Source organism: Gastrolobium bilobum, unplaced genomic scaffold (assembly GCF_033153095.1).
Source record: "Gastrolobium bilobum isolate Gb01-03AN ecotype WA unplaced genomic scaffold, APGP_CSIRO_Gbil_v1 utg8584, whole genome shotgun sequence".
NCBI classification, from domain to species: Eukaryota; Viridiplantae; Streptophyta; class Magnoliopsida; order Fabales; family Fabaceae; genus Gastrolobium; species Gastrolobium bilobum.
The window spans coordinates 174,679-318,857 of record NW_026897773.1 but is presented as its reverse complement, the minus strand read 5'-3'; the positions used below and the strand labels follow the sequence as shown (position 1 = coordinate 318,857).

The following is a 144,179-nucleotide window of genomic DNA, read 5'->3' as shown; positions in this document are numbered from 1 at the left end:
ATAGCTTGAGGGTTAGAACCCTAGATAAGAATATTGGGGTTTTTGATCTTGAAAGGGGGTAAGATAACAATTATTATGCATGCTAGGAATAGATGTATAATTAATTGCAGATGCTTTAATTATAGTGTTCATTGCTTAATTTTCATGAGGGGTTACTAAGGGATTAAGATTCCAATTGAGATTAAAGGGTTAAATTGCCAAGGGATTGAGATTTAACTAATTAATTCTAGATGATAATTATCTGAGTATTTATATAAATAAGTATTTTTAAATCAATCCAAGGTAAGAAGTGGAGATCATATGGTGAGTGCACTCTAGCTACAATTCTTTCTCTCAATTACAAAAATTTCATATATGTTTCTTTCTTAAAAGCAAAAATCTAAAAATACGTTTTATTTTAATTCTCATTATTCTCAAATCCACAACAATTTTCACAAACTATTTGAACTCTTCTATTTTTGGAAAGAATATTAATTGATATACGATCACAATCCCTATGGAGAAAGCAAGAATATTGGAGTTTTTGATCTTAAAAGCAAGAATATTGTAGCAAGAGAAATATATAACCGTAAGAAATAATATAATATAAAATTAATAATAATATCTTCACTTAACCACTTAATATTTTGGATTGAATTGTTCTTTACATTATAAAGAAGTAATTTTTTAATTAAAAATATATTTAAATTTTTATAATAAATAGATACTAAAAAAAAAAAAGTTGTTTTTGTTTTTGTGAGCTAAAAACAATAATTTTTGAGAAAAATATATTCTAAAAGAAGTCTTTTTTACGAAAAAAAACTTATCCAAAAATAGTTGTAATAAAATTGACACTCGTGAAACCAGTTTTTGACTAAGGTGCTTTTACAAAACTTACCCAACTTAAGAACTGTCACTGGCCTGTAAAATAAGCATTACGTAAAGGTTTTTTTTAATTTATTGAGCAGAGTGAAGCATGAGGCAAATTAATTAGGCCCGAGTGCCGTCAATGCATGGGCTTTATTTAGACATTAGACCCATGTAACTTGGACAAAGTTTGCTTTTGGAATCTTTCATTGGTTTCACGAAAACAATGCACTCCATGTGAATACTATATGAATTTGAAAATAAGTTAAAAATTTGAACCCAAACACTACCCGCGGAGTAGGAATGTTAAAGGAATGAGTGGAGTTTTGATTTTAAAAAGTTAAGTCTACGTTTAAATATGTCAGTCTTACTAAGCCTGTTATTTATTATGAATATAATTATCGACATGTTGCCTGACTTATTTACAAAAAATAAAAATCTGGTTTAGCCTGTTTTAAAAAAATAAGACAACAAAAGTTTATCCAAACAGAATATACAATCAACAACACTAGTAATTCTATAAATATTCTTAAATTCAATGTATATCCAAATAAGGCCAAGCTTTTAAATTGGAGCTTGAGACATTTTTTATTAAACGAGCTTTTGTACAAGTTCAAGTCTGGTTCTAACAATAAATTTTAGACATGTAAACTCAGGTCTTCACGAGCTGAGTCAAATGCCCCTAGTTCGTTTACCACCCTTATCGCTGAGTGTTACGAGTCAACACGATACAATAAGAAAAAAATAGAAATTTATTTTTGCAAAAAGCTAAAAAAATAACAAAAAATATGAATAGACAAGTAAACTCTCCAATTCCTCTAAAATGGATAAGCACTAAAAATTGAAAAAAAAAACAATATTCAACAATGTCACCAAAATATCAAGTTACTTAGCATATATTGTCAATAATCTCATAATTAATTCTAACTTACAGCCTAATAATCATAGCTAATGAGTACCTAGTTATATACACTAATACACGTGCCTAATCAATTCAAACATTTTACTTAGTTCAAAGAATTGATAACACAGATGTCCCAAAAATTATTTTTTTACAAAAATCTGTTCATAGCTTACATACGGCGACAACAGGTTTTAATAGCAGTATACATTTGCAAGCCATATTTGCTTACGATTTAAATTCAACTCAACAAAGTAGGAAATAAATTTGAGGGTTGAAAGAATCACATTTGGAAGGGGTAAGAAATATAGTAATTCTAAATCACGTCCAGAATTTTGAATTAATCTTATAGACAACTTAAAAAGTAAAATTTATGGGGACATTAAAGGATCTGATTTGTTTTAAAGAGATAATTAGAGTCCTTATAAAAATAAAAACAAATGTTATCAAAAATAAAAAAAAATAAAAAAATAAAAAAAAATCTGTCAGTATCTTGTTGCTTTTCTCATTTAATGGATGCAGATAAATTTATGCCATGCTGGTATTTCGACTTGTGTCCTCATATATATCAGAAGTGAAAATAATCTCGATTACAAAAAAGAAATTATGACAACAAAAATATATAAATAAAAGCGAGAGATAAATTGCTTAGCAAAAAAAAAAAAAAAAAAGTCAGAGTAGACAAGAGAAGAGGGAGAACACTGATCAAAATGCCACTCTTCACCAATTTTTTTATCTAAATGCCACATGAACAGTGTTATTTTTCAATCTGCCACGGAGGCAAGTTCGCTACCCGGTGTAGCGAACTCGATTCGCTGACGTGTCACATTTCTAGTGAATAACAAGTACTAAGTTAAAAAAAAAGATGTGAAGTTTGCTACATTAGGTAGTGAACTTGGTGTCCACTAGAAACGTGACACATCAGCAAACCGAGTTCGCTACACCGGGTAGCGAACTTGCCTCCGTGACAGATTGAGAAATAACAATGTTCGCGTGATATTTAGGTAAAAAAGTTGGTGAATAGTGACATTTTGGTCACTGTTCAGAGATAAGAGAGACAGCATGAGGAGGGAGGCACACAATTGAAAACCTAACTCTAGTTAAAAAAAAGGAGAAAAATATGTATCATTCTAAAGTATGTAAATTTGTGTCAATTCTGAGTAACAGAAAGAGATAGATTGTAGGAGAAATAGAGTGAACAAAAAAAATAAAAATAAAATATGAGTTACAGAGTTCTTTGTGAAAATAAATGACACAAATTGTGCCATTTAAAATAACAAACATTTTTTTCTTAAAAAATTTCGTTTTATAATACTCATGTGAAATTACTTATAAGCCCTCAATAAATACGCAAGTTGGCACACATATGCGTCAAAAAAAAAAAAATTGTCATTTTTTTAAAACCATACACAACAACTAATTGCATTTTAACATATCGTGTGCGGGTTAATTCGCGGATCATTAACCATTTTGTCACCTCTATGGTACTACGACCTACATATTCTTCTACTTCAAAATATGAAATTTCATTTTCTAAAATTGGAAAGACAAACTATTTGATCTGAACATAGTAAATGAAGCTTTGAACCCCTGGGAAGACAGACTAGTGATTCTTCCCACAATATGTCGCATTCATATTCATAAAAAGAAATCCAACTGTGTACTAAAAAAATAAAAAAAATTCCAACTTATATGTTGGTCAAAACAAGTTTAATACGTTAATTTAAGAAAAATATTTTTCTTATGTTATTGGAGATGTGTTATCTTATGTTAGTGAAACAAAATTATAAGAGAGAATCATAAATGATTGGAAAGAGAAAAATAGAGGTGAGATTCATCTTTGTTAAGTGTGTGTAGAAAAATAAGTTATCTCATGTTGAATGAGATAAATATAATCCTTAATTTAATCAACAGCCGCCCCTGACTCTACCGTGTCCATTTGTGCAAGCACTTCCGTTAACCACGAGGACGAGGGCAAAAGCCCAATATGCCGACGGGCTAAGACCTAAAAGGAAGACAACCAGGCCCAAGTACCTTGATGCATACCTGGCTTGAAGACGGACCCAGTTCCTATGAATCCTATTACTCAGAATAGTAATATTTCCTTATTAAGTCTTTTTGTTATTTTCTTTTATTTGGGATCATGTAATTTTATTTGTTGCAACAAACTCTGGTCTATGTATAGTGGTTTGAGTGACGATGAAAGCATGAATTTTTTTTTACATCTCTTTGTGTAATATTCCGGGCGTTGATGAGTGTGGGAAGTGATTGTCGGTACATAAATGAGGCATGGACAAGAAGCGGTCCCTGGCAAGCTTCCAGCGGGAGAATACATAAATGAATCGAATCAACATTCGAATAAGAGAGATCTAGAGGCTGTGCAGATATAGAAATGTATAGTTGATGATAGCTTAAAGGAATCAATAAGTATTACTTGTACTAATAAGGTACATCTACTTTTCGATAACCTATAATTTAAGAACTTCATAATTAAGCATATGGTGGGAAATAGAATTAGTAGGAATATGGTGGGAAAATGATTTTGTTGGTAGGAAAATTTAAAAAAAAATTGTTTGGTATGCCAAAATATTACCAAAAAAATTGGGTTAAATTTTTTGAATGTATGTTTAGTTGAAAGTAGAATATTAATGGAAAAATTGATTAAAAATACTAAAACACCTACTTGTTTTTTTCTTTTTCTTTTTTTACTTTTTGAAAGTGAGTTACCGTTGTGTAAAGGGTTGCATGTTTCTACCAACGTCAAATAAACAAGTTTTCATATCTCTGTAGTTCTCTCCGTCTCTCCTTTCGTTGCTCGGCAATAATCACTTAAGCACGACGACGATTTGGTTTGGACACTCAATCAACAGCCACAATGAAGGTTGGACATTACAGTGGTGTTCTTCATTTGGAGCGGTGTCGGTGACATTAGGGTTTGACTTGGAAGCTGGCACCATAAGAAACCATCAGGCATGTTAATCCAAACTTTTGTACATCCAAATCATCTTGTTTGGTTTGAGGTATTGATTCCCCACTTTTTCGTTTTAAGTTATGGTTCTGACTGTTGTGGGTGTGAAACTAATTTTTTGGGAGACAAATATCGTTAATAGGAAAATTTGATGGAACACCCAGAACAATTTGTTTAAAAAAAATAAATGCAGAGCAAGAAATTTGTTCAGAGATCTGTGGGCTACAGAATGTCATTGAGGCAGCCGAGACTACTAATAACATCCAGACAAAAACCAAACTAATGGAAGAAAAGACTCGAGCTTTGTATTTCATACAAGAAATGGGTTGGCGCCTTCATAGAAATCGTATGAAAGTTATACTAGTTCCCATGTCACCTGTCCAAGATTGCTTCCAGTTTAATCAGTTCACATGGCTTGTTGGCTTCTCCATGGACCATGATTGGTGTGCTGTGATAAAGAAACTCTTGGACATTATCTTTGCGGGTGTTGTTGATACAGGAGAGTATACCTCTGTTGAGCATGCATTGTGAGACATGGGTCTTCTACATATAGCAATAAAGAGAAATTGCAAGCCTATGGTGGAACTACTGTTGAATTTGTGCCAGTTAAAGCTTCAGATGGTGGAGACAGTGAAGAGAAGCAAGCTAACATGAGGGTACTTTTGTCTGATGTTGGTTGCCCTACTTGCCATTTACCCAGTGAAATACGAAATACCACCTCCATATATGTTGTCTTTCTCAACAGTGACAACACTTCATTTTTTAGGTGTATTTCTGAAACGCTATGCAAATATGAAAGCTGGGGAAATTTTTGGTTTCTCTCTACCAAATGAGGACAAGGTACTTTCCCAAAGTCAGATGCATGGACATATATTTAAAAACTCTGAACCAAACGCCCCCAAAAGGAAAAGCTAATGAGAAAAGGTGAGTTCTGGAAGAGTAATATGGGATCCAGTTACAAAAAAATAGCTAATGAGAAAAAGTGAGTTCTGGAAGAGTGATAGGGGATCCAGCTACAAAAAAAAAAACTTGTTTTAATAAATAATGGTAGTTCACTTGTTAGCGCACGAGAGCTGGAGAGATAGAGTGAAAGTGAGAATATGTGTTTGATTCTTTTCAGTATCATTTTAGAAAGAGTTTAAAGTTGTAATATTAGATCCGCCCCGAACAAGATTGATTATGTGATTTATCCAAAAAATAAAATAAAATTGTTTTATATAATAATTAAGGGGTTTGCATTTATCATGTAACGTGACACCAAAATTTTTTCAACACATACAACATTTTGTGGGGCCTGCATTTATGAAAAAAAAAAACTAAGACACGGAAAACGAATCTCTATATCATGACATAATTACTTTTCCTACCACATAACTCTTATAAAACCCAATAATTAATTAGAAAACTATAACTATGAACTCCACGTCACGCTGGTATATATAAAAAGCAGTTTCCTTGGTTTTGCACAAAAGGCAATCATACGCGTGAGAACGAAGAAAATAGGAATGATCAAAGAAAAAGCCTCAGAGAAAAGAATGAAAAAGCAACTACTAAACCATAGTTACCCTTAAGTAACGATGCCTTCTTTGCTGCAACAAGCACCAATGGCGAACCTCAAAACCCACTGTGTCTCTTTCCTGATTCTACTATCACTCCAACACTTCTTCCCTCTCCACGTTACCTCCCACAATCCCTCACCAACACCTACATCAACCAAAGAGCCATTCAAAACATCAAAGAAAAACACAACAATTCCCATTATAGCTTCCGTCGCAGCTACAACATCCTTCGTTGCATTATTCATCATCGGATTCTTAATCTTCCGGTGTCGAAGAAGAGCTTCGTCAAGAGACAGAAACCCGCCAGAACACTCAAACACGTGTCGCCACTTTTCTATCGCTGAGATAAGAGCTGCCACCAACAACTTTAACGACGGTTTAATCGTAGGCAATGGAGGATTCGGGAACGTGTACAAAGGACACATTGACAAGTGTCACAAACCGGTTGCTATAAAACGGCTCAAACCGGGTTCAGATCAAGGTGCACACGAGTTCCAAACCGAGATAAGGATGCTCTCGCATTTTCGCCACCCTCACTTGGTCTCTCTCATAGGTTATTGCAACGACGGCGCAGAAATGATCATCGTCTACGACTTCATGGCGCGTGGGACCCTCCGCGACCACCTCTATGGCTCAGGCAACCGCCATCACCACCCACTATCGTGGAACCAGCGACTCGATATCTGCCTCGCGGCGGCGCGTGGGCTTAACTTTCTCCACGCCGGAGTGAACAAGCAGAGCGTGATCCACCGGGACGTGAAGAGCACCAACATCCTGTTGGACGAGGATTGGGTCGCTAAGGTTTCGGATTTCGGGTTGTCTAAGGTTGGGCCCAACATGTCCCACGTGACAACTGACGTGAAGGGTAGTTTCGGGTATTTGGACCCTGAGTACTACATGAGTCTTTGGTTGACTCAGAAATCTGACGTGTACTCTTTCGGTGTGGTTTTGCTTGAGGTATTGTGTGGGAGGCCACCCATCAAAACTAGGGTGGACAAGCACCTGGAATACTTGGTGGCATGGTTTATCAAGTGTTGTAGTGAAGGGAAAGTTGATCAGACGGTGGATCCAGCTTTGAGGGGAACCATCAGGCCCAAGTGTTTGAAGAAATTTGTTGAGATTGCATTGAGTTGTTTGCATGATCATGGGAAGGAACGGCCTTTGATGAGAGATGTGGTTAAGGGGTTAGAGCATGCATTGAATCTTCAACATTGTTGGGGCCAAAGTGGGGCCCTTGTTCAAGGAAAGGGAAAAAGTGAGGAGATAGCTATGAGCTTGACCAAAGTTGTGGGTCATGAGGATTTTGATGAGAAACTTGGGAGGGTACTGAATGAGTCTACAAGTGGCAAGGCTAAAACAACATGCGTTGAGGAAGAGCAAGCTTTGGTGCATGGGGTGTTGTTACAAGAGAACGGTAATGATCCTCAATCATAGCTTGTAATAGTAATTGAAAAACCTTTGTACTAAAAACACGTATATATGTCAAAGTCACTAAAAAGAAGATTAGACTAGTTAGGCGCGTTTTCCTCGGTTATGGTAAAATATCATAAAAGCTGTAAGTATCTTTATTTCTGCGTATTAAAAATGTTATGAATAGCTTGTAATAATAATTAAAAAAAAACTAGTGCTAAGAGAAAGTATATCAAAGTCGCAGATTTTTTTATTTTATTTTTAAGTATGTGCGTCACCTTTCCTTGGTAATTAACTTTAGGAAAAAAAAAATAAAAATTCCAAGACTGTTGTTGTGTGTTTAATTAAATGATGAAGAATCCTAAAAAGTTGAAAGTGGGGCAATGGTATGTTGATTTTTGTGTACTAAAAATGTTGTGTATAGGATCATGATAAGGCCAAGAAAAGATTACAGCTTTTTCTTTCTTTTGTCGTGGAACATCTTTTCATCTTGCTTCAAAGCGATGAAGAGATGGAACGAAAAGAAAAGAGTTATCTAGCTGGTGTAGGGTAATCAGAGAGGGGGAAAATGATCAAAGTAATAAATTGTATAGGCAAAATATTTTATCCATATATAGAAAGAAACAAAGCATCTCAGATTGGACAATATTTTGCTGCAGCAATGAAAAAACATTTTAGTTTTGAGGTAGAGGAGCGTAATGATAATTTCTCTTTTACGATAATTATAGTTCACAACATGCATGCAAATTGTAATTATATATGGTTAAAATTAAAAGTTACTTAAAGCTCACACAATTATATGACTTTTTGTTTCAATATTAATCATACATATATGATAAAATACTTCTCACTTAATATGATGGTGATCGACATGAAGGACACTACCCTCTGTTAACAACCAAAGGAAGTCCCACATAATAATACACCGAAACAGTTCTTGAATAACAAAAAAGGAAAATGATTTGATGAAAATAAAAAATAAAAAATTAAAGAATAATAGAAAGATTACAGTTTCTTCAAAACTTCAGCCATCAAGCTAGTGTTATTTTTTTGAAATTCAATTAACTCTTCAAGTGTAATAAAGCCATCACCGTCTTTATCAATCTCTGCCATTCGAAGCTGAACTTCCTCCTGCGAAGTTAAGCCTAGCACTTTGAGAGCATCTGCAAGCTCAGACAACGAGATCTTGCCATCGCCATTCACATCAAAGCGCCTGAAAACACGCTCGCATTCAGCTCTATTAGCCATAGTACCTTTAAATTTCTTAATGATCTCTGAAGAAATTGAATGTGAATTAAGGATATTGAATGAGTGAGATGTTTAAGATGTCGAAAACAAAAGGTGGCCCCTAGAGACTCGGTCTTTGTTGCTTGATAATCGGATCACCTATGGAGTTCACGAGCATCTAAGCCAAATTTTATACATGCAAAAATAAAAAAGGTATATTATAAAAAGTATGTTGAAATATGTATTTTTCTTATTTTATTTTCCTGACAAAAGTGGTGTAAAAATAGTAAATTTTTTTTTATGTATTTATATTATTTTTGGGTTATATATTAATTTGTTAATTCGTTAAGATATATGGCCTTTACAATTTTATATATTATGAGGGATCTTTTGATTCTGATTTAAAACTAAGAATTCTTATTTTTTATTTCAGCTGTTGATTTTTATTCATTTAATGATTATAGTTTATTAAATTATATTAATTAATTATTTATTAATTCTAAATAAATTACAATTATTACATGAACGGAAATCAATGACTCAAATAAGGAATAAAAGTTCTTAGTGTTTTATGGGAGTTAAAAAATTTCCCCTCTTTATATATAAAACATGGTTGTAGCCACACAAAATAATATTTCCCTTTTTTATATAGTCATATAAAACTAAAATTGGCTAATTATTCAGAGCTGTGTGAAAGCAAGTTCAGGTATCTCGGGTAATAATTAGCTATAGAAAGCCAAAGAAAGATTGATACAAGAAATCAAAAATGGTCACACAAATACCTGCCAGACAAATTGACAAAACTTTAGCATGAATGCTCGTCAACTTTATTTGGTGGATTCTTTTTCCGATTAGAATCAAACATTAATTCGTGTTAACATTAAAGTTGAAGCAAAAAGGTGTGTCGGATCCACCAATTCTTTCTTTTCTTTTCTTTTTGATTTTTAATCTCAATGTTGGGAGAAAATGAGCAGAAAAAAAAAAAGCACAGGTGCTACAATTTCAAAATTACCCTCACTTAAAAAATATACACTTCATTTAAACTTTTATACATGTGGATTAAATCCCTATACACAATCTTGCAATATGCATATATTTTATTTTAAACTTAGAGTAATTTTTTCTTCTTAAATATGGATCATAAAGAAAAAAAGTACAAAATACGTACATTATCGGGCCACCATTTTCAGATGTAAATTCTTAATCTTCTGGGTTATAACGAATTTAAAGGGAAAACTTTTTTAATACGAGCTGTAAGAAAATAAATGCGTTTTCCTTATACACGAATTGGAATTTCTGCACAAAACAATAAGCTATTGCATTGCGCGTTCGTACTAAAAAAATAAAAATCCATACCAGATCCACTAGATGTTCAACTAAAATTGAAAGCAATTGTTACAAATAAAATAAAATTGAAAGCAATGTGCGGGAATTGTCTTAGCTTCAATTTTTTTCCTCCTCCAGTTGACTTTGTTTATGCAGAAGTAATAAAAAAAAAAGTTCTAATATTCATTGATAGATAATTTCTTAATACAATTAATGTGTATCACAACACATAATCTTCTTGTACCAACATTCGAAGAATTGAATATGAATTAAGAACCTTGACGGGTTAAAATAGCCAATAACAAGGTCATGTACTCGCTGGCATTGGCACCCTCTGCCATTGTCTAGAAAATAAGATAGAAGCGTGAGGCAACAAGAAAAGCAAATGAATAATAAAATAATAAAAGGAAATAAGAATGGAAGAAAGAATTATGAAAGCAAGATTATGTGATTCCGGGGAGATCTTGTTGGATGCTTCCTTCACAATTTGAGAATCGCGAAATGATGTCATCACCATTGTTCTTGACATGCGGTGTGGGCCTTTGTATGACCACCTCCGTTACAGAAAAAATCGTCCCTATCATTAAATATTCTCCTAATACTTCTATACGACTGTCTCCCACTATTGCTCATATACATTACCCCGACACTCACAAGAACCACCAATAACTATTTTTGCATCACCACAAATGTTCTACAAAGACTATAACATTACACAACTGTCTATATATGCAAAATTGATGCCCTTGAGGTGTGGACTCTCTACTTCGGCATTACTCCATCTCTAACAAACACTAACTTGTGCCTCGAAGATCTTGCAGGTGAACATCATCACCTAATTTCCCATCATAATACACGGTGGAGCATCCACCTAAGCACCTAAGACCGAACACAAGGGAGGTCATGTTCCACAATATTCGGCCACTTGTTTGGTTCTTTAGTATTTTTTTTAATAATGATGCATGTCCACGTAAAGCAATCTGAAGCCATGGAGAGAAACATCTTTATCTACGTCACAGTCACTCTTCTACGTACCAAATCAAACCCAAATTGGTAAATATGTACAAAATTAACCCCATCTACATACACTTTATAAAGTTATACCTATACAGTCAAAAACCCATATTCATATGCTTCAACCGCCTTAGAGGTTGGGAGAAGATTGAACCAAGCAAGCAACTCCACTTGTGCTGACAACTTACAGCACTGCTTGGTTAAAATTGTAAGCGCCCATCAAGTCAGACTGAGCCCAGTTTGCCCCACTGAAATTTCATCACTGCTCAACTGACACGCCCATCCTGCAAGAATAGAAAATTCAACTTGCTGAAAATTTTGACCATTTGAACTTGCTACCATCTTCTCAATATGCTGCTGCCCACCATGCATTTAATTTTTCCTGCTTCAATGTGTGTTTTTTATTTTATTCAAGCAATTCACCTAAGAGGACGAGCTTCGTAAAATTGTTCTTTTGTGATTGAAAGGTCATGGGTTCGAATTCGGGAAACAATCTCTTTGCAATTATGCAAGGTAAGGCTACATATAAGGGTTGTCTTCATCCCACCCTCGCTAGTTCGGGTTTAATGGGGAGTGGGGTTCATTTTTCAAGCAATTCGCCTATAAAAAGTACCTCTTGAATTCTGTCTTTCAACTGTGAAATGACAAAGAATTAGAACATTTTCTCTTCCCTGTGTTGTGTGACTAATTATAAATTTATTATATATGTCAAACGTCCCTCAAACTATTCTTAATCATCAATGAAGTATCAAATATGTGGTTATCCCCGCAAGGAGAAGTCAGGGACGAGAATGAAAAGTGTTGGGGCAAGAGATTGGGAGTGCATACAAGAGAGAATTAAGAGAAGCCGTCAGGTTAGTTAGGGAAGTTAGAAAGACGGTTAGTTAATTAGGATGGCAATTAGGTAATTAGGTATAGCAGATAGGCATTTGAGAATTTAGAAGTTAAAATTCTGAAAGAGGTAACTCTTTGTGAAGGGGAAACCCTTGGGTGACTTCTCTCCTTAGTTCTGTATGTGTTTCAGCCTTCAATAAGAATTGTCCCTTTTTCTTTCTATCTTCTATACATTTATCGGTTCTTATTTGCTGGTTCGTAACATTTTCCTTCAACTTTCTTTCATTAATTGCAATTGAACTTTTCGTTATGAATGCAGTGAGACAAAAGCTACAAGAAACTTCGCATATGTATAATAGTTTTTTCTTAGTAGGACTATGAACTCTGCATAGCCCTATGTAATATATTTTTCAATCAAGAAATAGAACAAGATGGGTTTAAATAGCATGTGGTATACAAGCAATCTTTTAGATAAAAGAGGCAGAAAGTGTACTCACCTAGTCATCTCAACAGTTTCCAAATGTTATTCAAGCATCATATCACAGGTAGTTTAAGTGGAATACCAGCTAGCCTCCTTAACTGCATCTCCTGCGAAGACCATACAAATAAAACAACAAACTAAATTTGCGAATCCCACACATCTCCTTGTATGTAAGAGAATTTTGAAAACTAAAACTTTCAAATTCACGGATCACCTATCAGTCTATCACTAGAAAGGTTGTCATGACATATGTTAAACTTGATTTAACTCAAGACAGGTCAAAATGCAAACCAAAGCATGAAACCAAAATACATAAGCAACAGTAAGAACAAGACTCACCATTACTAGGAAAAACCAGTTTTCTTTCTCAGCATCATTTGCCATTAGAAACAGGCCTCAAACATGTTTATAATCATTACTCATTAGTATATGCTACCATATATCTCCACAAGTACAATTACCATTCAGAAATCTGTGGTATCTGTTGACGTCCCTCACAATAATTTCCCTTTCTAAAACTCTTGTGATATACTTAAAAGCCTCGTGACAATCTTTACAAATCCTCAAATTCTTCACAATCCTCAATGGCTTCCCCGGTGGTGCAGATCCACATAACACTCCAAATGCAACAGCCAACTTCTCACTATGATACCAAAGAGCCTCCTTTCTCTTTTCTTCCCCAACATTATGCAACAACTCATCCCAAATAGGAGCATATCCTAATTTCTCAATATCCCCCATGAGCTCTGCCAACTTTTGGTAAATTTCCACTGACCTCTCATGCTTCCAATCTCCCGCCACAAAAACATGAACTTTTCCCTGCACTTCAATCCAACTCCTCCCGCCATTTTTCTTCACCCTCCTATCTTTCATCATCTTCCTCAATTCTGCAACATCATCCCACCTTCCAGCAGCTGATAACACATTTGCAACAATAACATAAGCGGAATCATCATGCGGCTCTAGTTCCAACACCCTCCTAGCCATAGCCCAAGCTTTGTCAGCTGCACCGTGATATGCACAGGATGATAGCAAAGCTCGCCAAACTGCTGCATCTGGCTCAAATGGCATTGTCAATGCTATCCTCTCTGCACGCTCAAATTGTCCAGCACGGGCCATTGCACCCACCAAACATGTGTAATGCTCTAGAGTTGGTTCCAAACCATAATCTACCTTAATCCTTGTCAACCACTGCTCAATTTGAAGAAACATCCCAGCATTATACAGTGATGTCAGGATTGCCAAAAAACTATACTTATCAGGCATTAGTCCACAAGCTTCCATTGAATCAAACAGTTCAACAGTAGATTGATGATCCGCGTGCTGTGCGTAACCAGCCATCATTGCATTCCAACCCACTAGATTCATATCCGACAAATTATCCTGAAAAACCTGTCTTGCATCGTTAACAATACCTGCTTTACAATACCCATCAACGAGAGCAGTACCCACCACCACATGCGAATCAAGCCCAGCAGCAACTGAATGTGCGTGTATCATTCTACACTGCTCCAATGCTGCAAGCTCCGCAGTAGCACGCAGACCCCCTGAAACGCTATGCACGGTAGACATAAAACCATGGCATCTCATGTCAGCAAAGACCATTAACGCATCTATACACCGCGAATTCTGAGCAAGACCCACGATCATGGCTGAATAACAAACATCGTCTCTGTGTGGAATTTCGTCGAACACTTTGCGTGCAAGGTGGGGCAAGCGGCATTTGGCGTACAAACTAAGGAGGGCAGAGGCCGTAAAAGGGTGGTGGGACAAGGCAAGCTTGAAGGAGAGAGAGTGGAGAGTGAGTCCAAAGGAGAGACAAGAAAGGGAGGCGCAGGTTCTGAAGAGGGATGCGAGGGTTCGATGGTTGGGGAGTGTGGGGTGGCGAAGCATAGAGAGGAAGTGTTGGAGTGAGAGAAGGGTGTCGGAGTGAGCGGAGATGAGTGCGGTCCATGAGACAACGTTGGGAGAAGTGATTCGGTGGAAGACCTCAAGAGCATATGATGAGAGGTTGGATTTGGAGTACTGTGTTATGAGGTTGTTGAACACTGCGCGGTCAGTTTCTGCCGATTTTATGGCTTGTGCGTGTATCCTCCGGGGATCGGAGTTGAGCGGAAGGTGCGGCAGCGCTGGTGCTGCTGTGTTGAGCCCCCCCTCCATGTTGGGGAATTAACCAGATGCCATCGCTATGCCTATAAAGCACAATTGTATGTATTTTTTTTTTAAAAAAAACACAATTGTATGTTAGTACAACTACAAATGATTACTCTAGAGAACATTGATCAAAATGCAGCAAACTTTTGACAAAAAAAAATTTATTGAAATGTCACGTGAATAGCATTTTTTTACTATAATGTCACGTAAACATAATTTGTTACGACCAGAAACAAATTATGATCGCCAATGATTTTATGACACGTGGTACACTTTCGTAAGAAAAAGCTGACGTGTCAGAATTCGCTATCAGTGAAAGCGAATTATGACACGTGGCAGTTTGATAAACATTTGGATAATTTTTTTGACAAAACTTGATATTTTGATCACTTTTCCTTATTCTAGTGTGTTTTATTTTTGAGAAAAGTTTAAAAACCCTTTTCTTATTGCTTTCAATCACTAATATATATATATATATATATATATATATATATATATATATATATATATATATGGGAAAAGTGTGTATAATTTTGAAGGATGTAAAGTTGTGTCATTTTAAGAGAGAGAAAGAGATAGATAAAGGAGGAGAGAGAGTTGACAAAAAAAATAAAGTTGTGGGTCCCACCTCTTTGTGAGAGTGAAAGGATGTAAGTTGTGTAATTTAAATGTATAGACACTTTTCCCTATATATATATACGAGTTTACTTTTTCTACTATTACTGTAGATAAGTTATCTGCAGTAAACCTCATACGACGTCAATTTTGGGCAGAAATCATAGTATTTTTGTAATTTTAATTTATTCCAAGTTATTATCGTCTTTATAATTATAATTTTTTAATCTTCCAATCCCAAAATGATGTCTTTTTGAGAGTAAATATAGATAACTTAACTGCAGTAACTGCAGAAATATTTTTCCACACATGGGTCCACTCTTTCTGCAGTTACTGCAGATAAGTTATCTGCAGTAAGCCAAATACGACGTCGTTTTGGGGCGGAAATCATGTTATTTTTATAATTTTAATTTATGTCAGGGTTATTATAATCTTTATAATTATAATTTTTTAAATTTCAATCCCAAAACGATGTTATTTTGGGAGTACATGCAGATAACTTATCTGCAGTAACTGCAGAAATATTTTTCTGTATATATATATATATATATATATATATATATATATATATATATATGGATTTAATGTTTCTCCAGTGAAAGTAGATAAGTTATCCACATTCATTCCAAAAACGACGTTGTTTTGGGTTAGAAAATTAAAAAATTATAATGAGAAAGACTACTACAACCATGAAATAAATTATAATTAGAAAAATACCCAAAACGACGTCGTTTTGAGCTCAATGTAGATAACTTATCTACATTGACTGTAGAAAAAATGAACCCTACATATATATATATATATATCTATATCTATATATATACAGAAAAATATTTCTGCAGTTACTACAGATAAGTTATCTACTCTCAAAACGACGTCGTTTTGGAATTCAAATATTAAAAAATAATTATAAAGACTATAATAACCCTAAAATAAATTAAAATTATAAAAACACCATGATTTTCGCCTCAAAATGACGTCGTATTGGGCTTATTGCAGATAACTTATCTGCAGTAACTGCAGAAAAAATGAACCTATATATATATATATGGGAAAAATATTTCTGCAGCTAATGCAGATAAGTTATCTGCAGTTATTCCCAAAATGACGTCGTTTTGGTATTGAAATCTTAAAAAATTATAAATATAAAGACTAAACCCTGAAATAAATTAAAATTACAAAAATATCATGATTTCCGCCCCAAAACGACGTCGTATTGGGCTTATTGCAGATAACTTATCTGCAGTAATAGCAGAAAAAGCGAACCCTATATATATAGGGGTTTACATTTCTACAGCTGCTGTATGTGCAGCAATCAAATACTAGCCGTATATATACTTGAAAACATTAAATGCGAAAAAGCATAACCATACAAAGGATGAAAGTATTAAATGTGATGAATCATAACCATACACTTGTCGTTGCTGTACGTAAAGCGGCTGGAGAAATAATTTTACCATATATATATGGGTAAAGGATTTTTCAAGTCAATGGAGATAAGTTATCTCCGGTCCAATGAATCCAAAATGACGTCGTTTTGGGACAGAAATCAAGGTATTTTTATAATTCTAATATGTTGCATGGTTATATTAGTCTTTATCATTATAGTTTTTTAATCTTATAACAAAAAACGATGTCGTTTTGAGCTTGCTGGAGATAACTTCACATACAGTGACCAGAGAAGTATTTTTCCCTATATATATATATATGGAAAAAAATTTCTCCAGTATCTTGAGATAAGTTTATCTTCGGCCACCCCAAAATTATGTTATTTTGTTTATTTATTTCCTTATAATAATTGATTCACATTTGAATGATTATGATTCCTTTTTTCTCTCTCTTCCTTTATTACCATTGATCCATCTTTGTACGGTTATGATTTGGTAGCCGGAGATGAAATTATATCCGGCAGCTTGAGAAATGATAAGCCTTATGTATATATATAAATAGGGCTTTACTTATCTCATGTTGCAGGAGAGAAGCTATCTTATGTTGTGAGATAAAATAAGTGGGCCCCACCAATTTTTAAAAAAAGAAAAGAAAAAAAGTGAGGCACATCTTTTTATGTGAGTGTAACATGAGAGATAAATATTATGTAATATAAGAGTATAATTTCCCATATATATATATATATGTGAGGTTTACATTTCTGCAGCTGCGGTACGTGCAGCAATCAAATACTTGACATATATATACTTAAAAGCTTTAAATGCGGGGAATCATAACCATACAAAGGATGAAAGCATTAAATGTGGGGAATCATAACCATACACCTGTCATTTTTGTACGTAAAGCGGCTGCAGAAATAATTTTATCTATATTATATATATATGTATATATATATTTAAATCACTTAATTTTTGTGGTTTTTTTTATCCACATCTGTTTAACATCGTTAGAACATTAATTAAATATATTTATTCTACTATTCTTAGAAGAAGAAAGTAAAATGATAAAAAAGAAAAATAATACAAAATATTTTAAAAAACAAAAAACACTTAATAAAATAATAAAAGAAAAAATAATAAAAAATAAAAATGTGTCTAAATAAAAAAAAATAGAATAAGAAAAAAATAGAAGAAAAAGAAATCATAGTTATGAATTTTCAATATATTTGTTTATATTTTTTTCTATTTTTTTTGTGCTTGGTCTATTTATTCTTTCTATTTAGATATGTTTGATTTTTTATATCTCTATTTTACTCTCTCTTTCTCTCTATCTCTTACAAAAATCTTTAGTAGATGGGGTGGCACAAGACTAAAAAAGATGGAAAAAAATAGACCAAAAAATGTAAATAAAAAAAGACTAAACATATCTAAATAAAAAAGAATAAAATAGACTAAAGACAAAAAAAGAAAAAGAAAACTAAATATATTGGAAACTCAGGCCCCCCCTGACATCAACCAGTTAAAAATGAGCCAGCTGTTACCTCCCTGTTTTTTAAAGTGGGCTAAAAAACTCGATCCGCCTCGCCAGCCCAAACATGTTTTATACCGTCCCACTTCGCCGACCCGAACATGTTTTACACTGACCCGCCCTACTCTTCCCTGTCATCAACCTGCAAAAAAACGAGCCAATTTGCCACGTCTCGCTTTTGAGAATGGGTTATAAAACTTAGCCCACCTATGTTGGCGGGCAGGACGGGTCGCCCCGCCTTGTCGAGCCCGTTTTGCCGGCTTTACTCATAACTGTGATTTCTTTTGTATCTTATTTTTTTTATCTTGATTTTTTCTTCTAGTTTTTGTCTTCATTATATATATTTTTCATTTGGACTATTTTTATTTTTTTTAATTTTATTTTATTTTGTAACTGTTGTAATTTTTAATATATTTGTTATTATTTTTCTTATATTTTTTTTGGATAAACCACATGTATCCTCCACGAGAGGCAATCCTATTCAAAGCAGATCCAGAATTAAATCTTTAAACCCTTCTCAAAGACGACACTATAGATGATTGAACACATGTTCTCATTCTCACCTGCTAAGTTCCTATGTGCCAATATAGCTAAATTTTTTTTTTATACATTTTTTTTATGGACACATTTTTTTTTTACTATTTTGATCTTTTAGTCTTTTGTTATTTATTTTTCTAGTAATTTTTTTTAGTCTTTTTATTAAATATTCGAAGTTTTCATAACATTTGATTTTATTTTTCTTTTTTCTAATCACTTTATTTTTTCCTAAAAAAGATAGAATATGTATACTTTGTTAATTTTCTAACAGAGTTAAGGAGGGGCGTGGATAAAAAAATCGCTGGGTTAAGTGATTAAAAAAAAAGCATGGTGATGTAAATGATTCAAAGGAGTACCATAGTGTTTTTGTTGTTGAACTTTTTCCTTTATTTTTTATTATTTATTATTCTTTTTCATTTAAATTCATATTTTATTCATTAAAATTTAGATTAATTTACTTATTTTGTGTCCATGAACGTTTTAAAAAAATCATGAAGAACATAAGTGATTTAAAAACACACACACAAAGATGTAAGGGATAAGAGAGTAAATCTTTTGGGTTTTTTTAGCCTTTCTCTTATAATAATTAAAAAGATAAAAAAAAATTATTCAATTTTGTGAGGAATGATTGGAAATAAAAAAGTTAATGAAATGTATATTCATTACAAATAACGGGGTTTAATGTCTCCTGAGAAATAAAATTTGGGATGAATATCATTATATTTTTGGGTACTCTAGCAATACATTTAAATTAGGTAAAAAAAATTAAGTTTATTTTTAAGTAAACTGTTTTTTTTTATTAGGTGCAATGTTTTATTGCAATCGTTTGTTGGTTTTAAATATCAACTTTTTTATACAATTTTTAAATCAAGAGCTGTTGGTGTAGTGACTTTCAGATTAGACTCCAAGATTTTTTTGTTTTTGTTTTTTTTGTTTTTGTAAATAGACTCCAAGATTTTACTGTTTAGTGGATTCGATTTATAAAAGTCACAATTAATGGAAAGGGTGGAGAGAGTCAAGTTGAAAACCGGATTATCAAAGAAAAATATCAATTTTTAATTCATTAAAAATAAATAGATAAAATTAAAATTAAAAACTAAATTATTATGATAATTAACGTATAAAGGTCTTAGATCATGCCATTTTTTCTTTACCATCAATCTATTATTATAAATAGGGGAATGATCTGTTTACAAACTTTTGTTTATAAATTACACTAAGTATGACCGATCATACACTCTTGATTGAAGTATGACCGGTCATATTTAGTGTAATTTGTAAGAGTTTGTAAATATAACATTCTCATTATAAATATAATATATTCAAATACAACAACAAACATAGAAGACACACGTAGCTGATGTTTAAAATATAGCTTGGTAAATTTTGTCAAATCCAAATTTTGGAAAATGCATATTATAGTAAACATTGAATTTCAAAACATCTCTGTTTTTATCTTTTTTATATGAAAATTTGTGAGTATCAAAGATGATTCCATCTTAACAAGACTTATTCATACTTACGTAACTTACAATTAAGACCAATAAGTATAGAGCTTGGTGCCTTTTTTTATTTTCAATTGATAATGCTTCTAAACGTGAATTTTAATTTTCTCATTAATCGTCAACATCATCAAATTCAATCGTGGCAAATGAAAGCAACAGAGATTATAGTGACTCGTTGGGAATTATAAAAGTTTAGAGCTAATGATCGATGCAAGAAGAAGAATTCAATAATTGAAACCCAATATTATAATTTTCTAGTAGATATTTATTGTTGATAGTATAAATATTATTTTAGACAAAAATTACCTTTATTATCTTGCATTTATCTGCTTATGCAAATCAATTTATTGTTTACTAATTAGAAGGTCATTTAGAATAAAATAGAATAGTTAAAAAAACCTACATGATGTATAATTTTATCACTTACCCTAATACTTTTATTTGTAATCAATTATCTCCCTGTGATTTTTTAACGGTTCATGAGAGCAAAATGAGTGAATTTATCCAATTTTTTATGATATTAGAGTTGGTCCTGGATTAAAAAAACCACTACGGAAGTAATTAATTAAAAAAAAAACAATGGCAAGTGATAGAGAAATAAATCATGAGAGATTTTTAGGGTTTATTGTTTTTTATGTTATTGATGATAAATTTATCTTCTATACACATTTTTAACTTTTCCTTTCATTTTATTTTTTTCTTTGATTTTTATATTCTTGTATCTTCACACCTTTAGTATTTAAATATTATGATGCCATGTAATTTTTATTTGAAATCGATATACACACAATACACAAATCGAAAACAGAAAAAAAAAGAAAGAGAAATTTGACACAGCAATTTTTTCTAATTCACCAAACGTAGGTTACATTCAGCTTGTTTGTACTATAAGTCACTCAATTTATAAAAGAATATAAATAAGATTTAAGAAATTCTAACAACAGTTATTTAGGGCAAGCCCAAACTACTAACAAAAAAATACAATGAGTCCGAGACCCACAATAGTAAGACTTGCCTTCCTGCTATCCTTGTCAATAAAGGTTATCATCTGAATACGAAGTATGAGTCATATCCAACAATTTTTTGTTTAAGGATGTTAGATTGACAACAATAGAGGAATTAAATACGAATACTCATATACACAACACTTGTTGAGTACAATATCTTTTTAATATACAAGAGCAAATTATAGTTACAAGTTCACCCCCTTAGCGTAGCAACCATTTTGGGGAATCGAAGAGAAAGAAAAGAAATAAGGGGAGATTTGGGGTTGATCGATTACAGAAAGGAAGAGAATTAAGGTGGAAGAAGAAGATTATAGATGAGAAAGAAAGCAGATCTATAATAAGGGGCAATAGAAGATGCAAAGAGATTCTTGTTAATTTTTCTTGTGTCCTTTCTTCATATATTATTTTCCCATTTATAACAAAGTTTATTGCAACAGAATCCTAAACAATAAAAACAGAAATGTAAATCAACACTAACATAAGAAGAAAGGCATTAATTAGAAATATAAAACAAGCTTAAGTACATAAATAGGCCATTCTGTGTTTCTACACACAGAATATCATCTTTCACTATGTAAAGATCCAGTATAAGAATTTCTGATGGATGAACAATATACAACACGCTGACACAAAGATTCTGATCAGATAGTAAACTTTTAGTCTTTTACCCCATCAAAAGTTTTAATCCTCATTTTCTCCAAGTGTGACTTCCCATTGAGGTTGCGGGAAAAAAAGTCTTTGAAGTAATCTTCCATTAGCATGCTTTTGAACAAGGGTGGGTTTTCAACACTTATTAAACTTTTCCCTGGCCCAATCTCTGCCTCAAATTTGGGGTTGAAGAACATAGCAATAGATATTCGCTCCTTTTCTCTGTTCACTGCAGCCCTGTGCTCTATGCTGGTATAGGCCCCATTACTTAGAATCTGCAAAATCACCGAAAGCATGAGTTACGAATAAGAATACATCATTTAAAGGAGTCTTGTCTCTATCTTTTTCTGCTCAATCTTTTTTTTTTTTAAGAAAAAAATATTTAGTATAAAATTTGGTTGATGTAATTAAGTACGATTTACTAATAACTAATGGATTTGAAAAGTAAAATAAGTTTCGGAAAAAGTAACGTAAAAACATTATCTGATTCTGACATGATGTTTAGGGAGAATTTCAAATACATGAACATCTAAATAATCATAACTACTAAGAAGCCTGCACATGATAGGAGTATTTTTAAGTATAATAAAATTTGGAAATATAAACTAAATGATATTATTATTATTAATTTAGATCAAATTTAAAAATAGAAATTAAAAGGAAAATATTTAAGAGAGAAATTGTTTAAATTAATTTACGCAGACTTTAAGAATATAATCAAATTAATTATTTAAAATTATAAAATAGATATGCATAATTAATTAAAAAAATGAATTTAATATTAAGTCACAATTAACAACTCATTTAAGAGAAAGTATACTAAAAAATTAAGTCATTTTAAAAATATATTCTAATTTAATATATATGAGTTTATGCATTAATAACAAATATCTACTTTGCTAATTAATTATTATGTGAAAATAATAGATACATTTTAGAAATTCTTCCAATTTTTTACTAGTGGAACTGAATATTTCACTAGTAATAAATAGAGTTCACAAAATATGTATTATTCGTCAGTCAACCCATTTAACTCATCTTAGGATTATATATCACGAATAAATCTATTTTTTTTCTTTGAATAATATAATTCTTGGAGTATAAAATATAAATTACTACTCAAATATTATATTACTCAAATATAAAGTCAGCAACAAACACAGGTAAATTTTAAAATGTCAAAATTGAGTTGGAGAATTATACTTTCAAAATTGATTATGACATGTTTAATGATATTTTAACTGGGGAAGGATATATATTGTAACAACCAAGTTATGTTACTACCACGTTACTACCAATCAATCTCACCGTTAGATCGATTATGTTGATCCAACGGTTATATTTATTTTCATCTTTGTATGGTTATGATTTTTCATATTTAAAATGAAAGCATTAAATATGAAAAATCGTAATCATACAAAGGTGAAAATAAATATAAAGTATTAAATTTGGGAAATCATGACCATACAAAGATGAAAATAAATATAACCGTTGGATCAACATAATCGATCTAACGGTGAGATTGATTGAGTAATATGGTAGTAATACAACTTGGTTGTCACAATATCCTTCTCCATTTTAATTTTAGTTTTTATGTTTTTATTATTCAGGTGTACCGAATGTCAAACCATAATAGGTGTTTTTCACCCATTATATTTATAAATAACAAGCAGGATGTCACGTTTTTTACATGTTAACTGCGGATCCACCTCTAATAATTAGTTATAAAAGTATATTCAATCAATGGGACTTGAATTTAGCCATAGTGCAACAGAAAAAGTCATTATTTTCATCATGTTGTGGATTATCACGATAAAGATGTGATTACCACGATTGATTGAAAATTATATTTCCTTTGATAATGAAGATCAATCAAACTGATCATATCCTAGGACTGGGTTCAATACACCACGTGCTTTATTTCATTATTAAAAAAGAAGAAGAAAAGGAGAGAAAAGCATTGACAAACCTCCATAATGTCCCCAACATTAACTACAAAGGCATCTGGAAGAAAGGTAACAGGAATCCAAACCCCATCTTTCTTTATCTCTAGGCCCTCCACTCCATTAACTTGGTGAAGGATGGTTATCCCTGTAGCATCAGAATGGGGTGTGATGCCTACAACAAGCTCTGGTTGTGGGCATGGTGGATAGCATGTCATCCTCACTGACTGCATACCATTATCAAATAACTTCTCCATTTCCTTTATGTCCATATTGATGGTTTTTCCTATTAATCCTAAAAGGATCATACCGAGTTTCCTTGTTTCTGAGATGTATGACTCCAAGGTATCCCTTCACATATGCATACAAATAATATTATACAAGATGGAATTAATTAAGGAATGGTAGAGAAGAAAAGAGAGAGAGAGAGAGAGAGAGAGAGAGAGAGAGAGAGAGAGAGAGAAAGGACCTCAGTGATGTAGGTAGCTCAGGAAAAAGGTATGGTTTTCTTCTTTCAACAGGGTTAATCACCATGTAGAATCTATCCCCCCAATCAAGCTTTTGATCTTTACATCTGATCACAGTTCCATAACCTTGAACATCTCCTGGTCTTATTTGGTATTTCATTTTCTCTTCATTAGGAAGCTTGAAAAATTTCTCTGTCTCAGATTTCAATTTCTCTAGCAGTTGAGAGCTAACACCATGGTTCACCACCTGCATAAAGAGTAAATCATTAAGTATATATATGTATACGTAAAACGGTTACAAATTATACAATATTTACAGTAATAACGACTTTATATTATTGCAAAATGGAATATCTGAAAGGATATATAGTGGGATATAAACCTGAAAGAAACCCCAATCTTTGCATGTTAAGTACAACTTCTCAAGTTCAGTGTCTCTGGTATTTCCACATACCAAGGTTTTCAAGTCAAAAATGGGAATTGTTGGCAAGGGAGTGGTTTCATCTAATGGACTTGGAGGTTCTAGTTCTGGACGAATATACATTTCTGGTATTCCATTTTCTGGTTTATTGGCTATGTCCATCATGCCAAGAACAGAATGAGTGCTCCCAAAGACACTAGCGTGTGATGATGCCATTGGTGAAGCTAAAAAAGAACCGTGCATGCTACCGAACGGTAGGGTTGGTATTTATATAGCATATGAAGATGCAGTATTCAGTTTGGACCCGTTCTTTACAAGCTAAAAAATTATTTAAATAGAGAAGTGTTGCTATTGACTATGACTAAACAATGCCATGCCATTATGGCTATTGATTTGCCGTAACAGGAGAAGTTCTTTCAAATGTACATGCATATATACAACCAATTCAATTCATCCAACCATGTGTTTGTGGTCGTAATTGAATTTTTTTTTTTGATTTAGGGAAAATATATATAGTTGAAAGATCAAACGCTTTTTAATCATGTGATTACAAACGATTATTTAAATGATAAGACATGCTTGATAACGATAAATTAAATTAAACTCATTCAATAGATTTAAACTCAAGTATTTGTATGGAATAATCATCATGCTTTGTCAAAAAGATTGTAGATATATACTTTTGAAAAACTCAATTTATTTGTTTATGTTCACTTGTCATATATGTTGAAAATTCTTTTATTGTTAAATTTTGGAAGAGGCTTAAAAAATACAAAACCCCTTCTAGAATTTCCATGACTAGATTAATAAATTGGATTGTAAATACCAAAAAATATTGGATTGTTAAATATGAGGACTTGAGAGGTATTTACTTTAATCCGTGTTGTTAGAGATATATAAAATCATTAACGTAGTCTCACATAACAACTTAAATTTTTAGGTTGAATTGATTATTTCCATGGCGAGCCTCATGCATCATCCACCTTTCAAGGCCAATGAGCTCTCTTGTGAGGAGGCGTGTTAGAGATATATAAAATCATTAATATAGTCTCACCTAATAGCTTAAGCTTTTGCGTTGAATTGATTCTTTACGTGTGTTAGTTACACAGTCGAGGCTCTATTATATAACTAACTAAATGAGAAAATCAAAGAGATCTATATGATGTGTGACTTTGTCTTTGATTATCTACATGATGTGTGACTTTATCCCTATACACTAAATCACCAGATATAATCATATTTACAATATTTCCGCTCAAGCCAGAGCATATAGATCGATCATATGCACCAAATTTATTACATGTGTACTCTATACGATGGAGGAAAATATTTTCAATACTCTCATAGTACTGATGTGTGGATACATTTTTTACTAAATTTGGTAAAAAGTAATAGAATTAACTTTTCTCATTTTACCCACTCTTTTATGCTATTGACACCCACATCCCACCTTTTTCAATTTTGTTTTTGTTTCCAAAATAAAAAATTGGAAAAAGATGGGACGAGAGTGTCAATAGCATAAAAGGGTGGGTAAAATGAGTAAGTAATGAATATATTAAATAATTGATTATTTGAGTTAACAAAAACTAGTTACTTAAGTTGGTTCAAATTCTGCTTGCCTTAACACTGAAGCAAAAGTTCAAAATTTTCTCTTGAATAATGTTTACATCATTTAATAAGTTTTTGTTGAATATTTATATCATAAAATTATCTATCGTTACATTAAATTTTTTTATCATATAAACTAAATTTATATTATTTTAAAATTATTTGATACTTCATATATATATATGTGTGAACTGAAATGGTCAAAATTATTGTGCCAAAAGTTATTGAAATATATTTAATATTGCGAATTGTAGAATTCATAAGCCTTTGTTGCACCCTAGGAGTGTTAATGGGCCCTTTTGGATGGCTTCTAAAAAAGTGTTTTTTTTATAAAAATTAAAGTTATTTAGATTTTTAAAAAACAGATATCCAAACATTTTTTATGACAAGTGCTTTTTTTCTAAAAAAAAGCTTTTAAAGAAAAAAGCCTATCCAAACGAGCACTAATCTTTTGCAAACTTAGTGTATGTGCAAAATAACTCTCCAAAAGAAAAAAAAAACAATTAAAGGTGCCTTTTAATTGTCAATTTTTTTTATCCCATCAATACTTTCCCCCAACATTGCGTACTCTGACCTTTAGGTGGTGTTTGGTTAGGAGCTTTCAGCGGATATCTATGTTTATCAAGTATGACTTTTAAAAACATCATATTTGTTTTAACGTATTTTCACCAAAAACTCATCTATCCAATTTGTATGGATTTATGAGAAACATAGATATCCGCACTGTTTAGAAACCCAATTTGAAGGGGGGATTTTTCGAAAAACCGGTTATCTGGCTTTTAATGCACTGTTGATTTCATAAAGTTACCTAATTTTCCCAGTAAAGTTTTTCCCCACCAAACAACTTTTTTTTACATTTTTCTACCTATCTCACTTTATCTATCTTTCCAATCATTTCTCTATCTATTACATTTCCCTACTATTCCAAAAAAAAATTCTCAACCAAACACCCCCTTAGGCTAATTTACTTCTGATTAACTTATCTTATGTTTCAGTTAAATTACTTAAGTTTGTATTTCTTTTTTTGGATTGCTTCAAGGATATTCCTCAGCCCACAGTTGAAGACTAATCCCCTCAAGATATAGAAATAATCGAAGTGAGTATAACCTCTACCAAAAACTCAAATGTACTAAATTTTGTTTGTCTGGATTTGTATTTCTACAATGTGATCGAGAGTACATGTGAAGTGTGATCGAGAGTACATGTGAAGTGTTCAGGTTTTTACTTTAATCCTTGATTTTGTAATTTGGATTAATACATCTATGTTAACAACTATTTTAGAAAAGTACTTTTTTAAATGTACTATCTGAAAAGTTTTAATTAAAAACTTTTGTAAATACAAAATAAACTAATTCAAATTAAAGATCCACCCAACCTTTCCATATCGATTTTCCTATGCATCAACCAAGATGAAGTTGACATCGGAAGACAGCGGGCCAACGGTCCCTCCTTTTCTAATGAATGATTTTGATTGATGGTGGATCTCAGGATCATGGGTAACAGTTCACAGCTAGTGTCAAGTGGAAAGGCGAGTCAAAGACTCATACTAAACTTTTTTTATAAATGTGTTAAATGTATCTGCCCGTAGCTACATTTCAATTTTATTTTGACTCATTAAAAAAGACAAAGGATTTACCCTACAAGTTAAAAGGCTAAAGGTGATGAGTCCGACTTGAACAATTTTCATTTGTATCTATACACCAAATCACTTATAATGATCTTATTGTTGTCCCGAGCTCTTACTCTTAAAAACAGGGTCACTGAGAGAAATGCCTTAATATATAGCCTTAATTAATTAATTAATCTAGACATGAGCAAAGCTTTGTGAATGGATTCAGTAGAATTCTCTTGGTTTCATTATTAAGGCACATCTCGTTTTCAGTTTTGATCAATGGTATTGTTCTGGACCGGCCAGGCTTAGTATAATGGATCAGTCCCTAAGGTTCATTTAAAGGGTCACACTCTCCTTTATCTTTAAAATGAGATTTTAGATTCTCATTATAAAGAATCTCACTTTCTTGCATGTGAGTGTGAGAAATTTGATTCATGGAGTTTCAATCTTTCGGTCATGCAAAAAAATATAATTATGTATTATCGTAGTTATAATATTAATTTTTTTTTCTTCTCATAAGGTTGTTGATTGACGCGACAGAGAGAGAGAAAATAATTTTAATATTATAATTAGAGAAAAAGAAATATTATTTCAAAGGACACAAGCATGTATTTTTTTAGGTGATTTATACAAAATATGACCGGTCATACTTTGTGTAAATTTGAAAAGTTGCTTTTTTCTCTCTCCCCAGTCACATCGCTGACATGTAAAGTGAAAAAAAAAATAACTTTTTAAATTTACACAAAGTATAACCTGTCAGATTTTGTATAAGTTACTAAAAGGACACAACTTACATCCTTTAAAAGAATACATACTACACCCTTATAATTATGTACTATAGATAATACATAATTATAATATGTAACATGATCAAATTTTCCTTCCTACAATGATACTTATATTTCCCTTGATTTATACTGTTAACTCTTTAAGCACTGTAATATAGAATACTTTATCAGAAAAATATTTCTGCAGTTACTGCAGATAAGTTACCTGCATTTACTCTCAAAACGACGTCGTTTTGGGATTGAAATATTAAAAAATTATAATTATAAAGATCAGAATAACCTTGAAATAAATTAAAATTACAAAAAACACCATGATTTTCATCTCAAAACGACGTCGTATGAGGTTTACTGCAGATAACTTATCTGCAGTAACTGCAGAAAAAGCAAACCCATACTTTATTCCTTTAAATGAAACAAACCTAATCTTACCACCGAAATAGTTAAGTTGCCTAATTGAGATTTTTTAACTTAATAAAGTATCGTCTATTTCGACGCGTGTATGCAGAAATTTACCCACAGTACAGACAATAAAGAGGGAAAATTTAAGGCCTGTTTGATAGTGTTCTGATTTTTTTGTTCTTAAAACTGTTTTATAAAATAGTTATGGAAACAGTTGTTTTCTATATTTATTTAATTTTGAAAGTTAAAAATCAAAACAGAAAACAAAAACAACTCAGACATGTTCTCTAAATTTGATTTTAAAAACAAAAAAACAGTAATAGTTTTCAAAACATTTTTTACAAAACAGACTTTACCAAACGAATTTTTTTGTTCTGAAAACTAAAAAATTGTTTTTAAAAACAACAATCAAATAGAGCATTGTTCCCTAGTCCCTTCTTTCTGTTTTTTCTTCCTCTCTTTCTCCTTTCTCCCCCCTCTCTTTCAGCTATGATGCACGGACACGGACACGAGATACGATACGCCAACACGTTAATTCTAAAAAATATCATATTTTGATACGTTGGGACACATTTTGATATTAAATAAAAATTTTAATATATATAATATAATTTATATTTAATACATATAAGAGTCTATAATAAGTCATATAATCAATCAAATATTTAAATTTCATAACATAAATATAAATATAAATAATTTTTCGTACTTTGTTAATTTTTCATGTCAAATTTTATAACAGAAAGAAATTAATTTATAAATTATTTCTTTTATATTTAGTTAACAAAATAAAATTAAGATTTAAAAAAAAAACGTGTCCGAGCGTTGACTGCGTGTTAAAAAAAATTGACTGCGTGTCGAAAAAATATGTCGAAAAATTAACCGCGTGTTCCCAAATATTGACCGCATGTCGGAGCGTGTCCGTCACGCAAATTTTTCAAAAACAATCTCCCAGCCGGTATATTGGTCCCGGATCGCTATATATCTGCTCACAAAGAGGAGGAGTTTGTAAGCATGTAAAGAACCGAATTCGTGCATACTCTCAGCAATTACAAGAAAAAAAAAAAAATTCGCACGCTCATCTTTTTCCAATATTTTTATTATGTTTTAATGTTTTTAATGAAAAGAGGGTCCATTATAAGTCACACATAACATATCTTGGGAACTACATGCTTTTTTGGTTTAAGAATATATTTTGTGATTCTATTTTTTATATTCACTAAAAATTACAAAAGTGCATATTCTTTTTACTTAATTTCTCTTTTAAAAGATTTATACATAAAATGATAAAATAATGTTATTTTCATCATTTTCTGTTTAAATATTTAAAAATAAGAAATTAAGTAAATAAATAAATAATATTTCCTTAAAATCATTTATCAGAGTTACATGATAAATAAAATTGTTTCTCCGGGTGATGGAAACCACTAAGTTAGGATTTTATTAATTTATTAATATTGATGTACTTATTGATTTATGAATATATGAACGATATCTACTATTTTATGCCAATCACCCTAAGATGTAACTTGCTTCCGTCAAGTTCTTAGCTGTTTTCTTTTTGAAGCGTTACTTTTCATGAAAATGCCTCATGACAAGATTTTTTTACCCCATTGATAAATATGGAATAATTTTATAACTTTCAAAATGTCTTGGACGAAAAAATAGGTCTTATCATATAAAAGAGTAGTTATTTTCGTACGGAAGAATTATGAATGGAGAAGATTTCATTTTTAAAACTAATTAATTCAATATAAAAGTTTAAGTTATTAGGTGAAAATATACATTAATTATTTTATATTATATTTTTTGAATATGTTCCTTCACATAAAAATTTATTAGGCTTGAAAAATGTAGAATATACAGATTCATTTATCTATGTATTTCATAATATTTAATTATTTATTAATAAAATAGAAGGATGAGAATTGAAGTTGTAATCATGTTATCATATAGAAACTCTCGTGCCATATAAAATAATTAATTTAATCAAAAACCTTAAATTACTGAGCTAATGTTATATTAATTGTTTTTTATTATATATGTCTAACCCTTATTAAATAATGTTCAGAAAGTACTCAGTCTCAGAGGAGGGAGTGATATATTGATGTTTGGGCTGAGATAGAATATTCGGTATAGGAAGAATAAAGTCTCCTTAGCAATTGGTCTATATGTTTATATGTCGGTTATACCGTGTATAAAGGAGGAGGAAAGGTAATGGTGTATATTATCTATGAAATGGTAGGGCTTAAAATGGGTGAGGGAGAATAACAGTGCAAAACTGCAAATACCATGTCATTCTCTTTGGTGAATGACATCGTTTATGTAGGTGAATGTGAAATATTCTAAAGACATAGGGTGATACTAAGTAATTTCGGTATGTGAGGCAATCATAGAAAAAAATCATGTTATAAGTAATAAAAATTGGAAATAACCGCGCGAAAGACTATAAACGTGCTTATTTTTATATCCATATATTATATGGGTTTTATGAGTATAATATTGTAGGATATAAGAAAAGTTTCATACTCTCACAATAAAGAAGAGAGAGAAAGTAAAATGATGAAATAGAAAAAATAATATGTGGACCCTACCTCTTAATTGTGTGTGTAGGAAAGTTTTATTAGGTTATGTAACGTGATATTAATAATACCCATATTATATTTTGAAAAGTTAGACAATTATGCACTAATAAAGTTTTTAAAAATTGTTTTTTAACAGGCAAATCACGTGACCACAAAGACTTCCCAAAGTCATTTGCCAACATGTACTAATGTCAATGCGCATGCATACTGGACATTCACTGTATTGTTCTTTTTTTGAATATAATATATTTGAATGTCATTAAGTCAAAAAAAAAAATTCAACTGTCACGGTATTATAGTTGCTGAAATAGTCAGTTACTATGGGTTGGACACGTGTCATGTTCTCAGTGGCTGGACACGCAACTCATTTAACTCAAAGTCCCTAAGGTAGTTAGTTACTTTGGTGCTACCAGGTCTTCCAGCCATTGAGAAAGTAACAAGTGTCCTGACTATAATAGCTAACTATCTCAGCGACTATGGTGCCGTGACAGATTAAAAAAATTTTCTACCTCCGTATCATTCAAGTATATTGTATTAAAAAATGGGACAGGATGATCAATGTCTTGCATGTATATTATATATATATATAATATGTACACATGTTATGAGTGTGAGTAATACGTAGAGTCATCGTGACGAATTACCAAGTCCAAGAGTTGTTGCAACTCCACAAATGACGGACAAATTATGTATTGTCACGTTTTATTTTTAATTTATCGGTATGTCATAGGGTACAAAATTTTTGTCAAAATGTCGTGGTGGCGAATCCATTGTCAACGATAGCGGATTTCAACTGTTATATGGCAAAACCACATAAACTCACTATCAGGCATTGAGTATATGGTTAAGCCACTCAACTCATTTTTTTGAAGTAATGATTTTTGACTTAGGTATTTGGGTGAGTTTTTTTTATTTTATATAATTTTTTGAGATTTATATGCCGCCAAATTTTAGAGAAAAATTTGTTAGTATTAGAAAGTAAAAATAAGAATAAAAATTTGTATTAAACCTATTTTTGAGATTTTTCTGTCAATGATTATACACATATACTTTTTCTTTAATTTCCCCCCTGTATTAAACCTATTTCCCGTTTTATTGCTGTTAACTTTTGTCTACCAAATTTGTATATATAATCATTGACAGAAAAAGTATATACAAACTTTCAGTGGCAGGCTCCATTTGAAGTTTGGGTAAAAAAAAAATTATATGTGTATTTATTTTTCTTAATTTTAATTAGTTCATATCATAATATATTTAAATTATATTAAATACAAAACACCTGAGCAGACAGTATAAAAAAGAATTATAATTTTATTAAATATTTTAATTTTATTAAATATATTTAAATATTTTTATATAAATAAAAATAGAGCACATAACTTAATATAACTTACTCATCTCTCACCAAATATATTTTATTTTTTTGATAGGGCTAAATTATAAATTTTAATCCGGGTCAAATTATAAATTTAGACCGAACCAAATTATAATTAATTATATAATTATACATAATAAATAAAATTTGTTAAAATTTAGCTCGAGCCGAGATCACCTCCAAATAACACGTGGCTCCGCCACTGCAAACTTCCTAAATTTTAGCTTATTTATGAACTGTTGAGGTGAATTTTAAAGTTATCTCAATTAATTTGTAAATCATAATATTATATTAATCGACGCTTCCATCTACATGTTGTTAAATTATCAACTGAAGAGTAATGTGATCAAAATTGAGCCTTCTATCTCCATGAAATTTAACTATTTATTAACTTATTCTTTAAATTTGTTTTAAGTTTTTTTTATTCATTTTTTATATAGACTATTGAATATGAAATGTCCAACGTCATAAAGATGTTAATTTGGGTTGACACTCAACACCACATCACACGATTCAACTCAAATATGAATACACTCAGCAGGAACATAACATAAACTTGAAATTGAGTTAAAATATTTGATACGAACACAACATGCTTATTTTACAAGTTGACATAACATAATAGGCTTTTTGACCACTGTAGTCCTTGTTTAATAATTAATTATCAAATTGACTTTGATTAAAAACTATTTCAAAAATTTAACTTTGCTTACAAATATAACACTAATCTGTTTCTGTTTGACCATTGACCATCAAACCTATCCAGGTAATTTTTGAAAATTTTACTCTATCCAGATAGTCAAAGAGATACCCTGGTATATTTCAAAAATATAGAAAAATGGTTGAATTACTTACCCGAATAAATAGAAGACTACCCGGATAAATCTGAGAAAATATGAAATGTTGCAGCAATTAATGAAAAAATTGGTAGAGTCCATTGACAATATTTGGTATATAGAGCCTAGTGAATTTAAAGGCAAAGGCTTGGTCAGATAGACTACCATTTGGAAAAAGTGCTACCCTAACAGGATTAGCCAGCATCTTCTTCAACTGTAGAGAAGCCATTGTTGCCTGTTATATCTGTCTTGACATAACCAGAGCAAACACTATTGATGCAGATAGCAGGGTATTTCTTACCAAGAATTCTTGTATAAGCATTCATATCAGCTTTAGAGACAATATAGGCACCCAAACACTTAGGCCACCCCTTTTTTCCAATGACCCTTCTTTGAAATCTTTGAGAAATTGCTTCAATACTTCATCCACTCTCTCTTCTGTGAGGTTTTCAGCATCACCGAAGACTCCTTTAGCACGTTCATTTAAGGATTTTATAATTCTCATGTTGAAGGAGAATTGAAATTTCATGTTGTATTGATAAAAAACATATGGGATCCATGTGTTAGAAAAAATTATATGTAGGATCCACGTCAGCACGGAAATCGAAGAATGTGTAGGAAAATTGTAATTCTCATGTTAAATGAAAATTATAAAACCCTTCATTTAATACGCACTGATTTGACATGAATAAGCAATGTAAGAAGACAACACACAAATTAACATGTGCCCCTGTTATAATCCGTCCTTCAACAATTGATAATCCGTCCTTCCAATTATTGTGCCCCTCATGAATCCATACTTCCTTAGCATGTGGAAGAGGACCTGAGCTTCTGTTATAATATAATCTGACCAAGTCTTTCCTTTAAATTCACTAGGCTCTATATACCAAACATTGTCAATGGACTTTATCGCTTTTTTCATTGATTGCTGCAACATTTCATATTTTTCCAGATTTACTCGGGTAGCCCCTACTTACTCGCATAAATAATTCAATCATTTTTTCAGATTTTTGAAATATACCAGGATATCCCTTTGACTATTCAAGTAGGATAAAATTTTCAAAAAATATTCGGGTAAGGAAGGATACCCGAGTAGGCTTGATGGTTAACGGTCAAACATGGACAGATTGGTGTTATGTTTGTAAGCAAGGTTAAATTTTTGAAATAGTTTATAATCAAGGTCAATTAGATAATTAATTATTAAATAAGGACTACAGTGATAAAAAAGCCACGAATAACCCGCAAACTCATAGTGTGTAACTTATTATACGGATTGATACAAAAAGGCAATACACAAATAACTTATCAACCTCAAACTATGTTATTTATAATATGGATTGACACGACACAAATAATCTGTAAAAATATTAATTAATGCGGGTAAATTTCGGATAAATGGATTAATATGTAGCGTGACATGAATTTTTTCAGATCATTGACACAAACACGACACAAACTTGAAAGCAGATCGATTAGAATATAAATTTTTCGTGTCGTGTTTGTGTTGTGTCAGCTGGTCTTGTTTGAAATTGTCACCTTATTCAACAAGTATTAAAACACAAAAAATAAAAAATAAAAGGTTTAAATAATAAATAACATTTATTGCAAAAAAACCCGGTTGCCAACTGGTTATTTCAGATTTTTTCAAGCATATTAAACTCATCGACCATCCTATTACAGAATAACAGTTATTTTGGTAGAACTTACGCAACTTCTTTTTCTTTTAATAATAAAAAGGGTAAAGTATTAATATCTCTCTTAATATTCAAAACATTTTAAACTTTCTGATGAAAAAATTATTTTGTAATACATAATCTTTTAACTTTTGGGTTAAAATTAACATCATTAAAATTCAAAATCATTAAATTTTCTCCACACAAAAAAAAAATTCGTTGAATTTATTAATTTTAATGTCTCATAAATCATGTCACAAGTATGTGTTTGAAAAAGATTAATAACTTTTAGGTTGATTTATACCTACAAGAAATTAAAATTAACAGAATCATTTTAATCAAAATTTCAGAAGTTATATATCACAAAATTAAACTTTATATATAAAAATTTGAAGTTATTGAAACATTAAGAGAATTATTTGTTATTTACCATTAAACAAAACAAATAAACATGTCAACATTCTTTATTTTTTGATCTCTAACAAGGTGTGAGAAATGACATAAAAAGTGGCGTACGGGAAACATTTCTATCATTAAAACCACATTTTTTTCAGCACGAAAAGTGATTATTGCTAGTGATGTATTTCAATCAAATGAGAACGACTCAACATTCTCCTGTCCGACCTGTCGTGAACCACGTAAAGCCATTGGTCTTGAAACCACATACGGCCATTAGGTTCAGTCGGGAATAAATATATTTTTCGTGAGATTTTCATATAACATTATTCATTACACTATAAGGAATTGGGTCCATTCACACATAGTTGAGTATGGTTCAAATCGGAGTATATTGGTGTTGGAGCTTGCTATTTCCCGGATCTTGTCTCTTGTGTGGGATGGTGTCATGGGATGTAGTTTGGATGTTGACTATAATATAAATAGTGAGGACCTACAAGACAATCTGATGTTCAAATTAGAGTATAAACAAATGACTTAAGTAATATGGAGAAGATGAGTATACCTTGGTCTTTGCCTCTTTATATATAGTGTGAGCCACATAACATGCTTTTGGACTTAGTTGACCGACTTTATATGGCTTGTTTGGTTGATATATCTACATTGTGTTTTTCATTTAAAAGTTTTGTTTGTCAATTGTGTTACTGTAGTTTTTTATATTATTTTTAGTTATTTACTGCAATTTGCACTTGATTTATTTGTTTGGCCCCCAATACTTTCTAGCCTTTCTCTTTATGCGAGATGCATCCAAATAAGCTATACTACCGACGCTTAGTTGGATACTTACTTGTGTCATTCATTTATTGACGGGATGAGATGATTGTTGGGTATGACTCATACTTTGCATACTGATGATGATCCTTATTGGCGGGGTCAGCAGAAAGGCAATTGTGTCCCGCTCCCAGGTAAGCAGGCGTGGGTCTGAGAGAGCAGAATTGCAAAAGCAAAAGTGTAGGCCTTGAGAAGCGGGATGATCCACCACTTTTCGCTATGGGTACAAAGAAGGATGATGATGATGATAGTGCAGCAGACTTGTACATGGCGTTTGACAATTATAGTGACTGCAGTGAATGAATCATTGACATTGGAGCATCGTTTCCTATGACACCTCATTGGAAGTGGTTATGCACTTATGAATATTCTCGATACAGTCAGAATGGGAGATGACACGACTCATGCTATTGTGTGGCGTGGGAAGGTAAAGCTGAAGATGAATGATAGAACAATTAAGAATCTGTCGGGCGTGATGCATATTCTGGGGCTTACCAAAAATTTGATCTTCGTTGATCGTATGGCAGATGCGAGTATTAATTTTAGCAGTGACAAATATTCTTGCAAATTGATTGGGGGAGCTTTGGTTATTGCAAGAGGAGAGTGTCATGGTAAACCGTGGAAATTATTTGGTAGCACAATGTTTAGTGGTGAAAGCTATGTTTCTAAATAGGCGGAGGAGAACACTGCTATGTTATGGCATAAGAGGCTGGGGTATATCGGAGGAAAATGTCTGGAGACTCTAACATCAAAGAAGTTGATGAATGGAATTCCGAGCTGCTTTATGGGATTTGGATTTTGCAAGCATTGCCTGCAAAGGAAGCAAAATTGGGTGCGTTTTGATTCCATAGGAGGAAGAGCTGATGGGATTCTAGACCTGATACACAACGATGTGTATGGCCCCACACTTGTAGCATCATATGAAAAATCAAGGAATTGTGTTTCTTTTACTGATGATTTTTCAAGACATGTGTGGTTATATTTCTTGCGCAACAAAGATGAGGTGTTTGATAAATCCCGTGATTTCAAGGCCTTGGTGGAAAATCAGTTTGACAGAAAAATCAAGATGTTGAGGACTGACAATGGAGGAGAGTTATGTTCAGTGAAGTTCGATCAATTCTGTACGAGCAATGCGATTGCAAGGTAGAAGATTACGCCCTACTCACCTCAACTGAATGGGGTGGTAAAGAGATTGAATCGATTTCTCATGGATAAATAACAGAATATGCTGAGTGGTGCAGGCTTGCCAACTGAGTTTTGGGCGGAGACAATGGATATTGCTTGTTTTCTGAAGAATAGATCTCCTACATCGGCCTTGAAAGAGAAAACTTCGTATGAAGCATTATGTGGGAAGAGACCAGGAATATCTCATGTCATAATGTTTGGCTGTGAAGTATATATGCATGTACCCAAGGAGAGAAGAAGCAAGCTTGACAGTAAATTCAAGAAGTGCATTTTCACTGGTATAAGGATGGCGTGAAAGGGTACAAGTTGTGGAATCCTGATACTCAAAGTATAACTTACAACTAGAGGTGGCAAAGTGGGCGCCCCGCCCCACCCCGCCAAAAAATGAGTCAGCCCGCCCCGCCACGCTTTTGAAAGTGGGCTGAAAAACTCAGCCCGCCCCGCCCCGTTTGGCGGGTTGGCCCGCCAGCCTGAGCCTATTTTACACTGATCCGCCTCGGCCCGCCTATGCCCGCCATCAACCCGTCAAAAAATGAGCCCGCCCCGCCCCGTTTGGCGGGTTAGGCGGGTTGGCCCGCCGAGCCGAGCCCGTTTTGCCGGCTCTAATTACAACAGAGATGTTATGTTCAGGGAATCTAAGCCGAATGAGATTTTTTTGAAAGCTCCCTGAAGAGCCAGAAACTGTAGAGTTAGATGTGGGTTTGAAAGAGGATGCAATACTCACAGGTTGGAGTAGAAAGTTCAAATTCTGAAGCTGCTAAACATAATGTGGTTGAAGATGAAGATTCTGAAACTAAGGCTAAATTTGAAGCATCAATGCTGAGGAGGTCCACAAGGGAAAAAAGATCATCTGAGAGGTATACGCCTGAAAACTATATTCTATGTGCTAGTGATAATAGTTGTGCCCTGAATATTACAAGTTATAATCCAATCACTGTAAGACAAGTTAGGAACTCGGAGGATGCCAAACGGTAAGAGGAAGCTATGAAAGATGAGATGAAGTCTCTGGTGAAAAATCAAACTTGGAGTTTAGAGAAACTACATGCAGACCGAAAGGCGATTGGTTGCAAGTGGGTGTTTAAGAAAAATGTTGGAGCCAATGGAGAGATTGAGCGCTACAAGACTTGATTGGTTGCAAAGGGATATTCACAAACATAAGGGATTGATTATGGTGAGGTGTTTTCACCTGTTGCAAAGTTAAATTCCATAAGGCTAGTTTTGGCTGTAGCAGTTGCATATGACCTAGAGGTGGAATAACTGGATGTGAAGATAATTTTCCTTCATGGTGATTTGGAGAAGGTTATTTTCATGAAGCAACCAGAGGGGTTCATAGTAAGAGAAAAATAGGAGCTAGTCTGCAAGCTGAATAAATCTTTGTATGGCTTGAAACAGTCCCAAAGATGTGGTACATGAAATTCGATACTTATGTGGTGAAGCTTGGCTTTGACTACTGTGATGCTGATCATTATGTTTATGTGAAAATGTTAGAAGGTAATTTTGTTATTCTAACTTTGTATGTTGACAACATGTTACTCGTTGGAAACATTTTGAAGATGATCAGCTTTGTAAAAGGACTATTGGCGAAGCAGTTTGAAATAAAAGATCTAGGTGTTGGAAATGTGATCTTGGGTATGCAGATTAAAGAGGGAGTATGATAATGGAAGATTATGGTTGAGTCAGCGGAAGTTTCTAGAGGATAGGGTTGGCAAAAATGAGCCAACCCGTTGAGTTGCCTCGTAACCCGTAAAAAATGAGTAGGGTTGGGTTGGCAAAAATGAGCGGCCAACCAGACCCGAGCCAGCTCTAGAAAAAATGAGCCAACCAGCGTGTCAAACGGTCCAGCTCGCGGGTTGAGGTTTTTTTTTTTAAAAAATAGTATAAAATATAATATAAAAAAGAGACAAAATCCACACACGTTGTCATTGTCTTTCTTCCTTCTCTAAACCTAAGACCCTAATCTTCTCACATCGCTGCCATTTTTGTTCGGTCTCTCACTCAGAAATTGAGACGCAGCCGCTAGCCACCACCGTCCACGCTCTGTCAGTCCCTGGCTTCATCGCCTTAGCTACTCATTCTTGGCCTTAGTTCCTGCATTTAAAGCCTTTTGTATTCTTGGTTTTTTGCTTCTCATTTTGTAACTGTTTTTTTTTATAAACTTTTCTGTAAGACAATTGTATTGTTTAAGCTGATGGAAGCCACATAGCTGGTGTATTAATACTATAGGTTCGCTTAAATAGGATGGAAATGAGTCAACCAGCGAGCCATTTTTGAGCCAACCTGCGAGCCAATTTTTGAACCAACCCGCGAGTCATATTTTCAAGCCAACCCTTACCCGGCTCGGGTTGGGTATGGTTGGATTTTCTGGCTTATTTTTATTTTTGAGCCAAACCTAACCCGACTCTTTTTATCGGGTTGCACGCTGATTGGACTGGGTTGACCCATTTTGCCAATCCTAATAGAGGATGTTCTGAGGAAACTCAAGATGATTGACTGCAAGCTTGTGTTGACTCCCATGTCTACTGGTTTTAGGTTATCAGCTGACCAGTGTCCCATGACTGAAGAAGAAGAAGAGATGACATCAGTTTCTTATGCTAGTGCAGTTAGGAGTCTGATGTATGCAATGATTTGTACTCATCCTGATATTGCTCAAGCAGTGGGAGTATTGAGACGGTATATGTCCAAGCTAGGAAATGAGCATTGCACGACAGTGAATCATATGTTCCGTTATCTTCGTGGTATATCTGACCTTTGGGTTATGCTATAAAGGCATGAAGGGCTCAAGGGGACATACATTATTAGAGCTAAGATGCTTTGTGGATGCTGATTGGAGAGGTGACATTGATAGTAGAAGGTCTACAAGTGGATATGTTGTTTCCTCATTCGGTGGAGCTATCAATTGGATGACTAAGAGGCAAAACACTGTTGCTTTATCTACTATAGAGGTTGAGTACATGGTCTTGACACATGCTGTCAAGAAAGCTATTTGGTTGCGAAGGTTGTGCAAAGAGCTTGGCTTTGTACAAGGAGAGATGACCGTTGGGAGAGGCAGTCAGAGTGCCATTTTCTTGGCTAAGAATCCAGGTTTCCATGTGAGGACCAAGCATATCGGCATACAATACCTTTTCATTTGAGAGAATATTAAAGACAAGGTTGTATTGCTGGAAAAGTTGACACAAAGGTCAACAGTGCCGATTTTCTAACCAAGGCAGTGACTTCAAAGAAGTTTGAATAGTGTATAGCTGCATTAGGATTGAAGAAGCATACAAAGCACTCATAAGTGGGAGAATATTGGGTATGTCTCATACTTCGCATACTGATGAGGGCCTTTATTAGTGGGCCTCTAACATATTGTAATTTTTTTTTACTTAGTAATTTGGGCTTAGGTCCATGAATAGCTGCTATTAGAATTTTTTATATCCTATTTATATTCCCTTGTAAATCGAGTGACTTGTAATGAATGATGGTTAAGTGAATATAATACAGACAAGCTAGATGCAGCCTACATTAGGTGAACCAGGGTAAATCACGGTGTCAAATCTCTCTTCCTTTTCTCTTTTCATTTTTTAATTTGTGTATGTGTCGATTTTCAACAATGATGATCAACTCTGTGTTGCCAAGTAATCAGGGCATTGGGTGTACGCTATCGCAACTAGATTGCAACGTGATAGAAATAGTTTGAAAATTAAAAATAATAGAATCGCCAACAAGGTTTATTTGTAAAAGCATTATAAAAAAAACACTTTTGTTTAAGAAATTAGTCTTTTATAAAAAGAGATTGGATTCGGGAATCAATAATAAATAGGGAAGGTGCTAGCACCCTACATTGTCCATTTTAAAAATGGTTATCTTTAATTGCTTGTATGAATTATTAATAAAATTTTAAAATATATTTATTTCACCCCCAAGAAAAAATAAAATTAATTATATGCAAAGAAAACTCGAAAATTTACAATTGGGTCAACAAAATTTTTTTCCCTCTAACATATCCCTGATGTAATAAGTAACTCAAAATTACATCATTTTTTAGAAAAAATTTATGTTTTAGTTATTTTTAATTTTGAAAATGTCTTGAAAGATATTTGTTTCTTGATGATAAATCCATTATTGCATAGAGTTTGAGGTTACATTTTTAACATGTAAATTCTTACAAAGCTTATAACACTTGAAGATGATAAATCATACAATCAATATTGTAGATTGTTGTTAATTTTGATTTTGAAATTTTGGTAGAGATCAATTTTATTAAGAAAATGGATGCACATTAAGTGCTTAATGTAAGATAACATAACAAACCGGCAAGTGTTCAATCTTGGCCAACCAATTCTAAAATATTTTTGGGGGCCAAAGAAAAAAGGCTTCCCCTCGATGGGGAATTAGTTTCATCTTTCCTCTGGTGGCATAGTCTGATGCACTCGCTATTCCAATGAGAATGTAGCCTTTGGAACCGTACCCTGAGGACAAAATGGTTGGAAGAGGTTGAATGATAATACCTCCATGTTTGTACTCAAAAAAAGAAAAAAAAGATAACATAACAATACGAAAACACATATGATCATATATACAACACTTGACGATGAAAGACGATACAACAACGTCATAAATCATTTTGTAAATTAAAAAAAATAAATTTGAGAAGAATTATTGGATATAGTTATGACATATTTTAATTTTATGAACTTTGAAAAATATTTTATTTTGAAACTAATCCACATTACACAGGATTTTTAATATTAACAAAGTTATTCGAAATGAAATTAATGTACAACATTTGAGGATATTAAATACCTTACATTAACATTGTATATCATTTCGTGGACTTGGAAGAAATTTTTCATTCATTCTTGCGTCTCGTTTTCATTATTGTTATTATTCCTGTTAAACCTCTTCCTAATGCTTTTCCAAGTTAATGTTGACGACATTTTTGAGGTGATGATTTCCCCATTTTGTATTTGACTTAAAAATTGCCTGATGATCAATTTGATAGTCGTAATCAAATAGAAGAAACAGCTAGGCAAAGAAGCATTGATTTAGTAGAGAGGGATTTAAGTAAGGCTTTTAATGTTTTTCAAAGAGAATATAGATAAGTTATCTATATTCGCTCCTAAAACAACGTTGTTTTGAGTTGAAAAATTAAAAAATTATAATGAAAAATACTATTATAACCCTGAAATAAATTATAATTATAAAAGTAGCTTAATTTTCGTCCCAAAACAATATCGTTTTGAATTTACTGTAAATAAATTATCTATATTAACTGTAGAAAAAATAAACCTGTAACTAATTTGCATGATCAAATCTCTATACTATCCTTATATCTATAAAAAAATGAACACCATCTATTTGAAAGTTTGAAGGCGAAAATTAAGCTTTTTGTGTCCTTAAGCATATTGACAGATAAACTACCGTCAGTCCATTAATTACTGGATTGTTCCCACCTCATAGTTGAATGTATATTAGTAAAACATTCTTTTTTTATTTTGACACATTTGAATTTTTTTTACTTCTTTTCTTTTAGTCTTTTATTAAGTGTTCTAAATTTTCGTAACATTGAATCTTATTTTTCTTTTTTTATCACTTTATTTATTTCTTCTAAGATGGGTAGAATAGTTATACTTATTTAATTTTCTAATAGTGTTAAGAAGAGGTGTGGATGAAAAAAAATCACAAGAGGTTGAGAGATTAAAAAAAAGCATAGGGATGTAAGTGATTAATTACTTGTCCTTTTTATATTGTCAATTGCTTCCCCAAAATTAGTCAATACTTAATTCACTAATTTACAAACTTTTTACTTTTTTTAAAGAATCTTAGTTCCCTTAATATCTTTAAAGAAATCAAACATTAAGATCATGCATAAAGAATAGGTAAGAATGAATAAAAATCAATTCAAAAACATGAAAGTTATAATGGATTCCATTTAACATTAACTACAAAGAAACTAGACAAACATAGTAAAAATAATAATATAATAACGGATAAAAATTTCTCAAACTCTATTGATATGAAGGCGTGGTGAATCTTCACCCCCTTAATCCTGTCTCTTGCTCTCAAGCATAAAAAATTGAGCAAATGCGCTTCTCCAAAGTCCCATATGTCAAAGATATGTAAATCCTCTTACGAATGGCTTAAATAGATGAAAGAATCCTTATTTTGGGTAAAAAAAACATAATGGGCCATAATTGGATCGTAAATTGGTGCTACTTACAACACGCTCTTTCAGTAACCTAAGTGGTTGATTCGCTCCTTCGTGCTTACTCTGTGTCCTTCTAGATTCATCCTATCTCTTATTCAACTCACTTTACCTACAAAAATAACATAGATTAATCAAATATGTTAGAGGAGCATGGTTAATGTTTCCTAGCCAATTAACTTGAAGTTTTCATGCTTTAGGCTTGATTTGAGAGTATATTATTGGGTTTAATGTCTCTTATGTTATAGAGATAATCTGTCCCCTACACACACATAATTAAAAAACTGTGTGAGGCCAATATTTTTTTTTTCTCTTCTCTGTAGATGATCCCACATGGACCTTATACATTTTTATGGGTGTGTAGGGGATAATGTTATTTCCTACAACATGAGAAATATCAAACCCTTACTTATTATGATTTTAGTGGTATAAAACAGGATAAACAATTACTATAGTGGGTTGGATTAACCACCCTTCAGATATTTCTCACCAAAAAAATAATGTAATGTTTTTTTTTAACACAAACATCCAATATATATAATCTAGCAAAATGTTAACATTCTTTCAATTTTATAAACAATAACACTTAAATACAAAATTAAGTTCCTAAATACCTCCCAATTACGGACAAACTTTTTATTTCCCAATAGGAACGGATTTTATATTTTTCGTCCCTAATAGGGATGTATTTTTTATTTTCCGTCCCTAATAGGGACATATTTTTTTTGTTCCAATTAGGGACGGATTTTTTTCGTCTCTGTTAAGAATAGATCTATATTTCATCCATAATTTTGTCTCAAGTTGGGACGGACAATGTTCTGTCCCTAATAGGGACGAAATTAGGGACAAATTGTAGAAATAAAAAATATTTCATCCCTAATTCCGTTTCAAATAGGGACGAAATATTTTTCATCTCAAAATTCATCCCTACTAGAGACAGAATTTATTTCATTGCTAATTCCGTCCCAAATAGGGACAGACTGTCTTTTCCTTCTCTAGATATGTCCCATTTAGAGATGGAACTAATTCCGTCTTTAAATTCTGTCCCTAATTCATTTTTTTTAGTAGTGTTACTGGATTGTTCCCACCTCATAGTTGAATGTATATTAGTAAAGCATATTTTTTATAAAATTAAAATCAAATAGCTTATATTATTGTTATTATTAATGTTATTTAATCCAGCTGTCTCTGTCTCTTAAATGATCGATTTGCCTTGATTTTAATCACCTGCACAAAATCTAGTATATGAAAAGTGAAAACATCAACATAAAAACGGTTATTTCCCCGGGAATGTTAGGTGAAAAGGTCATTTTTCTGATTCACTCTCATTTCAATTATGATAATTGATTTATTATTTCTCATATTATGGATAATAAAATTATGAGATTTATAATTCTTCTCTTATAGCAAAATTATAAATCTCGAGAGACAATTCACAAGTATGGCTCACAGACAATGGAAAGTTCAACATAGGTGGGGTCATTACTTTTTTTATTTGTGAAAAATCACTCATCTCCATTTACATAAAAGATTATAACCCTAAAATTATTCCCTGTGACTTGGGGATTTTTTTTTTAATTTTGATTTATTTTGGGTTATAAAGAGTAAAGACAGCCCACTCATTCCTCTATATTTGCATGAGATAACTTTATTTTCAGCTTGACAAAGAAACATTATACTCATTTTAAAAAATGATTAATGTTTTTCATGTTGTAAATAATTTTATCTCGAAAAATATGTGGAGCTTATGTGCGGCCATGTGAAGAGAAGAGAGAGAAAAACAAAATATGAGTTTTGCACACTTTTATGTATGTGTAAAAAATATTTATCTCCTACAACATAAGAAACATTAGTCTATTAATAAAATCAATTACAAAATAGGCCCTAACACAGATAAAGCTTTGAAAGATTATTTTTATAATTTTAGTATATTTAGGAATTATATTAATTTTTATCTTTGCAAATTTTTACCCTAAATCCCAACATGATAGTAATAGGAGATACTTTATGTCTAGGATAAACTTTTTTGTTTTGTTTTGGGTACATATGTCTAGGATAAACTTTAAATCCTTTATAATTAGGCATAGAGCATCCTTCTTAACAGTTCTGAGTGTTTGGGCCCTAATTGTAGCCGGTGACTCAAGTGTTTGGGCTTGATCCGAACTCTACTAGGCCTCTTAGCAACTGCTTCTACCTGGACCGAGTCATAAGAGCTGGGTTGTGTGGCTTGGGCCACTACACACATTGCGGACACATTTATGATTAGCAGTATTCTAAACCACAGCAGATCATGGTGACCGAAGTAAACTGGTGAGACTTTCAGCCAGTCCAATAAAAACTTGATAACACGTGAATTTCTTTTTCTTTTCCTTTTTTAGATTGCTCAAAGAGTATTTTTTCAGCCAACAATCGAGAATTAATCCTTTCAAAGTCGAGAGATCACCAATGTCGGTATAGTCTCTATTAACAAAGTCTTTTCCATACATATGATTAGGAATCGAATCCTTCTCCACATACTTAAGGAATATAACTATCTACTAATTAACTGTGTCGGGATAACACATGAATTTCATTAAGATACATGTCGTTAGATTAAATTTTAAATATTACTTAATAAACTGTAATCACTCTAAATCTTATGCCTTTTACATATAATAACGTTCAACAATAATTTCTTCCTAACCTGATTACAATTATTATTAAGTTAACTTTAATTAATTAACTTGCTAAGAATAAATAAATCATAAATAACTATTTTGTTGGTTCAGGAGAAAAATAAGAAAATGTATTCAAGTTTTATGTTTTTTTTTTTTTTTTATCTTTTCAATATAAGAAATAAAAGGTAAGATGATATTTTTTAAAAATATATATGAATCAATATACAAATTTAATAAGGATGAACACTTAGGATTTTATTCACAGTTAACAAGTTAACTCAAAATTAACATAACTATTGTAAAAATAATTAAATTAAAAAATTAATTAGGATAAATTAAAGTTGATGTCATCTGTTTAATTAAAAAAATTAATATATATAGAGTAATGTTATATTTACAAAATTTTGTTACAAACTACACTAAGTATGACCGATCATACTTCAATCATTAGTGTATGACCGATCATACTTAGTGTAATTTTTAAAAAAATTGTAAAAAGATCCTTTCCTATATATATATATATATATATATATATATATATATATATAGTGACGGACCCATAATTTTTTTTTTATATCTGCACATTTAGGGCGGGGTTTGGGGGCGTTGTCCCCGATTTTTTTTTTAAAGATCATGATCATGTTCAATTTTTGCTTCTACTTCAAAAGTAAAGCTTTGGTGAATCAACCAAAGTTTTAATGAAATAATCGATAATGATAATTAAAAAAAAAATAAACACCACAAAAAGACATTGGTAAATATAGTATAATTGTCGCGGTTAATCGATCAAAAACTTATCTTTGTCGATGTCTATTTGATCCAAAGTTGGTCACTCTAATTTCACAAAAAGGTGAAAAATTCCGTACGATTCTCATCCACTTGATAAAGATTGAATTTCATGAATCGTTGATGTTTATTAAGATTTGGAGCTAATAAAATTTATGTAAAAAAAAAAAGAGACAAAGCAATCAGTTAGGATTTAAGTTTTAAGCTTTTAATTGTAGGGGTTGGTTGGATTGAGCCTATCTTTACCTTTTTTCTTTCAATTTTTTTTTTTTTTTTTTTTTTTTTTTTACACTTGACTTGAATCATATATCCCATGTAATGTTTTTTCCACCCAACTTTGTGTCTGCAAGTGCAGACAACTGCAAAAACTTCGGTCCGCCATTATATATATATATATATATATATATATATATATATAATTAAATTATTATGTCATACGATTCAATCAGTTCATACATTAGATGTATCTTTACACAAATTTGACTTGAGGAAAGGTAGTACTAGGATTTAGGACCACTCGCACGTAACCTTATTGCGAATATTATTTTCGAAAACATTATTTTTATAATTTTTTTGGTAAAAGTTTTAAAAAATAAATTTAAAAACCCAAAGAGAATACAAGATTATGTGTGTTTGCTTTGTAGAAATATTTTTGCTTTTAGATTTTTATTAATTATTATAGAAATATCACCTTATTTTTATTTCATTTTCTATTTTAAAATATTTATACTGAAAATGATAAAAATAACGTATTATTTTCTGAGGAAATCTTTTTTTTGTAATTATCAATAAAATCAAAGATAAAAACGATAAGTATTTTCACCAACCAAACGTGTGCTATAAATAATGATAAGTACACAGAAATTTTTTATATATTAAAATCTTAGAGACTCTATTATACAGGGGCCAAAAGTCTTCATAAATAATGATTTAAATTTTTTATAACAACACATCTTTAAGGTGTTTGACAAGATGAACCACTCATTCATGGCTAACGAGCGTAAAGGGGAGATAGTGGACTTAAAAGAATTAATTAATCTTATACGAGAAGCTTCTTTGATTGACGCCACTTGGACACTGCAATAATTGATGAATTAATCATAACATGAATTAATTCACATATATTCTCTAAATTTAATTTTAAAAATTAAAATATATATATATATATATATATTTTAAATTAATTTACAAAATAGGTCTTATTCAACAGATTTTTTATTTTTTTTTAAGTCAAAAAATTATTTTTAAAAACAAAATTTAAACAAGCCCTGAAAAGCGACATCTGTACGAATTTTTCTCCAGTAATATTAGTCTTCAAAATTATTAAAGTATCACAATATTTTTTGTGAATGGTAATACCATCATCTTAAATAACAGAATCCACTCAATGATACCAGCTAAGAATTTTGTCAAACAATTTTAATTAGCTTTAGAGCTAATCACGGACAAGAGTGAGTTGTGACAAATTTCGTATATTTTTATGAACTTGTCAACTATAGGAGGGAGGACTTTTGAGTTATGTGTAAAATTAAATTTTTTATTTTTGTTTATCTTAGGGCTTTAATATTAATTTATATAATTAATCAAATTTTAAATTTTAAATTTTAAAAAATAATAATTTTAATCTTACAGTCGAAGCAAAAAATTTATCCTTTATAAAAAACTGAATCAAAATCCATCCTCATTTATCCAAAAAAAAAAAAAAACCATCCTCAATCAAAATATTTATTTAAGTGAGCTTCACCCATATTGGACTGGCAATTGGAATGGGACACGTGGCAATCTCATACCTTTAGCTTCACCCAGGTTCTCAGATTTTGGAATGGCAACACATCTCAGTGACAGTGTAAGCACGCTAGCAGGAACACCTGGATATGTTCCACCAGATTACAACCAAAGTTTCAGGTGCACTGCCAAGGGAGATGTTTACTCATTTGAAGTTGTAATGTTGGAACTTCTTATTGGGAAACGCCCTACTGAATGATAAGGAGGACTTTGGTGACACTAACTTTGTGGGGGTGGGCCAAAATGAAGGCACGTGAAGGGAAACAAATGGAAGTAATTGACTCTGAGTTGATTTTGGCATCTCAAGGAACAGATGATGAATCAGAAGCCATAGAAGTGAAAGATATGGTCGGATATTTCGTCTGATCCTTATCCTGATAATGGTGGCAGTTGAAGTGGCAGATTTTTTTATTATATTTGTTCTTTTTATGTTGAAATTTTAATCGACTGTGTTTCTTAGAGTAGTTCAAATAATTCTAAGTGATTAGGAGTGGTATAGTAGTATCGAGTAATTTGTACGAGGTCATAAATTTAAATCTTAGTGTTTGCATTGTATTTTTAAAAAATAAAATTAATTCGTTACATGGGGAAGGAAATTTTTTTATTATTTCATTAGTATATAATAAATAAAGAAAGTGTTTATACTTACAACCTATTTTCCTTTACAATCTCTTACCACCAATATCTTAATCGGTGATTTCCGTCAATCAATGGTTAAGATTTTTGTAAATAAAATTTATTAAATAATTATTAATTCACAATAAATCTTAACCGTTGATTGACGGAAATTAACGGTTAAGATATTAGTGGTAAGATGTTGGGAAAGAAAATAAGTTGTAAGTATAACCTCTCCCAATAAAGAAATATAATCTAACAATTACAAAAAATAAATAAAAATTTTATACTTCTCATGTTATATGGGATGAGCCTTTTGATATCGTAAGACAAAAATTACGTGAGATCTATATATTTGAAAAAGTCATTTGTGAGACCTATGTCAATATAAAAATCGAAATATGCATAAAAAAATTTCTCTTCTCATTTACATAAAAAATATAAAATCCAATAAATAATTACATAATCTAATATCTAATTAATAAAGGAAACAAATAATAATAAATATTTTCTATATTTATAATATAATACGAATTACTTAATTTTTATTATATTAAAATATATTTATTTAGGAATGATTAATTACTTATGCAATTTAAAAAATAATTATTTTCTGAAATTTTTAGTAAAAAAACTCTTTCAACTTAATTACACACATATATATATGTGTATATATATGGGTTAATATTTTTTCATGTTAGATGAGAAAATATTTTTTTTTTTACACACACGTTTCAAAGGCGGAGCTCAGTTTATACTTATTCTCTCTCATCTATTCTCTCTCTCTCTCCTTTATTTTGTGAGTGTAGAAGATTGATCTTTTTTTCATGTAACATAAGAAAAAATTATCCTTATATATATATATATATATATATATATATATATGTAGGGTTTGGTATTTATCATTTTAAATGACAGAAGTTATGTTATTGTAAGAGAGAGATATATACAAGGAATGGAAATAATGGGAGAGAAAGTGTGTGATTTTTTTTTAATTTAAATTTAAATAAAAAATATTTTCTTGTGTCTATCTCTCACATAATTTTATGTCATCTAAAATGACGAACACTTTTTTCATATATTTATATATTCCTTTTTGGTTATTAATAATATGAGGTAGGATCCTTTGACACCGGTGTCAAATTTGAAGTTTGACACCTCATCTGAGAACCGTTAGATCAAAAAAGATCAATGGTGTCACATGCTTACAAATCAGAGTCGTTGATCATTTTTGATCTAATGACTCTCAGATGAAGTGTCAAACTTCAAATTTGACACCGGTGTCAAAAGATCCTGCCACTAATAATATATTTTTTAATATTTACATCTTATAATGCACCGTTACTTCATTGGATAATATGATATTTTACAATAAACGTTGCCGCCTGAGGTATAAATATGTATATATTTCCTTCTTTGCCAACTGCAGTTTCATTTATAAACTTTGTCCTCAACTCAACATCTATCTGTGACTGTGTACTCAGTTGAAGCTATGGAACTAACATCTCTTCCTGTGCCCTTTGTTCAAGAAATAGCAAAGGAGACACTGACGGGAGTTCCAGAGCGTTATGTTCGATCACAACATGAACGTCCAATATTATCTAATAATATTCCTTTACCCCAAATTCCTGTCATTGACTTCAGCAAATTGTTGTCCCATGATCTCAAGGATTCTGAGTTGGAGAAGTTACACTCTGCCTGCAAAGAATGGGGTTTCTTTCAGGTTTCCTATCTAACTTCTTGTTCCTTTTTGGCTTCTGTATTTGCTCTTTTTTTCATTGAAATTTTAATTTTAAATTATGAAGTGAATGATCTGGTGTTGGCTAATTACAGCTGATTAATCATGGAGTCAGCACTTCATTGTTGGAAAGTGTGAAGAAAGGTATTGAAGAATTCTTCAATCTTCCAATGGAAGAAAAGAAGAAGTTTGGGCAGAGAGAAGGAGATGTTGAAGGATATGGTCAGGTTTTTGTGGTTTCTGAGGAACAGAAATTGGAGTGGGGAGATATGCTTTACATGTTCACTTTGCCACCACAGATGAGGAAACCCCATTTATTCCCAAGTTTGCCTTTACCATTCAGGTTCTCTTTCTCTCTTTCTCTCATTGTTTGCTCTCTGCTTTTGTTTTTGTGCATGATAATTTACAGAATGTTATAAATGGGCAGGGACTTGTAAGATAAAGTGGATCTAATTTGTATATTGAAAACCTGGCTTTCTGACCGATGTATAAAATAAAACATAGCATCGGTGTGATTCTTTTGTCTATTCACTCCTATTAGATAAATAAATAATTTATCAAACGAATCAATTTTTACACTACAAAGGGTAAAAAACCGGAAAAACTTGCTACTTGTATGAGTGTCCATTCATGGTGTTACTGTTACATTACAACATCTCCTTTCAAAAATGGAAATTTTCCCCCTTTTTTCAACTAAGAAATAAAATTGGAATCTGAAGTACTTTCTTCTCTCTTTGCACAAGTTTAATTTTAACTCTAGATGTATCTAGAGATATATAGCTCATAAGATACGTGAAAATTTTAAGAAATAATTTTTTAATAAATTGAATATCACATGATTCTTATTAGTTTGTTGAGTACTATAATATAGACTAGAGACCTCAAAACAATAATAAGCATATTCTACTGTTACAAAATTCAAATTTTAAAATAATCATTAACTGAAATAAAAACTATCATTAATGCTGCAATTTCAATGATACATCGTAACACATTAATGCTACAATCAATGCTTAGACAGTTACACAATTCAAATGCTAAGTTATTAAGGCTTATCCCAATGTTACAAAATTCAAATTAAAAAATAATCACATCATTTAGCTGAAATATAAAATTTAATTTTTAAACAAAAATTATCATTAATGCTGCAATGATGTCATAATTATAAATGTCATTAATGCTACATTATAACACATTAATGCTACAATCAATCCTAACACCATTACACAATTCAAATGCTGAGATTGATTTATATATAGACCATTACACATTAATGCTGCAATTTTTTTCTTTTTTCTTTTGTTTAACTTGTGAGCTTCACATTTCTTGTTATTATAGGAAAAAAACTACTCGTACTAAATGAGAGAGAAGTATTATCCAAATTTTATAATACAAATAGTATAGAAGTTTGAGCATTGCTCTTGGATTTTGGTACTAAGAACAAATTGATTATTTAAATGGGCGTGGCTTGATATCTTCAATTGGTTGTTGCAGGGATGATTTAGAGACCTATTCTGTAGAATTGAAAAACCTTGCTATCCAGGTCATTGACCTTATGGCAAATGCCCTCACAATGGACACCATGGAAATGACAGAGACCTTTGGTGCAGGGACTGAATCAATGAGGATTAATTATTACCCTCCATGTCCTCAACCTGAGCTTGTGATGGGTCTCAATCCTCATTCTGATGCTGGTGGCCTCACCATCCTTCTTCAAGCCAATGAAGTTGAAGGTCTTCAAATAAAAAAAGATGGACTATGGATTCCTATTAAACCCCTTCCTAATGCCTTCATCATTAACATTGGAGACCTGATGGAGGTAATTTAGTAGATAATATGCTCTTAGGGAAACCTCTTAAATTGAAATAACTTTGTAACTTTTTTAATTACTTGTAAACATTGCTTTAGACACTTATCTTCCCAATTAATTTGACAGATTATAACTAACGGAATTTACCGAAGCATCGAACATCGAGCAACTGTTAACTCCAAGAAGGAGAGGATTTCCATAGCCACGTTCTACAACCCTAGTGTGGAATCAACTATAGGTCCAGCACCAAGCCTTGTTACTCCAAAAACACCAGCGGTGTTCAGAAGAGTTAGTTTCACAGAATACTACAAAGGTTACTTATCACGAGAACTTCGTGGCAAATCATTCCTTGACACCATGAGGATTCAAAATGGAAATGAAGAAAGCTCCTAGAAGAATTGAATATGCGATACAAAACTTGTATTTGACGTTGCCATGCACTTTAGTCAAAGCAACAATAATTGCATGATGTTTGGACAAAATAAATAAATAGAGGAGATTGTAAAAGCTATGTATTGAATAAGGTCTTACGTAAGCATATTAACATATCATATTGGGGGCCGGACTTACAAGCATATTGCATAGTTATAGACCGGATTTACTCAATTAGTTAAGTAATCTATATATGCACAGCTCTCCTAGGGTTTCCGTAAATAAAGGTGGCAAGCTCCACCTTCATGGTATCTAGCCATCTTATATTAACATGAATGAACTGAAAATTAGACGCCATCATAGAAACCTCCAGGCAATTCTTGTCCCAAAGGACCTATATACCACCAGAAAATCCAATGGCATCTCTTTTAAAATGACTGCTGAACCCTAGTTGCTTGATCTTTTTGTCCGCTGCCAGTCCACTAATTCGGACTTCCAACAACACCATGATTTGAATACTGTATTTACTCACCATGTCTCTAATAAGGAGACCAAAACCTTTCTTCTTAGCACCTCGGCAATTCCAACAAAAAATATTCATTAAAATAAATAGATAAAGCAAAAAAAGGAGAAGGACACCCGGTCCTTAACTAGGTGAGAAAGCAACTGCTGAGAATAGCCTCGTCTGCTGCTCTAGCTGCATCAGGATTCTCCTGCTCATACCTGCGCATCAGTACAATTGCATCCACTGGCTTTCTCCCCATTATCCTCTCACTATCCAATGTCTTTTGTCCGTTGACTTCGTCTATACAAGGGTCACAAATCTTGGAACCCGAGAATGTCGCTGTCAATCTGTCATTGTTTGGGTTCCCTAGCTTTGATTCTATAGCCACTGCTGCACCCACGCTTTCCTTAGCAGTAGCCTTGCTATGTCCTGCTTTATGGGGTTCGATTTCCCCTACCCCGTTAATATGCTTAACATTACCCCAGGCATTTCCTCTTTGGTGAATGAGCTCTTGCTGCCCTAAAGGAGTCAAACGGGATGCCACTCTTTCTGTCTGTTCTTTTCTTATCTCTGATCCAGAGCTTTTGGCAGCCTTTTGCCTATCATCAGAGCTTCGAGCTGCTTTCGGTTTGTCCTTATCGAGGTTTATCGTTGGAGCTTTCCCCCTTCTCCGGTTGTCCTTCACCACCGCACCCTTGGCCGTCCCCTCCGGTATCGAGATGTTCTTTCTACCCCTAGGTCCTCGCTTGACCACCATCCATGCCCCGAAGGCATCAGGTTCAGGTTTACTCTCTCCTGGCCTACCTGCATCTCCTACGCTGCCATGGACGTCACTATCCATCTGGACTCCACCGACGTCTTTGTTCTGAACCTGGTCTTGCCTTGTTTCTCCTTTGGAAACCTCTACAGTGTAGTCAATCCCCCCATTGCAAGCTTCCTTTTTGTGCCCGTAACGACCGCAAGCGAAGCAAATTCTGTGTAACCCTTCGTACCCTACGTTCAGGTACTCAAACTCCTGTTTAATGAGGTCCCATAGCTTAAACCTCGAGACAAAACTTCGGCGAAGGTCCACCTCAACGTAGATCCTGGCAAAACGAGCTCTATCCGTGATCTCACCCTCCATACCCTCTGCCATTCTTAGTGATGTTTTGTCCACCTTCAAAGTCCTCCCCTAGCATATTACCTACACTCCAAAGATGCTGTGAGGTGTAGAATTCTATTGGGAGGCCTGGAATCCTAAGCCAAACAGCTAGCCGCTTCACCTTCTTGTCATAGGGATCAAAGAATGGCTTCCATCGTTGGACGATCATGTAGTGATCCATAACTATCCACGGGCCCTCCTGAAGGACATGGGTGTAGTCACGTTCATCATCAATCTTAAGTAGTAAATGGCCATTATGCAAGTTAGTAATCTCATACGTTCCAGCTAGGTTCCAGAGTTTCTGTAATCTGGCAATCAAGAAACGTGACGCTATCTTCTCTCCCATCAGCTTTATAATGAGTGTCTTTCGCCATTTTTGCAGTCTTCTTGATGCTGTTTCCTAGAATAAACATATGTTGGACATAGTGGGTCATCTTCTCCACTCCCTACGTTGTCTGGAAAGTCCTCTTCCTCCGCCTCCTCTCTTCTTTGAGTTACTACCCAGTCCTCCTCCTCGCTATCATAATCTTGTTTTCCTCTGTTTAGGCAAAGCACTTAGTCTAGGTGTAACACCCCGTATATATCCGGTAATGTTATCATACTATCGTATTAAGCAGCGCTTAATTTAAAACGCGGAATATCTTTTTCTTTTCAATTATGATGTCATTATCATTACCAACTTGATTATTAATCAATTAATAAAATATCGCCTGTATGTAATTGCAATAAAATAGCTATCTGAATATACCTCATAATCATAGATAATAAAAGTGTGGCTCTGGTCATGGAACTACAACTACGTAGACCAGACCATCTAATAGTTTATACTACTCCAAATCAAAAGCACTAACATAAAGTGTCATGGACAATCCTCATGCTCACTCAAATAACGCAACATGCCCCACATCAATCTCAAAAGTAACGTAAACATAAATAGCGGAAAACATAAACAACATCCATATCCAGTCATGGCAGCAAACATCAATATCATCAACTAAGCTCTGGCCTCCTGCCGCCAGAGGCATCAGTCACCAAACTACCAGAACCTGAAATAAGCATTCCCCAAACGTGGGGTGAGATCTCTAAACAAGAAATCTCAGTAAAACAAGGGGTCCTCAAGGATCTTCCACCCCAAGCTCACTTACATGTGCAATATAAGTTTAAAAGCAGATATCATCATCAGTTCTAAAATAGTGCAATGCAGCAGATAATCATGTCATGTGTGTCAATTCTATTCCACTGGCCAGAGAAATGCAGGATTTATATACGTCTAATACCCACAAATAGTGCAAGACGCTACTTGCATTCACCCCGGATCACCATCTCGTATGACGCCACATACTCAGGTTTACCGTCAAGATGAAACAACACATGCATATTAAAAGCCATTACACATGAAGCTCAACAGCATTTCAAATATCCAAAGCATGTAACACAGCATGCATATAACCATACCTCCATGGGACATGGTGGAACCACAACATGGCTAAACCGAGGACACGAAAGCTTACCTTGCAAAGTAACACCCAAGGCCAAGAGTCCACAGCTCAAAGTCCAAACACAGCAGATTCACAATCTGTTATGGACCAATACTATATCAATAATAATGCAACACAAGCATATAACTTAAAGACAACGTCTTTCCTTACGTTTTACGTCTTAAGGCTCCATACCAAGCCATAAGTCCTTAATCACAACGATTCTGACTTAGTTCATTAATTACAGAAGTTCAACTTCATCAAACTAGGGTCCACAAACCCCCAATAGCCTACTGTACACATAGCACAGCTACTGTTCCACGAAATCCCAGAATATTCGGATATTCCTCGGGACCATATCCGGATATGCAATATCCGAATATCTCACTGTACATATCTGGATATGCAATATCCGGATATCCAGAATCCCATATCCGGATACTCAAAACCCATATCCGGATATCACATATCCGGATATTGTTCGGGCACATATCCAGATATTTCACGACAGAATGCAGAAACTGCATTTCGTGAAGATATCCTTCCAAGGTTGGGTTTTTACCGATTTTAAACACCTAAACATACATTTCTAGGTGTGCTCAACATTACCCAACAACAAGTTATCATCTTTCAGTCATTAGATGCATCAAGGTACCATTTTTAAGCATTTAAACTCAAGATCAAAGGTGATGAAGCTTACCAAAACTCAAACTCAGAAAAAGGGTGCTCTTGGAGCTCACACAATAGCTCGAAGGTTCTGACTTCTTCAAGAAATGAAAATGTAAGTTGAAGGTTGGTCCTTTCTCCACAAAGAACACACCTTGAAGCTTAACAAGTCAACTCCAAGGTTCCCACAACTCAACTCTCCAACTCAGCACTCAAAGCTGACTTCCAACAGCCTCTCAACTCAGAACACAACCTCTCTACACACTCACAAAGCCACGCACACAAGGCTCAAGTGTTTGGAGGTGAAGAAACCAAGCAAAAGGTGATTACTTGGCCAAGAAATGGAGGAGAAACTAGAGGCAAGCAACCATCAGCTGACCACCTCCTAACACTCACGCATGAGTCAGTTTTCTAGGGCAAAGTGCCCTTAATAAAGGTATTTATAGCCACTTACCCAATTAACACACAGTATTAACTTTAATTTCTACGCTTAGCATTTTAATCCCAAACTTTAGAATCTGAAACTACACAATTTTCCAAGAATTATCATATTTTTCTTATAATTTTCTGAGCACCTTTCCGGTACGCGCTTTTCAAAGCCAGTACCGGTTTCTAGCACCAGTTCTCATTATTTGGACTTGAAACTCGTTTTACAAGTCCTATATATTATTCTAGTAATTATCATGTACTTATTATAATTTTTCAGGATACTTTTTCGGTACGCATTTATACCGACTAGTAGAACCGGTATCTGCACTTTTCTTCCGAAAAGCGACTTTCAGCATTCTTACTCACTAATTATAATTATTAAAGCCTCATAATAATTATTAGGGTCAATTATGGAATTATTTCCTAATTTCACATAATTAATTAATTAAATCCCTTAATTAACGGTGCGGGTTCTTACACTAGGTATGACACCAGTTTTGTGTTCCTTCATGTGCGTACTCCCTTGCCCATTAGGCCTTCATCATGTTCGTCCCCGTCAACCTCTTCGACCACTTGTGGCCCCTTCTCTTCCATTTCTTCATCCATGGTGGCGTCCACGAATTCCTCACTTCCTTTGGCTTTTTTGCCATTCCGCTCCAGCTGTTCATACTCTACCGATTCCGGGTACTTCCTCTCTCTCTCTTTAGCCGTTGCAGTGGCTTTCTTAAAGGGGTACATCCCCAAGCTTCATCGGGGTAAACCCAGGTGGTGGGCGGAGAGTTAAGCGAGAGAAGTAAAAAAAACAGTGTCACTTTCTGTTTTTTTTTATTCCACATAACTTTTCGAGATCTACACAATGACACCCAATTTGACATATTTTATCTATCACAGACCCAATTTGAATTTGGCAATTTGCAACAATGAGACTTTATCTTAGAAGTCGGTTTTATATGTAAATTTAGAATTATTTTAATAATAAATAAAAATTAGATCTTATAATCATATATGCATAGCTCTGATACCAAATGAAGAAGATAATTTTTAACTCATTGGTCAAACCCAATAGCATGAACGAGAAAATGCTAATGCATGGAGGACTAGTATAATTTTAGATATGTGAAGAGTTGTTGCTAAGTAATTTTGAATGTTTGTTAAAAATTATATTATGTTTTATTGATTGAGAAAATTATATTAGGTTTTACTTGTTTTTATTAATATCATTGCATTTCTTTGTTATTTTTTTATTAACTCTTGTAATTTTGAATGTTTGTTAAAAATTCATATGGTTGTTTAAAATCTTATAAATCCATATTTTCCTTTCAAATCTTATAAATTTTATTAAAATCCGATCATATGAAATCTTGATTGTAAAAATTGTCTTTTAAAAATGTCTTTAAAGTCCGTCCAATTCTAAATAATCTTGTAAAATCTATAAGATTTTTTATCTCAAAAAAGTCTTTCAAAATTCTAATCCAATACACCCCCATAAGTATTCTTATTTATATGTGGACTAATCCACTTTGGTGCCATCTTTAATTTTTCAGACCACGACTTATAAGATAAAGTCTCATTGTTGAAAATTCAAATTATGTTTGTGAGAGATATAATATGTCAAATGAGGTGTCATTACATAGATCTCAAAAATTTATGTGGAATTAAAAAAAAAATTACCTGATTCGGATACCCGAGTCAAAAGTTATGGCCTTGAGAAGTTTTACGATTAAATTGTTAATTTTTTGTGACACGCGTCAACATCAGACGAGTGACGCCTAAATTAAGCGTGACTGCCTCTTAGGTGACGCCTAAAATAGGCGTGACTGGTGATGCCCAAATTGGACATGATATTGTGCAATAAATGTATAATATTTTGAAAATAGTCATAAATTCATAATTTTTTATTTAAGAAATAATAAATTAATTTTTTTGCCTTAACAATTTTTTGTTATGGGTTTCATAGGCCTAACAGGCTTGGTTTAAAGGGCCATAGAGTTTGTTTGTTTGGACTTCTCAAAAAAACTAACTTTTATCTCTTTCTTATTTTAAAAGTGTTTTTTATAAAAGTTAAAGTTATTTATATTTTTATAAAAATATTTAGTTTTTGAGAAAAATATTTGGCTTTTGACTTTTGTTTTTCTTAGAAGTTAAAAATTTTAGCTTTTGAAAAAAAAAGTAGATTTTTAGCTTCTTTTTTTTTGTGACTTCTGCTTTTTTTAAAAGTAGACATCCAAACGAACTAAAACGAGAAGTACTTTTTTTCTTGGAAAAAAACAGATTTTGAAGAAAAAAAAAAAACTCATCCAAACGGACCCACCGGAATGATCCAAAATCAAAACCCTAAATCCATCGTCTCATATAAATTGAAAGCAACGCTATTTGCAAAAGCACACGAGCTGATCTGAACTCTGAAGCTTCGTCCATAAACCCTAGAGCATCAACCATGGTATGTTTCTACACTGTATCGTGACCTCTCTGGTGTGTTTAGACGCATCAAATCGTGTGGATTATGCATGCCGACTTTTTTCATATGTGCATGTTATATGGGTTCAAATCTGACACGATGTGGTTTATCTCCTGCAGTCAAGGAGAAAGGTTAGAGAGCCAAAAGAGGAAAATGTGACTCTTGGTCCTGCTGTCAGAGATGGTGAACATGTTTTTGGTGTTGGTCGCATCTTTGCATCAGTTAATGACACCTTCATTGTGAGTATATTCAGCTTCCTTCATTTGAATTTGCTTTCTTTGAATTCTTGTGATCGGATGATTTGCATGATTGCAGCATGTAACTGATTTGTCTGGGAGGGAAACATTTGTCCGCATTACTGGTAAGCGTGTTTCTCTTTACATTGCATGAAGCCTGGAAGTAATACATCAAAGATTCTCATAAAGTGGCTACATTTTGTTTTTCCAGTTAAACTTTCAATTGTTTTTTACATTGTATTGAAATAGTTATACATTCAATTCGCTGTATTTGTTTTTCTTATTGAAATTTTTTGTTTTTCACTCTTTGCAATTCCTTCCCGACAATGTATCAATTTTGTAAGATTGTGTGTTTGGGCTGAGCAACTCTACTTTTGAGAAACCGTTTCTACTTTCAACTAATTCTAAATATAAGTTTGATCCTGAAGTTGAAGACTTGCTGCTTTTGACAATTTTTATTATTTATTATCGTAATGACTTTGATTTTCTCAATCAACAAAATCAAACCTTGTTTCCATTTATATGTTAGATAACATTCTGAAGTCTCTGATTTTTTTTTTTAGTGGATATAATTTTCTTCTATTGTTTTTTTGAAATTTGCTTTTTTGCTTATGTCCAGGTGGAATGAAGGTTAAGGCTGACAGAGATGAGTCATCTCCATATGCTGCTATGCTTGCAGCACAGGATGTTGCTGCCAGATGCAAGGTAAACAGATTTTTTTACCTCTTTATTTATATTGGTTTTCATGACAACACATAGTTGTCAATAGCAGTTAGTGGCCGGTAGCGGCCGACTCCGAAAATGGTATAGCGGTGTAGCGGGTAGCCGTATTGCCGCTACGGTGAAGTATTAATTCCACATGTATTATACTAACAGTCAAGAAACGAGGCAATACTAATGCTCAAACATAAGAAGTCACACAAAATCAAACACATAATTCCACAATCAATGTCAAATACAAGGAACATAAAGGAAGGATCCAAAATTAAACACAAATGAACAATAAAATTGTCAAATAGTCAAGTACAAGAAGTGAACTAATGAAGAAAATCACCATCATCTCCGGATTCTCCATCAAATTCCAACATGGGAGTGGTGTAGCGGGTAGCGGTATTGCCGCTACCTTCCGCTACGGCCAACATCGCGTAGCGTCGCGGTTTGTAGCGGCCGACCGCCGCTACCCGCTACGGTAGCGGTTTAGCGGCACTACGGGCCGCTACTGACAACCTAGCAAGATGCTTCTTTCATCTTTATGAATTTGATAAAATTCCATCAGTTTAAATGTCCTGTTTTCTTCCTAGTATCAATTGTCATTTCATAGGAATTTATTTACTGATTATCTGTCAAAATCTGTTGAATTGGCTCTCATTTATTTGGAGCAGGAGCTGGGCATAACTGCTCTTCATATCAAGCTTCGTGCAACTGGAGGAAACAAGACAAAAACCCCTGGTCCTGGAGCTCAATCTGCTCTCCGTGCCTTGGCTCGGTCCGGAATGAAAATTGGGCGCATAGGTATTCCTTTTTCATAAATGTGATTTGCCTCCAATTTTAAGTAGTTGTTATGTTCTATGTCTTACCAGTTGATATGATTTATGTCTTACTGTTGTTTATTCATTTTTTATTTTTCAGAGGATGTCACACCAATTCCCTCAGATAGCACCCGGAGAAAGAGTGGTAGAAGGGGTAGACGGCTTTAAATTATGGTATATGGCTGGAGCTACTTATTTTGTCACCCGTGTTTGTTTCTCTTGCCAGACTGTAGTGTGTCACATTGAAGTTTAGCTGAAAGTGTGGCTTTAAATTATGGTATATGGCTGGAGCTACTTATATTTTGTCACCCGTGTTTTGTTTCCCTTGCCAGACTGTAGTGTGTCACATTGAAGTTTAGCTGAAAGTTTCCATTTTGCAACTTCATTGTTTGGTCAACTATTTTAACTGAGTTCATTTTTTTTTTATTGTAGTTATACTATTTATAGTTGTGTTGCTCCGTGATTTCCATCTCTTTGCGTATTTGATAAAATGCCCGTTAATGTTAGTAACAAATCCTATTTACAAAAAAAAAAAAAAAAAAATGTTAGTAACTAATCCCAACTCTCTAAGGAGTGTTCTTACACTTATTATTAATCATTGTTATTAAAACCGAACTGACCCGGCCGGGTCGATCCGGAAACCGATAAACCGGTCATATAACCGGTCCGGTTCAAGCAACGTACCGGCCATGCATCAGAACCGGTGTGATCCGGTCCGACCCGGCCGGTTTTCATGAAAACCGGTGACCCGGTCGGTTAACCGGTGACCCGACCCGGTCCCAAAAAAAATTCCAAATTTTTTTTTCATAAAATATATCATAATGGACATATTTAAATATATTTTTTGATTATTGACTTACATAAGTTATGTACCTACAACACTAATATTATCTCAATTATGCACTATGCAGAAAATTTTGATTTGATTTATAGTTAGAGATGTCATTTTTTGAACCTAAAATCCCGTATCACGATCATTATATTTTTGTTTGATCCTTTATTGTATAATAATATGTCATTTATTATTTCTTATATTAAAATATTTGAATTTTTTGTCATTTTTGCTTAAATATTAAATTGCATATAAATTTTTTAATTATAAATTATAAAATTGCATATAATTACCGGGTCATGCGGATGAACCAGTGACCCACTGGTTGAACCAGTGACCTAGTACCTCGACCGGGTCAATGACCGGGCCAGTTTTATTAACATTATACCATGGAGAATTATAATTAATACTATGGAGAATTATTCTTATTCATATCACTGACTTAGGATCATAACTTTTAGTCTTTTACTATCTTTAATGTAAGATCTGATTTAAATCAACAAATGAGATTTAACACAAAATGTGCGTATTAAAAAGTAGGAAGCAGCTTCAATTGGTAGTAGTGGGAATCGCCCCTATTTAAGGGGACGTTTGGTAAAGGAGAAAATATTTTTTACTAAAGAAATATAATTACTAGGGATATGATAGGAAATGAAGTTTGGTAGAAAAATTAAAAAAAAAATTGTTTGGTTGACAAAAATTTTACTGAAAAAATTGGGTAGAATTTTATAAATGTATGTTTGTTGAAGATAAAATTTTGACGGGGAAATAGGTTAAGATTACCAAATTCATGTTACATCTCTCCTCCAAATTCATGTTCCTTAGCTTGGTATGTTCTCTTATTTCACATTCCACTTCGATCTGACAGAGACACCTTCACCGGATGTATAGGAGGGTATTTTTGTCATATTTTTGCTTCCCACTTCTCTATTTAGCTTGTCATCTTGCAATACCATCTCCAAAGTAGTATTTTGGCACAGTACTTTAGATCACTTTTTTCAAACAATTCTAAAAGTCTGGGCAAGTTGGTTTGCTATCAATATTCTTAAAAAAATTGAACCAAACGTGGATCACACAAAATCCTAATATGTAATGTCTGGGTATCGTATAACAAAACTTGAACCAAACGACCTCCTAAAGTAAGTTTTGATGGAAAATTTGTAGTTATATATTCAATTTAGTTGGAGTTTTATGATGAATCTGTTAAAGGAGTTGCCATAGCTGCGAAGACTCAATGGAGTTGGTAACAAGTAGGGGTATTATATGGATAACTCGGTATAGGCATGATTTAACTGAGTTGACAAGTTTAAATTATTTAATCCACAAACAATAACTTTAATCTTGGCTTGTAGCAAACCTCCTTGAGAAAAAAAATAAATACATTTTTGGGTCTTTAACAAAAAACACAATTTTCATGACTTTAATTCTTTACCAAAAAAAAATTAGTTCGTTGGTCCTTAACAAATTCAAAGTGAACCCATTTAGTTGAAATCGTGGTTCCTCACAATTTAAAAAAAGACCCATATTAGTCCCTCAAAAAGACTAAAATGGATCCACTTTAAATTTGTTAAGAACCAACTGACTAATTTTTTGTTGTAAAGGACTAAAGTGAGGACAGTGCTTTTGTTAGAGACCAAAAAAAATATTTACTCTAAAAAAAAATCATCAAAGCGTAGGAGACTAGAAAAATGACAAAATCATTATTTGCATGTAATTATTAATATGAGATGCTTTTGCCTTCCGGTCGATGTGTTTAGAAGCCGTTTGCATATATTTTCTATTTCAAATTAGATTTCTATTTAAAAATTAAAATCCATTTGCATTAGTACACTACATTTTAGGAGTTCAGCTTTTCTTTCTCCTTCCCTTGGCAATTTCGATTTCTTCCATTATTTATTGGTATCAATTCCAATTGAAAATCTGGAAACACGAGGGGTAGGGCTTCCCAGCTTTAGTTTGAGCATTTTGTTGATGAACATATCCATAGTTAAGAAAAGTCCTGGTCTGAAAATGTCTGGGAAATGATAATGTGCCACATGTGCTATGTTAACGGATGATTTACCTTAATTGAGGGAAGGGCCTATTTACAAATTACAAGTTACTAAAAGTTCAAGGCCCGTCTACCTAAAATTTATAGTTCTGGGTATTTATTCCAAGATGATGTCCCGCATAGGAGATGTCTTTCTATTTTTTTTTCTGGTACACATTTAATGATTTAGAAAAGCAAAATGTCTTAGCTTCGGAATCACCCACGTTTATGGTATGGTTTCGGTGAGACTCGTTTAAATTAATTCACTCATAAATGTGAAACAAATTATCGAGTAATTACTTTATCTTTTACAACGATATTATGCCCCGCACGTAGTTTTAAGTATTTTTTTTATCTTTTACAACGACTCTTACTCGGGGAATGCTGTTTGTTTAAATCTTCATGTGCAGAAAAACTTTAAAATAATCATGAGACTGCATATGTTTGAAATTGATTTCTATTTCAAAAATAAGTCCGAGCGTAACTAACTCATTCCTTAGTGTGATATATGCAGAGATATGGTTCTTCCAAGGAGGACTCGTAGGACATTTAATAATGATGATCCACCACCGGATCATGTTGTAGCAATTTTGGCTGTACTACAGCAGACTTCGACTGCAACTAGGCAGAAAGAACTTGAATTAATAATGAAGCATTCAATTTGACTATGACAAGGATGAAATTCGAATTTTCCGTCAAAGAGAGAAAGCGAAATTTCAATTGACAAGTTGACTGGAGTGAGGCCTATGTCTCTAGCTCCATACCGAATGTCACCTCTGGACTTATCTGAGTTAAAGAAGTAGATTGAAGACTTGTCCAGTAAGAATTTTATTAGACCGAGAGTGTCTCCGTGGAGAGTTCTGGGTGGTCTTTGTTAAGAAGGATGAGTCTATGAGATTACCGTCAATGAACAAGGTTACTGTCAAGAATAAGTATCATTTGTCGCATATAGATGATTTGTTGGATCAGTTGCGTGGTGCGATTTTATTTTCTAAGATTGATCTCCGGTCCGGGTATCATCAGATCCGGATAAAGCCGGATGATGTTCCAAAGACAGCTTTCAGGTCCCGATATGGACACTATGAGTACCTGGTTATTCCTTTTGGGCTTACAAATGCACCAGCCATTTTCATGAGTTATATGAATCGGATCTTTAAAGCCTATCAGAATCAGTTTGTGATTGTCTTTATTGATGATATACTAATATATCCAAAGAGCAAAGAAAATCATTCTGAGCATTTGAGAGTTGTTCTGCAGATTCTGAAAAAGCATCAGTTGTATGCTAAGCCGTCCAAGTGTGATTTATGGCTTTCTGAGATACAAGTTCTAGGCCATGCCATCTCATCTGAAGGAGTGGCAGTGGACCCGAGTAAGATTGAAGCAGTGTTAGATTAGGAACGTCCTAAAAATATTACAGAGATAAGGAGTTTTCTTGTTTTGGCTGGATATTATAGGCGTTTTATTGAGGGATTCTCACGGATGGTACTACCTTTGACACGGTTAACCCATAAAGGAAACCCATTTGTGTGGACTCAAGAATGTGAAGTGAGTTTTCAGGAGTTAAAAAGGAAGTTGACTACCGCTCCGGTATTGATATTGTTTGATCCTACAAGTAAATTCGTGGTTGATGAACCCTTAGTTCATCATGGTTTTTAGCAGGAATTAGGATCAAATTGTGTGATTAAATGATGAAAAACAAGGTTAATGTCCTAAGATGTCCTCAATTACAAGTTCAAGAGCTTTATTGGAAATTTGTATGATTCTTGTAGGAAAAGCAAGCTTGAAAGACAACTGGAGAAGGAAGAAGATTCTGGAGCTCAAGAGGAGAAAAATTGCCTAAGTGTTGAGCGCTAAAACGTCCACACTGAGCGTTTTAGCGCCCTGTTACAGGAAGAGGCCAAAACTTGCTGGTGATGAGCGCTAAAACGTCCACACAGAGCGTTTTAGCGCGCTGCTACACTAAGAAGATGGAAAATTGCTGGTCTTGATGATAAGTAAAAGGTTGATTAACATCACATGGAAAGGAATTCATCATATGATCAATTTTTATATGGGTTATCATGGAGGAAAGTTGTTTTCTGACTACTTGTTGTTTTTATTAATTCCTAATCCATATTTACTTTGTGTCAATTTACTCAGTGTCAATTTACTCAAAATCAATTTTCTGGTGACAAATTATTCATGATTTTTACAAACTCTTATTTGATTCAAATTAGTTTTCTATGGTATATTGGTGTTTGAACACAATTCCTCGTGGGAACAATCTTTACTCATCATTTTATTACTTGTACGACTAGTGCACTTGCTAAACGTCCAACAGTGGTATACTGCGATGCTTCTAAGTTTGGGTTAGGCTGTGTATTAATGCAGTTTCGTCAAGTGGTTGCCTATGCTTCTCGGCAGTTAAAACCCCATGAGGAGAACTATCCAACACATGATCTTGAGTTGGCAGCCGTTGTGTTTGCATTAAAAATCTGGCAACACTTTCTATATGGGGCCGATTTTATTGTCTACAGTGACCACAAAAGTTTAAAATATCTGTTTGATCAGAAAGAGTTGAATATGAGGCAACGCAGATGGGTGAAATTTCTGAAGGATTATAATTTTAAATTACAATATCACCCTGGTAAGGCCAATGTGGTGGCCGATGCTTTAAGCAAAAAGGTGCTTTGTATAGCTAATATAATGATTTTCGAGTATGATTTAATTGAGAAGTTTAGGGATCTCAACATTCCTGTGAATGCCTTCATTATATACTCCCGAAAGTACATAGTATAACCTAGTGTACTTCGGGAAGTACATACTGTAGTTTGTAAGAGTTTGTAAACAAAAAGTTTGTAAATATAATTCTTTTCTTATATGTATGTATTTTATTTATCATCCCAAGCAAGAGTTCGAAATTGAACCGAGAAGAAACAAACCATCTGACTGTGTTCCTTGTTGAAAGTTGAAACTATGGAAGCAAGATCTGTTCTGGTTCCATCTGTCCAAGAGCTAGCAAAGGAGCCATTGACCAGTGTTCCAGAACGATATGTTCGTACATATCACGATCTTCCAATAGTATCTAACACTGCATCTTTACCCACCTGTCATTGACTTAAGCAAATTGTTGTCCCAAAATCTCAATGGACCTGAACTAGAGAAGTTATGGGGTTTCTTTCAGGTTTGTGTTGAGATATATAGTCCCACATTGGTTAGATGTGTAATTAATGTGGAGTTTATAAGGCCTTGGGCACTCCCACTCTTTGAGCTAGTTTTTGGGGTGGTATATCTATGTTCTTTACTCACCGCCTCCCACTTTAAAGTAGAATTAAAATAAAAAAAAAGCACAAAAGGTAAACCAAAAATTGGGCATGTGCAATTCCACGCTTCTAGCCCAAAGGGCTCTTGCGTGGGGGGGCGTGTTGAGATATATAGTCCCACATTGGTTAGATGTGCAACTAATGTGGAATTTATAAGGCCTTGGACACTCCTACCTTTTGAGTTTGCCATCAATCTAGCTTCCCTTACCTTCTTATTCTCTTAGCCTTCGGTTTTTTCATTTGATAGCTAGAATTATCCAAATCAGACACTAGTGTTTAATTAATTACTTTGATCATTATTCATTTTAGTACTGTTCAAGACCATGTTCCATTTTTGTACTTCCTATTAGTTTAGTTGTAGTAGTTGGCTGCTACTGCTAAGCTCTAGAACTGAATACTTTGCAGGACCATGGAAATGACAGAGACCTTTGGTGCAGGGACTGAATCAATGAGGATTAATTATTATCCTCCATGTCCTCAACCTGAGCTTGTGATGGGTCTCAATCCTCATTCTGATGCTGGTGGCCTCACCATCCTTCTTCAAGCCAATGAAGTTGAAGGTCTTCAAATAAAAAAAGATGGACTATGGATTCCTATTAAACCCCTTCCTAATGCCTTCATCATTGACATTGGAGACCTGATGGAGGTAATTTAGTAGATGATATGCTCTTAGGGAAATCTCTTAAATTGAAATAATTTTGTAACTTTTTTAATTACTAGTAAACATTGCTTTAGACACTTATCTTCCCAATTAATTTGGCAGATTATAACTAACGGAATTTACCGAAGCATCGAACATCGAGCAACTGTTAACTCAAAGAAGGAGAGGATTTCCATAGCCACGTTCTACAACCCTAGTGTGGAATCAACTATAGGTCCAGCACCAAGCCTTGTTACTCCAAAAACACCAGCGGTGTTCAGAAGAGTTAGTTTCACAGAATACTACAAAGGTTACTTATCACGAGAACTTCGCGGCAAATCATTCCTTGACACCATGAGGATTCAAAGTGGAAATGAAGAAAGCTCCTAGAAGAATTGAATATGCGATACAAAACTTGTATTTGACGTTGCCATGCACTTTAGTCAAAGCAACAATTATTGCATGATGTTCTGGAGAAAATAAATAAATAGAGGCGCTTGTAAAAGTTATGTATTGAATAAGGTCTTGCGTAAGCATATTAACATATCATATTGGGGGCCGGACTTACAAGCATATTGCATATAGTTATGGACCGGCTTTACTCAATTAGTTAAGAAATGATTATTATATAAACAAAGAGGAAAGTGTGTACATTTTTTAAGTACATAAAGTTGTATCATTTTAAGTGAGAGAAAGAAATAAATTATGAGAGAGAGAGAGAATGAGTAGCAAAAATTTTAAAGATGTAAATCTCAGTTCTTTGTGAGAGTGAAATGATATAAAGTGTGTCATTCCAAATGACACACTTTTTTCCCAAAAACCTCACGTCCGATACCAAGAATTGGCATAACGAGCAAAAAAGAAAAAAAGGACCCAACTAACAATTGCATCAAATGTGAGAAACCAGATTACTTTGCAACATTTTAAACCCACAGGACGACTTTTGAAAAGCAGTGCAATTAATGAGTGAAAGGCACTGATATAGTATATCATTTTTCATTGAGCAATTTGTTCACTCAAAACCTGGCAGAGCATGTGCTAATACAATAGGTAAAGGTAAGAGAATGGGCTTTAGGAAATAATAAGGTCATGTTCAGGTCTTAGGAAGTAGGAACTAACAATTGCATATAGTGTTCACTTAATTAAATGCAATATCACTTCCTACCCTTTTTTCCTCCCTTGCTTTTCTTGGATTTGTTTTTCTTCCCTTTGATATTTTTCCTCGTGCTTCCACTTCCTGAGTTGAGGGCACCTTGGGAATTCTTGTTATCTTCAGATTCCTCCAAATCATTTTGCCCTTGGTCATCATTGCCTGCTTCCATGCTGGCTTGTGATGTCTCATACTCAACATTGGTATTCTTCTTGTTTATCAAAACCAGCTGATTCAAGACGTGCGCTATTTTTGGTCGTCTTGAAAGAATTTTCTTAGCGAGTTCACCAATCACTGTATTACGATTCTCAATCAACGAATCACTAGAGAAGATCCAACAGAAAAAAGTTAACGACCAAAGTAGTAAAAATATTGCAATATCTGTTACTATACTAAATCTTAAATTTCTGATTGGAAAGAGCAATCAGAAAACTCATAAGAAAATTTATGACATGAACAAGTTACTTATATAACTTACTTCACACTCAATGCTGAAGAAAGTTGCTTCATTTCATCAAGCAAGCTTACCATCTCCTCCTCCAATTCAGTTTTGCTTTCAAGGTTAACAGGGTTCTCTGACAAGCTTCCAGATATTGAAGAACTCAAAAGTTCAATAAAGCAAGGATCCAAAAATTCCTGAAGAGAGAATGAAAAAAGTGAAAAAAAAAAAAAATTTATTCTAGACACAGGACCCTTGATTGAAGCCATTTTGACTTTGTATTTAAACCCAATCCAAAAGTAAAAAATAAAAAATAAAAACTGCGTTACCTTTATTATTATAGAATTATGCAACCCCAGATTGAGACATGATTCATCAACTGCCAACTGCATATTTTCCAACATATCCCAGAAGTAGTCAGCATTCGTAGACTTGTTAATTTCATATTTCATCCCACTATGAGATGTTGACCCAGAAGCTTCTACTATAACTGCTGAAGTTTCCCCACCCACATTGTCAACAATATTATTAGGAAACAATACTTGTAATATGAGGTCTCTTTGCTGGCATGTCTTGAAATCCACAAATACAGCATCTGGACCCAAAATTTCTGAAGAGTTGTTCCATAACCCTACAACTACCAAGGGATTGTCAATCATTTTAAATGCCTCAGCAAAGACTTTCAAACCCGTTAAGACTTTCAGACCCAGGCGCTTCCTTCCTTCGTGAAGAAAATTATAAAATTCCAATGGCAGTTGAGTGGTTATTTCGCTATTCGTCAACAACTGGTCAAGTAACTCTAAAAATTTACCAGAGCTGAGATGAAGCAAACATAGCAAAACAACCAATCTCACAACAAACAACGGAAGATAATACTTAACATTTAGGTTTAATTATTTAAACCAATTTTTGTAAAGATCTGGATCGTCGAGAAACTCAGAGATGACAAAGGCAATTAACTCATGGATAAGTATTCTATCTGGATGCACCTCAGCCAATAAACTCAAATTGGGAAGGGAATTTTCATCCTGGTTAATGAGCCATTCAACAAAAGAAGACTTTGTGGCAAAAATGAACCCCTTCCGGCAAGATGTGAAGAGCAGAAGGCGTTCGATGAGATACATAAAACAACTTGGAGATATATAGTCAACTTCCCGTGGCTTTGACACGTTCTCGTCGAAAGTATACTCCAAAGCTTTATAAAACTTATATATGCAACGCAGCTCTGTTTCATTGCCTTGTGAAATTTCAGTTGCTGAATTCCACTGCAAGCTCTGAATGAACTCTTTCCAGGGACTATTAGCTTCAAATCTTTTCATGATCTCCACACACACTTCATTTTTCGGATTAGCTGTACCAAGAATCATAACTGCCACCCTTCCAATTTGACCATAAGTCAGCCTACCTTTCGGTTTAATGTTTTCATGGATGACCTCTTTCCCCAAATCCTCACAAGCCTTAGTTAACCTATTCTGAACGCCAATAGCTCTCAGCAGCAGAAATTAAGGATTGAACATCAACAAAAACCAGCCTTCCATTCTTTTGTAGAGATCTCTCACCCAATTTTAGAACCCAGTTAGCATCAGGGATGAGCAAAAGGTACATGTCATCTTGATTAGAAATTTGCTTTTGAACACCCAAAATATTCAATGCAAACTTCCCATAACTGCTGCTGTGCTGGTGAATATCATGGGATTTTAAATTGGGAAGATATTCCAATATACGAACCATGCTATCCTTCCAACATGTCCAACAGTAGAACAGTGTCTCCACAGAAAGATGATTCTTCAAAATTATTTCTTCCACAGAATCAGAATCATTCAACATATTGTCTTGCCAGAAATACTTGGACCATTTCAGTTGAAAATGAGCATCCAAAAGTTTCCTTAAGCATAATATTTCACCTCTGACACTCCCATGCGTGCGACAAGATTTCAAAAGAATCAGTATCTTAGAAATGTTACTATGCTCATTTGATAATATTTCAACTTCTTTAGATGCAAGCTCATAAAAGTTGTGTGATTCTTCCTTTGCAAAGGACAATGCTCTTCCCAAAAGCTCATCCTTCCGTTCAAACTGCTTTAAGGGCCATCCTTTGCTTCCTTCAGGCCAAAGAGAATGTGCAAGTACAAAGAAAAGCACAAGTTCATAAGCTTCCACAAATTTACCAGCTTTTCCCAGCAGGTCAGCCTCACGTGGAATATCACCCATCATCTTAGCAATGTTTGCTGCCTCCATAAAGTTCCCTGATTCCTCTTCTAACACAAGAAGCTCATCAAGAAAACTTAATTGTCCTAAGAACTCACTCTTCAAATCCATCGAATGAAAAGCTCTAACACATTTCATCATGGAACTGGTATCTTTACCATCAAAACAATTACGAGCACAACTTTCCAGAAAGTTCTGTTCTGCTGTGTCTAGTTCATCACTTCTAGCCATACAATGGCCAGCACTTTCATTTTGTTTCCACTGCTGAATGTAAGATAAACCAATGTCTAACAATCCTCCTTTTGCACAGACAGTCAAACAATCTGAGAAGAAACTGCCTCCAGCATACACTTGAGCTGCAATTTAATAACATCCAGCTAAATAAAGCAATCCCTCTAGAAACTGATGCAAAATTATATGGAAAGTAGTCTTATACAGAAGTTTTCTGCTATATTATCATTCTTCAATAATCAAAAAGTCCTCCCTCACATCCTTCTAACCAGCCTTTTTTTTTTTTTGATAACAACTAACCAGCCTTTTAAAGACAATACAAAAAGTAACTGACAACAAAAGACCATCAATGGTCTAAAAAACTGATACAAAACGGAAATAACCATAAACAAATCATAAAGTCATGCAAACTGAAACGTATGCAATTATTAAAATCCATAAAAAGCTTTAAAATTGAAACGTCTGCAATTATAATAATTTATAGTGACTTAATTGCATCAGAACCAATATTAATCTTGTAGAGTAAAATTTCACAATTTAAAGATGAAGCCTAAATATGAGAATGCGTTACAAATATGAGCAAGCTTAGGTGGCAATTTTGTGTTTTTATATACAGTTGTCAGTAATATTGTCTAGCATTAGTAGAATTCCTATAGATACATAAAAATAAAATAAAATAAAATCACAAGAACAAGCATTGAATGACCATCTGTGGTGGCAGACAAGGCATGGAATGTCCCACTGCCCATCACATTGGTATCCAAAAAGAAATCAGATGTTTTAATTGCTTTTTATGTTGGAATTGGTCGTCTGATCTAAACTTCAAAATTTAGAAAAAATTCTTTTAAAAATCGAATTTTAATTTTTAAATCGAATAATTAAATGACCATTTGTGGTGGCAGATAAGACATTGAATGTCCCACTGCCCATCACATTGGTATCAAAAAGAGATCAGCTGTTTTAATTGCTTTTTATGTTGGATTTGGTCGTCTGATCTAAAATTTGAAATTTGAAATGGTTTAAAATTTTGAATTTAAATATGGATGGTGGGAAAATAATTTCTTTTAAAAATCGAATTTTAATTTTCAAATCGAATAATTAAACGACCATTTGTGGTGGCAGACAAGGCATTGAATGTCCCACTACCCATCACATTCGTATTCAAAAAGAAATCAGCTGTTTTAATTGCTTTTTATGTTGGAATCTATCGTCTGATTTAAAATTCGAAATTTGAAATGGTTTAAAATTTTGAATTTAAATATGGATGGTGGGAAAATAATTTCTTTTAAAAATTGAATTTTAATTTTCAAATCGAATAATTAAATGACCATTTGTGGTGGCAGACAAGGCATTGAATGTCCCACTGCCCATCACATTGATATCCAAAAAGAAATCAGCTGTTTTAATTGCTTTTTATGTTGTAATTGGTCGTCTTATCTAAAATTCAAAATTTGAAATGGTTTAAAATTTTGAATTTAAATATGGATGGTGGGAAAAGATTTTTTTTTTAAAAATCAAATTTTAATTTTTAAATCGAATAATTAAATGACCATTTGTGATGGCAGACATAAAAGAATAATTAATTAATAAATATGGTTTTGAAATTCGAAATTTTAATTGGATAATCAGCTGTTTTAATCGTTTTTTTTGTTGAAATTGGTCATCTAATCTGAAATTCGAAATTTGAAATGGTTTAAAATTTTGAATTTAAATATGGATGGTGGAAAACGAATTTCTTTTAAAAATCGAATTTTAATTTTTAAATCGAATAATTAAATAACCATTTGTGGTGGCAGACAAGACATTGAATGTCTCCGTTTGTCATAAAGATGGGTTATCACGGTACCAATATACCATTTATGAGTGTTTTAATTTAATTAGAAACTCCAGAGACAGTCCTTACGTCTTCCCTCACTCACAAAAAAATATATTTTTATCTTACTATTCCATTTCTTCCAAACAAGTTGGGTGCTGTCAAACTTGGTCTTTTCAATAGTTCCTTAATCTAAAAAAACATATTTTTTGTGGTTTTTTTATTACGAAATTCCCTAAAGTAATTAAATTCTACTTATAGCAAGAAAAAATATTCAAAATGTTAGTATTGAAATGATTTCTGATATCTTCGTCTCATTTTTTCTTTATGCTACAGGTACTTATATAAATAATTCCATTGTGCCTAACATTACTTCTAACAGTGAAGGTATTTGCATAAATTTAAATTTTGTTCATTTTTTCTTTCGAACCTAATTTATGCATCTATCGTGATTTCTCCGTGTTTGTATTTATTAAGATTAATGGGATGCGGGGATCCTACTTTTGTTTGCGAGAAATGCGGAGCACATTTGTGGTACAAGGAGAGAAATAAAAAAAATCGTAAACCCAGCACACCAGAGTTTGGTTTGTGCTGCGTAAATGGAAAAGTAAAACTTCCTTTGTTGAAAGTTTCTCCTGATGCTTTGCTTAATTTGCATGATAATTCAAATATCAAGAGCCAATTTGGATTTTTTTAATGGAGATTTTGTTGTCAACTATGGAACTTTCTGTGTTTAAACTATTATATTCTTTTTTGTTCCTACCTTAAAAGTTACATGTTTATGTCATACGAACAAATCGATTTCTTTTTTCTCCGTGCATCGCACGGGTAATCAACTAGTAAGCTGGAAAGCAAATTAATATATGGTGATTATGTTGAAATTTATATATGGTTTCACCGGGGAAAAAAAAGACAAAAGAAGAATTAAGGGTGTTATAGTAAATTTGAGAATTTGTCCTTAGTAAAGATCTTCATCATTGTTATTGTCCCTTCTATAAACAAAAGCTTCGTACACTCTCTACAAGCTGCATACTTTGGGAACAATGATCATTTTGTCACTGTTCATCATAAAATTTATTAGAATGTCACGCGCACAGTAAAAATTCTCAAACTGCCACGTAGGCTAATTCGCTACACAGTGTAGCGATTTATGCCTGCTGATGTGTCACCTCCACACTGGTCCACGTATTTCGCTACACAGTGTAGCGAAATACGTGGTCAAAAGGTCAGCCTGGTCAGTCACCTTTTGGACACGTGTCAATCCACCCATATTTCGCTACACTGTGTAGCGAAATACGTGGACCAGTGTGGAGGTGACACATCAGCAGGCATAATTCGCTACACTGTGTAGCGAATTAGCCTGCGTGGCAATTTAGAAATTTTTACTGTACGCGTGACATTCTAGTAAATTTTATGATGAACAGTGACAAAATGATCACTATTCCCATACTCTGCACACCCCAGCCGCCCCTCAAGCTAACCCCAGCAGAGCATCATTGACTAAGGTCCCTGTTTTCTCTTTTTTTACAACTTTTTCCTTCTTCTTTTTTTGTACGTACTTTTTCCTTTGTTTTAGTTTCTCTACTGCAGCATCAAAATTACTGTTATTGTCTGTCTCTATATATATATAATAATTAATAGATTGTTTTTTTTTTATTTTCCTTAGTTTTTTTAATTATGAATTTTCAAACATAACCGTTGGAAATGACAGAGCTAAGAAATTTGATTAGGGAGGAAAATAAAATAAAATTCATATTAACTTGAACAAAGGTAACAGTCAATTTATTTATATTTTATTTTATTTAATAAAAACAATAAGAAAAATAATAAAATTTTAAAAAAATTCATTGATCTTTTAAAATAGAAATGGATAATTTTTTTCTAAATAATAATTATTTAAAATGTAGTGAGTGATAAAATTTTTAGCTATCTAGTTGTGAGAAACAAAGTAGAAATGAATCATCACATGTGTGATTCCATATGATTAGGTCAAGAGAATAAGGGCCTATTTGAATTCTATTCTCAAAAATAATTTTTTGATTTTTAGAAGAATTTTTTTTTTGATAATGCCTGTTTTGTAAAAATAATTTTAAAAATTATATTTTTCAGTATTTAGAATTAAATTTAGCGAACATATATATATATATGAATTATTTGTGTTTTGTTTTGACTTTTAGCTTTTAAAATATATTTTTTATAAAAAACACATATTTTATTAACTATTCTATTAAACAGTTTTAAAAATAATAAACTTGAATACAATCAAACATACCTTAAACAACTGCATGTAGCTTAAAAAAAAAAAAATTGTTTGTTGCGAAATTATACTTGACAAAACCTACAGGGACAAACAAAATTTTATTATAGTGGGAAGCACCACATAAATAACCAGAATCATCCAACTTACGGATAAAAAAGAGAGAGGAGTATTTGGTAAAGTTAGAAAAAGAAAAAGAATTTTTGTTAGTATTTGGGACATAATTCGCCATGTTAGGTTTATATATTATTATTTTTTTGGTAAATAAGGTTTATATTCTTTTACCAAAGCCCAATTGAGTTTGGTGTATAAGAAGAAGTCAAGAAGCTTAGGACTAAAGTTTCTTACTACATATATATAGGGTTTGATGTTTGTCATTTTAAATAATATAAGTTATGTCATTTTAAGAGAGATAAACACAAGGAATGAAAATTATGAGAGAGAGTGAGTGATTTTTAAATTTAAATTTTAATAAAAAATATTATTTTGTGTCTATCTCTCTCTTAAAATGACACAACTTTATGTCATTTAAAATGACAAACACTTTTTTCACATATATATATATATATATATATATATATATATATATATATATATGAAAAAAACATTTGTCTTTTTATAGAATATAATTTTGTCTCATTTTAGATCTTAACCGTTAATTTCCATCAATCAAGGGTTATAATTGCGATAGATTATATGTTATATATTGTTTGAATTAATTGATTAGCTTTTCATATATTATAATTTGCTTGAAATGATAATTTAGAAACTAAAAGGAGATTTTTGCAAAAATTTTGTAATATTCAATTCACTCATCTCTTTAGTATGAAAGCCACCTTCCTAACAAGTGGTATCAGAGCTTAATGCTCTATTAGATGATTAACCGCCTAGACTTGTGATTGTAATTCACCAAGGAGGGAGATTCGTGTATTGATAATAATTCTTAGGGAGAAGTGTGTGTCAGTCTAGATGACGTAAAGTTTTATCATTTTAAGTGAAAAGAAATAGATAAATTATGGGGGAGAGAGTGGATAAAAATAAATAAATATATGAGTCAAAGTTATCGTGAGAGTAAAATGACACAAGTTGTATCATTTAAAAGGAAAAATAGTTTTCACTAATTCTCATTACATTTGAATTTGTACATTTTGATTTTTAGAAATTAATATTTTTCTTCAAGCAACAAATAATCTTGGGTTGTTTGAAATTTGTTTCGAAATTCAAGGCAGTGTACACAAAGACAATAAGCTTAGGAAAGCAAATTAATGGTGATTATTTGATTAAATGTTGAAATTTATAAATGGTTTCACCAAAGAAAAGAAAAGACAAAAAAAAGAAAAAGACAAAAAAAGAAGTTAAGGGTGTTGTAGTAAACTCCATACCTTGTCCTTGTAAAAGATCTTCATGATTGTGATTCACCAACGAAACAAGAGAATGAGATGCGAAGATTCTTGTATTAATAGGACATACACCGCACTATACCCACACCACAAACATCTATGCACACCACAAACACCCCACTAGCTAACCGTAGTGGTACCCTAATTATAAAGTTAATTAGAGTGTATTGGCACAATCATTCTTAAAATTATTGAATTTCTATATATTTTTGTACCGATGCGATTATCACGAATATGTTGAGATTTCACGGCTAATTGACTTTCAATTTTCTTGTATAAAATATTTTGAGGCACATAGATGTAATAAAAAAAGAAGAAGGTACAGCTGTATTTGTATTTAAACAATATTTTTGGCCTTTTGATTATAGTGAATAGGGATGTAACAAGATAACTTTTTTATTGGTTTGACTCAAAATTCAATCAATGCTTTTTAAAAGTTCCCTTTTTTTTTACCTCAAAAGGGCCAATGTTCTCCCTATCTGAAAATCAACAATCTTTAAAGCATAAAGTTCACACATTATGGGACATGTCTTGATTCTTGATGTGTCAACCTAATGATTTAATAGATTATAACTAAAATAAGTACATTAACAAAGTTATAACAGATAACAAATTAACACCAAGATAAAAAGACAAAATGAAAATAAGTAACGCCAAAGTGATATTGACCCAAACCACAAGCAACCATGGCAAACTGAATTTAGCAAATAGATTATGTATTACAAATTGTATGGAAGTTCGAATATATTGTCATTGTATTTCACTACCCAAAACATTATTTTATTTTTCGCGGGGTTGCATGATATCTTCATTTTGTTGCAGAGGCAGAGATTATTTAGGGACCTATTCAGCAGAAATGAAAAACCTTGCCATCCAAATCATAGACCTTATGGCAAATGCGCTAACACTGGACACAAAGGAAATTAGAGAGTTATTTGGTGAAGGGGCTCAATCAATAAGGATGAATTATTATCCACCATGTCCCCAACCAGAGCTTGTGATGGGACTCAATCCTCATTCTGATGGTGGTGGCCATAGTATCCTTTTGCAAGCCAAAGAAGTAGAAGGTCTTCAAATAAGAAAAGGTGGACTATGGATTCCTATTGAACCCCTCCCAAATGTTTTGATCATTAATATTGGAGATACGTTGGAGGTAATTATTATTTATTTCCATAATTAGAATCAATTCAACCTAAAAGTTTAACTTGTTGGGTGATGCTGTATTAATTATTATTATTATTTTTTTTTGTAATTCTCTCTTCATATTGATCATAAAAAATAGAAATTATTATCCTGATCAGAGAGATTTAATCAATTACTTGTGATTGCTATTCATTTGCATGCATAACTACATATATCACACCATATTTCACAGGTGTTTGCTAGATACAAGACATAATATGTTGGATATAATAAATATGCACTTCTTGTTGGCGTGCATGAAGACATAATATGTATTTTTAATTGAAAATGATTTATGAATTACAGCTGATTAATCATGGAGTCAGCACTTCATAGGTGGAAAATGTGAAGACAGGTGCTCAAGAATTCTTTAATCTTCCAAAGGAAGAGAAGAACAAGTTTGGGAAAAAAGAGGGAGATGTAGAGGGATATGGTCAGGTCTTTTGTCACGAACAGAAATTAGAGTCGGCAGATATGTTTTTCATTCTCACTCTGCCACCACACATAAGGAAACCCCACTTATTCCGCAGCACAACATCCCCTTACCGTTCAGGTTCTCTTTTTCTCTTTTATCGTACATGCATACTGTACTGCTCTTCTTTATGCTTTTCTTTTCGTCCTACAATTTTGAAAATATGATAAATTACTAGTTGAAATTTCAAGGAAATAATTTTAATAACTACGGATCTAAAATTATTATGTTTCTTTAATTGATACTGCATCTCCGATCAAAGAAGAAAATAATTTTCTGATTGAAATCTAAAGAATTCTTTTTTCTGTCTTTATACACATTTTAATATTTTATTTTATTTTATTTTGGTAGGTTACTCATTTTAAAGCATTCAGTACATGATATGGTCGAAATAGGCCCTAAAATTATGATAAATTATTTTATCGTACATGCATTCAGTACTGATGGACTGGTCGAAATAGGCCCTACAAAATGTAAAGCATACAGTGTATAGCAAATGGATATCTTAACATGAAAGGAAGGAGGAAAAAATCATCGTAATATGCTCCGTACATGAAAGGAAGGATATCTTCATGCTTCTTTGTCTTGGTTCTTGGGTGAGTCACGTTCACTGAGGGGGTGTTTGGTTCAAGTTTTTGAAGAGGATTATCGGTAATCCTTCTTTGGTAAATGTAATTATCACGTTTGGTAGAAGGAATAAATTACAATTCCCAGATATCCAAGGATTACCGGTAATTTGATTTATAAAGAAAAGTCACTATTCAGATAACCAAAAATAATATGGTAATACCAATCAGAATACCAAGTAAAGGGAAAGCACAATAATAAATTTTGAGACAAAAATACCCCAATACACATAAAAATCGAGACTCAATCTATCAATTACAAAAGTAAAAATAGTTTGGGGTTATTTTTGTAAAATAACCTCATATTCCAAGTCATATTTCGTTCTAAACCAAATATGGAATCAGTAATTTTTACCCAATATTCCCGGTAATATTTTGACGAACCAAACACCTCTTTCGTAAGATTCCAAGTAAACTCAATTTCTACTGAATTCCCATTAATCATGATTCCCGATCACCAAAAAATTTCTCTTGTACCAAACACACCCTAAGGTCCTGTCTTTTCATATATATTTTTTTCACAAAGAGATGATAACAATGCTGCTTCTTTCTTTGTTTTAGTGTCTCTTTTGCTCTACTGTAGTATCAAAATTACTATTATTGTCCATATATATTTAAATGTAATAATAGATTTTTTTTTCTAAAATAAAAAAGATATTTTTTTCTAAATGATAATCATTTAAAATGGAGTGAGTACTAAAAATTTAGCTAACTAGTTATGAGGAAGAAAATAAACTACTGTATGTGATTTTTTTTTTAAAAAAAAAATAATTATTTGTTATGAAATTATACTTAACAAAATGTTCGGGGACAAACAATTTTTTCTTAAAGTAGGTAGCATCGCAAAAATAACTAGAATCAAATCTGCACACGACTGTTTTAATATTTTATCCTATAAGTTGACACGACACGTATTTTAACATGTCGTGTCAAACATTAACTCGCGAGTCATGACATGTTTTGCCACCCTTAATTAGGACTTAATTTCTCATCACCTTAAATTTGAGAGTTTTTGCCAATGACTTGTTGGACAAAATAAAATGAGGGAAGTCATATAAGTTGAAATTTGTATGTCAAGTCGTGTACTAATATCGCTCAATTGCATTGGAGCCAGACTATTAATCGATTTGATTTAATCAATTAACGGGTCATGCATACAACCCAATCAAAGAAGCATACAACCCAATCAAAGAACCAGTAAAAAATTGGGTTCATCTGGTATTAACTCAATACCAATTTTTGGTTGAATCGATTTTTGAAATATTTCACTAAGTCAAAATTACTTTGACAAAATACTCCATTGTAATTGCACTTTTGGGACTTAAAATAATAGTAATTGCTAAGTCAAATTAGTTTGGTTCTTATATTATTTCGATTTATATATATATATATATATATATATATATATATATATATATATATATATATATATGGGGAGGGATCATTTGACTTCAGAGTAAGATTTAAAAGTCTTACTCTTCATCCCAGCCCTTGATTTCCGTTCATCCAACGGTTATCATTTAGTAATTTAATGCATTAATTAATTATTAATTTCAAATAAATGATAACCGTTGGATGAACGGAAATCAATGGCTGGGATGAGGAGTAAGACTTTTAAATCTTACTCTTGAGTCAAATGATCCCTCCCCTATATATATATATATATATATATATATATATATATATATATATATGGGATATGATCAATTTACACCGATGTAAGAATAATAATTCTTACACTAAATTTTAATTGTTGATTTTCATGTATCTAACGATTAAAATTTAATGAGAATTATTGATTGATTAATTAATGAGACACAATAAATCTTAACCATTATTAGATGCATGATAAACCTTTAGTTTATCTTATTTTATAGACTAAATTAATATAAAATATCAAGTTAAATAAGTCAAAAACTAGGGTTTAATATAATAATCATGAACATTATCTGAATTTTTGTTTAATTGAATCATCTTTGCTATTTTTTAGGGATTTGTTGACAAAAGGAGTCAAAGATGAAGATTGGATAGATAGAGATTACAACTAGAAAAGATGAGATCAAGAGATGATAGAGGAAGATAAAAAACAAGATAGATTTGAGATCTTATCAAGTTGTTAGAGAGGAAGCTTAAGCCTCCATCATGAAGCTTAAGCCTCCTAAACAAGCAAATAGCCTCTGCCAATGGAAGCTTAAGCGCCCCAGAAACCCAACTTAGGCCCATTCAAGGTGTTTCATCGAGATACGAACTCTTGACCTATTTAAACACCATTGGAGACCAGAAATACATAACTTATACATTGCAAAACAACTTTTGGGTGCTTGGAGGCTGAAGGAACGCGGAGGAACATCAGATTCATGTTCGTGAGCGGCGGAGACTTGTTGCTACTCACGGCAAGTGCACCGATCGTACAAGTAATATATGATTAAGTAAGAGATCGTTCCCACGAGGATTACGGTTCAAGCACTAATTCACTATCGCAAACTTAGTTGGACAATCGAAGTTGTATTCGGAAACAGGATTTGGATTGCAAAATTAAAATATTAAATATTAAAGCTAACTACTCGCGAGAATTAAAAACAAGAAATTAATGATTTGAATAAGTTGATAAAATAAAAACGTAGCTAGGGGTTCGATTTCATTTAATCTCCTTATTACGTTTGAATTCCTTCTTAATGTTAATTGTCCTTAGTATCAATCTAATCAATTCTTTCGCATGTTATTAGAGCTCAATCCTTGTTACTCTAAAACTTTACAATATTGGAAGAACCCTAGTTCCCCGGTTATTCCCCAAGCATGCAAGCATTAAATTCAAGAATCTTAAAGATTACGCAAACCCTATGTCTATCCCTAGAATCATAACGTTTATGATGAAGTTATCAGATATGGATCACACACCAACATTCCTATTGTCATGCATTCACCGATGATCATTATATAAGATTCAAGCCTATATAAAGCATTAAAAACAGATAACTTCATTCATGATATAAAGGAAAATTAACACAGCAAATTGTTCAAAACATAATAAATCGACTAAAATCCATCTAACCCTAACTACTTAAAGAACTAGCCGGACATGGCAAAATCAAGAACAAAAGAAAATAGAAAAGCTCCCCCAAACTCCATAGGTGATTGGTGGATCTTCAAAATCTCCAGTGAACACTTGACGTTGATCCGTCTCCGCCGCTCACGAACATGAATCTGATGTTCCTCCGCGTTCCTTCAGCCTCCAAGCACCCAAGAGTTGTTTAGCAATGTAAAAGTTATGTATTTCTGGTCCCCAATGGTGTTTAAATAGGTCAAGAGTTTGTATCTCGATGAAACACCTTGAATGGGCCTAAGTTGGGTTTCTGGGGCGCTTAAGCTTCCATTGGCAGAGGCTATTTGCTTGTTTATGAGGCTTAAGCTTCATGATGGAGGCTTAAGCTTCCTCTCTAACAACTTGATAAGATCTCAAATCTATCTTGTTTTTTATCTTCCTCTATCATCTCTTGATCTCATCTTTTCTAGTTGTGATCTCTATCTATCCAATCTTCATCTTTGACTCCTTTTGTCAACAAATCCCTAAAAAATAGCAAAGATGATTCAATTAAACAAAAATTCAGATAATGTTCATGATTATTATATTAAACCCTAGTTTTTGACTTATTTAACTTGATATTTTATATTAATTTAGTCTATAAAATAAGATAAACTAAAGGTTTATCAAACAATTCCCAGATTTGAACATTGTTGTCCTCAGCAATTAATTAGAATAAAACTATGGGAAAGTTTGGAGACGGCTAGTCATGCTTAATGAATAACAGACAGAAAACTGATCAATAATGAGATATCAAAGTATTCAGATTTATTAAAAATAATGACACATCAATTTCAAGCAAACAGTCATAATTCACTAGTCATAAAATCATAACATGCGTTCTCAAAAGAAAGAGTAGTACCATTTAATTTCCACAACACCCTCTCACTGGGTTTTTATTTATTCACTCATACTCAGTGTTTAAGGGTGTGTGTTTCACTCTTACTTCACTGCATTAACACTACCATAGGCTTGTTTATATTCTCACTCTCCACAGTGTAATTGGTATACAAGGTTAATCAAGAGGTCTTTGATAAGATTGTAACGTGGCTTAGGTAAAAGGAAAGGAATTATCTGGGTAAGTGGCTTAAGATTACTGATCAAAATTCAATTTTAAAGAGTAACTTTAATATGACTTTTCAACATTTCTCTTATTTTTCTCCTCTTTTCTTCTTCCACTTATTCATAAACTAGAAACTTTTTATTTGTTTTTCTTTTTCTGTTTTTGTACAGATACACATTTCAACCTTTTTCTTTTCTTTTCTTTTCTTTTCCACCACTTTTTGGCTTTTCCTCTTTTCACCTTTTCTTCCACACACTAGAGTTTGAATTTCTTTCTTTTTGTTTCAATCATATCTAGTCCCTTATTTAAAAATGAAATTTAATCAGCTCAGGTGAGGATGTATCTGAAATGGCTATTCATAATGTACTGTCAATGAACAAACAGGCCTCGGCTCAAAAGGGCTTAATCTAAGAATAAACCTTCAGGGTGGCTATTTGGCTATCTAGCTTTTAAAAAGAACTGCCTCTATCATTTCAATAATTGTATACTACAGACCATTTCAAAGAGAAACGAAACAAGTTCTAGAGTGATTCAACAGTAAAGTTCACACCACACAAAAAAAAATTTGTTTAGGCTCAAAAGCTTACGGCTAAGGATGTGAGACTTATTTTTCCACTCTCTCTTTGATTACTCTAGTTATTCTTCTCTTATTCCAGTGAACTATGAAGTATGCTTGACTGACGCCCTTTTATGTACGAAAATAAAATTTATTTACATCATTATACTCTTGATATCAACTATCAACCAATTTCATGTAATTATTCATATGCATCCATATCAAGCACAATGGAAAATCTCTTAAGATCCACTAATATATGGAATCATATAATATGAAAATAATATTGAGAAACTCCCCTGAAAAACTGCATTTGTAATTTGGATATTTCTGTGTACTCCGTGTAATCACGAGTTTCTTCTTCCGACCATGTGAAGTTTATGGTCTGATGAATTGCATGGTACCCATCACCAGATTTAAATCTTGTTGTCCTCAGCAATAAACTTAAATCTAAAAGAATCCTAAGCAATAAATCAGAAAAATTTGATATTGTACTCTGCACACATGTCACAGATAAAGAAACTACGTCAGCATGTCATATCCAAAAAAAAATCATAGTCACGTCAAGATCAGTCTCAATATACATCTCATATCAACATGAACTAAAATCAACAAAAGAAAAAAAATATCTAAACATTGAGACAATGGTCAATCCTCATCAATTTCAGTAGTGGGTGCACTATCATTTCTATCAGCATCCTGAGTAGTGTCTGCAACCATATCAGCATTAGTATTCGAGTATCCAACATGTTTGCAAAGTTAGTGCAATTTCCACATAACAATTCCCAGATTTATATTCTGATGCATCTGAAAATAATAATGAGTATATGGAACTGAAATACTTTAACAGTATGCATAATGTCAAAGATGAGCGCGCTTAAACGCAGTGATTCGCGCTTAAGCGCGCTGAGGCAGTGAGAAATGGGATAAAATTTTATTTAGCGCGCTTAAGCGCGATTCAGAGAGCTTAAGCGCGCTAGGGCCGAGAGAAATTTCACTTTTTTGGGGGCTTAAGCCTCCTTTAAGGGCTTAAGCTCTCAATACTTAGAAAATTTTCTCCATATTTTCCTATTCCTTGCATTCATCTCTACTGTGTATTCTTCCACCTCAATAATTCTGCTCAATATCATACACAAAACATATAAATGAATAAGAGTTGCGTACCTGTGTATGCTTTAATCCCACTTACACCTGAAAGTCCGTCTCAACAGAATTTGATCATTAACCTCAATGTTTTTATTTTTTTTGATTTTTATGATATGACTAAAATAAACTATGCTAAGAATAATTAAAATAAGCTAAACTAAATTTAAAATACTATACTAAAATGTTGGAAAATAAAAAATATAGTTGGGTTGCCTCCCACAAGTGCTTGTTTTACGTCACGAGCCTGACGTACCTCTTTTATGTTCATGGTGGTTCAAAGCATGGGCTTGGTGATGACCAAGCTCTATCATTCAGAAATAGTGTCCTCCCATAGTACTCTTGTGCATATGAGTGAGATGAAGTAGGCTCAATAGCTTTGAATTTGGTGTTTACGTGCTTTCCCTTGCTCCTGAGCTTCTCCATTTTAACCTTTGGCTTACTTTCTTGAGAAGAATTCTCTTTGTGCTCTTCTTCTCCTTTCTTTTCACTAATATAGTAGACTTGATCTTGCGGTTGAATTATAGGTGAAGGGACTTCTTTATCAAAGAACTTGAAAATTGCTTGCTCCCCGTCTACCCGTAAGATCAACTCGTCTTTCGGTACATCAATCATCGCTCCTGAGGTTGCCAAGAAAGGTCTTCCGAAGATCATAGGAATAGTAGAATTTTCCTCTATATCAAGGATGACAAAATCAACAGGAATGATGAATTTGTCAACCTTTATCAGTATGTCCTCAATAATGCCATAAGCTTGCTTTGTAGAGCGGTCAGCCAGTTGAACTATTGTCTTGGTTGGCCTTACTTCAGTGATCCCCAGTTTCTTCATCATAAATAGTGGCATCACGTTGATGCTGGCACCGAGATCACATAGAACATTTTTCACTTCCATATTGCGTATGTTGCATGGAATGCTGAATCTTCCTGGATCTTTAAGCTTTGGAGGCAACTTTTTCTGGATAATGGCACTGCATTCCGCTGTCAGCGTCACCGTCTCACATTCTTGTAGCTTACGCTTTCGTGATAGAAGATCTTTCATGAACTTTGCGTAATTGGGCATGTTCTCCAAGGCTTCAGTAAACGGGATATTGATTTGCAGCTTCTTGAAAATGTCAAGGAACTTGGAATACTGCTGCTTTTTGATTTCCTCTCTGAACCTCTGCGGATATGGAATCTTTGCATAAGGTGAGAGCTCCAATGGATTTTCTTGCCTTTCTTGAGCTTTCTTTTTCTCCCATTTGAACTCTTTCTTTTCAGGAACAGTTTTCTCTGCAGCAAATTCTTTGGCAACTTCCTTTTCTTTTTCCTTTTCAGTTGCAAGTTCATCATCTTTCTTTTTCTCAACTGAAGGCTTTACCACAGGTTCAATGTCTTTCTCACTCATAGTAGTAATCGCATTGCAGTGTTTCCTACTTGGATTTGGAATAGTGTTACCTGGAAAAGTTCCTTGAACTCTTTCAGTGAACTGCTTTGATAGCTGGCCAATCTGAGTTTCAAGATTCCGGATAGAAGCTTCTTGATTCCGGAATGAGGCCCTTGTCTCTTGCATAAAGGCTGAGTGTCCTCTCTGAAATTATTGGAACTTTGAATGTAGTCTGATGTGGTCTTGGATAGTTGTGCAAAGGCCTTTTCCCATTCTGATTGTTGTGGAGGTTGTTGTTGCACTGGCATAGGAGGATTCAGCTGATGGTTCGAACTGTAACTAAATCTCGGGTGTTGATTTTGATTTTTATTTCTCCACCCTTGATTTTGATTATTGCCGTATTGGTTCCTCCCTGGATTATATGGAACTTTCTGATCATGCCAAATTCCATTAACATCTGCAGTTTCGGGTGCCTTGCAGTCATCAGTAGTATGAGCACCTGCGCAAATATCACAAACAATAGAAGAAGTATTAACAAAAGCTACTGAAGTATTAGAAGAAACTTGAAAATCAGAAAATTGCTTTGTGAGAGCATCTAGTTGTTGTTGTTGTTTCTTATTAGACTGTAGAATCTGATCATTCTGGGCCAAGATGGCATCATAGCCATCAAGCTTCATAATCCCCGCTCTTCTCTGTGGTGCGGGAGCATTATCATACTCCTGAGAGGCTAGAGACTCTAGTAATTCCAAGGCTTCCTCTGAAGTTTTTGTCTTCAAGGACCCTCCTGATGCAGCATTCACCACTGTTCTTGTGTTCGGCGTCATCCCTTGGAAGAAGGTTCTCGCTTGCTCCCAAGCTTCAATGCCATGTTGGGGACACTTCCTAAGTAGTCCCTTGAATCTTTTCCATGCTTCATATAGAGATTCACTTTCTTTTTGTTCAAAAGAAGTGATATCCGCCTTGAGCTTTGCCATCTTCGAAGATGAGAAAAATTTATCCAAAAATTTGGTTGCCAAGTCGTCCCAGCGGGTGATGCTTCCTTGAGGTAACGATTGCAACCATCCTCTTGCTTCGTCTTTAAGTGAACATGGGAACAATCTGAGCAAAATAGCATCCTGAGACACCCCATTCATCTTCAAGGTATCACAATATAACAAGAAGTTTTCCAGATGGATGTAAGGGTCTTCCGTGCTTCCTCCGGCAAATTGGTCTTTCTGAATTAATTGTAAAAGTGCCGGCTTGAGTTCGAAGTTGTTAGCATCCACGTTTGGTCTAACAATACTCGCCGTCTGTGGAACTCGAGCAGGAGTCATGTAATCTCCCAACGTTCTCGGAGGTGGTGGAGGTACATTGTTGTCTCCCATTGCTTCTTCTCTTGGTTCTGTTGAGCTTGAAGCTTCTTTCTCTTGCTGTCTTCTTTCTTTAGCAAGTTTTCTGTTTCTTTTTGCTGTTTTCTCTATCTCCGGGTCGAATTGCAAGGAATCGGTGTCAACGGTCTCAAAAGCTTACGGCTAAGGATGTGAGACTTATTTTTCCACTCTCTCTTTGATTACTCTAGTTAGAAATATCCAAATTACAAATGCAGTTTTTCAGGGGAGTTTCTCAATATTATTTTCATATTATATGATTTTAAATATATTATTTTGATTTAGTATTAGTTTATTTTAAGGTCTTCATATATATTAGTTAGTTTAATATTTAAGTTTTTTTTTAAATTATTTTTAAGACCCCTTCCATCTTAGTCAATAAATAATTAGTGGATCTTAAGAGATTTTTCATTGTGCTTGATATGGATGCATAATGAATAATTACATGAAATTGGTTGATAGTTGATATCAAGAGTATAATGATGTAAATAAATTTTATTTTCGTACATAAATGGGCGTCAGTCAAGCATGCTTCATAGTTCACTGCAAGTGCACCAATCGTACAAGTAATATATGATTAAGTAAGAGATCGTTCCCACGAGGATTACGGTTCAAGCACTAATTCACTATCGCAAACTTAGTTGGACAATCGAAGTTGTATTCGGAAACAGGATTTGGATTGCAAAATTAAAATATTAAATATTAAAGCTAACTACTCGCAAGAATTAAAAACAAGAAATTAAGGATTTGAATAAGTTGATAAAATAAAAACGTAGCTAGGGGTTCGATTTCATTTAATCTCCTTATTACGTTTGAATTCCTTCTTAATGTTAATTGTCCTTAGTATCAATCTAATCAATTCTTTCGCATGTTATTAGAGCTCAATCCCTTGTTACTCTAAAACCTTTACAATATTGGAAGAACCCTAGTTCCCCGGTTATTCCCCAAGCATGCAAGCATTAAATTCAAGAATCTTAAAGATTACGCAAACCCTATGTCTATCCCTAGAATCATAACGTTTACGATGAAGTTATCAGATATGGATCACACACCAACATTCCTATTGTCATGCATTCACTGATGATCATTATATAAGATTCAAGCCTATATAAAGCATTAAAAACAGATAACTTCATTCATGATATAAAGGAAAATTAACACAGCAAATTGTTCAAAACATAATAAATCGACTAAAATCCATCTAACCCTAACTACTTAAAGAACTAGCCGGACATGGCAAAATCAAGAACAAAAGAAAATAGAAAAGCTCCCCCAAACTCCATAGGTGATTGGTGGATCTTCAAAATCTCCAGTGAACACTTGACGTTGATCCGTCTCCGCCACTCACGAACATGAATCTGATGTTCCTCCGCGTTCCTTCAGCCTCCAAGCACCCAAGAGTAAATCAACGGTTAAGATCTGGTGTAAGATTTATTATTCTTACACCGGTGTAAGAGTTAGAAGTCTTACACTCAATCTTGACCATTGATCCACTTGTATCCAATGGCTCATATTACTTAAAAATTTGAGCCCTTAGATATAAATGAGATTAATGGACAAGATTAAAAGTGTAACTTACACTAGTGTAAAATGATCCTGACCCTATATATATATATAGGGGAGGGTTCTTTTGACTCCAGAGTAAGACTTTTAAGTCTTACTCCAAATCCCAGCCGTTGATGGACGGAAATCAACGGTTGTCATTAATAGTATAATTAATAATTAATTAATTAATATAACTTCTTAAATTATAACCGTTGGATGGACGGAAATCAACGGTTAGGATAGAGAGTAAGACTTATAAGTCTTACTCTGGAGTCAAATGATCTCTCTCCATATATATATATATATATATATATATATATATATATATATATTTACATAAATTTAATTTTGATTGAATTAATGACCCACTTATTAAATCAATAACTCATTAATGTGGTACCGAACCTCGATTTACATGACATGCTAACTCTTTTCTCAGCTTATGGGAAAACCAAACATATAATTTGCCATTAGAAAAAGAATGAGGCAGGCCTAGTTTGATTTAACTTGCTATTATGCTTCATTTAACTTATAAAAAGTGTGCGTCGCCTAAATAGATGACTATGCCTAGTTTGGTCATTACCCCATGCATGCACAATTAGTTTGATATGCAGTGAAGCTTGCTTGTTCTTATTTTAATATGAAATTTTATGTCTTAGCGTACTCGTTGTCGTTGATGCTTCTTTAATTTTGTGCTGAAATTAGTTACTGTCGCTACGCACTTGTGCAGATCATGGAGGAAAGTCCGTATGATTTCAAGGCTGCTGCTGCTGAAGAAGATATGGTCTCTTTCTCTCTCACCAAATTTCACAGTCACTGGCACAATTTAACACACACATACACGCGCCTCTTTCTGTTAAATACGTGAATTTGTTTCTAACGCGCCGCGACCCTTTCGACTAATGAGACTCGAGAGTGAGCTTTTGGGATCCGTGTAAGTGATTGATTCCTGAAATAAAAATCACACCCTCAAAAAGTTACCTTTTTGCCTTTCAAGGCAGTATCAAAATTATTGTTGTTGACTTGTTGTCTATATATATATATATGGGATATATTTTATATATATGTTGTAAAAAAAAAATTATCTTATATTATAGAAACAAAAGTATTAGTGAGACCCACAAATAAAAGGAGAGAGAAAAAAGAGAGGTGTGAGCCAATCTCTTTTTGGGTGTGTAAGAGAGTTGTTTATCCCATGTAAAATGAGATAAACATAACCCTATATATACATAGGGAAAAATATGTGTCATTTTAAAGGATGTAAAGTTGTGTCATTTTAAGAAAGAGAAAGAGATAGACAAAAGAGGAGAGAGAGTTGACAAAAAACATAAAGGTGTGGGTCCCGCTTCTTTGTGAGAGTAAAAGGATATAAATTGTATAATTTAAAAGGATAAACAATTTTCTATATATATATATATATATATATATATATATATATATATATATATATATATATATATACGAGAGGGGTTATATTTACAACCCAAATAGTTTACAAACTCTTACAACTATATCTTAACCGTTAATTTCCGTCAATCAACGGTTGTCATTTATTGTGAATTAATAATTAATTAATAAATTTAATTTGCAAAAATATAAACCGTTGATTAACGGAAAACAACGGTTAAGATATGATTGTAAAAAGTTGTAAAAGAAAATAGGTGGTAAGTATAACATTTTCCTATATATATATATATATATATATATATATATATATATATATATATATGAAAAAATGTGTGTCATTTTAAAGGAGGTAAAGTTGTGTCATTTTAAGAGAAATAGATAAATAAATAAAAAATGAGAGGGGATAAAAAATAAAGGTGTGAGTCTCACCTCTTTGTGAAAGTGAAATGACATAAGTTGTGTCATTTAAAAAAACAAATATTTTTCTCCTACATCTAATAATTAATAGATTGGTTTTTTTATTTTCCTTTGTTTTTTAATTATGAGGTATTTTCAAACGTAAGCGTTGGAAATGACAGCTAAGAAATTTTATTAGGGAGGAAAATAAAAAAAAATTCATATTAACTTGAACAAGGTAACCGTCAATTTATTAATATTTTATTTAATAAAAGCAATAAGAAAAATAATAAAATTTAAAATACAATTCATTGATCTTTTAAAATAAAAATGGATAATATTTTTTAAATGATAATTATTTAAAATGTAGCGAGTGATAAAAAATTTAGCTATCTAGTTGTGAGAAACAAAGTAGAAATGAATCATCTCATATGTAATTTCATATGATCAGGTCAAGAGAATAATGGCTTATTTGGATTCTATTCTCAAAAAAAAAAAAAAAAAATTTGAATGAATTTTTTTTTGTAAAAATAGTTTTAAAAATTATATTTTTCAGTATTTAGAATTAAATTTAGAGAACATGTATATGAATTATTTGTGTTTTGTTTTGACTTTTAGCTAGGGGTGTCAATATAGGTTGTGACACGTGGGTCGACCCGCGACACGACACAAATATTTGTGTTCGGGTTGATCCGTAAAAAAATTCATGTCGTGTTCGTGTTGGGAAAAATGACACGTAAAAAATTCGTGTCGTGTTCGTGTTGACCTGTATTTTTTTTTAATTTTTAATTTTTTACTTTTTTATTATTATTTTTTAAATTTGTTTAATTTTGTACCATTTTTTTGTCAATTACCGTTTTGACCCCTATTTTGCGTGTTTTTTGTGTCGTGTCGTATCAATCAACAAAAAATTGTGTCATGTCAGTGTTGAAGATTTTGACACGTATAAAATTTTGTGTCGTATTAGTGTTGTTGTATTTGTGCCGTGTCAAATTCGTGTCGTGTCAACCCGTTTTGACACCCTTACTTTTAGCTTTTAAAATATATATTTTTTATAAAAAAAACACATACTTTATTAACTATTCTGTTAAACACTTTTAAAAATAATAAACTTGAATACAATCAAACGTACCTTAAACAACTGCATGGTCTAGTGAACTTGGTCAAGTGTTGCCACTTGTCGCGAAGTTTGCTAGTCCTCTCAGCAGACTCTGGGGTGGTGCCACATGACACATAATTCGCCTTGTGTAAGAACTCGCACCGTTAATTAAGGAATTTAATTAATAAATTATGAGAAAATAGGAAATGATTCTATAATTGACCCTAATAATTATTATGAGGCTTTAATAATTATAGTAAGTGATTAAGAATGCTGAAAGTCGCTTTTCAGAAGAAAAGTGCAGATACCGATTCTGCTAGTCGGTATAAATGCGTACCGAAAAAGTATCCTGGAAAATTATAATAAGTGCATGATAATTACTAGAATAATATGTAGGACTTGTAAAACGAGTTTCAAGTCCAAATAATGAGAACTGGTGCTAAAAACCAGTACTGGCTTTGAAAAGCACGTACCGGAAATGTGCTTTGAAAATTATAAGAAAAATATGATAATTCTTGTAAAATTGAATAGGTTAAGAATTCAGAGTTTGGGATTAAAATGCTAAGCGTAGCAATTAAAGTTAATACTGTGTGTGTTAATTGAAAATGGCTATATATATACTCTAATCATTGGGCACAAAACCCTAGACCAGATTTCCTACGTGCCTCCATGTTCTGAAACACCTCCAGCCACCCTTTTCCACCTTCTCCTCCATTGTGGTGAGCCAAGGAGCTTCCTTTCTCCTTTGTTTCTTCTCCAAATACCTTAGGGCTTGTGAGAGCTTGCTTAGTGTGGGAGTGTGAGGGCTTTTTTGAGTTCTTGTCACTGTGAGTGAGGTGGAGAGGTTCTGAGTTTGTGAGTTGAGTGTTGTGAGCCTTGGTTATGACACTTTGAGGTCCAAGTGGTGACCTTTGGCGAGAAAGAACCAACCTTTGTGAAGTCATTTTCGTGTGCCTTGAAGGTCAGACCTGTAGAGGCAGATTTGAGAGCTCCAAGAGCCTTTCTTCTTCTGTTTTGAGCTTTGGTGAGTTGTACCAACTTTGATCATGTGTTTTGTTGAATAAAAGAAGTGCCTTTGCATGTTTAAAGAGTTAAACAAGTAACCAACAGTCGTATGACCCTTAAACAGTATAATTGGTTTCAAAAAATAGTTTTTTCAAGGCATTGGACACAACGACAATAAGCTTAGGAAAGCAAATTAATGGTGATTACTTGATTAAATATTGAAATTTATAAATGATTTCACCAAAGAAAAGAAAAGACAAAAAAAGAAGTTAAGGGTGTTGTAGTAAACTTCAAACCTTGTCCTTGTAAAGATCTTCATAATTGTGATTCACCAACGTGGGAGGGAGGTGCGAAGATTCTTGTATTGAAAATAGGACATATACCACATTACACACCTCTACACACTACAAACACCTCACCCTACTAGGCTAATCCTAGTGGTATAATAATTATAAAATTAAAAACCAACGAGGCTTCAACAGCCATATGGTGCTCGTTCTCCTTTTGAAATAACTTCATGGTCAAAACAGCAATTTTACTTGTACAAGAGAGACCCAATACAAATATACTTTAGAAAACAAAACTATCTCATGTTGTTCGTCTGATACTTCAAATAGAAGATCCAATTCATTACCTTTACGATCAGAAAACAAGTGGCTAACTACACCTGATGATAAGGAGTAGAAGTTCATCAATAACAAACTTTCCTCAACCTTTGAATCCTCAACGTAAATTCTTTCATCACAACCACTTGATTCAGCTTCATTTCCTTTATTATCAACATTGCTAAATTTGATGATCTATACTGACATTTCCCAACTCATTGGGACCTCAATTTTCCTAGAAAAGAAGCAAAACGCATGATATCAGTTAGCTTTAACAGTTAGATCTAATAGAACACATCTTAAAGTACTTACCCCTCATTACATTTCTCGCTATAACGACTTATATAATCATTGGTGTCTCTTCCAAATAACCTTCAAGACGCTTAACTAGTTTAGGTATTTCCTGTTGAGGCAGTACATCCCATATCTTTAAAACTTAAGTATACAATGATTCTTTTACTATCTCCCTTGAATAAACAATGTAAAGATCTTCAACTTTGAATTGCTTCAATATCTGTGATGAATTTCCACAAAGTAAGTAAACTTGCATCCATCTAGGTCTCCACCCACTGGAAAGACGGAGGAAAAGCCTAATAACTGACTTCTTTGTCCGCTCTGCTCGTAGTTTTTAAATGATTTTAGGAAGTTATCACTGAAAAGAACCTGCAGAAACGTGAAAGCAGGAATGTGAACTACGGATCAAAGACATGATGAGAATATCAACAACATGAAAATTGAGTATAATTACAAGATCAAGAATCAAAATACCTTCCACATGGAATTTCTATAAAGGACACTATATGCATTAAGTAAATCATCCAATTGATATACCTATTTCTTGGCATTCCCGACACTTTCAGCCATATCCTTGTTGATGGTGATTATTTGAAAGAGATTTGAAAGAGAAAAACACTAATCGAAGATCAGTTTCGTGAGATCTTGAAAAAATTCGAAGAACGAAAGAGAATTGAAAGCGGAATTCAAAGAAGACTCAGAGAGTGCTATACCTTCGCGCTAAGAAGAAATAGAAAGGAGACAATAAAAGAGTTTCAACTGCTTTGTGGGGATTGTGATGTGCACTCTCATTGTGCTTGCGTGGTTGTGAAAAAGTGGGTGTTATTTTAAAGGATATAAAATTGTGTGATTTAGATCCTCTCGTGTGAAAAAAGGTCATGTGATCATGTTATTTGAGACAACAACTCATTTATAAATCATATATTTTGTCTTTCATATCTCATCATCAATGAGAGGAAATGAGTGATTGCGATCAAATAACATGACCAGTTTTTCACATGAGAGGGTCCAAATCTTTGTGGAATTTAGAGTCTCTCATGCGAAAAAGTGTTTATGTAATCATGTTATTTGATCACAACCACTCATTTAAAAGTCATACATTTTTTCTTTCTTATCTCATCATCAATGAGTGAAAATGAGCGGTTGTGATCAAATAATATGACCATTTTTTCACTTGATCACATGACCACTTTTTCATGTAAAAAAGTGGTCAAGTGGTCATGTTTTTTTATCACAACCACTCATTTAAAAGTCATACATTTTTGTCTTTCTTATCTCATCATCAATGAGTGGAAATGAGCGGTTATGATCAAATAACACGACCACATGACCACTCTTTCATGTGAAAAAATGGTCGTGTGGTAGTGTTATTTGATCACAACTGCACATTTTAAAGTCTCACATTTTTCTCTTTCTTTTCTCATAATAAATGAGTGAAAATGAGTGATTCTGATCAAATAACTTGACCACATGATCACTTTTTCACATGAGATGATCCAAATTCAAAGTTGTGTCATTTTAAGTGAGAGAAAAAGATAGATCATATGGGGGAGAGAATGGACAAAAATAATAAAGATGTGGATCTCACTACTTTGTGATAGTAAAATGACACAAGTTGTCTCATTTAAAAGGACAAACAATTTCTCCTGATTCTTATTACATTTGAATTTGTACATTTTGTTTATTAGAGGTTAAAATTTTTCTTCAAGCAATAGATAATTTTGAGTTTTTGAAATTTGTTTCGAAAAATAGTTTTTTCAAGGCATTAGACGCAACGGCAATTAGTTTAGGAAAACAAATTAATGGTGATTACTTGATTATATATTGAAATTTATAAATGGTTTCACCAAAGAAAAGAAAAGACAAAAAAAGAAGTTAAGGGTGTTATAGTAAACTCCAAACCTTGTCCTTGTAAAGATCTTCATAATTATGATTCACCAACGAGGGAGGGAGGTGCGAAGATCCTTGTATTAATAATAGGACATATACCACATTACACACCTCTGCACACTACAAAAACCTCACCCGACTAGGCTAATCCTAGTGGTACAATAATTATAAAGTTAAAAACCAACGAGGCTTCAACAGCCATATGGTGCTCGTTCTCCTTTTGAAATAACTTCATAGTCAAAACAGTAATTTTACCAGTATAAGAGAGACCCAATACAAATGTACTTTAGAAAACAAAACTATCTCATGTTGTTCTTCTTTTGAAATAACTTCATGGTCAAAACAGTAATTTTACCAGTACAAGAGAGACCCAATACAAATGTACTTTAGAAAATAAAACTCTCATATTGTTCGTCTGATACTTCAAATAAAAGATCCAATTCATTACCTTCACGATCAGAAAGCAAGTGGCTAACTACGCCTGATGATAAGGAGTAGAAGTTCATCAATAACAAACTTTCATCAACCTTTGAATCCTCACCGTAAATTCTTTCATCACAACCACTTGAGTCAGCTTCATTTTTATTATTATCAACATTCCTAAATTTGATGACCTATACTGACCTTTCCCAACTCATTGGGACCTCAATTTTCCTAGAAAAGAAGCAAAACACGTTATATCAATTAGCTCTAACATCTTAGATCTAATAGAACACATCTTAAAGTACTTACCCCTCATTATATTTCTCGCTATAACGACTTATATAATCATCGGTGTATCTTCCAAATATACCTTCAAGATGCTTAACTAGTTTAGGTATTTCCTGTTGAGGCAGTACATCCCATATCTTTAAAACTTAAGTATACAATGTTTCTTTTACTATCTCCCTTGATTAAACAATGTAAATATCTTCAACTTTGAATTGCTTCAATATCTGTGATGAATTTCCACAAAGTATGTCAACTTTCATCCATCTAGGTCTCCGCCCACTAGAAAGATGGAGTAAAAGCCTAATAATTGACTTCTTTGTTCGCTCAGCACGTCATTTTTTAAATGATTTTAGGAAGTTATCACTGAAAAGAACTCGCAGAAACGTGAAAGCGTGAATGTGAACTAAAGGTCGAAGACATGATAAGAACATTAACAGCATGAACATTGAGTATAATTACAAGATCAAGACCTGGAATTTCTGTAATGGACACTATCTGCATTAAGAAAATCATCCAAAAGATATAGCTCTTTCTTGGCATTCCCGATACTTTCAGCCATATCCTTGTTGATGGTGATTATTTTGAAAGAGTTTCGAAAGAGAAAAACACAGATCGAAGATCAACTTCGTGAGATCTCAAAAGAATTCGAAGAATGAAAGAGAATTGAAAGCGAAATTCAAAGAAGACTCAGAGAGTGCTTTACCTTCACGCTAAGAAGAAAGAGAAAGGAGAAGAAAGAAGACTAGAAAAGAGTTTTAACTGCTTTGTTGGGATTGTGAGGCGCGCTCTCTTTGTGCTTGCGTGGTTGATGAACGATGAAAAATGGTTTGTAGTTGATGAAAGAGAAAAGATGGGTAAAGGAAAAATGGGGCAAGAAATTTTCCGTCGAAGGGCATGTGCTTGCATGAATGTAACAATTACGATGCACACTTTCCTCTGGTACAACTTGTGATTGTGATTCACCAACGAGAGAGGGAGGTGCGAAGATTCTTGTATTAATAATAATTTTTAGGGAAAAGTGAATGTAATTTTAAAGGATATAAAGTTGTAGGATTTAGATCCTCTCATGTGAAAAAATGGTCATGTGATCATGTTATTTGGTCACAACCACTCATTTATAAATCATACATTTTTTCTCTTTCCTATCTCATCGTCAATGAGTGGAAATGAGTGGTTGTGATCAAATAACATGACCACTTTTTCACATGAGAGGATCCATATCTTTGTGGGATTTAGATTCTCTCATGTGAAAAAATGGTCATGTTATTTGATCACAATCACTCATTTAAAAATCATACATTTTTTTTTTCTTATCTCATCATCAATGGGTGATTGTGATCAAATAATATGATCACATGACCACTTTACCACATAAGAGGATCCAAATCCCCATACTACATAGTGTAATTTGTAAGTTTATAAATAAAAAACTTTATCAATATAACTTTCCCTTAACTTTCAAATCAGGATAAAAAAGTTGAATTCAAAGAAAGAAAGGGAATGTATCCACTTACCATCAAAATGTTTACTACTATTACAACCAATTTAATCACCATTGATTTTCGTCAATCTAACGGTTATAATATATTGAAAATTAATAACATTTATTGTGTCACAATTATTAATTACAAATAAATTATAACCGTTAGATTGACAAAAATTAATGATGATTAAATTGGTTGTGAGAGTGATTAACTTGTTTGATAGTAAATATATCCTCTCTCTTGCAGAAAAAGTCAACTTTTGACAAAACCAATTTTTTAAATAAAAAATTCAATTAGGACAAAATCGTATGAGTTTTAAATTCGTTAACTTTTGAATTCAAACACCCACAACCCAAGAAATTCATCTTCCCGAGCCAGCCAACTTTGAAAAGAGAAAAATAGAAAACATCAATCTGAAGTTGTGCTCCGAGCTGAAACAATGGAAGCAACATGTGCTGTAGTGCCCTCTGTACAGGAAATAGCAAAGGAGACATTGACTAGAGTTCCAGAACGTTATATTCGACCACAACATGAACGTCCAACATTATCTACCAATTTTCCTTTACCCCAAGTTCCTGTCATTGACTTTAGCAAATTGTTGTCCCAACATCTCAAGGGACCTGAATTGGAGAAGTTACACTATGCCTGCAAAGAATGGGGTTTCTTTCAGGTTTCTTATCTAACTTCTAGTTCCTTTTTGGCTTTTGTTTCTTCTCCCTTTCCATTAAAATTTTTATTTTTAAAAATAATGAACTGAATGATTTACCAATAACTCTGTGGTGTTGACTAATTATTATAGCTGATTAATCATGGAGTCAGCACTTCATTGGTGGAAAGTGTGAAGACAGGTGCTCAAGAATTCTTCAATCTTCCAATGGAAGAGAAGAAGAAGTTTGGGCAGAGAGAAGGAGATGTGGAGGGATATGGTCAGGCCTTTGTAGTCTCTGATGAACAGAAATTAGATTGGGCAGATATGTTTTTCATGTTCACTTTACCATCACACAAAAGGAAACCCCACTTGTTTCCCAACATTCCCTTGCCTTTCAGGTTCTCCATTCTCTCTAGTCTCTATCTCTCATATGAGCATACTTTTCTCACTGCTTTTGTTTTGGTATATTACAATTAGCAAAATATGATAGATCCAGGGGACTTTTAAGAAAAGGGTAGATGCATTTGTATCAACAACTCTAAATTTTTTATATGCATAAGCTGTTAGATGCAAATTGATCAAAAACTAAGATCGAGAGTAAGACTTTTATATTTATATTGGTGTAAACTATAATATTATATCAGTGTTCATAATGTTATTACTGGCATGACTGTATCAATTCAATCCTGTTGTTTTGTTAAAAGAATGTAAGAACATTAGTACAAATTGTATAAAAGTTTGAAGATTGCTATTGGGTTTTATAATGTAAAACATATTGATTATTCTTGTGGATGATGTGATATCTTCATTTGGTTGCAGAGGTGATTTGGAGGCATATTCTGCAGAATTGAGAAACCTAGCGATACAGATCCTTGATCTTATGGCAAATACCCTTGAAGTAGATCCCATGGAAATAAGAGAGTTATTTGGTGAAGCGGAGCAATCACTGAGGATGAATTATTATCCACCATGTCCCCAACCAGAGCTTGTGATAGGACTCAATCCTCATTCTGATGGTGGTGGCCTAACTATTCTTCTCCAAGCCAATGAAGTGGAAGGTCTTCAAATAAAAAAAGATGGACTGTGGATTCCTGTTAAACCCCTCCCTAATGCTTTTATCGTCAACCTTGGAGACATGTTGGAGGTAATTATTGGTTCTTTTGACATTTAGCTAGATCAATTCTTAGTTACTTCACAATATTATAAATGGAGATCATTGTTCTTGGAAAAATGTTCTTCAGTGGCAAGGATTTTCTAACCTCTTTCAGTCCTTGTAAAAACTGCTTTAGCCTTATCTTCCCCATTTGATTTGGCAGATTATGACAAACGGAATTTACCCAAGCATCGAACACCGAGCAACAGTTAACTCGGAGAAGGAGAGGCTTTCCATAGCCACATTTTACAACCCTGATATTAATGCAATTATTGGTCCAGCGCCAAGCCTTGTAACTCCAAAATCACCAGCAGTGTTCAAAAGAATTAGTACAGGAGAATACTTCAAAGGATACCTTGCACAAGAACTCCGTGGGAAATCATTCCTTGATAGCATTAGGATTTCAGCTGAAAATGAGAAAAGCTCTTAGAACTTTACAATAAATTTTAACATATGGTACAAAAGCTTCTATATTTAGCATTGCTATTGACTTCAGCTGCAGTTGAACGAGTCACAGCAACAGCTATCGTGTATTTTCTTTACTTTATTTTAGTGCTTATTGTGTACCCAATAAATTGAGGCTATGTCTGGCCACTATATATGACATTATACAATTCTGTGTTTGTTGGCAGATTGTCTACCACTAGCTAGATTAGATATGATTTAAAAAGGACCGTATTCGCTTAAAATTAATTTTTAACTTGCTGTTAGGATAGGGGGACAAAAACACACTCGCGTGAATGGAATCAAATGTATATTAATTTTTTTCCTTGGTTTACTTTTTAACAAATCATTTAAAAATAAAATATAATTTGTTTCTCTGGCCGTATCTGTATCTGAGAGCTGTAAGTTGGTCTAATATTATATATAGGGGAAGAATTCGTTTATAAATTTTTGCAAATTATATTATGTATTCCCGAAAATATAACCTAGTATACTTCGGGTAGTACATAATGTAATTTATAAGAGTTTGTAAATAAAAAGTTTGTAAATATAACTCGTTACTTATGTATGTATATTATTTATCATCCCAAGCAAGAGTTCGAAATTGAACTGAGAAGAAAAAAACCATCTGACTGTGTTCCTTGTTGAAAGTTGGAACTATGGAAGCAAGATCTGTTCTGGTTCCATCTGTCCAAGAGCTAGCAAAGGAGCCATTGACCAGTGTTCCAGAACGATATGTTCGTACATATCACGATCTTCCAATAGTATCTAACACTGCGTCTTTACCCCAAGTTCCAGTCATTGACTTAAGCAAATTGTTGTCCCAAAATCTCAAAGGACCTGAACTAGAGAAGTTACACTATGCCTGCAAAGAATGGGGTTTCTTTCAGGTTTGCCATCTATCTAGCTTCCCTTACCTTCTTATTCTCTTAGCCTTCGGTTTTTCCATTTGATAGGTAGAATTATCTAAATCAGACATTAGTGTTTAATTAATTACTTTGATCATTATTCATTTTAGTACTGTTCAAGACCATGTTCCATTTAGTACTTCCTTTTAGTGTAGTTGTAGTAGTTGGCTGCTACTGCTAAGCTCTAGAACTGAATACTTTGCAGGACCATGTTCCATATATATGTCTATAATAGATATGTTTCTCCTTTGGATGTAGACATAGAATACGATTTTAATTATGGTGCAAATGATTTAACCAACTCTGCTGTTTTGGCTAATATGGGTACAGCTGGTTAATCATGGAGTGAGTACTTCATTGGTGGAAAATGTGAAAACAGGTGCTAAACAATTCTTTGATCTTCCTATGGAAGAAAAGAAGAAGTTTTGGCAGAGAGAAGGAGACATGCAGGGATTTGGTCAGTCCTTTATTTTCTCTGAGGAACAGAAACTAGATTGGGCAGATATTTTTTACATGATGACACTTCCATCTTACATAAGGAAACCTCATTTATTTCCCAACATCCCCCAACCATTCAGGTCGCTTTCTACCTTTGTTGTCTCATTTGAATGTTTTTTCTATCTTTCTGTTTTTTACATTTTCAATTTGAATACTATGATAAATTGGTAGGGATTTTCAAGAACACTTCAATTGCAAAGAGTCAATATATATTAAAATGTTGTTTGACCTGAAAAGTAAAAAGCATCAGATTAATACACATGATCAGATTGATACAACGTTGGGAGAAACCCATTTTTATCAAAGGGGGTTTCCAAAAAAGGCCACTCCATACGATCATAATCTTTGGACCTGCATGAAACAACCCCCCAAAAACCCCTTTTTCTATGTTTTCATATAGTGGAAAATGTCATAAGTAAAGAGTATTATTATTATTAGTAATCAATCAATTGGCCACAAAAGAAATCTGATGATCACCAAAATGCCAGGTAAAATTAATTTCAACCAATTTGTAATGGATTTGGTAGTAAGCTTAAACGACCCTCTTTGTAAATATACAAGGTAAGACTACTTACAAGATTTGTCCTCATCCCTATTATAATAGTCCTAACCTAATTAATTAGTAAATTAAATGTGATTGAATAATTAAGCATGTAATGGTGAGTAAAATTACATTTAGGACCTAATTAAGTGAATTTGGGTCACTTTTGGGGTAAAAAGTGTACTCAGTGAAAATTAAGGAGTGTAAATAGGTGTAGACAAAAGTACCCAAAATATAAAAATAAAAGTGGAAATATTCCTAGAAAAATATTTCAGACATTTGGGTAAATTTTGGTAATTAATGGAGTTAAATAGATAGATGAACCAATACCCACTTGATCCCACTTAACTTATGTTAAGTGACTATACAACACAAAAAAAGAACCCAAATCCCTTCCCCAACCCGTCGTGCGCCAGAAGAGAGAAAGAAAAGAAGGAAGAGAGGAGAAGAAGAGAAGGAGAAGAGAAAGGAAGGGGGGAAACCCTAGGTTGAGCAAACCTTAGCCAAATTCATTCATTCCAAAGTCTAAACCACTCCAAATATTCCCCTCTTTCACAATCAAAGCTTGGTTTTGAGTGGGAGTCTTTGTGGAATGAGATTTCAACCTCCAAAAATCCGAACCTTAGGAAAAAGTGAGGGAGTTGTTGGCTTCTACCTCCATGGAAGCTTGAGGAACAACCATTCCTTGTTGTGTGATCCATTGTGGTGAGTTTTCCACTCTCTTTCACACAAATTCCTTGAATTTTGCATGGTTTAGGTTTTGATGAACAATGTTTTAGGAGTATATGAAAATGTGAGTAAATTGACTATGGTTTAGGAGAATTGAGACTTAGTGTATGTTATGAAAAATGCTAGGAATGACATACAATTGGTGAAAATGGGCTTAGATAGTTATATGACTACACTTTGAAAATTGCAAGAATATGATACTTGATTGTGGGTTTTCTTGCCATTATGATCAATGGTTGGGTTGAATAATAAGTGTGTCCATGTGATATCTAGGATTGAGGCATTTGGACCAACCGTGAGTGATCAACCATTGGAGCAAACTATAGAGCTTGATTAGCTCTTTGGAATAGGTAAGCTCATGTTAAGTTATAATGTAGGGTTGTTATCGTATTGATGGATATCTAAATATTCATTGGATTGCATGATTGATGTTGTGACACCTTGATGTAGGTGTGTACTCGGCAAGTTAAAATTGAAATCAAAGTTGACTGGTTGTAGAACCTGTTGGTGGTGAACAAAGGTTGAACGGAAGCTTTGAGGTAAGCCTTCGGACCTTGGGTATAATTCCCTTGATTGTTCCACCAAGCCCTGATTGGGTAGTGGTTGTGATAGTGTATATAAATGCAATGAAATAGTTTAATGCTTTGTTATACGTATGTGTATGCTTTGGTGTGGCATAAGATGGTGTTTCCCTATGTTGGTATGTTGCATGACGATGCGTAAATCATACTTGGTAGTTTAGCTGGCCAGTAGGACTATTTGCATCTGAGTATCCTTAGGACAGCTTGAGAGCTCGAAGGATTTCTCCTGGAGATGTTGTTTACACACTGCATGGATATGTATTTATTGCATTATTATTGTTATTGCTATTACACTGTGATTGAACTATGGGGTGGAGAGATGCTCCAAGGACCCCTGGTTTACTGGATATATTCGTATATCTCACCCCGTGTTGTGGGGACCCCCTTTCAGGAAAGGATGCTGCAGGAGCCACCAGTGGCAAGTGGCCGTATTTGGATTAGTGATGCATGAGGATGTTGCACTTTTGGGATTATGTATATGACATGTAGAAATATCATGTATAGGATTTACATTTGAAAGCAAATCATCACATGTATATCATGCTTTATTGGATGAACTTAGCCTATGCTCATTTCTTGTGGTATCTCTTTGTTGTTGGGAACCAAGGTGATGATCATAGTATTTTGAAGCTAAGTCTCATTATTCTGTAATTAAGATGTGTTGTAATAGTGTAAGTGAAGAAGACATATGTATGCATGTTATTTTGTAGTGAAAGTATCTTGCAAGAACTAAGAATTATTTATTGGAAATTTATATGTTGTCAATTAGGTTGATAATCCATGTAAAAACAAAGCTATCATGTCCGGTTGACCAATTTTCATACCCTATATGATGGAATTGGACCTTGATGTCTTTATGGAAGTTGTAGACATTTCTCTTAGCTTTCCATAGAGACCAAAATGGTGTAATTTGAGTGAGTGTAGATCAAGTTATGGGGTAAACATCATAGATAGGTCAAATCATTTTTTTTGGGCATCCAGCCCTGTGGGTGGCGCTTGGGGCGCCAAAACCGACGCTGAGGGCGCCAATTGGCCAGACGAGACAGTAGCATACACGCTTGGGGCGCCACTCCCACGCTGGGGGCGCCAACCTTCTGTTTTCCCACGCTAGGGGCGTAGGGGTCCTGGAGATTTTGCATCCCTTTTCTTAGAAAATGCATAACTTTGGCTACGGTGCTCCGATTTGAGCGCGGTTTGAACCTACGCGTAGCTAATGAAAAATCCTATAACATAGTAGAAGATGGGAATCATAAAATAAGTGTAGAATTAATTTGATAATTAAAGAGATGAAGACATTTAACGACGTATTGTCAAATAAAATGGGATTATAATATTAAGTTTAGTCCCACTATTCCGGGAAGCATATATGGTTATGATCACGCACTTGGTTATTTTAAATCCGGCTTGTTTAAAAAGGAAAAAAATTTATCCGGTTTTCTAATTGAACCAATGTGATTGTAACTGCGCTTAATGCCGTACGTAATGGGGTGTTACACCTATACTCATTAGTCAAGGTTTAATGAGGAGTAATTTTTTTTTTTGGTAGTAAGCCTAAAAGTCACAAAGGCGTGAAATCACATGGATATACTCTGTGATTCTGAACATTGAGCAATGTTTCCAATGTTGGGTTTTTTCCCTTCAATACTGCACAAGGCCCAATGTTACTTTTGTGAGGCTCAAGAAACTTGGGGGTCAAGAAACCCTAGTCCTTGTTGTTCATATTCTAGAATTTTCCCTCCTCTCCTATATAAGCTTGTGGTGTGAAAGGTTAGGGTTAGAGAGTTAGACAATTTTGAAAGCACCTCTAGGAAGAAGCTTCAGTGTTAGACCTCCTTAGAAAAGTTTGAGAGAATACCACCATTGAAAGTAATGTTTGAGTGTATCACTATTTATTGGTGAAGTGTGATCTATTGTAACTCATTATTTTCATAGTGAAAGTTTGATTCTGGATTAGTGTCCCATGAGTTTTTACTTTTTCACATTGGAGAAGGTTTTCCCACGTTAAACATCTTGATTGTGTTCTTCTCTTGTCTCTCTCCTCTGCATTTTTCTATTTTTGCTATGAACTGGCTGACCTGGTGATTCAGGCCGACCTCTGATTGTGAATGCCAAGCTCCAAGCTTGACGATTGACTTGCGACACGCTTCCGTGCCGAGTTGAGGGAACCGTGTTCCCAACATCCAACACATCACCTACAATTGTGTCACAATTCACAAAATTTCTGTTAGAACAAAGCCCGAATCCCATTAGGCCTAGGCTCCTTTATTAGATGCACATATTTTAGACATTGGACCTCAGCCATCGTAAAGTCTGTGCTTAAACTAGACTTCTTATCTTATGCTAAACGCTTGTTTATACCATTTGTTACATGATTAATAAATTCTCAAACCTACTTAATATTTATGTCATGACTTCATAATCTTTGTTCGAATGCAGAGATGATTTAGACACCTATTCTGCAGAATTGGAAAACCTCGCCATCAAAATCCTCGACCTGATGGCAAAGGCTCTTGCAATAGACCCCAATGAAATTATAGAGCTATTTAAGGAAGGAACTCAAGTAATAAGGATGAATTATTATCCACCGTGCCCACAACCCGAGCTTGCCATTGGCTTAAATACTCATTCTGATGCTTCTGGCCTCACCATCCTTCTCCAAGTCAATGATATACAAGGCCTTCAAATAAGAAAAGATGGAATGTGGATTCCTATTCAACCTCTCCCTAATGCTTTCATCATCAACATAGGAGACACTTTAGAGGTATTTGACCAAAAATATTTACAACTTTTTGTCTGAAGTCTCATTTGACAATTAACTAAGTCCTTGGTTCATTAGTAGTTACCTTGCACCATTGTAATATGAGAATAGGCACTTAAGAAGCATCTTTATTTGTAATGATTTTTTGACCTTTTTAATGATCAAGAATAGTAATCAATTGGCTTCCCAACATGGCTTTGCAGATGATAACAAATGGGATTTACCCGAGCATTGAACATCGAGCAACAGTTAACTCAGAGAAGGAGAGGATTTCCATTGCTACCTTTTATGGCCCTAACAGCCATGCAACTATAAGTCCAGCACCAAGCCTTGTTACTCCAGAAAGACCAGCACAGTTTAGAAGTATTAGTGTTGCGGAACACTTTAAAGGGTACTTTTCACGAGAACACCATGGTAAATCATACCTTGATGAAATGAGCATCCAAAATGAGAATGCTAAAATCAGTTAGAAAATGTGTTGTAAACACAACAATAAAGCATATGGTGCTAAAGCTTCTGCAATGTGTCTCCTCATAAACTTATTAATTTCTGGTGTCACAATCTCAAAAGCACTGTTGTATGTGGGTTAACCAAACACAGCATTTCTTCTATAATTTCTATGTCCTTTTTACCTAGTAAACTGCAAATAAGTCTGTGTTGAATTATTAATTTCAATCAATCAAGCATTAGTTTGCATTCACTTTCAATCTGTTTCCCAATTAAATTTAAACCACCAAATTTTAGGTGGTTTTTGTTAAAGAGATATAATATAAAAACTATTAATGTGCTTTCTCTTACAAGTTTAAACTTTTGTTTGAATTGGTTATTTATATAATATTAGAGCCACATTACTAACTGGTCATAATTTCAATTCTTACCGTCCAATTCTATTAATAAAAATAATTAAATATTTCTTAACATAGGTACGTTGAGTTTCATACATCATCCACCCATTAAGCTTAATGGGTTTTTGTGAAAGGGGATATGTAATATGTTAGAGAAATATAAAATCATTAATGTAACATCACTCAATAGCTTAAGCTTTTAGGTTGAAATGATTCTTTATATGATACAGAGCCTCCATAATCACAGGGTCATGAGTTTGATGTTCACCGCCCTTCATTTTCTAGTGGAATTAAATTAGCACAAGGTATAATCAAAAACTGGGCTTGCCATTATCCACATTTTAAGCCCAAAACGCTCTTGCGTGAAAGAGTCTTTTAGAAAGATATAATATAAAAATCATTGAAAGCTCATCACTTACTAACTTTAAGATTTTAGATTGAATTGACGTTTTATAATTTTGAAATGAAATTAGCATCTGTTCATGACATTCATAGAGAGCTTAAACAAGCTTCTTCCTAAAAACCGTTACTGATGAAAGCGGTTATTGGACTAATTTTTGCACAAACGAGCAAACTCAAATTACTAAGGTAGTACAACATCTATTAGTGATAAAAAGCATTGTGGTTCTACAATAAAGGTATTTTTAAGTTATTTTTTTATGCTAATTGAGACTAAAATTCTCTCATTTTAGGTTACCAAAAAAAAAAAATCTCTCATTTTATATTTGTATTTAAAATTTTTAGTTACTAAACTCATCTGTTATTGACACGATATCAAGATACTCACAAGCAATCATGTATTGCTGTGATGATATCAAAACATTTGTATCTTCAAAACGTTTGTTTATCACGAGCTCTATTCACAATCTCCCTATTTGTGGTTGGTAAACCGAGCAATTTGAGTATTGAGTTACATAAGCTGCAGTATATAATGAATGTTTACTAATTAATATTAATATTTATAGATACACATACCTATTGTCTAACCCCAAACTCAGAACTTTGGGCCTTTCTAAGTAATTGCAAATACAAACTATGGTCTTTGAGGAGGAGGAATTATGATATAAAATTTGGGAAATAGGTTCTTATTTTACATAAGAAAATTTTCTCATGCTATACTCACAATACATGAGTGGGTTCTATATTGACTTTTTTGTCTTCTCACATTTTTGTGGACTCCACTCATGTATTGTGAGTGTAGCATGAGAAAATTTTCTTATGTAAAATGAGAAAATTAATTCTCATAAAATTTATAACAAAACGTACTTGTGTAAAACTCTTTGGGAGGGGTTTATGATATTATTGTGTGATAAAAACTTAACGTGTATATATTTTTTAGTTTACATCAATTGTGAGAATTTTAAAATGGACATTGAAGTGATGAAAAAAATAATGAATATATATTATTTGAAAAATGGTGTCATAAGGAACTTTATCTAAATTTTATCTTATTATAAAGCAATTATTTTAAATGTACAGAGCTATTCACATGTATTGAAAAATTTCATTATTTAATTATCTTAATTAATCACATTAGTGATAAAAATACACTTGTGATCACTTGATCGTAAAAGACGTAATACCATATAATAGAATCAATCCAATCTAACAATTTTTTTTTAAGTAAACTAGAGGGGCAAAGGCCCAAAAGAAACTACAAAGAAAAATAATCTGAATCCAAAATAAGATTCAACGCAGAGGGAGCATAAGGCAACATAACAAAAGATTCCCTAGCAATAAAAGCTTGCTTTGCAAGATGGTCAGCACCTTCGTTGCATTCTCTACTCACATGCACAAATTCTATTGTCCAAGCTCTATTAACCCAGCTCTTAATGTTGTTTACAATCCCACGCCACTTGCACACCAATTAAGATAGCCCAAAGTTCTGCTATTAAGAGAGAGCCAGCTACCAATCTTGTACATAAAATCAGATAACCAGCAGCCATGTTCATCTCTTATTATGGATCTCATTGTTGCGCCATCTCCAGAAGAATCAAACAGTGGTAGTGAATATGTCCTTCCAATACAACAACTGACAAGTAGACCATCCTAACAATTTAAACTAATAGAAAAAGGGTTTTCATTTTATCCTTTAACATGACACAACAAACTTTCCTACTCTCACAATATTTTGTGGGGCCCACACTTTATAAAACAAAAAAATAAATAAAAAATTAAAGCACGCAAAACGAATATCTATAACATTATATAATCACTTTTCCTACAACATAACTCTTATAAAAACCCACAGAAAAAACCACTTTAATAGTTTACCAAAAAAAAAAAAAAAGGCCACTTTAATATTCTTATATTAGTATCTTTAACTTTTATAATTATCAATTCTTTGTCCATCAACAATAAGAATATTAAAATGTCTTTTCAGAGAGGACTTACTGCATATTTGGTTTTAATTGATTTTACAAAAAAAAAGTTCAAGAGTTTTCTTAATGAATTTTTAATTATAATTTATTTTGAACATAAAATAAATCAACCTAAACACCAGATACTTTTTTATTGCTAAACGAGAAAAAAGAAGAAGAAGAAAGAAGGTTATTACCAAGAGTTTTCTTAACTATGACTTTGTTTTACTGCTAAATGAATGATGTTGATTCAATGGTTATATTTATTTCTATATTTATATGGATATATTTTCTTTCACATTAAATACAGAGAATCTCAATTATAAAAAGTTAGAAGTAATTATAAAATATTAAATATATAGAAAAGGAAAAAAAAATTAGATAATTAAATTAGAACCATGGGATAAACACGATTGATCTAACTATAAAATAAAATGGCAGTCACATTCATAATAATATTAATTAGGAAAAAAATATTTTTCAGCTAATGCAGATAAATTATTTGTATTTGTTCTCAAAACGATGTCATTTTGATATTGAAATTTTAAAAAAATTAAATATAAAAATTATTATAACCCTAAAATAAATTAAAATTATAAAAATACTATAATTTCTATCTTAAAAAAACTCAGTGCAGATAACTTATTTCCAATAATTATTTACATCAGCGAAAGTAACACTGTTCAATCTCTTTTATTATTATTTTTATTTTTATTTACAACAGGAGAGGAGAAAAGAATTTGTATAGGAGCAGTGAGCAGGTGCAGGTGTTGGTGAATGGTGATGCAGACACAGTGGAACCTCGATAAAAGGGAAGAAACGGAAATTTATGAAAAAAAAAAAAATTGTATATTTAAGAAAATGTTAAAGTAGTACTAAATATGGATGTTGTAACCTTCGGAATCATAATCGCCGTTATCATCCTCTTCTTAGTAATTGTTTGCTACATCACCATCGAAGGTACCTGCAAGACACGCTCTTAGGTTGTCCTGCTCCTACTTCTTCTACTGCTGCTACTACTGTTTGTTGCTACTTTCTATCTCTCAATTCATGGCATTGGGTAGAAAGCGTCTTCAATTGACATTGCTCCTTCTGGGTTTGGTTCTTGGGTCCTGTTTGGATCTGGGAACAGGGAATCAGGGTCACTCTCATTCTTCTGGTTTCTGTGCCCATCATGACCATGAACCCCATGACCACGACCATAAGTGTGGAGAAGGGCATGACCATGTTCATCAGAAAATTAGTAAAATGACTTTTGGGTCGGAAGAGGAGGACGAGGAGGATATGGAACTATACGAATTTGGTTCACCACATCACCATGACCATGATCATGATCATGAGCACCACCACTCCATTGGGGATACAGACCTATCCGGTTTAGGTATTTCATCAATTTTAGCTCATGCATCCTTCACCATTAGTTTTTTTTTTTTTTTTTCCTGCTGTTTATGAAATGGGTCAGGGTAATGACTTGTTTAGCAGATTTTAAGTTTCTCAAATTTGGAAATTGAATAAATGTTAGCCATTTGTTCAGTGGCTTAATGGATGGAAGATTGTTGAAGTCAATAAGAATCTTCAGATGGTCAGACATACCATTGGAAGTGAATATTAGAAGCTCTTAGGGGTGTTATGGTCCTAGCTGAGATTATATTAAATGAAGCAGGATGCTTTGTGAATTAGGGATGTAAATTAGTAAAGATTTTGTCCTGAGCTTATTTTCTTGCTGAGCTTGTAATCATTATAGACTTGAAATTATGAAGTCCTGTATCTTGTGCGTTTTCTTATGTAGCTAGTTAATTTCTTTCAGCTCAGCTATTTGCCTATTAGCCTTTAGTTTTTCCTATTAATTAATGTTATATATTATGAGTTGAGTTGCTAACCACATAGAAAATTATGGAGCCAATCCCTGTATTGACTATTGAGGATTAAAGGACCAAGTTTGAAATGTCACCTGGTGGGATGAGGCACTACTTGCTTGCCTCCAATTAGCTGGATTTCCAGGATGCTGAAGATCTGTTTATTTAACTGAGTCCTGTTTAGCAGATCACGCTTAGGGTTTTCCTTGTCCTACAGAGGCACAATTTGAGTAATTCAACTTGATACATAAACCAGTTCTTCAGCACTTCAAGTTGAATGCTCTTTTGCCCTGCTAAGCTTGGGCATATTTCTGTTACTAAAAGCTGCTGCCTTTAAGTAGACCTTTCATTAATACAAATTTAGTGACAGGAAAAAAAAGTTTCATTCATGATTACATTTGGAAACCATTGCTTTTTTTATATGAAGATTAAGATTGGGTTTCAAATATTTTTCGCAAAAGAAATTTCTAACTGAATGCTGAGTTCCCTTGTAGCACCTCTTATATCTTTGCATAAAATAATGGAAAATAATAGCGTAAGATGTTGTGTTAATGCCATCCTTGCTTGAGGGAAGCTTTAATCTGTGGTTTGTCTGTTCCAGATTTGACATTTATATAATTTATTTATTTTTTATTTTAGGCCTTTGGTTGAATGCGTTGGGCTGTTCATTTCTTGTGAGCATGGCTTCTCTTATCTGCTTGATTATCCTGCCTGTAATCTTTGGTAAGTAATTTGTTTGTCTTCTTGTGCATTACAAATTGTTCATTTCTCAATATGAAGGGCCTGCTTACAGTGCACAAAACTGAAACCTCTCGGTTCTTCACCTATTTCAGTACAAGGGAAACCATCCAAGGCTTTTGTTGATTCATTGGCATTATTTGGGGTCAGGTTTCTTCTAGCTATGCTTTGGTTTCACACTTTCACTATCTTAGATTCTCTTTTGATTGCTTTTCTTTCACTTATGTTTATCATCAAAATTAATAGTGTTATCCCATGTTTTATTTTCATTAAGTTATATGGTTAATGCTGCTTATGAATTAAGTTTGGAAAATGTGCAGCAACTCAATAGTCACTTTCTGTTGAGTGTGTGGTTTGTGAATTTGATAGGAACTGGATCAGATCAAAGAAAGAAAATGGTATATATGATGTATATGATATTATCACTGCTGCTAATGATATCAGTGCGATGTCAGTGCCAGTACCATGGGTTTTACAGACAAAGCAATGAACAGAAACTAGGGAAAAACGGTCATTATATCTGCTAGGAATTCGAGAGGCCCTGGTCTCTCGAACTCTCTCTACTCAGTTCTTTCTTGCCGTTTCTCTTTTCTCTCCTCCCCTTTTACCCTCCCACTTTCTGGTCATCATGGGTATTATTCCTCTTTATTTCCTTGTTATGGCATTTAATAACTTCATGGTTTGGAAGCTCATGAGTGCTGGCATGTTGCTAACTACGAAAACTTACTTTCTGTCAGTAAATTAGTTCAATATCTTCTGTTTCTTCTTTTATTTCTTGTTCACATTTTTTACTTCATCCTCATTAACCATGCCTTTTGCAGGCAGGAGCCATGTTGGGGGATGCTTTTCTTCACCAATTACCGCATGCTTTTGGTATGAAATGCATCAGAACCTATCTTCAGTTCAGTTAATGCCTTTGTTGATTAATTTTGTATCAATGGAAGCATGCTGAGCAGTTTTGGTAAAATATCCTCCTCCCCAAAAAATAAGAGAGAGTGAGAGAGAGAAATACTGAAAAGAAACCTGCTTTCATTATCAATTTATCTGTTAACTTCATGTAGATTTTGGTGCAAGAGTTTCTTAGGATGCTTATGTACATTTAAACAAGGATTAAGGATTTAGGGTATTGGATGCTGTTTACTTTGGACCATAATATATTGTGCACTTTACTTTTGAAGCATGTTTCCATTTCTGATCTGCTGAGAGACTGGACAACCTTGCTGTGTTCTTGATTGAGCTGATTTTCTCTATTTCCTTCTTGTTTTTATTCCTTTTTTGTTATGGAGGATATCTTATCCTTTCCCTAGTTTTGCTATTCATTTCTCTTTCTAATAATATTTGTTTTTCAATTAAAAAAAATGTTATTTTGTATACATAAATACGATTCTTTTTGATATAAGGCGGTGAACACTCCCATTCTCACGGTAGCCATGCAGACCATGGCCATGATGCTAGTTCTGGACATGGACATTCACATTCTTTAGCTGATCTTTCTACTGGAATATCCATTCTAGGTTAGTAGTGATGTGATATGCTCGATGCTTCTTACTTACCATGTTGATTATTCACCTTGCACGGATATGTTGAATTTTTTGCTTCCTTTTCTTCAACTGAGTAATTGCTTGGAATAAGTATATGTTTCTTTATTTTATTCAGCTAATTCCTGGGCAAAAGGAAGTTTATTATATTCTTTTGTTCGTTATGGTAGGATAGAATACTGTTTCTTTCTTGAAGAGCAGACAGTGGTGATCATCTTTCAGTGTGTGGAATACATGTCTTATATACATTATTTTAGCAATTTCTATTTCTACCTCTGCTAAGTAAATTAAAAAATAGTGACAAAAACTCAGACTGCTTTTTATGTCTTTACATTCATGCTACTTTTCATCTTCAAGGAAAATAGTTCCTCGTCTCTATTGAGAATTCCTTGGCTTTAGATCTGTTTGCTTGTGAAATGTTGTTTATACAAGTCCTTTTCTTGGATTCAATTTCACAATTCTCTTGTGAGAAATGTTATTTTTGTGGTTTTGGATCTGTTTTCTTGTGGAGTAGTAAATAATTTTGTGTCTTACTTTTGGGAAACATTTGATAAAAAAGTTCAACAGTTACTACCTTGGGCACATGATTTTTTATTCTTATCCAAGAGTGAAAGCTTAACAATTATGGACTGAACTACTTATGTTTTAAGATTTGATCTCAAGGCTTGGAATGCCCTTATGGTAAGCAGAAAAAATAACGAGAACGAGAAATATGGCATGGATTATAGAATTGATCATAAGATGCTTTGCCACACAAAAAGCAAAAAAGGAAAAGAATGTAAAAGTTAGTTTTTATTTAAACCAATGCTTTATGACTTTATTGCACTGGCAGTGAAACTCTTCCCACTATTAGTAAACTAGCAGGTTCCACATCATTGTAGTTACTAATTTTTTTCACTTGTCATAGAAACTTTTTGATAGTTTTAAATAGGTGGCATCATATGGTTCACTAACAGTACATCAAGTTATTTAGAGCAAATAAGGTTTTCATCAGAATGGATAGGATATAAGGGCTGTGATCCATGCAAGTTATGCAACTTGCTCAAGTCATGGTCTTAGTGTCTTCTTCATCGGCCGCTTCATCTACTCATTAACAGCTTCTGTTTCTTCCAAAATTAGTCCTTTTCTTGAAATTTTCTGTTAGGCCTGAACACTTGGTTTGCATAGCTCTCAGTTTCCTTTCACGACATAACTTCCAGTGATGACTGGTCATCCAGTGGAATATCACCCTCTCCCTGTGATGGGGTTATTATTCATCCACCCTTTTATGAAATTAGCCAACTCATCGATCTTCAAGGACTGCTCAAGTTCCTCCCTCTAGTCTCCCAATACCTTATGCTGGTCTTTCGAACATCCTCAACTGCCTTCTCCATCATATCGAAGTCTACCCTTTTTGTGGTGGCCGTAGGATCTAGCTGGTCAGACCAAAGCTATCATGACTCTATATAGCCAAATAGTCTGCAGTGTTATCATTTCCTATAGAATGCTAGAAAGGATTACAGGACCGTTACAGGACAATACAAGAGAGTTCCCCTCCTACAGATCAGCCGCTCGTACCTCTGTTGACAGAGGGATTTAAGCAGAAAATCACAATTGAGATAATTCCCAACAATGCTTGCAGTCCCTGGATACCCTAAGGGCAAAAACATATTAATTGACCTAATTTCCCAATTATCCCTCCTAGTGTAGACTTTACATGGACTGGCAGTAAAGGGACTGGGCGGAGGAGTAATAGATGGATGATGAGCCAAAAGTTCAGGCCTAGCATTTTTAATTTCTCCTAAACCTTAATGGTAGAGAATCTGGAATTAGAAGTGCTTCTTGGTTTGCTTGTTTCTATTTTTCTCTCTTCATTGCCGAATAGGAGGATGTGGTCTTTAGACTCCTTTGGACTTATTACTTTTAAAACTCACTTCCCATTTTTCATCCATTCTCCTAGCAGTTACAATTTTCTTGTATAAGGACCCTTAACACTTTCATTGATCAAAGTTATATAAAAGATTTAATATGCGCCTTTTCTTATGAATTTCGGATTTTAAGCTCATCTTTTCTATAAGAAACTTTCGAGACAACTACTTTTTGATAGAATTGAGAAAAAAGAGGGGGAGGCGAGGACAAAAATTCGAGGTTGAACTGTTTCTGCTGTTTGTCTGCTTAATCTCAGGGCTTGTAGTTGTGATCGATCTCTTTCACTGTATTAGTCTGTATCTTTTTTTCTCTCCATCATATTTCTTCTCTAGATTTCTCTGGTAAGTTTTTAATCTCCAGAAATTAGGATTATGAAGATGGGTTCTTAGGCACCACTAATTTTACCATGTTTTCTGGTTCTTACAGCTGGAATTGTACTCTTTCTTCTTGTGGAGAAGATAGTGAGGTATGTTGAAGAAAACTCTAGAGGAGCTAATTCATGGTCCCATGGACACCACCATCATAACCACAACAGTACGAAAAAACTGAAAGATGATAAGGTATCACATGACTCTTTGAAGGGAGATAATCCAGCTCAACCTGAATCCTCACTTAGAAAGGTAAGATGAGCACTAGTGTGTCAGTACAGTTTACCAAGGTTGGAAAACACCACTGATTTGGTTTGAACCATTGCTGATATTGCCTAGGACATTTACTGGTAGACACTGTTGTTCCGACTCCAAATGTTTGGCCAGTTGTGCTGACACTTATCAAAGATAATAGGAAAATAGTATAGGCAAAACCTAAACAGCCAGAATAGGTTTGTTACACAGGTTATGTAATATTGTATTAGACATATACGATTGCATAATCTTATTTGTAGTACAGTATTGAGTTGAGGCAACACCCAAACAACTTATTTTCTTTATGTGATTTAGCTTGAGAAAAATTTATCTGGCATATGATATATCCTTGTATTGCAGAGAATCGGAAGCAGTGCAGCCAAAGATGATAATCTCAATGCCGGTGCTGTAGATAGCTCCACAGATAACATCAAATCCTTGAATGTTAAGGAACCAGTTAAATCATCAACAAGTCTAGTGTTTGGTTATCTCAATCTTTTCTCTGATGGAGTTGTAAGTTATGTTGAATTTTTATTGGTTGAAGTGAAGGAAAGCTTTCCTTGTATTCATGCAAAATGTTTTAATATTGCAGCATAATTTCACCGATGGAATGGCATTAGGAAGTGCATTCATGCTTTATGGATCTGTTGGCGGCTGGTCTAGAACTCTGTTTTTGCTGGCACATGAGCTTCCTCAAGAGGTTCAAGTCCATCATTATTCTATCAAATGTTCAGTATTATGCCTATTTGCAGAACATTTTACTGCAGCATCCCATTTATTTGGGCATAACTCAAAATTGTAGCATGCAATTTGCTAAAGGCCTTAAAAATTTGTTTGTTTTTTAAATGCTCAATATCATAGTTGTTAGAATCTTATGATTTGCTATACAAATCTCATGATTCAGCAAACCAGCGATTCGAATCATGTTATGAATCGGGGATGGCTTTGAAGCGTGCGGTATATTCATGAAGCAGTGCGATTCCATATCACTGATACAAACCACATGATTCAATGATTCATTAGTTATTTCTTCTTTCTTGCTTTGCTTTCATCTATTCTCAGAAAAGATTGAAAAGTCAAATAAGTTTAAATTGTTAAATAAAAAAGAATTAAAGGAATGCTACTGAATGCACCCTATTTGATTATTCCATTATTTGTCTATTCTATTGCTCTTTTCATTCTTTTGAATAAGAGGCTTCACACAATCACTTGCTCACTCTATAAGCTTCACGTAGTCATTTTATGTGACTCAATTATGATTTATGACTTGTTATATTTGAAGTTAAAATTATTACATTTAGCATTATAGTTTATTTATATGATATATTTGAAGTTATTTTTCATTGTATCTTTGAATCCTACAATTTGCTACAATTCACGATTCACACGTCAAAACTTAGTTTGTCAATTCACAATTTGATTGCGATTTGATAAGCTTGCTCAATATAATCTTCATCATTTTATAACTATAATTTCGAGAAACATAAGGGACTATAAAACTTCATGAACATTATTATACAGATTTAATCTGGTGACTTTTATGCAAATATATGTCTCCATAAACGTACATTCTAGGTTTTTGATTGATTTGATTTAGTTATTAGATTATCTTAGATGTAATCCTTGTCACATCATCTGGTGACTTTTATGTAAATATATGTCTGGTTATATCTTTGATTGATTTGAAATAGTTATTAGTTTGTTTTACTATATTGTCCATGTCACATTTGACAGGCTACAACATGCATTGTTTACGCACATTCCATACCATGGGTCTGAGTCCAAGTTACAATTCTGCTATAACATTCTTTTAAACTGGTGTTTAGTTCGAATCTTGTTTTACATTCATACATTCCTGTTAGAATATTAGATATGATATGATTAGATTTGATTAGATATGATTGGATTCTGTCTTATCCGTAAATAGTCTGACTGTATTCTAACTATATTAGGATTAGGTTTGGATTAGGTTTGGGCAAGTAATGTTAACATTCTAAGTCCTCGGAAGCCTTGAGGCTCTTGGAGACATGGAACAAGTGCAAGAACTAACTAAGGTGCATGTGTTTATAATATATCTGTAGTAAGCTTTATGAGAAATATTCATACCATTGGATCAAGAAAAATTAGAGAGATTAGTGTATTGCTGCTAGTTATTTATAATCATCTTTAAGAGTGAGTTCCGCATCATTGTCATGGCCACAAGGTATAGTCATTATCCTCTACCTTTTCTATTGATCTCTTTAGAGCTGTTGCATAATTGAACCGACTACCCTCCTGATTGGCTTTTCCCTCTTGATGTTATCTTAATTCAATCTTCAACTGTGTTCACATCAGCTTCCTTGTTTTGTGAAACCCAAGGGTCCTTTTTGTGGAAGGGCTATGGAAGATTCTTTAATTTGTATAATTCCACACAAAATGTGTTAGCTATAAATAAAATTAAGCAGGAGAAAATATGAAGCAGGCTTCTTCATGTCAAGGAGGTGCACCAATGTTGTTCACCCTTGCTGTGCTTATCAAGGCACATTTTGATGGTGCTGATCGTATGCACTGCTGATTAACGGTGCTTTATTTTGTTATGTGAACTTGCAGATAGCATACCTATTTCATTCCACTAGTTAATGCACTCAATACATGCATCATTCATGTGACATACTTCATTACATTTAGTTTCTAGGATTCTCTTTTGATTCTCTTTTTTAAAAAAAACAAAAAACAAAAAGCAAAAAACAAAAAACAAAAAAGGAGTAATGCTTGGTAAAATGTTTATGCTTTAATTCCTGACTTTTATTAAAATAAACGAAAAAAGATAAGCACTTTTTGATCCTGATAGGTTGAATTTTTACCTTGCTTTAACGAACAACTTGCTCCCGGATCGATATTTACAGGGATTAAGTAGGCTTTATGCTTGTTGTTGCAACTCTGATCGTCTGGCATGAAATGTGACAGATCTTAAGTATCCAGCCTTGATGACTCATTCAGGGAAATATTAGTTGAACATTAGGCGGTATCTTCACCTAATTGGGGAACTAAAACAGCTGCTAGTGATCACTTTTCTGCCATTTCGGGTTTCATACTTGTTATTTGTCATTTTATAATGCTTTCAGCTTAGTGTTTTGTTGTTCTTTTTTTCTGATTTTTCTGTATTGGTTTTATTTATTGTCATGCCCATTGCATTGGTATTATGATATTATCTATTTCAGATTTTACTCTTTTTTCCCACGGAAAGTTTTATGCAATTTTTTCTTTCACATACAGGTTGGTGATTTTGGTATTCTGATAAGATCTGGATTCAGCATACCTAAAGCTCTGTTCTTCAACTTTTTATCAGCACTTGTAGCACTTGCAGGAACTGCATTGGTGAGTGTTGTCTTCATTCAATGGAGTGAGTTTTTTAGTGGATCGACAAACAGCATATGTACACACTCAACATTTAAACTAAAATAGAAATATGAATATTGACAATAGCGCGTTCACAAATTTTGCAGTAGTTAAGGCACATTATGGATTAGATATTCTTTACAGAATTGTGGCTGGATGAACTTAATTAAGTAAATGAGCATAGGAGAAACAAGAGGGTGATTGGGCCTATTGGAATTCTATTTTCAAAAAGAGTTTTTTGATTTTCAGAACAAAAAAAAACATTTGATAAGGCTTGTTTTGTAAAAAATGTTCTAAAAATTATAATTGTTTTTTGGGACAGGATCCGTTTACAAACTTTTTTGAATTTTTTTACAAATTACACTATGTTCTCCCGGGAGAACATAGTGTAGTTTGTAAAAGTTTGTATTCTCCCGGGAGAATATAGTGTAGTTTGTAAACAAAAAAGTTTGTAAATATAACCTGCCCCTTGTTTTTTAGTTTTTTAGAATCAAATTTAGAGAATATGTCTAAGTTGTTTTTGTTTTGTGTTTTGATTTTTAACTTTCAAAACAAAAAAATAGAAAACATCTGTATCATTAATTATTCTACAAAACAGTTTTAAGAAAGAAAAAAAAAACACAAATAAACAGGCCCTAACTTATATGTTTCGGAAAGAGCAAAACTTCAATATATTTCTTCTTAGTAAATTTAAAAGAGATCAAAATGAGAAGAGACTCTTTAGTTATATCTTAGATTCCTATATGGTAACAAGGTCATGATTTCTAAACTTTTATGGGACTTATATGAAACCTTAAAAGTTGTGTTACTCTGAGGAATTTACTGATTTAGGACAATTGTAAGTTTCACATCCACGTTTATTTCTATGCCCCCCCTTTCCCTTTTCTTGATTTGCTGCCCTTCATTATTAGTATGTCCAAGAGTGAACATAGAATGAAATAGTAAATCCCTATTTTTGGTGTAGGCTCTGCTCTGGGGGAAAGATCCTGGACAGTCATCTCTGATTGAGGTGAGGAATGTTCCATGATGAATCTGTTTGGTTGAGTTTTAAGGAGATTTTGGCAATGACATCTCTTGCTTTTTACAGGGTTTTACCGCAGGTGGATTTATATACATCGCGATTGCAGGAGTGCTTGCAGAAATGAATAGCAGTGGGAATACCACATTGAGAAGTACAGCCATCCAAATAATCTCACTGACAATGGGCATGTCTGTTGCCCTTGGTATTTCCCTTGTAGAATGAATTAAATGTACTCTCTTAGGTTTCCATATCTTGATTCTTGATGTGCCAATTATTTCACAAAATTTATGCAACCTCTCTAAATTTATTTCATTATATTTGCTTTTGTGCTAAAAAAAGGAGGCGAACCGGAGTAGTGATAAAACTGTTCCTTCATGACTAAAAGGTCGTGGGTTCGAATCCAGGAAACAGCCTCTTTGCAATTATGCAAGGATAAGGCTGCATATAAAGATTTCTTCCATTTTACACTCGCTAGTCGGGTTTAACGGAGAGTGTTTTTTTTTTGGTTTTTTTTTTTTTTATATATATTTGCTTTTGTGCTAAATGGTAAACCCAGAAAAGCTTGTAAGGCACGATGAGAAAATGATAGATCAAACAGAATGGTCAGTATTAAACTTGCAATGATTACAGAATGAACTTTGTATAGCAGATGCTTCTTTGCAGTCGTTAATGCTTAGCCTAGCACATGCCGTTTGTCTTTATCGGATTATGTCTGTTGTAACATTTTTCTCCCTTTTGAGCTGTATAGCAGTCAAAATGCTTTCCTCTTTCTGATACACGTGAGATGAAAACACTGATTGTGTCTGATTGATATTGTACACTTTATTCCTTTGTCTTTTTGTTTTCGTTTTGTCTCTGTCTTTGTTTTTATTTTTATTTTTTATTCTTCCATTCTAATGAAAATTGAGCTTGCATGCCTGCATTTGGACAATGTTGGGATGCAGGTTTTGATTTTGAAATTTCAATTAGAGCATTAAGCATGCAATTATTGACATGCATAGTGTAGGCCATAAATTTTAAACCTTAGTAAGTATTTATACCACATGCCTCTGCATGGTGAATTGTGCAATCTGCACATTTGAAAACTATAAAGTATAATGTCTGGATTTAATAGAAAACATGAGATACATTTTTTTGACAAGAACATATAATGAATACTTGGGGTCTTGTTGCACCAATGCTTTTCGTCTTGCTCTATTGAAGGTCGCTCAGCTTATAATCAAAATGCATCCCTCGTTACACAGAATGTTGTGATTGAATTTATTTCTTTGTTAAGATTCAAACTTGTCCAACTGCTGAAGCACTTGAAAGATAGTGACATTCTGGGTTGGTAAGGGAGGGAGAGGTGGCATTCTCATGAATGGAGTCATCACAAGGTCTCCTTCATGTGTGAGGGTGTGATGCCGCTTTCGTACTCCTCGAGCTGGGGCCTCTGTGTCCATTGAAACTGTTCTTTCTCTATCCGCCATGTCTCCAGATATCTCTACTCTCTTCCTTAAGCTTTCTGCAAACCTGTTTTCATGCATTCTTTCATCCTTCAAAAGTCATACGGATCATATGTTAGTGAATAGAGATTCTTCCCTGAACTACAGAGTGAACTTCAAATTGCATTGAATTTTTTTATTTTTTTTTCCGCAATCGAATTTCTATTTGGTGAGTGAAATCAAAGATGAAGAGAGAAATACTGTAGTACTTTCTCCTCTCTCTCTCTCTTTTTTTTTCGAAGAGACCAGAAATTAGTTGCCAACATTCATTGTTTTGATTGTATTTAATAAGCTTAAAATATTTATAGCCAGAATCATACTCCATAAAATGTGAAATGATATCAGTACCGAGACAATGAAATCAGGTGCTTTTGACAAACACCTAGATGAGAAATTCATTATGATTTGTATATCAGGAGAAATTCATTATGATTTGTAGATCACCGAACTCCGTGCTTCTTTTTAATAAAAGGAAGTACAGAATTCGATGATCCCGGTGCATTGAAGTTTTTATCGTGTACCAGAATTTATTTTGCTTGTTTCAAAGGAAACAATCTGCATAGTGAGGTTCATTCGGTATATAGAGTTCAATTTCTTCGAAGGCTTCATGTTCTGTGTGATTTTCTACGCTGTACAATACTCTAAAAAGTCACCCTCCACATCTGTAAACGGTGATTGAAAAGCTAGAAAGAGAAGCTGTAAAGGGAGTACCCCTAGTCCAAAATGTGTATGCCTTGGATGACAAACACTTTTCCCTTGGATGTATTGGTTAAAAGGGTAGTGCAAATATAAGATCTGGCAGGCTAAAAAATGTGTATGTGTAGTATATCAAATTCTTAGACTCCCTATAAAAGCTGAATCTTCTCCTTTTAAATATTATATTGTATAGAAAGTACACCACCTAAAAATTTCCAATTCGGACCTTTAGCTAGCAAGAGACACTAATTATGTGAACACAACTTACAATGCAAATGCAGAAACAGGGAAATCACATCGAAGTATATATATCATGGGCTTAAAGGAAACGTGTAGAGAAAGAAGCTGCATTGTTTTTCTTTACCATGCAAAACCTCGTTTGCCATCATAAGAATAAGTAGATAACTAAACTATAAATAGCATGTGCTTACATTGATGACGGAAGATTCAGGCATTGGGCATTTCACCGGACGATCTTCATCTGGTGGCTCCATAGGGTGTTCAACTGGGAAGAAATCTGTGTTTTTATCAACCCCCCGATGATGATGCACTTCCATGATGATACTGCTTTCTTGTGTTGCACTAATCTCATCTATTAAGGGAAACTCAATCTCCTTTTCGTCCTAAAATGTACAAAAGTAGTTGGAACATCTTTCATAATTAAGCACACTGGAAATTAACCGAATGCTGCTATATTTTAATCAAGTGTCACAAGAATAGAAGAAGAAAAGACAAAACAGCAAAAAATTCTTCTCTATTAAAATAATCTCCCATTACCCATTTTGCCAATGAATAATAACATGTTTTAAGAGTACTACTTACAAAATGATCCCCGCATGAAAATCCCATGAGCATATGAGCTCATGCCAGAAGCTGAGAAAATGTTGGTTGTTCTGTCTGTGAGTGTGTGTTTGTGTCTCTGAGAACGAGAGAAAGAGGAAAAGATAACAACAAAAGAGAAAGACAGCATAAAAAGGAGGAGTAGTGAATAGGATAAGAGAGAGAGAGAGGAGAGAAAGAAGGTGGAAATGTGGGATCACCTAATATACAGTTCAAGACTGAGAAAGATTCCCATTGGGATTTTGCTACTGCTTTTAAAATTTTAACCTTTTGCTTTCTGTCTTTATTTTTTTTTATCTGGGTCCTTGTCTCATGACGAATCAGAGGCATGGCTTTTCTCTGCATTGCTGCTTTTTAAGAAGGGTAGCAATGTGGTTTGGTTGAAAATGTTAGCATCCTATCTCTCTCTCTCTCCCCACACACACTTTCTGCTTTTCTTGGATTTTGCAGGAGAAAGAAATAACCTATAGATTTTGTGTTTGCTGCTATGTTATATTACAACCATCGTAAAGAATAAAATCAAAGCATAGGAAATGAAATGTGTGGAGAAAGAGAAAGCGAAATGAGCCGAAAGCAAAAGGAATAGCGTCATGGGCATGACTTTAGTCTTCACACTTTTGAAATAGCCGTTCGTTTATTTCGATGTAATATTCGTAAAGCAGGTAGCAATGCTACGTCGTATGTAATAGTTTCAATATGAAAGCACATATATATATATATATATATATATATATATATATATATACATGCGCAATAATTAGCACTTTTCCATAGGTATGCATATGAATATGGTATCAAATATAATGTTAAATCATTATATTATGTACTTATCGACAACTGTACCGATCGTATTAAGTAATAAAAAGTGAGAAGAGTGTCATTTCCACAAGGATTGGGTCGAATATCAATTAATTGTTTCTTTTAAGAATGGAAAAACAAGAGTTGGTTTGAAAGTAATGGTGTTTGTAACAATTGTGAACTATTCAATAATTTATGAACAATTCAGAGAGAAATTTGAAGAATTTAAAATAAAAAGTTTTTGAGAAAAATATTGTAAAAAGCTATTGCAGTAAAGGACTCCAACACCTTTCTGATCCCCACCTTGTAATATTGATTAATGTTTATATTTAATTACCAAATTGATCAAACAATTCACCATCTAATAATTAATTAGTAAGCCCTAATCCCTTAGGTGATCTTAACTTTATTAACCCATATTAGAATCCTAATCCCTTAGAAATCCTTTTTCAAGTTAATTCTTTAACCCGGTGAATTTTTCACGTTTGCAGTTCATGTAGCCTATCCCTAGTGCATACATGAACTGTTATTTTACCCTTTGTGAGGAATTAGAATCTCAATATTCCTATTGAAAACCCTAACCCTCGCAATCCTAATAGAGTGATCAGTTCTAGAAGAATTAGAAGATGAAGAACAAGGTAAAATAAATGCAATTGAAATAATTAAATATAAAAATTAACCAAACTACAAGGGGTTGTGACCCTTACCACAATAATAAAAGACTAGTCAGACATATTCATGTCTGACAATTTAAATAATGAGAAAGAGTTCATGAAAATGTAAAATCGGAAGAAGAAGAAGTCTTGAATCTTTAGTCACCGAGAGCTTCCTCTCCAATTTCTCCTTGCCAAAAGATGATACGAGTTTTGTTATCAAAAAAAAAAAAAAAGATGATACGAGTTTCTGCTTCCTTTATATAGTCAGCTACTCAATCAAGTCATAATCCTTGAATTAATTCTGATTAAATTTCCATTTTTCTCATAATTCCATCAATCAATCAAGTCATAATCCTCTAATTAATTCTAATTAAATTTCTATTTTTCTCATAATTCCACCAATCAATCAGGTCATAATCTTCTCATTAATTTGATTAAATTTCCATTTTCATTAAACTCCACAAATCAAGGAATGCATTCATGACGCCCGCGCGATCAGTGCCAAATTCACGACTCCACAAATCAAGGACTGCATTCATGACGCTTGCGCGATCAGCGCCAAATTCGCGCGGATCGCGTGGACAAACAGAAAGTAATTTGCCAAAATCACGCAGATCGCGTCATTTTCGCGCGTTTTGAGCGAGACTATGCAATTTCAACTTCTCTCTTTCACTTCTTTTTGGTGTTTCCTGCTATCAAAATGCATAAATTGAGTGAGAGAATGGTTGAGAAGGAATAATCAATATTTCTTACATTTATGAGCTTATTTTCACACATTTATGATTAATTCCTTGTTTCTTTTACTTAAAAATCACCATATGTTAGACGCATATCACTCACTTAGTATAAGTGGTTCTCGTTTCAATGCCATTGTAAACTTAATTCTGATATCGAGGACAAAGGTGCTAACTATTCCATACTATGATTAATCTATTTTTGGATTATATTTTCATATTTTTGACATCCTAAATTTTTTTAAATTGAGTTGATCAGTATGATAACTTTGCTTTTCATTTTAATTGATATGGGCTAGTACAGTTCCTTCGTGTTGACATTTTAAAAATTTGATGTTGAGTTTTGGATTGCTGTTAAATAAGTGAGTTGGGAAAGAGAAACATCAAAACCGTGAAATCTGTCTATAATAGGGAAAAAAATTAATTTAATGCATTTTAACTAAATAATTACGTATTTATTGCAGTTTCGGGAATAATTATGAATTTATTGCACATTTCCTAAATGAGCGTCACAGTGAGGCATCTCACCCTAGGGGAAGACGCCCCAATGGGACGTCTTTCATCTGGTGTTGACACGTGTCATACTTTTTTCCAAAAAAATAATAATTTAATCATAAAACTTCTGAAAGCCATAACTTTTGACTCGGGTATCCAAATTAGGTAATTCTTTTTTTGATTCCACATAACTTTTTGATATCTACGCAATGACATCTCATTTGACATATTTTATTTATCACAAACACAATTTTATTTCTCATTTGACTAGAATCATCAGGTTATTATTTACATTTAAGTTTAGATTTGAATCATAACGTTGGTATTTGTATTTTGTAATTTTGTATAGATGCCTTATTCATTTCTATACAACTATTCATTTGTATTCATGGTGTTTTTGTATAGCTGCTTAAATTAGAATTAAAAATACACCATGATTTCCGCCACAAGACGACGTCATTTCAGTAAACATTAGACAAAGTTGTCTAAAGTAACTTTAGAAAAAAAAATGAACCATTTGTTTATTTTCTTAATTTTTTTTGTCATTTATGCAATTCGAATCACAATTTGAATTATAGAATGACTAATATCTAACTAGAATCATATCTACATTTGAATTATAGGATGACTAGAATCTGACTAGGATCGTATCGGCATTTGAATTATAGGATGATGTTACTATTTGCATTTAAGTTTAGATTTGAATCACGATGTTGTTATTTGTAATTTGTATATTGCGTTATTCATTTTCTTACAGCTATTCATCTTATTTATAAGAAGAGTCAATCATTGACACAGTTGATTAGTTCGGTAAAAATTCTATTACGAATTTACCATCGCCTCTCTTTGAGTTTAAAAAAGGAATCTTTTTCTCAGTCTACACTATTTCGTAGAATTGAGGTTTCGGTTTTATTCCTTTTTTTCTTAAATTCCTTTTTGTCATTTATGCAATTCGAATCACAATTTTTTATTCACTAATCCTTGCAAATGAAAAGACTACAAACACTATATATGGGAGGCAATTTTAAATTATTTTTGTGAGAAATAAAATATATCAAATGAGATGTCATTGCGTAGATCTCGAAAAGTTATGTGGAATCAAAAAAAGAATTACCTGATTTGGATACCCAAGTCAAAAGTTATGGCCTTCAGAAGTTTTATGATTAAATTATTATTTTTTTGGAAAAAAGTATGACACGTGTCAACACCAGATGAAAGATGCCCCATTGGGGCGTCTTCCCCTAAAGTGAGACGCCTCACTGGGGCGTCACATGTGACGCCCATTTTGAGCGTCACAGTGTGCAATAAATTCGTAATTATTTTCGAAACTGTAATAAATACGTAATTATTTAATTAAAATGCATTAAATTAGTATTTTTTGCCGTCTTTAGTAGCTTTGCTAGGCCCCAATTGTGGTTGGGGCTTTTGACCAAAAGTATAAGATAAATAACATAATACTTATGAAGCAAAAGCCATGTGAATTTTGTTTTGAATTTACAATGACCTCTAACTCGTTGGTGCAAGAATCTTATTGTTGAAGAAAGATTTTTATATAAACTTAATATACCTGATTTAGGTGTACTGAGCATATAAAAAATAGATGCATTATTATTACACTATAATATAAGCATAACATTTGTTTAATAAGAACTAATAATTTGTGAATCTTTATTGACTTAAAATACCTTTATTAATTTATACAAGAATCCCTCCTTGAAACAACTCTTGAAGGTTTCGGATGGAAGTATCAAGAGTGAAATTAAATATATATATATATATATATATATATATATATATATATATATATATATATAACAATAGAAAATGATGTAAATTAACCTATGACTTCCGACGAATTATTCAACATCATATATTTTTTTGGTGACCAACATTCATTGATTTCAAGTGATAAGGAGATTATTTCTCTTAATTAAATGTCTTGAGTTCGAGTTTTGGGATGAAGAAAATGGTCTTAGGAGATTCACTCCTTGTAATGAACCCGACAATATTTGAACAGAACTAATCAAATAATCAATGAATTGTATATATAATAATAATAAATAAAACAAAAAACAAAGATAGCATGGGAAAACAGAGCCCCACTCATATATATGACAAAATAAAACTGGGCTCTGGCAGCACATATGGGGGGCCATTCACCCCATATTGACCAACATCAGAAAATTAGATTCTGAAATGACTCTTCCGAAGCCCATATGCCCCGCCACTTTGAGGCCATTTAAAAACCCTAAGCACCTTTAAAGATCCACGAGCCCAATTGCCATTTTCATCACATAGACACATGCACTGCCTTTCTAAAGATCCATATGTTGCGTTTGATAATATATAGTACAATAGAGAATGTCACACGACAAATAGTTGAGTCATAATATAATTTTTTATTTTGCTTGTTATTTGGTAGTGCATAATTTTGTCAGTTTGTTGCCGAACGTTACATGTCAAAATTTGTCCTTTGGAAAACTCGAAGCTTAAATGTAATTTGGCATAGACACAACAGTTGATTTGGCTAATGTCACATATCCTGCCAATTAGAAGCAACCAGATTTTGCCAACCTCTAAGCTTTGAAGCGATATTATCAATATCCATTTCAAAGATCTTTATGCTAGAAATGCATAAATTTTCAACATTCTTGTAATATATATTTTCTCACTATAATTAATGTGAAACTCATATAATATTAAAAGGATATGTTATTCTGTATACTCTTATTTTGTTTACTTTTGCCTACCTTTTTCAACACCGTCATATTACAATCTTATCCATAGAGATTCATGGGATAAAATCAATTCACGGAATAAAATCAACTCTTTTACTCCTTCTTCTTTCCCACTATCCTCACCCTTTCTCTCTTCTGCCCTTTTTCTCTCCATTGAAATAGATTGTTAATTAGAAGTAAAGGGTGATCAGAAGCCAAGAATTTGATCCTTATTTTGTCATTAACATTTTTTGCTGTGAATTCGATCCTTATTTTGTATACAACATAATATTTTATAAAAATTCAATTAGCAATAAATTGTCAATTACAAGTAAAGGGTGATTGAATTAGCAATGCTTGAAGTCCTTTAGCGTAGAGAAACTGCAAAATCGTTTTGGTATTCTGATGTCGCAACGAGAAAGAGAAAAGAGGGATGAGAGAGAAATGGTGAGGGAAGTGGGAGAAAGGAAGGAGTAAAAGAGTTGATTTTATCCCGTAAATCTCTATCATTGGATGAGAGTGTAATGTAACGATGTTGAGAGAGGTAGGCAAAGGTAGACAAAATAATAGTAAGCAGAATAACTTATCTCATATTAAAAATAAAAAACTGACGGAATAATATCAGTTAAGTGAGTTATATATTTTTAATTTTAATAAGTGTAGCACTAAATCTTCTGGTTTTTTTAAGTCCTCGAAGAAGCACGATCATTCTCAGACAGCACCAAATGTTTGTGGTTAGAGAAAAGCAAGTGACATTAACAATCTTTGTCGCCACATCATATGACATTCACAAAAGCAAAATGGCGATGCCATAACGCATATGTAGAGTAGTGTCAACATGGCATGGCGCATGTTGGACAAATATAAAAATGACAAAGTCCTCTTGGCCCATGTTACTAATCTATGTTTAGTTAAGAGCCACAAAAAAGTTCGAATCTGTTTTGAGCCGTGTCACTTCCAAACAGAACAGAATTCATCTATATAAATTATGACAACTCATCTGATTAAGGAAACGAAAATCAAGCGTGTTTTAGGCCGAGACATGATTAATAAGATGACACCCTAATTAACAAACCTTGACGAATTCCACCACACACCAAGACCAAAAATACACAATCATGACACAAACAAAATAACAATCACAGCACCTTTGTGTTGTTGTTGTCTCCATCATACAATTCAGAGAGTTCAATAACAACAACAACAAAAACTGAACAAAAGGAAGAAGGGAAGGGAAGGTTAGGTTCAGGGTTGTGAAATAGAAGGGTAAGGGAAACCACCCTTTGTCTTCAACCTGACCATACCCTTGTTTTCCTTTCACAAACTGCTTTGTTTCTAAGGTTTTCAAAGAAAGAAAGAAAGAAAGAAAGAAAGAGAGAGAGGGAAATGAGGGTATGGAAAAGGGCCACGGGAGCAATCAAGGACAAGAACAGCATTTTCGTTGCTAAGTTCTCAAGAAATGGTCCATGTCGTAACCCTGATTTGGATACTGTTATCATCAAAGCAACGAGCCATGATGAATACCGTATTGATATCAAGAACGTGCAGAGAGTGTTCCAATGGCTAAGAACCTCACCCTTATACCTGAAACCTCTTGTGTGGACTCTTTCCATGCGCATGCAAAAGACTCGTAGCTGGGTTGTTGCCCTTAAAGGCTTGATGCTCATGCATGGCGTTTTCTGCTCTGACCTCCCTGCTGTTCAAGGCAAGGGAAGGTTGCCATTTGATCTTTCAAACTTCACCGATGGCCATTTGAACCCTGCAAAGGCTTGGCCTTTCAATGCTTTCGTTCGTGCTTATTTTGCTTATTTGGACCAGAGGTCTTCGTTTGTTGCATCCGAGGTTAATAAGCAGAAGAAAAACAACAACAACAAGGAGGTTGAGGTTGAGGAGACATTGATGGAAGAGCTTCAGAAGTTGCAAAAGTTGCAGGCTTTGATTGACATGCTTCTTCAGATTAAGCCACGCAACTTGTACATGAATTCTGGTCTTATTCTTGAAGCTATGGATTGTGTTATAGTTGAGGTTTATGATGTGTATAGTAAGTTTTGCAATAAGATGGCAAGGGTGTTGTTGAGGATATATGATATGGGTGGGAAGGTTGAAGCGCGTGTTGGCCTTAAGGTTCTGCAGAAAGCATCGGAACAAGGGGATGAACTCTCTTCTTACTTTGAGTTTTGTAGGGATATTGGTGTCCTTAATGCCTCTCAGTGCCCCAAGATTGAAAGAATCTCTGAAGAAGACATTAAAGATCTTGAGAGGATAATCAATGGTGCCTCTGCTAAGAAAAGCTTGGAGGGTAATGATGGTAGTGTTGTTTCAAATGAGGATAAGGCCATTGTGGTAAGAGATTGCTCTGCCACTTCAACCATTTCGCAGCAGAAGGAATCAGAGAATGGTTTGATGACTGTGATCACTCACCAATGGGAGGTATTTGATGATGATCTAACGGTTGATGTTAAAGGAAACAATTTACTCTCCGATGGTACAATGGTTGTTTTTGGCACAACAACAAACCCTTTTGAGGAATCATATAGCCTTGTACCTTATCAACCTGTTCACAATCAAGTTCAAGATCTTCCTGATCTAATTAGTTTGTAGAATCATAGCACCGATGTTTATGTATGGTTCCATTTTCATTGCACTAGATTCATTACATCTTATGCATATATTCAAACTTTTGGGAGAAAGGAAATATGGAAAAGTGGTATCCAAAAGGGTAAAATTCTTCTGGTGTCTTCTCTTCTCCGCATTAGCAGAAGAATTTGTGATTCCCCTTCTTCAGCATTAGGAACATTTTTTAACATGTAAAACTATATTATTAATGTTATATGATAATTAGATATGGAAATTACATAGCATGTCTTGCCATCCTTTGTTTTTTTCCCTCCCTTGGATGTTAGTTTGTTTTGAAGTTGAACATTTTAAAACTAGATTGGATATATGTTGATCATGGACCTGTCACAATTTTAAATTTTTTGGATTTGCTGTAAAATATGATAGATGTTCTTGATGTGACCGGCAGTATAAGGGGGGCAGGGAGCACTATACTATACACATGTCAATGGAAATTTTTCAAACAGAATGGTATAATCTTTAGAAAGTTATTCCTTTGTGATTGAAAGATTACTGGTTTGAATTGTTCTCACCTTACTCTCAACTAGTCAGGTTTTAACACGGAGTAATTTTTTTAACCAATCCCAACTAGTTTGGGATAAAGATATTGTTGACGTTGAATGGTATAGTCTTTAGCAGCAACAAAACAAAACTGGTCATTGTAGCTTTTTAGAGTCTAGAGTTAAGGCACATGAGCTTTTGAGTAATCGGTTATAGGTATAGGCTTGAAGAATAAGAAACATGAAGCCAGGAATCTCGTGAAAATCTTAGTTAATGTGCCATATGATGCTCCACTAATCACTGCCTGGACTTTCACCGTGAAGATTGTATCCTTGCAGATTCTGCTATATGTTGGGTTTGAAGCAGTCGAGTCTTCTAAGCAATCTATTTATATTCCTTCTAGTTTAGCATTGATTTTTCATCCTCTGTGTGTCGCATAGCATCTCTACTTTATCGCCGACAAATAAACTTTTCATTTATGGACCTCAACTTTGTTTTGATTATCAATTTTAATTAAAAATATTTTAATAATATTTGTCAATTAATAAAAATAAAGCATATGTAATTTATTTTATTCATACTGTAAACTTTTTTATCAAGTTAAATATTTTTCTATTTTCATCATTTTTTATCAATAGAAAATATATGCTAATAAAGTTAAAATCCTTAATTAGTAACAATAAGAGTTTGATTGCTTGATTGGTTCATGGACTAATAACTTCTCTTATAGGAGCAGTTAGCCTTCCAATAAATACAACCAAGTATCGATCCCATAGAAAAAAAAAACAAAAAATTGCAACGCTATTTTTAAAAGAAGAGTAGGAGAAGAATTTTCTCTCCAACAACAGTAAGAGAGCTCCTTTTCCCTTGGCGAGTGTTTGGTATGAAAATTTTGATAGAATGATTGAGAAAGTAGGAAGGAGAAAATATGTTTACCATGTTTGGTATGAGTAGAGGTGTGCAAAATAACTAAAAAACTGAACCGAACCATGAACCGAATCGAACCGCCTTTAAAATAACCGATTTTTAAAAATTAGTTCATGAACCGAACCGGTTTTTAAAGAACCAGTTCATGAACCGAACCGATTTTTGGAACCAGTTTAAGAAACGAACCGTTTTGAACCGAACCGTTTTCAAACCGAACCAAATTGATTTTTATAACTTTATTTTTATTTCTTTTCTTTTCAAAAGAGGGTCGACCCGAACCGGTTCCGAACCGAACCAGTTTTGAACCGAACCATTAAACCAATTCGGTTCGGTTATACCCATGCACATTAGGTATAAGATAAGTTAAAAAATACTGGTATAAAATATTTGCCATGAATAATTTTTTCAACTGGACATCGACAAAAAAAAAAATGCAATTCAAAAGGTGGTATTTTTTTTATCCTACAACCGAGAATCTTGCCTAAGAACATTTAAAAATCTTTTGACACAGACAACCCTATCATAAAAAGTAGGTTTCAAACAAATTTTCAAACACTCTGGATACTTTTGTAATTTTATTTCACATTTTCACATATATTTCACAATCAATCAAACATAATATTAATATAATAACTCAACTTTCTTTGCAAAAATTTTAGCCTATCAAACATCTTTTTGTAACTTTCCAAGATAAAAAAATCTCGTCATATTCTTTGTAACTTTTTTTTTCTTATAAAAAAGATCTCTCGTACCAAACACCCCCTTAGTTTATTATTAAAAAAAGGGATGTAACCAGACAAAGAATACTTCACTCACCTATGTTCTCTAGTTAAGTCTAAATGTTCTTTCTTACCTATGTTCTCTAGTTAAGTCTAAATGTTCTTTCTTTTGCTAGATTCATGAGACCTTAAGGCTTGTGTATAAACAATAAAGATCATCAATTGGCACATCCTTGGCACTTGTATCTTTCTGTTATATGCATATAAGTCTATTTCCATAAGTAGCCTCATTTTCATATATTGTGGCATATGTTCATTTAAGGACTTTTTTTGTCTTTATGTCATATTAATCAAAACGGTGTGCTTTGTATTGATATGTGATAATATAGCTAGTCAACTTTTGCTTTTCTCATTCATACGAAAACATTTCTCTTGAATATTCAGTTAGAAAATCTCTCTGTTTTGCTCTGATAGGGTTTCACTCAAAAACCCAAAATTTGACCTTGGTTTCGCTGTTATCGTTCCTTCTTCTTTGTTGTTCGTCTTCTGCTTGTTTTGCAGGTCACCAATCGGAAGTATATTGGTGGGTCTTGAAGAAGTGGTGCAACGGAGGTGAATCTTGAAGACTCTCTCGGGTGCAAGGGCTGTTGTTCTTGCTTGGAGGGTTCTGGTAACAAAAGTGTGCTTGTGTGTTTCTTGGTTGGGTGTTTTTGATGCTGTTGTATTTTTAGTAGCATGTTATATTTCTAGTTTCTTTATTTGTCTGAGTAATTTGGGGCTTTAGGGTTTTTCGTTTGGGGCTTTGGTTATTTTAAGCCTGTAACTGAATGTTGTAATTTGTTCTTGATTTAATTAGTGCAAGTGTCAGGGAGTGGTCTCCCTAAATTGATCTTTGACGTAGGAAACTTGGTAACACAAGTTTTTGAACAAGTAGAAACCCAGCGTGTGTTTTTCTTCTCTTAACTCCTCTTTTCTGTTTTAAGAAACAAAAGAAAATCAGAAATTTCTCCAGTGTAATTTCAACACTTTCTTTTTAATTAACCACTATTCTTTTAGTCCGCGTATCTGCGTTCGTATTTTTATATCATTAATAAATATTTTTTAAATTGAATTTATAAAATTTAATAGAATAAATTACTTTTTTCTTTCTTTAGAGATGTTTAAATTAGTTTACCAAAAAAAAAGAGATGTTTAAATTATATTGCCATCTTTTTTATTTTGAAAAATTATATTATCCTCTCTTATGTACGTATATATATTTAAAAGAAATTATAATCCCCAATTTGCGTGTTGATTCCAATTTCCAATTAAAAAGAGATTACAATTTTTTAATGAGGCAAATGCTAAAGCAACTTCTTTATTTCTGAAAAAGAAACTTTGAACATAATAAATTACAAATCATGTTGATAATAGGCCCTCTGAATGGGCTTAAAAAAAAGTGTTTTTTATGTCTTATTTATGTTAGAAGTGTTTTTTATCAAAGTTAAAACTGTTTAGATTTTTTATTTTTAAAAAAAATATTTAACTTTTAACTTTTGATGTTTTACAAAGTTAAAAATTTTAGTTTCTAAAACAAAAAAATTCAAAAGTTTTTTACTTTATTTTATGACTTATGCTTTTTTTAAAAGTAAGAATCTAACAACTCTTTTTTAGAAGCGTTTTTTTCCCTTGAAAGAAGCAGTTTTTGGAAGAAAAGAAAAAAGGAGCGCTTAGCCTATTAGGATGGCTATTTGACCATTGTGCCCTTAATTACTTAAAAAAAATATCACTTCGTCTCCGTATTAAAACATTTAACCTATCTATCCTTGTTTGACCATTGACCGTGCAATATACTCGACTACAAAATCTTATACTCGAGTAAATCAAGTGTCATGAATTTATATTCGAGTACATGGCCCAGATACTTGAGTATTTGTTGTTCCACACAATATACTCGAGTATATGGTCATATACTCGAGTAAATGTTCAAAAAATTACGAACGCGTAGCTCATGAAATGTTATGTGGAATAAAAAAAAACACCTGATTCGGAAGGCCATAACTTTTGACTCGGGTTACCCGAGTCAAATCCAATATTATGAACATATGACTATAGAAACTAAAACTTTAGAAGGCCATAACTTTTGACATGGATGTCTGAATCAGGTGCTTTTTTATTATTCCACATAATTTTTCGAGAGCTATGCGTTGAAAAATTGCTGCAGGAAACTTTTTGAACATTTACTCGATATATTCGAGTATATTGCGTGGAACAGCAAATACTCTAGTATCTGAGCCATATACTCGAGTATAAATTCATGACACTTGATTCTCTCGAGTATAAAATTTTGTACTTGAGTATATTGCACGATCAACGATCAAATAGAGACAGATATATAAAATGTTTTGATATGCGAACAAAATGACATACTTTTTTATGTAATTAAATACACAATCATCAAAGGGTTATACATGTATAATATTATAGGAAAAACACTATTTGGTCATGCAGAAACACAAAAGAAGAGAGAGAGTGAATTGAGAAAAGAAAAAAGAAAAAACTATGAACCCACATCTTTTTATTTGTGCAGAAAAACAAATTTTCTTCCGGTTACATAATAGATACATTTTCCATTATCAAATAGCCTATTAGTATTATATGACCCTTTCACGCAAAGGGACGTAGAGTAAAGGTTACTCATGAAAGTTTGTTGTGATGCCATTTTATGAATGACGTCACGCATGAATATTGAGGACAAAAACGGTTAAAGGCGCCGCATACAAAATTATCACAGGATTAATTGATCAAATGTAACCACATAAAATCGCTGATTTTCAATTCGTGGGTCGAATCACGAATTTCTTTTCGGAAAAATCTTCTCCAAATAACAATGAACTTATTTTGTATAAGGGTTTGGTATTTGTCATTTTAAATGACATAAGTTATGTCATTTTAGGAGAAAAATAAACACAGAAAAACAGAAATCATGAAAGAAAAAAAGTGAGTGATTTTTTTTAATTTAAAATTCAAATTTTCTGTATCTGTATCTCTCTTAAAATGACATAATTTTCTGTCATTTAAAATGACAAACATTTTTCCCGTTGTATAAAGGCTCAAGAAAAGGGTAAAAGTGCGTCCTAAGTCATTCTTTTTTTGTTTGCGTGAGCTACTAACTGGAATTAGCTCAAGAAGGGTGAATAAATATTTGACAAAAAAAAAAGTATTTAAAATACATTTTGTTGCCCTTCAAACAATTCACATTGAAAAACAAAATGTTTATCCGTTTACTACGTACAATCTACCTACTACATCAAAATTTATATCATAGTCTCACACGAATTGGGTATACTTTTGCAAATCTTATAGCCATCAGGTTCTTGACTATCATTAACAAAACAACTTATAAAAAATAGTAATTCAACCTATGAAGACCAAATTCCTATTTTTGAACATGGAATAGCCGACTTAATGCCAACCCTCTGTCTCACAAGAGTCATCTAAAAATAGGGGAGCAAATGACATTCTATTCATAGGGTAAAATATCGCTGGGATCTAATAACATAGGGAACATGGAATAGCCTCTCTTGTCTCCATTTCTTCAATTCGTGCTACACTACAGACTCACTAGACACCAGATCTAGACATCAGAGATGATTGCCTTTCAATCGATAAGGGAAAAAAACTAATAAGCTTTCTTGTATATAATAATAATAATAATAATAATTGCTCAACCAGAGTTGGGGGAAGACTGTTAAGTCCCATTAACTCATTAAGCCTCTAGATCTGTTCAGAACACGACTGAGAATTGCATAATAAAAAGACAGTAACATGGTATAGAATCGAAGAAACACAAAGCACACAAGTGACTAACTCAGTGAACCAGACCACTGAATTAATTAACAACTAACATTATATATTCACCCAAAATTCACAGGGTAGCCCACCAGGGATACAATGGTTGGACACTGGGTTCTCCAACCTATAAGTCCCTGGCTCGGATCTCATTTGTAATAATGGGTGGGATTAATGGATTATGTGAGAGAGATAGGCTCTTACCCCCATTGTACAGCCTCAAACTCTGAAGGACCATAAAAAGGAATTGTCAGGTTAAACCATGATCTGCTAGAACTCAAACTGAAAGATTCAGCCCATTTCGAGCAGCATCCACTTATAGTATTGCTATCAACCCTATACAACTACAATACTGAAGGGTTAAATCGAAGAGACAAAGTCAACAGTACAAATAAGTGACTATCCTTTAAGCCAAAGGAACGATGAAAAAATTCATTATAATAGAAAAACATTTGAATAAATACCATGGCATTGCATAGTCTAGAGAAATTTAAACTAAAAATGTGAATGAGTATTATCCATAAATAGTCTATCTAGAAATAACTCATCTACATAAATGTTAATGCCATACAACATGGGCGTCCCTTATCACATAAGCCGAAGAGGGAAAAAGAACAAAAGAACTGGAATGTCCAAGTTTTAGGTAGAAGTACTGCAACAGAAAATTCTTGGATAACAAATAACATCTGTGTGAAAGATCACACAGGTGTATATACAGGTGAAACAGACCAATTGTTGTGTCCCAGCAGCACCTATCTACCTGATAGTGACAAATTTGTTGGTGCCATGTCTAGCCCAATGAGTCCTCAGATCAATAGGGTTAGCAAAATTATAACCTTCAGCTGCAAGTTTCTCTAAAACCTTTTTAAAAGCACCTTGGCTCATTTTCCGCCCAGCTATCCTTGCACCACGCCTTTTTATGCTCATTGGCAAAGGATATATTGACACATTTGTGGTGCAACAAGCAGATTGCCAACCTCCACATCCCCATCGATAACACTGCTGAGGAGTCCCAGTACATGAACAAACCGGAATGGGTAAACCAGAAATGTCCATACCAATTCCGTTTATTACAAGCTCCATAGTCTTCTTCGGTGGCTTCACACGTTGAACTGAAACATTGCTATTATCCTTTGGTTTCCTAGGTTTCTTAGCTTTTGGAGTGGTCATAGAACCTCTAGCTTGCCTTTTCTTCGATTGGCCACCTTCCTTTTTAACAACTAATTCTTCAATTCTATCCACCTTCTCTTCTATTGATGTATCAGGTGGTTGTATAATTTGCAAGGATGGAGGAGCTCCTGATGTTTCTGGAAGAACAGCATAATTAGGATTTGTGGGCTGCATATTAAAAAACCTATCTCTCTGGCTTATCCAATTATCTCTGACATAGTTCATTGGAATTGGTGGTTCTGAAACAACACAATCTCGAGGATGAAAAGTTCCATTTGCACCCACTAACATAGTTGGATCACGACCAGGCAAAAATGGTTTTGTGTCACGATCTGTCATACCAGACATAAGCTGCAGTCCAAGATGTCCACCTTTGAAAGGTTCATAATAACCCCAATTGGACATGTTCAACATATCATCATCCATGACAACTACAGACAACAGGAAAGAACAAAGGATCATAAAGTTTCAAAATATGTCTTTTGCTTCTTTGAGTGTCCATAATTAAAATCTTAAAAAGGCAACATATCCTGGATGCAATAAAGCCTATGAACTTAATAAGAGAAAATAAATTAACAAAACAGAAACACTCTTGATTAACCACTTTAACATGGAAGCCAAACACCATACAATTTGATTGCAAAATGAGACAATACTAAGATGAAAAAAATTGAAAATTTCCGATATTATCAAATTCAAATTACTAAATCCGGCTTAAGTATGTCTAGATTTACCATTCCCAGGTGAAAAAATCGAAACTTGGTCGATTTAATCACCACAAAGTGGAAAGCCCGCGATCTGAATGTCGTTGTGTTTCCTACATTTTCCTAGGAACCAAACAGAACACAAAGAAAAGGGTAGCATGGCGTGCAGATCCCCAATTCCCATTTAGGGTAAACAAAAAAAAAAAACAAAAACAAATTCATATAACAAAATATTTATAAGGAGGTTTCAACGGTAGAAGAAGGACCCCATCTATTCAAATTTTTATGGAGAGAGAGGGAAACAGAAAAGAAAAGAGAAAGAGAAAGAGAAAGAGAGAGAGAGAGAGAGAGACAGGAGAGAGAGAGAGAGAGAGAGATGCGATAGGAGAGAGAAAACTTACTTGGTGGGTGCAAACGGTCTTTAGGGTTTTCCCTTCTGGAGAGAGAAAGATGAGAGAGACAGAAATCTGAAAGAGAGAGAGAAAGAGAAAGAGAAAGAGAAAGAGAGAGGAGAGAGAACGACCTAGCAATATGAATTGGGAGAGAGAAACGGTGCTAAAAAATAGTGGATGTTTTTGGCACAGTCATTTTTAAAGAATATTAGAAAGTCCAAAGGGATAATATGTATCTTTTGGAAGGTGCTAAGCACGTAAACAAAAAGATATTTAAAAATTAGAAAGAGAGAGTTGAGGGCCTTGTAGATGTGGACAACATAGATTGTGATTTGAAAAGAAAGAAAATGTTGGGCTTTCAATAGAAGTTGCCTTCTTCATGCCACTTTGTCTCAACCCATTGAATATTTAACTTTCATGTCAAACTCAATACCTTTTAAGTAAGATCGTTTTATTATACGGATATATTTTTCTCAAAATGAGATAAATTATTTCATGCAATACATAAAAAAGTAAATAGAATTCTTTTTTTTATTTTTCTCTTTTCTTTTTAGTGAATCTCACTCACTTTTTTATATGTTGCATGAGACAATTTGTCTCATGCAATATGAGAAAAACATTTTCCTTTATTATAAGGTATTTCAACTAAAATACTAGAAGCCGAAAGAAGTGGATCTTCTCAACAATGTTATTAAACTCAAATCATTCATCGTTTCAATCAGAGTACCAAGTTAGTAGGTCATTAGTTGAACTGCATGATCCGAATATATATAAATTTATATTTTTAAAATTGTTTTTTTTTTTCAATTTCATTTGTATTTTGATCATCCTTTCCAACTTCCAAATAACAAGAATGCCTCGCTATTGCTCCAATAATTAAGCTCATGAATGTGTCGGTCTCAGATAAAATACTGAAGTCTCTTGCTCATTTCAACACACCTTTCTCAAAACCAAAGTTTCAATTCTTGTTCAAAATCCACGTAACCAGCTGAGGCAGCATTGTAAAGAAGCCATACACGATACTCAAGCATGAGATTCCTAGCAACCTGCGAGCAACAATTAGCGACATCTTCGAACTGTGTCTCATCATCACACACGGTTTTAAGGCAACAAATTGGACAAAGTGAAGTTAGCTTTATGCGGAGATTGGTACGTGTCAAGGTGTAAGAGTTCCACCACCAAATCATAGAGGCCATTTACTGCAGCCCAATCAATGGGTGATGCGTACCACCATTGCTCTCCCATGCTCTTCCAACGAAGAGGAAAGTACGAAGGGGGCATTGCATACCACAAAGTCACTTGGATGAATAGAGTAGAAATATGCCTCCCTCTTGCAATGACAGTGAGACTAAAGTTTAGAAGAATAGAGAAGTGGTTTAAAGGTAATAGTCTCACATCGTTCTGAGTATGAAAAAAGTCACTCTTTATATTTTGTGTAGCTGCACTGTGTAAAGTGAATAAATTGTTAACGATCGCCTTCCATTGGTTAGCGAATCGGGATTGAACTAGACAGTAGATTTTGCAGCTAACACGCTAAGTCAAAGCAATTCTTTTATAATCGGGATGAGCGATTTTTCATTTCACCTTCCCAATAATATGTCTGGAAAATTTTGTTTACTTATGTTTTATCTTATTTAAGTGTCAAAATGAAAAAAAAAAAAAAAATTACTTTTTTATTGGGTCTAAAATATTTATCGGTAATGTTAAATCCTCAATTACTTATTTAAGAACGGATATCACTTTGGGAAGAAAGGATATAATCTTTTTCTCATCAGTTTCACATCGGAGGCATAAAGCCTAAAAGTTGCACCTTGGGAGGTATCATCCCAAAGCTATCCTCCCACCATTAATTTATTACAAACACGCAAAATCAGGAAAGATTCAATCATAATTATTTATTCTTTAAGTATTATCATCTCTAAATGAGTTACTCAAGGTCATTATAATTTTCCAAAGTATCATAACTCAAACAACTATTATCATAAATTTTTGAATTTATATAACAATTCAAATCTTCAACATTCATCATAGTAAAATCCAAATCCAATCATCATCATAACTCTCCAATTTATTCAAGGATATGATAATTCAAATCTTCAACATTCATAACAGTAAAATCCAAATCCGATCTTCATCATAACTTTCCAATTTATTCAAGGATATGATAATTCAAATCTTCAACATTCATCACAGTAAAATCCAAATCTGATCCTCATCATAACTTTCCAATTTATTCAAGGATATAATAATTCAAATCTTCAACATTCATCATAGAAAAATCCAAATCCAATCATCGTCATTCAAATAATCCCATCACATCAA

At 33.3% G+C, this 144,179-nt stretch overlaps 13 protein-coding genes, 1 non-coding gene and 1 pseudogene across 15 annotated transcripts; 9 read left to right on the top strand and 6 right to left on the bottom strand.

Annotated features, from left to right (window-relative positions):
- Positions 1-6,292: 6,292 nt before the first annotated feature.
- On the top strand, positions 6,293-7,708 carry LOC133310185 (receptor-like protein kinase FERONIA). The gene has a single exon (XM_061511082.1). It carries the CDS (start codon positions 6,293-6,295, stop codon positions 7,706-7,708), a length of 1,416 nt encoding a protein of 471 aa, XP_061367066.1.
- A 981-nt stretch (positions 7,709-8,689) lies between these two features.
- On the bottom strand, positions 8,690-11,142 carry LOC133310184 (polcalcin Phl p 7-like). The gene is made up of 2 exons (XM_061511081.1): positions 11,037-11,142; positions 8,690-8,958 (listed from the first exon to the last, which is right to left on the bottom strand). Exons 1-2 carry the CDS (start codon positions 11,140-11,142, stop codon positions 8,690-8,692), a joined length of 375 nt encoding a protein of 124 aa, XP_061367065.1.
- Positions 10,508-14,726, bottom strand: LOC133310183 (pentatricopeptide repeat-containing protein At4g33170-like). The gene is made up of 3 exons (XM_061511080.1): positions 12,906-14,726; positions 12,583-12,673; positions 10,508-11,535 (listed from the first exon to the last, which is right to left on the bottom strand). The coding sequence occupies exon 1, from the start codon at positions 14,724-14,726 to the stop codon at positions 12,999-13,001; it is 1,728 nt and encodes a 575-aa protein (XP_061367064.1). The 3' UTR covers positions 10,508-11,535; positions 12,583-12,673; positions 12,906-12,998.
- A 7,230-nt stretch (positions 14,727-21,956) lies between these two features.
- LOC133310180 (protein SRG1-like) lies at positions 21,957-24,995 on the bottom strand. The gene is made up of 4 exons (XM_061511079.1): positions 24,741-24,995; positions 24,361-24,605; positions 23,918-24,242; positions 21,957-22,223 (listed from the first exon to the last, which is right to left on the bottom strand). The coding sequence occupies exons 1-4, from the start codon at positions 24,993-24,995 to the stop codon at positions 21,957-21,959; spliced, it is 1,092 nt and encodes a 363-aa protein (XP_061367063.1).
- Positions 24,996-51,587: 26,592 nt separating this feature from the next.
- On the top strand, positions 51,588-54,038 carry LOC133310190 (oxoglutarate-dependent flavonoid 7-O-demethylase 1-like). The gene is made up of 4 exons (XM_061511090.1): positions 51,588-51,820; positions 51,931-52,178; positions 53,330-53,654; positions 53,772-54,038. Exons 1-4 carry the CDS (start codon positions 51,590-51,592, stop codon positions 54,036-54,038), a joined length of 1,071 nt encoding a protein of 356 aa, XP_061367074.1. The 5' UTR covers positions 51,588-51,589.
- Positions 54,039-60,631: 6,593 nt separating this feature from the next.
- On the top strand, positions 60,632-62,781 carry LOC133310192 (small ribosomal subunit protein uS11-like). The gene is made up of 6 exons (XM_061511091.1): positions 60,632-60,676; positions 60,814-60,933; positions 61,010-61,055; positions 61,550-61,635; positions 62,313-62,442; positions 62,560-62,781. The coding sequence occupies exons 1-6, from the start codon at positions 60,674-60,676 to the stop codon at positions 62,625-62,627; spliced, it is 453 nt and encodes a 150-aa protein (XP_061367075.1). The 5' UTR covers positions 60,632-60,673; the 3' UTR covers positions 62,628-62,781.
- Positions 62,782-68,273: 5,492 nt separating this feature from the next.
- Positions 68,274-69,652, top strand: LOC133310179 (oxoglutarate-dependent flavonoid 7-O-demethylase 1-like; annotated as a pseudogene).
- Positions 69,653-79,616: 9,964 nt separating this feature from the next.
- LOC133310178 (oxoglutarate-dependent flavonoid 7-O-demethylase 1-like) lies at positions 79,617-85,631 on the top strand. Its single transcript, XM_061511078.1, has 3 exons — positions 79,617-79,913; positions 80,279-80,495; positions 85,570-85,631. Exons 1-3 carry the CDS (start codon positions 79,617-79,619, stop codon positions 85,629-85,631), a joined length of 576 nt encoding a protein of 191 aa, XP_061367062.1.
- Positions 85,632-86,389: 758 nt separating this feature from the next.
- LOC133310177 (uncharacterized) lies at positions 86,390-89,070 on the bottom strand. The gene is made up of 4 exons (XM_061511077.1): positions 88,318-89,070; positions 87,376-88,189; positions 86,906-86,932; positions 86,390-86,451 (listed from the first exon to the last, which is right to left on the bottom strand). Exons 1-4 carry the CDS (start codon positions 89,068-89,070, stop codon positions 86,390-86,392), a joined length of 1,656 nt encoding a protein of 551 aa, XP_061367061.1.
- Positions 89,071-89,107: 37 nt separating this feature from the next.
- Positions 89,108-89,214, top strand: LOC133310202 (small nucleolar RNA R71). The gene has a single exon (XR_009751415.1). It is a non-coding gene; the product is annotated as a small nucleolar RNA R71 (small nucleolar RNA).
- An 11,274-nt stretch (positions 89,215-100,488) lies between these two features.
- LOC133310176 (oxoglutarate-dependent flavonoid 7-O-demethylase 1-like) lies at positions 100,489-108,828 on the top strand. The gene is made up of 8 exons (XM_061511076.1): positions 100,489-100,719; positions 100,849-101,096; positions 101,518-101,842; positions 102,015-102,278; positions 102,943-103,185; positions 103,534-103,781; positions 107,989-108,313; positions 108,514-108,828. Exons 1-8 carry the CDS (start codon positions 100,489-100,491, stop codon positions 108,778-108,780), a joined length of 2,151 nt encoding a protein of 716 aa, XP_061367060.1. The 3' UTR covers positions 108,781-108,828.
- A 3,497-nt stretch (positions 108,829-112,325) lies between these two features.
- LOC133310196 (IAA-alanine resistance protein 1) lies at positions 112,326-123,031 on the top strand. Of its 2 annotated transcripts, XM_061511098.1 has the most exons (11): positions 112,326-112,896; positions 114,011-114,094; positions 114,205-114,254; positions 114,931-114,982; positions 115,510-115,623; positions 117,982-118,175; positions 118,539-118,691; positions 118,771-118,878; positions 121,434-121,535; positions 122,521-122,565; positions 122,644-123,031. In XM_061511098.1, the coding sequence occupies exons 1-11, from the start codon at positions 112,566-112,568 to the stop codon at positions 122,797-122,799; spliced, it is 1,389 nt and encodes a 462-aa protein (XP_061367082.1). In that variant the 5' UTR covers positions 112,326-112,565; the 3' UTR covers positions 122,800-123,031. The 2 variants fall into 2 exon arrangements, with proteins under 2 accessions (XP_061367082.1, XP_061367083.1); XM_061511099.1 differs by lacking the exon at positions 115,510-115,623.
- A 719-nt stretch (positions 123,032-123,750) lies between these two features.
- Positions 123,751-125,606, bottom strand: LOC133310172 (uncharacterized). The gene is made up of 3 exons (XM_061511071.1): positions 125,580-125,606; positions 125,189-125,380; positions 123,751-124,112 (listed from the first exon to the last, which is right to left on the bottom strand). The coding sequence occupies exons 1-3, from the start codon at positions 125,604-125,606 to the stop codon at positions 123,849-123,851; spliced, it is 483 nt and encodes a 160-aa protein (XP_061367055.1). The 3' UTR covers positions 123,751-123,848.
- A 6,777-nt stretch (positions 125,607-132,383) lies between these two features.
- LOC133310175 (putative clathrin assembly protein At1g25240) lies at positions 132,384-133,598 on the top strand. The gene has a single exon (XM_061511075.1). It carries the CDS (start codon positions 132,384-132,386, stop codon positions 133,596-133,598), a length of 1,215 nt encoding a protein of 404 aa, XP_061367059.1.
- A 6,579-nt stretch (positions 133,599-140,177) lies between these two features.
- LOC133310193 (protein BASIC PENTACYSTEINE2-like) lies at positions 140,178-141,975 on the bottom strand. The gene is made up of 2 exons (XM_061511092.1): positions 141,867-141,975; positions 140,178-141,192 (listed from the first exon to the last, which is right to left on the bottom strand). The coding sequence occupies exon 2, from the start codon at positions 141,185-141,187 to the stop codon at positions 140,348-140,350; it is 840 nt and encodes a 279-aa protein (XP_061367076.1). The 5' UTR covers positions 141,188-141,192; positions 141,867-141,975; the 3' UTR covers positions 140,178-140,347.
- Between the last annotated feature and the right edge of the window lie 2,204 nt (positions 141,976-144,179).

Excerpts from the sequence above, each read along its gene's own strand:
- LOC133310175 (XM_061511075.1), top strand. The coding sequence starts at position 132,384 with ATGAGGGTATGGAAAAGGGCCACGGGAGCAATCAAGGACAAGAACAGC.
- LOC133310190 (XM_061511090.1), top strand. The coding sequence starts at position 51,590 with ATGGAACTAACATCTCTTCCTGTGCCCTTTGTTCAAGAAATAGCAAAG. Across the intron at positions 51,821-51,930 it reads AAGAATGGGGTTTCTTTCAG|CTGATTAATCATGGAGTCAG; the intron begins GTTTCCTATCTA and ends GGCTAATTACAG. Across the intron at positions 53,655-53,771 it reads ACATTGGAGACCTGATGGAG|ATTATAACTAACGGAATTTA; the intron begins GTAATTTAGTAG and ends TTAATTTGACAG.
- LOC133310178 (XM_061511078.1), top strand. The coding sequence starts at position 79,617 with ATGAAAAACCTTGCCATCCAAATCATAGACCTTATGGCAAATGCGCTA. Across the intron at positions 79,914-80,278 it reads ATATTGGAGATACGTTGGAG|GTGGAAAATGTGAAGACAGG; the intron begins GTAATTATTATT and ends AGCACTTCATAG. Across the intron at positions 80,496-85,569 it reads AACATCCCCTTACCGTTCAG|GCCTCGGCTCAAAAGGGCTT; the intron begins GTTCTCTTTTTC and ends ATGAACAAACAG.
- LOC133310192 (XM_061511091.1), top strand. Across the intron at positions 60,934-61,009 it reads CAGTTAATGACACCTTCATT|CATGTAACTGATTTGTCTGG; the intron begins GTGAGTATATTC and ends GCATGATTGCAG. Across the intron at positions 62,443-62,559 it reads AATGAAAATTGGGCGCATAG|AGGATGTCACACCAATTCCC; the intron begins GTATTCCTTTTT and ends TTTATTTTTCAG.
- LOC133310196 (XM_061511098.1), top strand. The coding sequence starts at position 112,566 with ATGGCATTGGGTAGAAAGCGTCTTCAATTGACATTGCTCCTTCTGGGT. Across the intron at positions 112,897-114,010 it reads TACAGACCTATCCGGTTTAG|GCCTTTGGTTGAATGCGTTG; the intron begins GTATTTCATCAA and ends TTTTTATTTTAG. Across the intron at positions 115,624-117,981 it reads TACTGGAATATCCATTCTAG|CTGGAATTGTACTCTTTCTT; the intron begins GTTAGTAGTGAT and ends TGGTTCTTACAG.
- LOC133310177 (XM_061511077.1), bottom strand. The coding sequence starts at position 89,070 with ATGACGCCGAACACAAGAACAGTGGTGAATGCTGCATCAGGAGGGTCC. Across the intron at positions 88,190-88,317 it reads AGTTCAAGGAACTTTTCCAG|GAAAAAGAAAAGGAAGTTGC; the intron begins GTAACACTATTC and ends GCAACTGAAAAG. Across the intron at positions 86,933-87,375 it reads AGATCAAGTCTACTATATTA|GTGTAAGTGGGATTAAAGCA; the intron begins GTGAAAAGAAAG and ends ACGGACTTTCAG.
- LOC133310183 (XM_061511080.1), bottom strand. The coding sequence starts at position 14,726 with ATGGAGGGGGGGCTCAACACAGCAGCACCAGCGCTGCCGCACCTTCCG.
- LOC133310176 (XM_061511076.1), top strand. The coding sequence starts at position 100,489 with ATGGAAGCAACATGTGCTGTAGTGCCCTCTGTACAGGAAATAGCAAAG. Across the intron at positions 100,720-100,848 it reads AAGAATGGGGTTTCTTTCAG|CTGATTAATCATGGAGTCAG; the intron begins GTTTCTTATCTA and ends TAATTATTATAG. Across the intron at positions 103,782-107,988 it reads AACATCCCCCAACCATTCAG|AGATGATTTAGACACCTATT; the intron begins GTCGCTTTCTAC and ends GTTCGAATGCAG.
- LOC133310184 (XM_061511081.1), bottom strand. The coding sequence starts at position 11,142 with ATGACCTCCCTTGTGTTCGGTCTTAGGTGCTTAGGTGGATGCTCCACC. Across the intron at positions 8,959-11,036 it reads GCAAGATCTTCGAGGCACAA|AGATCATTAAGAAATTTAAA; the intron begins GTTAGTGTTTGT and ends CAATTTCTTCAG.
- LOC133310193 (XM_061511092.1), bottom strand. The coding sequence starts at position 141,187 with ATGGATGATGATATGTTGAACATGTCCAATTGGGGTTATTATGAACCT.
- LOC133310172 (XM_061511071.1), bottom strand. The coding sequence starts at position 125,606 with ATGGGATTTTCATGCGGGGATCATTTT. Across the intron at positions 125,381-125,579 it reads TTTCATGCGGGGATCATTTT|GACGAAAAGGAGATTGAGTT; the intron begins GTAAGTAGTACT and ends TGTACATTTTAG. Across the intron at positions 124,113-125,188 it reads CTGAATCTTCCGTCATCAAT|GATGAAAGAATGCATGAAAA; the intron begins GTAAGCACATGC and ends TGACTTTTGAAG.
- LOC133310185 (XM_061511082.1), top strand. The coding sequence starts at position 6,293 with ATGCCTTCTTTGCTGCAACAAGCACCAATGGCGAACCTCAAAACCCAC.
- LOC133310180 (XM_061511079.1), bottom strand. The coding sequence starts at position 24,995 with ATGGCATCATCACACGCTAGTGTCTTTGGGAGCACTCATTCTGTTCTT. Across the intron at positions 24,606-24,740 it reads AAGATTGGGGTTTCTTTCAG|GTGGTGAACCATGGTGTTAG; the intron begins GTTTATATCCCA and ends CTCTTTATGCAG. Across the intron at positions 24,243-24,360 it reads GAGCTACCTACATCACTGAG|GGATACCTTGGAGTCATACA; the intron begins GTCCTTTCTCTC and ends GCATATGTGAAG.